Below are 144,179 nucleotides of genomic sequence, written 5' to 3'. Positions count from 1 at the left end.
GGTTCCCCTCTAGCACATTGTCATTGGCGTATCTCATTAATGTTTAAAGCCGAGCCGCTTTTAATTGTCAGGCCTCTGACAGGTTGATGGGAATGAGGTGGAAATTAACTTTCCGCTGCCATGCATAATGTAATTTGGGAGGCCGTCGCTGGTGCGCTGGAAGATTGAGACAGCCCTGGACGTCAGCCCTTGAAGTTATTATTTCAGCTTTATTTTAAGTCCTTGCAAACTGCAGATCTAGGTCATGAATGACAGGTAGGCTAGATCTCAAAAGTGTTGTGCAAAAGGTCTGTCTGAAACTTCAGGCATGCATAAAAATTAATGAAATCAATAAAGAAATGCTATAATTTTATCAAATTCTAATTAGAAACTTAAGACTTTTCCTAAGAAAAAAGCAAGCTCAAACATCAAACCATTCTGCAATGTGGAAGTATGTTATTTTCTGTTAGAAAATACAGGTCCGTCAAGCTAAAGGGGGGGTGAAATGCTATTTCATGCATACTGAGTTTTTTACACTGTTAAAGAGTTGGATTCCCATGCTAAACATGGACAAAGTTTCAAAAATTAAGTTGTACATTTGAAGGAGTATTTTTGTTCCAAAAATACTCCTTCCGGTTTGTCACAAGTTTCGGAAAGTTTTTTTCGAGTATGGCTATGTGTGACGTTAGATGGAGAGGAATTTATATGGGCACTTCTGCCGGAAGAGCGCGTGCTCCCGTATAGCAGAGCACTGAGAGCACAGGCATTCACTGATCAGAGCGTCGCAAAATGTCACAAAAGGAGTGTGTTTTTGGTTGCCAGGGCAAGACAACCCTGCACAGATTACCAAAAGAGAAACAGCATTAAGGGACCAGTGGATGGAGTTTATTTTTACAGAGCATCAACGGAGTTGTGTAAGTGTTTTTGTTTGTTCCCTGCATTTCGAAGATGCTTGTTTTACAAACAAGACCCAGTTTGACGCCGGATTTGCACATCGTTTATTTCTAAAGGATAATGCAGTCCCAACGAAAAAGGGTCACGATCGTGTGTTGGAACCGCATGCGGTGAGTAAAACTGCTTAAAATATCTCTGCCTCCTTGTTAGTGCGTCCGCCTCCCATGCTGAGACCCGGGTTCGAGCCCCGCTCGGAGCGAGTCGTTGCTGCTGCTGCTCTTGTTCAGTTTCAGCCTTCACAGCTGTCACAGCTTCCAAACGCTCTCAACGCAAAAGCTTACTCGCGCTCGTGATTCTTTAGCTCCGCCCACACGTCACGCCTCCAGCCGGTCGTGTTTTTCCGGGAAAAATCGGTACAGACTATCTTTCTCTTATGAATATAATAAAACTAAAGACTTTTTGGAGTTATGAAGGATGCAGTACTACTCTATAGGTACTCAAGATTAACAGGATATTGAGTGAAAAGGAGCATTTCACCCCCCCTTTAATTCAACAACAAAAACAATTAGTGAACCTTGTAAATCACTAGTTTTCCCAAATCCGCTATTAGCTTATAGCCTGTTAGCATCACCAGCATGGTTGCTGCTAATCTCTTGTACATTGCTAATGCTTTATTCACAAACATTACCATTGTTTTACTCATTGTTCCTTACTTTAATTGCAGATGTGTGTCTTAGTGCTCCGTTTGACACTATACAGTAGATCATTACATACTCATACATCAATTACACAACTATACAGTACATTTATTCAAGGGCAGGCTTCAAGATGGTTTAGAGACTACCTGTCCAATCGCTACCACTTTGTTTTATTTAAACAAGAAGTAATCTCAATTATCACCAGTAAAGTATGGAGTGCCACAAGGAGCTGTACTAGTTCATCTGCTATTTTCAATATACGTGTTACCCCTTGGTAATATTAGAAAATTTGGAAAATACGAGCTTCCATTGTTATGCTGATGATACTCAACTATATATCTCAACAAGACCAGATGAAAATTATCAAAGCTAACAGAGTGTATTAAAAATAAAAGATTGGATGACAAAAAAAAAATCTTCTCCTATTGAATTCAGATAAGACAGATATATGTATTACTTATTACAGAGATAATTACTTATTGGACCAAAAGCAGTACACATAATCTATTGGATTACAGTTTGCAACTAGACAGATGTACTGTTACTACCTTTACAGTCATATGTCCCATGTTACAAAACAGCATTCTTCCATCTTAGAGACATTGCCAAGCTATGAAACATGTTACCTGTTTCTGATGCAGAAAAGCTAGCTCATGCATTCATGACCTCTAGACTGGACTATTGTAATGCACTGCTAGGTGATTGTCCTGCTTCTTAAATAAGCTACAGCTAGTCCAAAATGCACTGGCTAGAGTCCTTACCAGGTCAAGAAAATATGATTATATTATATAATTTTATGGTCTCTGCACTGGCTATCTATTAAGTTCCGTATCAGTTACAAAACATTATTACTTACCTACAAGGCCCTTAATGGTTTAGCTCCTGTGTACCTAACTAGTCTTCTGCCATGCAACAATCCATCATGCTCCCTAAGGTCACAAAACTCTGTACTTTTGGTAGTACGATGGCAAAGTCCACTACAGGAGATATAATTTTTTTCGCATTTGGCTCCCAAACTCTGGAATAACCTTCCTGATAACATTTGGCGCTGAGACACAGTCTCATTGTTTAAATCTAGATAAAAGACCCATCTCTTTGGCCAAGCATTCAAATAATGCATCTCATATTCTTGTACTGGAGTTATATCAAATCAAATGCCCATTATTATTCCTAAGCTTGGGTTGAACAACCAATTTTTGCTTGGTTGGAACAGCAGCTATGCTAATTATGTCTCTACTTGTTCTCTGTTTCCTTATAACTAGGAATTACACAAGCTTCAGTCTGGATCCAGCCCTTACAAAGACCTGAGATGACTGAACAGCTAAGAAGAGATGATGTGAAACCCTCAGATGACCTCAGATGATGCCAACCCTGAAACAACATACACTATCAAATGTTGATGCAGATTTGATTGCAACATATAATCATTGCTGTTTATAGTGTCTGTTTGATTATGTCATTAACTGAATTTTACCATACATTTCTGCCATATGTACATCAATCTGACATAGTAACCACAGACAAGCGACTGCTAAATATATTGTAGACAATTAGTTTACTGTAAAGCTAATTTTATTATATTTTTATGGAAAATGTGAAATTTTTTTCAGGATTCTCGGATGAATAGAAAGTAAAAAAAAAAAAAAAAAAAACATTTATTTAAAATAGAAACCTTTTGTACCATTATACATGTCTTTACTGGCACTCTTGATCAATTTAATGCATCCTTGCTAAATAACAGGGAAAATGTTTTAATTTTGGATCCCTAAAAATGCACTACAAAAGAAATGGTAAAAGAGTCCTGACAAGAAAACAATTACATTTAACTCCAAAAACAAACTAGGTCAACAGAGTAATATCACACCTGAGGGGGAAAAACCTCTTCCTTCAGTTTCTCTTGGTTAAAGGTAACAGTAGTTATCTGGTCAAGGTGTAAGGACGTGGAAAACAACCTCACAGTTTAAGGCTTAAACTATTACTGAGTCTCTCTCTCTCTCTCTCTCCGACGTGTTACCCTTCGTCGTGTTCATTTTAGCATCAAAGCCATACCCCACATGCATGCCTGCGGCTTGCTCTGTCTTCCCCCTCCCCCCGCTGATGCTGTCTGACTCGTCTGCATTCTCCTGTTTATGAATGATTAATAGATGACAGATCTGTTTTATAGGCACATCATGGGCTGAGCTTTCACGGTGTCACTTTTGACATCGATGCCACAGGGAGGAGAATCGGCCCAGCTATCTTTCTCTCTCTCCCGCTGTCTCTTTCTCCCTCTTTTCTTTTTTTTCCCTCAGCTGTGTGACAGTTTAAAGATAAATCATTGAAAGCAATGCCACTTGCTTCTCAAAACTACCCACCAGACAAAGTCGTGACAGAGGAACATGCCATTTTAGGTGTGACACAGGTCAGATTAGGATATTAAAGTCATATTTCAGAGGAGTAATGTATTCAGAATTCTAATTCTGTTATTGTTTATTCAGCCTTATGTCATTTAAACACATTTGCTATTTTATTTCATAAGAGATAGATGGAGAAATGTTGTATTACTGCAGCTGTTTTCCATTCAATGGCAATTCAAATCTACAAAAAAAAACCTCTAAAACTAATTAATCCAACTCTTCTGAACACTTCTAAAGTTAAATGATAGGTTTGACATCATCAAATTAATCAAAAATATCCTTTAAAGAGTCATATTATGAAGAAAGAAATATCATTCACATATAATTTAGAAACTTACTCACCCTCATGTCATTCCAAACTCTTTAATTTATTTTTTCCTAAAAGTCCCAAGGATAAATTTCATATAAGAGTTCATATAGCATCCCTCAACCTCCTTAGAAAAAAAAATAATAATAATAATAATAAAAAAATTAAAAAGTTAATTTGACTCTTCTTAATGCTTTTATGAAAGCATATGATAAGTTTGACAATTCTAATTCATAAATTATAATATATATATATATATATATATATATATATATATATATATATATATATATATATATATATATATATATATATATTTCAAAGTAATTTTAGTTATATTTAAACAAAGGAATCTCATTCACATTCAGATTTGCTCAAGTCTGAGGTAATTTGTGAAAATATTGCATTATATGGTTCATTTATTTGTTTAAGCATTTAATTATGCTGATTTGTTTTATTTTGCTGATAATTCCTCGATGTCTTCAGTATGCAATACATGCAGTTTTTCATTAACTACAAAAACTGCCAATTTACATTAAATATAGTAAAGCAGTATTTTTTTGTTTATACCATTTAATTGTGGTTTTACTCTTAATAAACATTACCATAATTGGTAAAAAGGTAAACACATTTAAATAATTTATGTATGTGTGTACAGTATGTATTTTATAATCCTTTAAGTTTTTAACATAGAGTACATGCAGTGTTTAATTAACTGAAGGTTATGTAGCACTGCATGCTAGGACTGAAAATTTTGAGGTTATTAGTGTTTTTTTTTGTTTTTTTTTTTTGTTCTCTATATGTGTTCTGTTACATCAAAATATATATATATATATATATATTTTAAAATCACTTTTTTAATTTTAAATACAGTGCATGGAGTGTTTCATTAACTGCATGCTGGAATTGCTGCAAGCCTAATTTTTTCTTCCACACGTCACCAAGTTGACATTAATTAGTAATGCGAAGTGAAAGTAAAGGACAACGACAAAGCAATTAGACACAGTCGCTCTCGAACATTCAAAAGCAACGAAACAAGTGTTTTGATTGAAGGAGCTACATAAGCATGGCCGCATATGACAGCGCAGCCTTGATGTGTTCACATACCATAATGGCACCGAGTCGAACAGCACAGACGCTTCATTAGAGGGCCACCCTTCTGAACGTCTCCTAAAGTTACAGCAGTGAAGGGTGCATCATGTCTCCGAGATGTTTTTAATCTCTTTGTTTTTGAGATGAAGTGAATTTGGCAGACCAGGCTATCGGAACATTGCCTCTCTAAGTTGCAGTTAGGCTGTCGGCCCCCGCGGGACCTCGCCGTGGCACTGACAGATAATTGCTAATTGTTAGAGGCGCAACCTGGCACAATAACGGCTCCTCACACGACCTTTCTGACGTTCGCCGGCTTTCTATCTTGTTAGTTTTGTTGCCTCTTTCATACTTTAAGGTAGTACAACCATAATAAGGCCACATCTTGTGGAAGCCGTTTGTATCATCTGTCCTTTCAAATGTTATTAAAACATGAGATTCTGAGATATTTTTAACTGTGTTAATGCATTTTTAGCTTGTCACCCTCTGTCAGAGCCGCCATAGTCTGCGGCGAGCCACCAGGGAAATTTACATGCATTTGAATTTGCACTGCCAAACCCTGCCATCTCCCCCTGACAGCCTATTTAGCTGGGTGATAAGTTAATCTGGGTCTAGCTCACAGGGCCCTGCTCTCAGTCCAGAATCTTCTGTGGGAATCACTATGAACTCAAGCTGCTCAATGCCTGAACTGATCGACACTCCTGAAATAGACTTTTACATGCAAACAATAAAAAAGAACAAGAATAAGAGGAATTGTGTTGTCGTGCCGAGGCATCCACTGGGATTCTGACAGAAAGATGTGACTGTCTGGAAATTTCACTAAGGGGAGCACGTGGATTTGGACACTTTTCTTTTTTGGATGTGTCTTTTTTTTGGGGGGGGGGGGGTGGCCTGGGTTTATTGTATTATTGTTTATTGTAATGTATATTTGAACCCATTTCCTGCTGCTAAGTGTATTATGATCTCACTAAATCATTTACTAATACAATTTACTAATATTAATATTGGTAACTAGTAATTTATTTGTGTATTAACCCTTTAGAAAATGAATATGGGATCTATATCACACTGACTGTATAGGAAGCTTGCTTGCTAAATACTAAATTGCCACAGTTTACAATAAAAAATGTAATACAGTATTTATTATTATTATTATTATTATTATTATTATCATTGTATATACTATTAAATTGTGGATTTACGCTTACAAAAAAAATTACCATAATTTGCACTAAAAAGGTAAAAACATTGTAATTCTGTATTCATTCATTCATTACATTTCTACAGTTCGCAATAAATTGAAATGTTACTCAGATATAATTATATACTATTTAATTTTGGTTTTACCCTTACACACATACATAATAATTTCACAAACAAAGAAAAAAAACATAATGATTTAATAAAGGATCTTTTAGAAGTTTTATTTATTTATTTATTTATTTATTTATTTATCAATCATCAGTGGGTAATACAAAATTGCTACAGTTTTCAATAAATATAGCAATACGGAATTATTATTATTTTGATTATTATTTATTTTATTTTATTATTTTTTCTGAACATATGGTACATTTTTGTAAGGGTTTACGTCTCGGGTTCATTATTTTTTTTAATTGGCAGATACATAAAAAAAAAAAAAAAAGAAAATAACCTTTGCTTGTTTTGTTCCTGGGAATAAATGTGGCTCCACATCAGAATCATGTCAACATCCAGGAGGTGTCACTTCAAAAGTGCGTCTCTCTTGGGCTTTGGGGTTTCAGAGGTTAAATCAGATTGACGATGACAGTTTTCAACACTGTATACATTCCCACGGCCCTATCAGAGACAATGGACCCTTTTTGCCACATATCAGGTGGCACGGCCCATCTAGAGCTAGATATAGAGACTGATAACATCAGATTGTTGTTAAAAAGGGGTTGACAAAAAAGTATATAAGGAAAAAAGGTGGGACAGTGTGTCTGGAGGGGTCGAACTGAGTGGTTCCAGAGGGACTTCTGTCTGGGGTCAAAGGTGAAAAACGAGAGAAAGTGACCTTTGCGGTCAGTTGTGTACCTTACGCAGCAAATTTAAAACAGACCTCAATGCCGAGACGCAACCTGACAAGGCAGTCCAGTCAGCAGCAGCACCTTAGTGAGGTTAGGAGAGAAATATCTCTCTCTCTGAACGGCATTGGGGCGCACAGATGCGTTTTGTGAGGTTAACCAAACACAGACTCACCGTTGCGTTTTTCAGAGCTTGTCAGGCGTGCGGAAGCCGTGCAAAGGCGAGTTCTTCTTCCATAAATGTCGGCAAGATGCAGGATAGACAGCAACACTCATGGGAGGCAGCATTTCATCTTTCCTGGATTTAAAAGTACAATTTGGTTCGGCAGGCAGCGAGCGCGTGTGGGGGGAGCCACTCTTGCTGGGGCCGTTTAACACTCCACTGCCCTGGTGAGAAAGAAAAGCACATGAAAAGAAATCAATTAGAAGTAACAAGCAAGGCCTTAAACACAGAGTCCTCCACACAGGCCAGTGAAGAGGAAAAGCAGAGTGAACGGACGCACGTCGGAGCTTCATCTTTTTTTCGGGGAGAAACAAAAACTGCTCGGGTAGCTTTACGCACAGCTTCTCTCCACTGCACACATGCCCTATTTTCAGCATATTTTTTACCTTGCTGCTAAATTTGTGGCTATAGTAAAACTATTCCATTCTCAGCAAGATGTCCTGAGTCCTGAAGTTATGTGTTCATTATATTTCTATTAATATAAACCACAAATATCGCACTGCAGCAAATTAATCCCAGGAATATGTTCATCAACTATGCATTAAGCTTTTCAGTATTTTACTTAGCTTTTTAGCTTCTCGTAGTTAACTTAATAGCTCTGCAGTGATCTAATCTAATTTAGAGACTCAAATATACCCCCCCCCCCCAAAACAAAAATAATAAATAAAAATAATACAATTTTTTTATTATTTTTTTTTTTTGAGTTTTGTGTTACTTTAGTCTTGTATAAAATTCTGTTAATATAATAAAAAATTCTATAACAATTATACAATAAAAAATTATGACAATAGCAGCATACTGGTCAAAAGTTTGTAATTGGACTTTGATAAAAATACAGTAAATATCATTACAATTTCAAATATATATATATTTTGAATATATTTCAAAATTCTATTTATTCCTGTGATGCAATGCTGAATTTTCAGCATCATTATTCCAGTCTTCATTGTCACATCCTTCAGAATAAACAATTATTATTATCATCAATGTTGAAAACAGTTGCTTAATATTTTTTTCTTTTTTTTTTTTTCTTTTTTTTTTTTTTGTGGAAACCATGATGCATTTTATTTTTCAGGATTCTTGATGAATATAAAGTTCAAAAGTCCAAACTGTTGATGTAAAACTTAAAGTTGATGTAACTTAAAGTTACATTTAGAGAATTTAGACAATAATGTCCTTCCAACACAGGACACTGTAGTGACTGTAATAGTATATAGGATTTGCCAGCACACGTACACTGCAGTTAAATGCAGGACATATAGAGCCCGCTGCATCTGTCTCCACAGTTCCCAAAGTAATCGGTGTTGTTTGACACGGGTCACTTCCCCTCTCACACGTATGTAGTACATAATTACGTATTAATTAAGATGGACTCAGGGCCAGCTCTCACAGGGCACATCACAGTGAGGCTGTCCCTCTCTCAGGGTCTGACAGATCCCCAGACACTTGTTGAGAGGAGCAGAGGTTTTGAACCAGCTGTCCCGTCGGACGCATCACCCCCACAGCGACTAAAGGACACAGTGTCCTCAGAAACAAGATAATATACCCATCCAGAAAACAGCAGCAATAGCACTGCAAGGTGAAGGGGACGCAGTTTGTAATTGTGGCTGTGGGGAGGCGGAGCCTTATGATGATGTCACAGCCTGAAACCATTTTTGAAAATGGTAATTTATCTGGACTGGTAGTATTTTAATGTTGGACGGACTGTGTTTAGTCAGCAGCTCAAGCATTTCATAGGTTATGAGATAAAACAAAACTTCATTTTTTTGCACAACTTCTTTGAATTTGAAGTCAACCTAAAGTTAAAGTTTTAAGTGACTGTTCATTCTTATGTGGGGAACCTTTAAATATCAGAACAAAATGAAGAGCAAATCGCTTATCCATTTATGAAAATAGAAATATGCAGTATTCCAAAATATTGTGCAGAAATGTAAAATCCTTTTTTGTTATTTATTTTTTTATAATGATTATTTTACATATTGCATGTATTATTTTATTGTATTTATTTATTTATTTTTTTACTTTTCCAGCATTAACTCATGGCATGAAATCACATTATTATTATTATTATTTTATATATATATATATATATATATATATATATATATATATATATATATATATATATATATATATATATATATATATATATATACAATTTTTTTTTAAACACATAAAATAAGCCTCCTTCTATTTCCAAAAATAAAATTGGGTGTTATAGACTTTATGTGTTTATTATTAATAGCAATGCTTTATGGATTTAATAACCCTGCACAATTGAATGAGAATTAAATTTAAGACAAAAGTCTCCATTGTTCCCAAATGCAAGACAAAAGAAATGCAATTATGTTGCACGGCAGCTCACATCCTGACCAGTAACATGAAAAACCCTTTTGCACCATCTTCAAGAATAAAAAAAAAAAAAAAGAAACAAGACAAAAGGAAGAAAAAAGATAAGGGGGAGAGAGAAAGAGGGAAGCGTCAGTCTAGTTCATTTGATGCAGTGATGCAGTCTCAAGTGCATGTGTGCCCTTAGGGCTGGGACCAGGGCGAGTGGAGCTGAACCCCAGAGGCTGATCTCGGATCTCCCTCCTGCACTGTCCACAACAGCTGCCACACCATTAGCCTCTCCTCCTCAGGAGCTCATTACAACTGATCAATACAGGCCACTGCGCTTATGCTCAGCCTCCTGCCCGTCCTCTAGCCAGCAGAAATTCTCTCTTTCTTGCAGCTTTTTCTACCCTGCACTAGACCAAAACATGGCACTTTCACTATCCATCTCTATTTGTCTTTCCCAGCTCATACTGTTGCTCACATTCTCCTCCAGTTCGTGCCTGATTCTGAAAACAAATCTTTTCTCCATTAAAGTCATATCTCCTATTCTTTCTCTAGATAGATGGGGCATATATACAGACTAATGGACAGACAAGCAAACAGATGAATGGATGGATGGATGGATGGATGGATGGATGGATGGATGGATGGATTGATGGTTGGATGGGTGTAAAGTTAGAATGACATGGATGGATGGATGGATGGATGGATGGGTGTAAAGATAGAATGACATGGATGGATGGATGGATGGATGGATGGATAGGTGTAAAGATAAATTGACATGGATGGATGGATGGATGGATGGATGGAGAGCGTCAGAACAATCGATAGACAGACAGACAGACAGACAGACAGACAGACAGATAGATAGATAGATAGATAGATAGATAGATAGATAGATAGATAGATAGATAGATAGATAGATAGATAGATAGATAGATAGATAGATAGATAGATAGATAGATAGATAGATAGATAGATAGATAGATAGATAGAATGACAGACAGACAATCTTCATCTAGTTTATTCTCAATTCATACACTTTTTCTGTGTGGTTCTGCTCTTTTTGCAGTGAATGTAAAATTCAAGACTGGGAAACATAAGATGAATGGAAGCTCAATGTCTTTGAATACATTCACACTCTTTCTCTATGTTCATGCATTAGACCATCTCTAGAGAGGAAGTGAGAGATGAAATGAATAAAGATATGCGTGATGTGGACAGAATGCAAAATGTCCATTTGTCACCCTGGATAATATAATCAATCTGAGTGATATTTCCTCCTCTTAAAAGCATTATGGTATGAATGTAATACTTAGATATTAAATATACTTGCCTGTAAATAATGAAGCAGCAGTAAATATAAGCTTGTCACTTTCAATAAGGTGCACAGCAATTTGATCACAAACGCTGATAGATTGTATCGTCACATCACACTCACACACACAGAAATATATGCTGATGTGAGCTCATATGAGACCAGTGCTCTTATGCTCTCCCTATGGACTGTTAGACACACTCAGAAAAAGACAGACAGACAGAACAACTGAATTACAGACAGAACTATCGAAAGACAGACGGACAGAACAACTGAATGACAGACAGAACTATCGAAAGACAGATGGACAGAACAACTGAATTAAAGGTAGAATGAATGAATAACTGACTTCATGACTAAATGACACTCAGACAGACAGAACAAGAGACAGAGAGAAGGAGTGAATGACAGACAGAATGATTAAATGACAGGCAGAACAACTGAACGACAGACAGAATGACGGAAAGACAGACAATCAGAATGATTCAATGACAGTCAGAATGTCGGAATGATGGAATGACAGACAAACAGAACAACTGATTGACAGACAGAGGGAATGACTGAACTGATAGACAGAACAATATACAGGAAGAACAACTGAATGACAAACAGAACGACTAAACAACTGAATGACAGACAAAACAATAATCAGAGAGAGAATGCGTGAACAACAGACAGAATGACTGAACGACAGACAAAACAACTGAAAGACAGACGGACAGAACAACAGCACGCCAGACAGAACAATGGAACAACAGACAGAATGATTGAACGACATATGGACAGAACAACTAAAAGACAGATATTACAACTGAATGATAGAAAGAACAACTGAACGACAGGCAAACAGAATGACTGAATGACAGACAGAATGAATGAATGCAAAAACAGAACAATTGAACGACTGAACGACAGACAGAGTGAATGAAAAACAGACAGAATGATTGAATAACAGACAGAACAACGGTTGAACTGAACGACAGACAGTGATTGAACAACAGACTGACAGAAAAATTGCGTGACAGACAGAATGAACAAACGACAGACAGACAGAACAACTGAATAACAGACAGACAGAATGACTGAACAAACTACAGACAGAACAATATAACAAGACTGACTGAAAGAACAATAGATAGAAATAATTAGAAAGATAGATAGATAGATAGATAGATAGATAGATAGATAGATAGATAGATAGATAGATAGATAGATAGATAGATAGATAGATAGATAGATAGATAGATAGATAGATAGATAGATAGAAACTAAATGTACTTGTAAAATATTTGCTAAAAACAGGATGCTTAGATATGAATGAATGGTTTGTCAGTCACAGTACTGAACTCATAGGTTGTTCAGGTCAAAACATATAATTGAAGCCTCATGACCGGGTCAGTCAGTGATGAGTTCTGAGAGCTGAATTCATTTCAAATCATCCCCTCGTTCTTTCACCCCACTGACCTATTGAAAGCTGTATTCTGACCGATCCCATACTCTCACGCTGGGGAAGTCAAATCGTTACGATCCTGCTAGTTAAATGCTCAGATTCGGATGCGAGCGGGAACCGACGTCAATGATGATAGGGGGAGCCTTTTAATCTCAGCAGAACAAAACGAAGAGCAAAGCGCTTCTCCGTTTATTTGCTTTTAAATTGAGGCTTTGAGGGAATCACAGAAAACAAAAAAAAGAGAGAGGGAGCGCAAGAGAGAGAGAGAGAGAGAGAGGGTGGAAAAAATGACCTGCTGGCGTGTGAGTTTGTTGCTGGAAGGTAAGTCCTGCTTATATTGAAGCAAAGTTCTGAAAATAAGCAAAGAACAGATTTATTGATTTTTGGTAGAGTCTGGGTGTTGAAGAGGGAAAGAATAAAGAACTGCTCTTTGCCCGATATGTCCAAATGACGTCCCATGGGAGACGCTTAATGGTGGGGGAGGGAAGGGGGGGCAGGTGCCTTGCCTGTCTCTTGGATAGAACTGCCCTGAGGCTAGGGCTAATGGTATTGGCTGAGCCTGCTATAAGAAGCTCACTTCTAATGGCCAACTTTGTGTGTGCCAGAAGACAGACAGATATCGATTGGTCCAAATGCCCTTGAGTTGGCAACATCTAAAATGAAAATCCACCACGCAAGCAGAAAGTTTCTGCAAGTTATGTTTCAGGAATGCAATGTGAAAAGAGGGGTTTGTGGAAAGGGGAGGAGGGGGTAAAAAAAATGATATAGTCCATATAATGTATGCTGCAACCCCGCTTTTTCATTCTGTCCCCTTTTTGTTTCGGGATAGCGGGAGCATTATCATGTGAGAATCTCCATGTTTCACATCTCTCAATCGTTAAACATGCTTGCTACCTAAAGTGTGGTTTTGTTAATTGTACAATGAAAATATTTGATTAATATTGCACAGGGAAAAGCATAAAAAAATTGATGCAGTAAGATTTTTGAGTTCTTACAATCTTCTTAACTATATTCAGTCACTAAAAGCTGAAAAAGACTTCTGAAGATTTCTGAAGGATCACCTAACACTGACAATTCAGCTTTGCAATGACATGAATGAATTACAATTTAAAATATATTGAAATAGAAATGCAGTTATTTTAAATTTGTAATTACATTTTCAAAATATTATAATTTTTACTGTATTTTTGACCAAATGAATACAGCCTCGGTGAGTATAAGAGATGTATTTTTAAAACAAAAAAAATTCTCATCAACACCAAACTTCTGAACAGTGTATCTTATTAAATGATTGTTGAACTATTGATGTTGCTTTTGATGCTGACCCCTCAGAGGACCCCAGATGATGCTAGCTTTTCTTTTAAAAAAGAGAGTTTTAATTAACAGTTTTGATAACATTCATGTGGACATCATCATTTAAAATAAAGCTCAATAACATAAAAATTCAACAAACAAAGTAAAATGAATGACAACTAACAAATGTGACAAGAATAGCATTAACAAGGTCAGCAAAAAGAAAAACAATAAGTAAATTATGTTGCAATGAATGCTGGGAACTTTAAATCCCTAAGCAAACAGTGTTGTTCAGAATATTTCTTTTCTAGCTAGTCAGACCAACCATATTCCACCAAACATTGATTAAACAATTAAACTTTGTACCAGTCACACCCAATACAAGATGTACTGTCCCTTTAAATATTTCAATAACAGTCAAACACACCTGCTCTGAAGTGATAATTAGTGTCATGTACAAATCAGTTGCAACACATTCACTTTCCCTACAAACACACTTAAGATTCATGCATCTGTACTGTAAGGGACCTTCCCTAGTTACCCTCATTAAATCAAACACTCATCCCTCGGCCAGCTAAAAGCATGCTATGCGCGGTTCCGATTCTCAATACAATGTTTTAAATGCAGGATTTGAGGTCAGGATTTCATTTTCCATAAATTACGCAAACAAAACACGGGCCACGCAGAGCTGAACGGTGCTAATCAAGCATTTGGTTTCAAGCAGAAACACAGATTAGGTGGAACCGACTCAAAGTCTCAAACCAATCAGAAAGCACCCAAAAGACTGGGGAAATTTTTTTTTATCAAAACAACTTCAAAACATAAATAAATACTTACCAAAAATAAAAATAAAAAAGTGGAAAAAGCAGAAATGTGACAGCATGGGAAACAATAGATATATTCACCCAAGGCAAGACAAAGACATCTGTCCCAGTGCGAGTTCAACATCAATCCCACAGCAGCCGCAAGAAGGATTTTGTGTCCATTATTGAGTGCCACTGAAAAGCTATTTCATTTGATGCATGTGGGTATGACTTTGTAACTCATAAAGAAGAAAAATTACACTAACACTTCCTCCCTTTTTCCCTCCATTCGGGAATTACTGCGGTGGAAACTTCCGTTTCACAGTGCACATATAGCTATAACTTACAAATTTTGTATGTCTCATTGCTTTTGTCCTCATTGGGGTCAAGAGGTAACTGGATAGACATACTCCACAAACAGCATACAGTTCAGTGTCCCGTAATTTTCTGTACAAAGAGCTACGTCTATACAAAAAAAAAAAAAGTAACTTTGTGTATGTGCCATGTAAACTGCTGTTGACTGCTGCATGAAAAAAAAAACATTTGAGTGTGTAAGAAATAATATATTTCATGTATTTATAACAATATAAAAATGCAGACTCTGTGTGCCATTAAAAAATAATTAGAGGAAATAACATTAGAGCATTGAAGCAGCATTTGATGTTTTCATGCAAAAATAATAATAGTAATAATATTCAATTGTTCAGAATTATTAGTTTACTAACAATAAATATAATATGTAATATATTTTACATTGTTATTAAATTTCACTAATAATAAAATCACAATTACCCATTTTATTGTATTTCTATAATTATTTTTTTTTTATTGTGTGGTGGAAATGGGCATTTATAGTTTTATGTAATTATAGTCTTATGTAACATCTAATGACCAATATAGTTAGTAAAAAATTTTTTACTGTAAATTTCTGCTCAATTCATACAACATAAAATGTTGCGACTGAATTTTTTACCCTAAAATCTAGCAACCACGGCTGTTTTTTTTTTTACTGCATTTTATTTTATTTTTTTTTATTTTATTTTTTATGTTTATGTATTCTTACAATGTAGACAACTGCTAAGCAATTTAGAAAATTGCCAGCTTAATACGGAGTACAACTAATGTGCTTATCAGATGTTTGTCTGCATTAAATACTCATCCAATCAGAATTTAGAATTTGAAATATCCTTCTTATACTTATATTTCTCAGTGAGAAAACTGCAATAATTTTTTCACCACCTGTGGTGAAAATCAAGTTTTTATCAATATCTATCAGGTGTTTTTAATATGCTTGAAGATTTTTTATATGCTTCAATTTCTCCATAGTACTGCTATGTTCTCCTTTAAAAACAAATCACTACTCCTATTATTCTTCAGAATCAGTTTCTAGTTCAAACAAATGGCTGAATTAATCCACTATTGCCACATGCTATTGTGTAGCATTTACTACATCAGATACTGTAACTGAATGAAAGTGGAGCATGTAGTCTGAGCTGGTGTGACTGAGAGGAGGCGGGGACTAATTTGCATATACAAAAGGTTAAAAATGTCATTCTGATGATCAAAGATTAGATTAAAGGGATACAATTAGTGATTGCAGAGGGACTTTAAAAAAAAAAAAAAAGGGTTCCGAGTTTACTGAAGTTTCCATTGTCTCATTTTAAACTGGCTACCAAACTCTCGTATTTGTGCAAAAAGAGAAAAGATAACAAGAGATGACGAGTGGAAAAAGCAGTCAGGAGAAAAGAAAAGTGAGTATTCTCCTGATGATTTTCAGTAAAACCCTCAAAATGGCAAAACGCTGCAATACATCACTTAAAAGTAGGTATGTTCAGCATTTACTGGACTCTGATTTGGTTTGCTCTGAGATGTAACAGCGAGCGGAGAGGACCTCTGGGATGCGGATTTTCCGCTCAGTCTCATTGTACAACGTTTAGCGTTTGAGTGGGACGGCGTGCCGGCCAGCCTCTTGATCAAATATCGGACATTTCTGTTCTCCAGGAGAAAGAGCAGTGAAATTTGCTCTCACTTTGCCAGACGTGTATATCTTCTGAAGGCTAACAGGCTCGCTCGAGCCCCTCTGAAACTACTCTTAAAAGTAGTCAAGTTCGCCTCATCGCATCAGAACAGGAGGAGGCCAGGAGACTGGAAAGATGACGTCCCATCGGCACAGGTGCCCTGGGAATGTCAGGAGACTCAGAAACAGCATTTAGCACTTTACTGACCTTCGGTCCACCTTTTTCCTCCAAATGTCCTGGCTAAGATTTTTTTTTGTTTTTGTTTTTTTTTATCCAGTCATTTTCTGGTTCTCCTGAGAGGAGCTGAACTGATTGACCAGATATGCATTCACATAGAAAAAAGCAACATCTCGTATTTAAAAGTTATGATACATGGTGGAATTTGTGCTTAACGGAATCAAATTGAGGTATTTTGCAGAGTTAGAGACATTGAAGATGGTCCTCAGGAGAGAACAACGTGTGAAACTTGTTCAGATAAAACTTCAAAATGCCCTGTAAATCCTTTTTCTCTCTCTCCAATCTTAAAGCCTAGCAGCACTGAGGAAACACTTTTATGTATGTGTGGAATAAATGTATTTTACGAGTTTGTTTTGGGAGGAGTCGAACTTGAGGAAAGCAAAACATGTATTGTGAAAATGGCCGGTCTTTGTGGGACTATCAGATTAGCAGTGTGGATCTGACACGAGTTTCGTGGTCTAACTTTGGGGAATAAACACAGAGCTTTATCAGTCAGACACTGGATGCAGAACTTCAAACAGGCTTCAGCAAAGGACAAAAAAAACTGTTCAGTAATGGGGAACTTTTAACAATATCGAGCAATGACAAACTTAGACACCTTCTAATTCTAAGAAAAGTATGTTTTAAATTCTAGATAACACCAAAAGTGTTGAAAACGGCCTACATTGAATGCTGTCAAATTAGTATGACTGAACATCAGTCGTATTTGTTAAAGCTTTTCTCAAGAAAATATCACTTAAATGATGAATGTCATCTTGTGTCAACTGAAAATAGAAGATGGTGCCAATTTCTTTAGATAGGGATCACATCAATGATTTTGCTGTTTTACTTCAACTTAATTGCACTTAAATTTCTCTAAAACTTAAACATCCATTCAATACTGTTTAAGCAGTTTGATCTACAGCAACCAGGGGACCAGGACCAAGAGGGCCTCAAGATGAAATAAAAAGACTTAAAACAAGCTTTAAAATAGGTTTTCAACAGGTCAAGATCAAGACAAATGTCTTATTTTATTTCATTCCGTCTACAATATAAGAACTAGGATTGCCATGATCTTAGAAATTGTTGATCCTGAATATGAGAGAATATTAAAAGTCATGGGAATTTCTATAATGAACAGAATTTTTCTTATTATGTCAAGCTCTGAAACAGAAAATTGCCAAACTGCTATTTGCTTTATTTTAGCGGAGGTATTAAATTAATTGTTCATAAAAGTTCTTGGATTTATGGAATTTAATTATTTTATTCGTAAATATTTTTTTTTATTATTGTTTTTAATGCTTTCTTCATTTCCGTAAAAAGAAGTTTGAAAAAAAAAACCCGGCTTTGTCATAACAGTAAATGCTTATATAAGAGGCCATTGAATGTTGTCTTGGACAATAAGGGACCGGTAATCAGAAATGAGAACCCCTGATCTAAAGTCAACTTAGTGGAACTATTTATCAATCAATTAATCAATGAGTTCAACATCTTCTGTGCTTGGCCCTTAAAACCATGTATTAGTAGTATATATATATATATATTATATATATATATATATATATATATATATTTTTTTTTTTTTATTATTATTAAATGATAGTTGAATACCATCTAAAGACTGTTCAAATCAGCAGACAGTGTGACTACAATATTATTTTAATAATTACATCATAGATAGAGAGGGAGATAGAAATGTCTATCCCATTACCAGCACTACAACACATCAGGTTGTTTATGGAAATCCAGTTTGAAGCAATAGTCTCGGCCGTCTCTCGCTTTTGTGTTTCTTTAATGGATTTATATCTGAGTGAGTTTACTCCCTGGAGAGCCGACACAGTACACATCCACTTATCAGGACTATTACTGAGGACACACTCACACATGCCGAGCGTTTAACTCCTTATCTGTGTCACACTCATCTTCAATCACCTTCAGCGGCTCAGACAGTGTTTGTGCTCCACTCCAGTCTTTCACGAGGCCCGGGTCATCGCTGCGCTTTCAATCCAGGGTCAAACGACCCATGTTTGGGCTTCTAGTGAGTTACGATTCCTGACCTATTCCAGATTTGTACACATACACGTGTCTATCCAATTCCCTCTCTCTCTGTCTCTTGGAAAGCAGAGCTGTTAGGATTATGTCTGTAATGGAATTAATTCTAATCCCTGTCACTCCTGTGATGGGATAATCCCACATTAAGGGGGCCACCTTTAAGAGCATTTCACATCATTTTCATTGGCTGCATGCAGATTAAAGCGAGCTTGTCTTCACCAGACCAAGGGGCTGGTGTTATTGCACGGTCGTCCCATAACCCATCCATTTGTCAGCCACATCATTGATTATCAATATTTCATTACAGCAGACAGATATTAGCCTGACCCCCTCTGAACCATCCAACACTTACTCCAGGGTCGTGAGAGACACAAATATGATTTTGGTTCTTATATTATGCTCTTTCAGTTTGCAACAAAGCAGTACAAATTCATAATGAATGAGAAAAATGCATGCACACAAGTATATGACTTTTCACATAAATGATAGCAGAAGAAGAGAGTGTTCGAGAAAGCTGCTTGAAAATATTCAGTTCCATTTAGAAATTTAATTTGGTGATGCTAAAGTAAAAAAAAAAAATTAAAACATTTCACCTATTTACTACAGCAATTTTAAAGGAATAAAACAAGCTGTAATGTCTAATTATTTTTTTGAGATCAATTTGTAATTCAAATAAATTGTGGGTTCAGTAATGCCCTTACAATTATTATCTACAGTATGTGACAAAACTTTTTTAATGTTTTTTAAAGCAGAAAATGTATAATATATATGAGTGTAAGAGATCCTGGTCACCCTGGTGTTTTTTTTTTTTTTTTTTTTTTTTTCACAAAAATGGCCATCTGACTGTACATTATCTCTTGATTGCATGGATTATTCTGAATTTTAATAAATATAAAGCAGTTAGAGACCTCCCTGACTGCCACTACCTCTATATGCAGGGCATTTTAAGCAGGATACACACAGCCGGCGCTGGCCCACCTCTCAACGGGCTCTTTTACAGTCTTGATCAAACAATTATTATGCCAGCCTCTAATTAAAGCATAGAGTCAGTGGTACGTCCAGCCTTGAAGTCCAAATGACCAAATGAAGTCCATCCCACCCCCCTCCATGGCAACACACGTCTGCAACCGGCCACAACCATTACCCAGGCCACATTGCAGGAGCAGCCGTGGTTTGATCAAAAGCGGGCGAGAGGGTATTCACGAGGGCGGAGAGATGCCCAGGAGGGGGTGGGTGCGGGGGATAACAGGCAAGGTGGGAGGGCGCTGAAGCTCCATGGTTCCTGACCGCGGTCGGTCTCTGATGGTCGCAGTCGGGGCTGTCGGTAGGGGTGACCGAAACCGCGGGTTCCAGCTCCATATCTGCAGCTTCCATCAAAGAACGAGACGGCCCTGCTGAGAGAGGCCGGAATAACAAGCATCAATGTGATTACACTGATGAGAGAGGAGGGAACGAACTCACAGAGCTGACATGTGACAAGAGCTATGACAGGAAGTGAGGTCATGAGTGAGTGAGTTACAGCTTAAAAAACTTTCCACTTAAAGGGACGGTCCACACAAAACTGGAAGATCTCTTATTGTTTACTCGCCCTTACGTTTTTGCAAAATGGTATAACTTTCATTGTTTGTAAAGTTTGTTCGTTAAGAATAGCATTCTTAAATGACAAGCATGCTGGAGATTACAAAAAATTTACAGTAATACACCACAGGCTTAAAGTTTCTAAAGATTTTGAAAGAAATGAATTATTTCATTAAGGACGATTAAGTGCATCAAAAATGACTGTTAAGACATACATAATGTTACAAAAGATTGTATAAAATAAATACATTTCCTATTCATCAAATAATCCTGAAAAACACTGACGATTAGAGTAAAGATGCTGAAAAATCTGTTTTGCGTCAGTAAAAAAAAATACATTTTAAATTGTATTCAAATAGAAAACAGTTATTTTAAATTGTAATACTATTTCAGAATATTACTGTTTTCACTGTATTTTTAAATAAATAAATGCAGCCTTGGTGAGCATTAGAGACTTCTTTCACATTTGAACAGTAGTGTATATTTATAATGAAAGTATATGATGCAAATGAGCCAGAAAGCTTAAAATAACTCATATTTTTGTTAAATTTGTAAAATTATTTAAATCAGTGGTTTTTCAATTAGTTTCACTTTAGGACCAAATGTGTGTCTCTCTCTCTCTCTCTCTCTCTCTCTCTCTATATATATACACACACACATTACATTATTCATTTAACAGACACTTTTATCCAAAAAAAATTATATTTTTTTATATTATATTATTATTATTATTATTATTAACATGATCTACAAAGAACCAGCAATTAGCAAAACTGTGTTAATAGAAAATTGAATAGTGTAAATTGAAAAAAAATATTTTTTCTAAGTATGATTTACTCCATAACATGCATTTAAAATTTAGAAATATAAATATATAACTAAAAATAAATCATAATGTAGGTTTGTTCATGTCAGGGATGAGATAAATGTATTGTCTAAGGCAATCGACAAATGGCCACACATACTGTCCACGGGCATTAAGCTGAAAAAAACCAACACAAACTAAATCAGGGGAATATATATATATATATATATATATATATATATTATATATATATATATATATAAAAGCCATCAAGTCTTAAATAAAAGCTGTTAAAGTAGCAGAGTGTGATTACATTTATGTACTAAAACAAAATCAGAAATATCAACAGAATTTTACAGTAAGTGTGTCCAGTATTTGAGTGCGAGACGAGGTGGACTGCAGCTGTAGGTGAGGAGGAGGATGATCCAGGGACGCAGCTCAGGCCCCATGTACTGTACACAGCCTTTGTGTTCCCCTCAGCAGCTCAAATGTGTTCAATCGTGTTTCTAAGCAGCCCGGTCCACCCCTGTGCAGGACCCCCCCCTGTGAGTCCTGCACAGAAACCCAGCAGCCCACCACCTGAGAGATGGACAATTTGGGCTCTTTTAGCGAATCAGCTGGTTCACGGTGTCTCTCACACTCCTCTGCCTGCCCATGTTTCTTCATCTCTCCATTGTTGTTATGTCTCTGATCACTGGCCTGGTTTTCACTCCGTCCTCCTTTTCTGAGTGACAACAATTCGTCCGAGACCTCTGCGCTACTTTTCACCCTCTGTAAGACCCATTTCTAAATATGAGCTTATATAATTGCTCCTCAAACATGGTTATATAACATTCAACAATGTAGATATGCAAAAACTCACCAGCAGAAACAAGACGAGGGCAAAGTCAGCTAGCCAATGAGAGCTTCAAGGAATCACATTTCTTTCCTGCTAAAACGCCTCTGACTCACACAGTTAGCACAGTCATCATCAAACCGGCCGGCCTCATCCATATTTCACGTTTACTTGTACTTTCAAGTGCTTTTGCGCAACGCTTTGATCACTAAAGACAAAAGTCATCATATCCGTGTGAGCAGTTTAAGGTGCGCTCGGCTTCAAACCCTCAGAGAAATATTCCAACCTCAAAATTAAAGTCTTGTCTCGATTAAACAGCACATCCATCCCACACATAACCTTGTTTTATAACGTTTCATGTTATGTAGGTCTGGAACACCATGGGAGCTTGGTGGGGATAGAAAAGTGTTTAATGCTTCTTTTATGTTCATTTATATATATAAAACATATAGACAAATATCTTTCACACAATAAACCTACTGCCTTAAATATTCCTTAACAGAGAATCTGACTTCAAATGCTTAACATATGTCTAAAAACATAGAAGTGATGGAATGTAAGCATGACATACTCAAAGATATACTGACAAAACCCTTGTGATAAAACCGAAAGGAGAGCTATGGAAAAATAACAGGAAAAAGAGAAGTTTATGGTTTTTGTCAAGTGTTTAAGTGAGTGTACTTGACCTTCTGCATGTTTGGAAGATCTGCTACATGTCATTGACTCCGAGACCTGCTTTTACCCTGTTAGTGCCTCTTCCAATACTTTAGATCAGGTTTAGTTTAAGGTCGACATCTTTTGCTGCTCCTCCCAGAACAAATCAAGCCGCTTTCTCACATTTCAGTGGGAGAAATACAGTACTTGCAGGTTTCAATGCTGTTTTTCTGAGTTTCAGAACTTAATGAGAGCAGAAAGGTCGATGAGAGCTCGCCCTACTAGCCGTCCTGTCACTCTGTCACAGTGTCAAAGCACTATATGGAATTCATACAAACATATGGCCTTTATGTATTAACACGTGCCAGATTTATTCTTGGCCACATCCAGTGCAATAATCATTGTGAAGCTGTTCAACAAATCCTGTGTGTTGGCTTTTTGAAATGAAAGAGAGAGAGAGAAAGAGTAAGAGAAAGATGGAGAGAGAGAGAGAGAGAGAGAGAGAGAGAGACTTCCTTTCTTTCACAGCTTAAGAGTGCCACCCCGTGGACGGCGCTGCTGACGTCATATCAGTTTGTTTTCAATCAATAAGATGCATGTTTGTTCTTTTTCTTTGTCATTTTGTTTCTGCTTATGGTTTAGCCATTAATGCACACTTAAAATGATGGAAGATTATGTGTTTATTTATTTCTAAAAAAAAAAAAAGAGAGAGAGAGAATAATTTTAACAATGGTGCACTTATTCTTGTTAAATGTATTCATTATAAAGGTTATATTATTTTTTAAATGTGTAAAATTGATTATTATAGCTAAATCTTTAAGCTACACTGCAAAAATTTACATAATATTTATATGAATAATAATAATAATAATAATAATAATAATCTGTACTCTATAAAATATATTTTAATTATTATTAACAATATATTAATTTTTATTTTAATTATTATTATTATTATTATTATTATTATTATTATTATTATTATTATTATTATTATGTACTATATAAATTATCATGATGGTATATCAAATAAAGGGTTTTATTTATTTTATAATAATAATATTTTTTAATCAATTTCCACAACCTTGAAACTAATTGAATGTATTATTATTATTATTATTATTATTATTATTATTATTATTATTATGTACAACATAAATTATTATATATCAAATAAAGCATTTTAATCATTTCATAATAATAAACTTGATGAAATTATGATTCTAAAAAGTTTGTCTATTCATCTTTAATTTATAATAATAATAATAATAATACACCAAAACAAGATATTCAGTGAAGCATGATGACTGAAATAATAGCTAATACATATATAAAAAAAGACCAGATGATATTTTTATATTGGATAAATCTGTTATTGCTCTTCTCAACGACTGTTTAAGAACTTGTGATTTTGTGAAACACATTTTGTAAGATGCTGTACAACATTTTTAAAACTATTTAATTAATATCCCCTCAGATTCAGTTTATATGTGCCTTTGTTTTATGTGTGCAGCGTACCACATTTCCGATCCTCACTTTCAATTCTTTCCTCTACAGATTCGTCCAGTGTTTTTCTTCTCAGCGCGGCCCTCGGGACGACCGGTTTGAGAAGACCAGCGTCTGAAGTCACATGCAGGATTGAGCAAAAGTGTCTGAACGAAACACGCCGCACCTAAAGATCACCTGCCTGCCTTTCTCAAGTTAAAAAGTCCAAAATGAAAGCAACAGCAGACCTGTTTAAATTAGCCTTTCCCCCTCGTGGCCTCAAATCAAATAAAACACAACAGTCGGAGTCCAAACAAGTTAAAAGAACGTCCTTGTGGGTTTTATCCACTAAAGCAATAGTAACAAGAACAACCTTCTCAAAGGCTAAAATGTCCCAGCGGTCTAACACTCAATAAAGATTTGGCTACTTAAGAAGGTCGAAACAGCGAGCCATTTAAGGGCTTGACATGCACCCAGCTAGCATGCTGCTTTACCATCACTCATACCGAGGTAATGCAATTCCTCACCAATGTTCTGCGCCTCTGATACATTTAGGCTAATGCCTGATGCAAATGACATGGGGACAGATAGAAATATAAATATATCTTCATCACCTGTGTTCTCTCACTCCGAGTGTCCTGCATCCCTAGATGCCTTGTAATTCACTTTCACACACACACACACACACACACACACTGCTGTCTCTCTAGCAGTGTCTTCATTTAGTGCGAGATCACGTCAGAGGAGTGGAAGCCTATTGATTGTTGAACAAAAGGTTGAGAGAAGATAGTTAAGACTTGGACGTGACCTCTTACTGCTTTCCTACTTAAGATTGTTTCAGTCACTATTTTTGCAATTCTGTTTGGACAAACTACACTGAAACACCGACTCCGAAACTATTTTCAATCAGAAAGCCCTAGTAAATTTTACAAATAATAGGATATCCTGGATATTTTCATCAGACTTCTATCATTTTAATAATATTGAAATACAATTCATATTATGTCCTCTGAGCATCTAAAAATTCATCACAGTGAAATAAATGACATACAGTAAGTCTAGTTTAAATCGGTCTACATTTGAATCAGATATTTTTGGACTTTGAGCCAAAATTGTAACTGCCCTCAGTAGCACGACTGCTTTCACACTTTATTGGACTATCAGTTAGTGAAAAAGTTATTTCATGCTAATAATGAATCTTTACAAACACATTTTTAATTCATAGGGCTGAGTTGTTTAAAAAAGAAAAATGTGTCTAGGACCCGATGACTGTCAGCTCGGAGTATAATCACATATCAGTCTGGAGTTCAGAGCGACGGAGCCATTCACATTCTGACTCTAATTAAAGATGAAATGAGGAGAAGAAATGTTCAACTTGCCCCTCAATCAACGGCTGACAGACACCGTCTTGACTCACCTCGCATTACCAAAGCCCACCTGGGCCGCTTCTGAAGACTGTCGAAATGATTCAGAGCAAGCTAGCGCAACAGACTGAAGCAGATTCGTCAGTTACAGCAGGAGGACTTCAGTCTCACGGGGGTCAAACGCTGCTCTGGCCTCTCAACTCAAGCTCAAGTAAAGAGCTGTGCGAGAAAAACCCCGTCTGATCAATGAAAGCCATTTTCTGATGTATGAGAGAAAGCAAACATCTAGTTCAGATTGACCGGTCAGTTTATTAGCGTTTCTGAATTAGATTTAAAAACCGATTTGAACAAAAACCACCAGAGAGTTGAGATAAAATCTTGACTCTTTTATTGGAGCGGTTTCCACTTCAGTAGCTGTTTATCTCACCTCTCTTTGCAAACATTCTGTCAAAACGTTCCAGATTGAGACTTATGCATCGACTAAATAAATCAAGAGGCGGTGGCATCATTTATTTCAGTGTGATGAATTTTTAGATGCTCAGAAGACATAATTCGAATTGTATTTCAATATTATTCAAATGATAGAAATCTGATTAAAAATCTGGGATATCCAATTAGTTTCTAGATGTATGCAGTAATTTTTCCCCTGTTGATTCTGAAGCTTTCAGACAGGTAACGCTTATAAAGTGTGTCTGACTATACAAGACAGCTAATGCAAGTTACACTCAAAATGTCTGAATGCCACTCCACTTGATCAAATCAATTAGCACAGAAATCAGATGCTTTTAGGTCAAAGTGAACTCAAGGAGGACCCTATTTGCTTTCTAAATACATTTTCCAGGTCTAACGTTTTAAAATAAGTTTTTTTTTTTTGTTTGTTTGTTTGTTTGTTTTTTGTCATTTTTCATTAAAATCTAAGAACTTGCTACATCTCTGAAACACATTTCTTTTTCAGGTACATTGCTAATGCTAATCTTATATCAACTTGCCATATAGGGAAACTTTCCACAGTTCATTCAATTTCATACAGTATATATAAAATGAAGATAAAATGCAAAGCAATTAATGCAACCAAAACATTTGCCAAAAAGTAGGTTTGAAAAAAGTTGTTAGGAATTGATCAAATATTAGTTCATCCCTATGTGAATTTTAGGAGAACTATTTACACTACAGTTCAAAAGGCTGCCTTTATTTGATTAAAAATACAGTAAAACAGTACTAATATTAAAATAAAATAAAAATGTTTTCTATTTAAATGCATTTAAAATGTAATTTAAATATCATTCTTCCAGTCTTCAGTGTCACATGATCTTCAGAAATCATTCTAATATGCTGATTTGCTGCTCAAGAAACATTTCTTATTATTATCAATGTTGAAAACCGTTGTGCTGCTTATGTAAACTTCATATTCAATATTTATATTGAAATCGTGATTTTCAGGATTCTCAGATGAGCTTTTTTTTAATCAAAATACAGTAAATATTGTAAAATATTATTCAAATTTATCATTTAACTTTATATGAATATATTATTTTTAAATGTAATTTATTGCTGTGATCAAAGCAGAATTTCAGCATCATTACTCCAGTCTTTAGTGTCATGATGCTGATTTGCTGCTAAAGAAACATTTCTTGTCATCAGTGTTGAAAAAGGGACCGATACTTTTTTTCCCCAGGATTATTTGATGAATATGAAGTTCAAAGAACAGCATTTATTTGAAACAGAAATCTTTTGTAACATTCTAAAACTCTTAACTGTCACATTTGAACAACTTAATGCATTCCTGCTGAATAAAAGTAATTTCTTCAAAACAAACAAATAAGTAAGTATTACAGATTCCTAATTTTTGAACAGCAAAAGTGAAGAGCATAATTTGTTCACACTTGGTCCACTTTCTAATGCTGTTGCATTCAGGCATTTTTAAGTCTGACTTAAGTGTCAATACTTTTTGGGAAACTGAACCTTACCATTCATTCCTTCATCCATTTCTAAAAGACTCTTATAAGATCCAAGCGCTTATATAACCAGAGTGGCGTCTCTATGCTCTCATGTTCTACTTATTCAGATGCGTCCCAGTGACTAAATTTCCCTTTGTTTGAATTCTCCTCCAAAAGCGCAGAACAAAGAGACAATTATTTTGTTCTTGTAGTGCCGGCCTCAACTTTTCCAGCATTCTTTTTGAAGTTGCTCCGCAGACGTTTTTATTTTGTTTGTTTGGCGCTCTGACTGACAAGCTTTGTTTGCTGTTTGTCGACTCTGCATTTGAGGCTGTAGCGCCACGATTACAAGCTTACATCAAAGTTCCTCTCTTCCCCGGCATCCCTGCCCTGCCGGATCCCAGCGGAGCTGTCTGCGCTGACAGCCGCTACGCCTTACATGCGACAGGGCGCGCGCGTGTGCGCTAAAGAGAGAGAAGTGGGTGCTTCAGGCTGAGGACTCTACAGGTTTTGCTTCATGGCCTTAAGCACTGAGGTTGTTCTCTTTGTTGCCACTGCCATGCGGAAGGAGATAAAGTTGACGCGAGGCTTCCAAGACGACACTTAATCTGGTCATCCCCCAATCCCGTCCTTCCCGCAGCCCTGCTTCAAGTCATGTCGCTAAATCCCCCATATCTCCCTCCCAGGCCCGCGGCTCTTGTGTTCCAACAATGGCCTCTTAGCAGGCCTTGGACTGACGCCCAATTCTCTCTCTCTCTATCCCCATCTCAGACTCGTTTTCCCTTTGTGACAGCGTGTGTGCGCTGCTTCTACATTCAGTTAGAGAAGTGCCGACTTGGTGGGCCCCTAATTTGTGTCTTGAATGTGTATTTTGATGGAACAAAGTGGGCCGAGAACACAAGACGCAGAGCTACAACAGAGAGTGAGACGGAGCCCCTAAAACATAGAGAGCTAGCGCTGTTAAGATTTCTGAAAAATACATCCAATAGCGCAACAACACGCTCAGATATCTAATTATGCATGCGACTAAAAACTTGCAAAGCACCTTTTCAACTCTGCTGCGCTCAACTGCGGCTCTGTGTTATCAGCCGAGTGCTTCTTTCTCTCTTTCGGAGTTGTAAAAGAGAGGTAAGAGAAGACAAACGGGGCATCAGAGTGTCGTCTGTGATGCAGAGGGACAGTCGGGGGAATTCTGTGGCGTCACCTCCTCTGTCAGAAGAGCTCCTCAAATCTCATTTGAATGCTAATTATTTTGGTCAGTTTATAAACTATAGATCAACCCCAAAAGTCTCTGTGGATCTTCTACAGATTCTGTCATGCCAGTCTGGATCCTGAAATATCATCCCGGGAGGACGCAAATCACCTTGCTTTCTAACATGTCCCCTGTCTCGGCTTCTTTCATTATACAACATATAACCTATCAGATATTCCTGCTTCTGCTGGCACTCCGGCCTTGTTGCCAGCCATCAGTAAGTGAAAAAAAAGCCACAAAGCTTGTTTTATCTCTCCTCAGCTGCTGTTCACAGCACTGTTTTCCTCTCTCATACTCTCTCCGCCACTTGCTATCTTTCTGTGCTTTTCCCCCACGGAGTCAGGCCGATGTCTTAAGAACTCACAATTCTTCTCATTTTTATTGAGGGTGTTTTTTTGCCTTCTTTTCCACTCAAATGAAAACACTGCATAAAGCTGTACAAAAGCAGCTGTGTTGGAGACACACAAAGACTACAGTGAGTGCAGACATGAAACAACACAACACTATTATACTCAACCAAACTGTCTATACACAACACGTATATACCACAGTTGAGCAAAGTGACACAATGCGACACGCATTGTGTCACTTCGCTCAGCTGTGGTGTATACGTGAAATAAAGTGTCAGACAGTTTAAACATGTATTCAGACTATTTATTTAACATTATTTAACAAGACATGACTTTCACCAATAAAAGAGTGTACAATGTCAACTATTGTCTCAACCAAAACATATAATGTTCTGTATTGCATACTACCATAAGGGGTTAAAAAGTACTACTTTTTGAATCTATTAGGCCAGAAGTTTAGGTTTTTACTCACAGACCTTGCCACAAACAACATAAATTACATAAATCACAAGTCATTCTCTCAACATCTAATCTCCACTATCCAGACCTTGATGACATAGCATATTTACAAAAACATGTTTAAAAATAACAAAAATTAAGTTTCCAAGGCTTTAAAGCACATACACTTGGTCACTGGATGTCATCACAAAGTTCGATCTACTGGCCGAAAACTCTCTAAAACTGCATAGACCATACTATGCATACTATTTCTGCTGTGCATACTAAGTATACTGTGATTGTATGCATATTTTCTATATGCACGCATTAGAATATCCAGACAATTTTAAAACATGCAACATTTATACAAAACATACTGCAGTGAAAAATGCATGCAATGCATTCAACCTGAACTTCTATTTCCAGCGTGACGAATAAACCAGAAGTAACATTAACATACAATTTGTATTTCTAATATGATAACTGGAAGTTATTCTCTGAATTAAATGTTCAACATAAACACCACAGCATGTAACACCAATGTAGTTTGGAATGTGCATACAAACTACTTCACAGCAATATTATCGTTTAAAAATAATCTTTCAAAAGTAGCATTATGACAACAAACTGTTAGAAGAAAGGGATCATTGGGGTTCTATATAGAACCATAGGGTTCTTTACTCAACTCCAAAGAACCTTTTATGCTAAAAAGGTTCTATAATGACAAGAAAGAACCCTTTTGGCACAAAGGGTTCATATCTTAAATTTTGTGATCATTCACATGCATTAATAAAAGCATTGGAATACACCGAATAATGCAGTGAAAGAACGCACTCAAAATGCAGACCCGCACTAGTATGACTTCATCATGTAAATTTACATTAGCCTAGATGCATGCACTTTTTTAGGCACGATTTGTTTAGTTTTTGAATATACTTGATACTGTTAAAAGGCACATCATTAAAACAAAAAATACGAGTTCACATTTCACACCTAAAGAAGCGTGGAAAACGTAATTAGAACTAGCTACTAAAATAGTTAAAAATGCCTATCCATATACAAGCTATGATTTTCGAACCCCAAATTGACTCAAATGAATCGCGAAACCGCTGCGACCTCCCGAACTGATTCAAATGATTTGCGATCCCCAAACTGACTCAAATGATTCGCGATCCCGCTGCGACCTCCTGAACTGATTCAAATGATTCGCGATCCCCAAATTGACTCAAATGATTCGCGAACCCGCTTTGAACTCCCGAATTGACTCAAATGATTCGCGAACCCGCTACGAACTCCCGAACTGACTCAAATGATTCGCCAACCCGCTACGAACTCCCGAACTGACTCAAATGATTCGCGATCCCGCTCCAACTCCCAAACTGGAGTCAGATGACTCAAATGATTTGCGATCCCGCTACGAACTCCCGAACTGCTTCAAATGATTTGCGATCCCCAAACTGACTCAAATGATTCGCGATCCCGCTACGAACTCCCAAAATTATTCAAATGACTCGCGATCCCCAAATTGACTCAAATGATTCGCGATCCCGCTACGAACTCCCGAACTGACTCAAATAATTTGCGATCCCGCTACGAACTCCCGAACTGACTCAAATGATTCGCTATCCCAATAAACATAATGCTATAAAAGTGTGCACATCGAGAGAAATGAACAGCAGATGTTCATGTTAACAACTTCTTTAACTTGAACAAACGCTGCTAATATACATACATTTGTTAATAAAGTAAATAAAACGAAAACATCAATGTTTTAATGCTACCGAATAAAAATAAACGATCCACTCGAAAGTCTCTGCTCATCATGGCAGGACCAGAGCCATATATATGGCTCTGGGCAGGACCTATGGGCAGGACCTGGATCAGTGAGCTGCGTCTCGGGCCGATGACGTCACTTCTATGGAGGCATGTTGTACACGCACCCCGTCAATTGACTCCGCCCCCACGTCAAAACAGTGCCGCAAAGAGTGACCTGCAGAAAGGTGAAGCACAAAGGAAAAATGGTATCGCAAGCTCAAACTAGACTGACACGAAAAAATAAAAGCAGCGTTGCAAATAAATTAATAGGTATGACCATGGAAAATATGTATTGCAAAATCATTGCTCTCACGCGGTTTCGTTTGTTTTGCGATTCTTATTTTTTGTTTGCAAAAAGCAAATGTATTTTCCTCAATACTTTAAATAAAATGTTTTAATGTTTGTTTTTGTTTTTATTCTTTTTGTTTATTTTAAACAAGGTAAATCTTTCTGTCACATACATGGATTTTTCTGGGCTAAGCCCCGGATCTCCACTCACCCCTGAGCATGGGTAATACAGTGAATAAAGCAAAAGCACAGTATGCAGTTTGGTACTATTGCATTAGGGAACACTGGCATAAAAATAAAAAAACTAGAAAATTATAAGAGAGCACACTAAAGGAATTACTGTATGCCTCAATGTAATGTGTGGGATGTGTAACTGTGAAATTTTAAATGATTAAAAATGTACATAAAAGTGACTCAATCATTTTTGACATTCTCAAAAAGTAGCTAAATGGCATTGGCGCAGTGGCATATGTAATATGTGACCTTTAGGTTTTCTTTAAGAGCCTGATAAAAACTAAATAAATAAATAATAATAAAGCGATTTTGCATCAGTTGTTTGCCACCCTGTTTACAAAAGTATTCCAAATCAACTCCTATTGTTCATCTCATCAAAGGGATTTATGGCTTGCCAGACGAAACGTGTCAAGATGCCGTTCATTCAGCAGGATAAAACTGCAACCTTTCGGCGCGCGCTGCACCGGGGGCCGCAGAGAGCGAAATCAAGGGTCTGCACTGCCCCGGTCGGAGTCTTGAGAGACTCTCCGGCGTCTCCTGACGGCGTTATCGCGCTCCGCTGCTGCTACAGGCAGCTGGTGCACAACAAAAAGTCATTCTATAGTTATTGTCCGCCCTAATTGTTCTCAAGACTTGAGACAGATATACTACGCTACGTGACGGAGAATTTCAGAGAAGACCCCCACCTCCCTCGGTGGCGCAGTCATTAGCGATGTGCGCGGGGGGAGCGCGTGGAGCGGCCACTCAAAAGCACTTGACTTTCTGCCATCTGAATTAGCGGCTTCTTTTCTTATTTGTTTTGATGGACAAATCGCGAGGCTTTCATCCTTGCATACTTAAAGATGACACCACAAACTGGCAGCCTGCTCTATTGTTCTAGCTCGCATTCATGCGACTCAAAGGAAAGGCCGCTCCCAATTATTACCATTCAGAGTAGCCATTAAACACGGCAGAGCGCGGGGAGAAAGTGCGCGAACAAGCTGGTTAATCAAAAGTTAATTGTACAATTTTCATGTAGATGAGCGCGGCATATACATGACTCCCTGCTCTGCGATTATTGAAATAAATAAACGAGGCTTCTAGAAATGTGGTGGGACTTTGCGGCTGGTAAACAATCAGGCCGAGTTTAATTTGTGGTAAACAAAGTGATTATCCACCGGGGGTACGGAAGGAGAGGCTAAGGTTAAATGAAATTTGCAAATGTACAGATACGAGGCGTTTTGTGTTGGAGTCGAGCAATTATAGAAGCGGTTTAATGAAGCAAGGTCTGGCGTCGAGGGAGCCATTCAGACTTCAGACGACCTACAACCAGTCACACACTTCTGAGGAGCACATTAGATCGAGAACTTCATAGAGAGAGCAAGAAAAGACACAAACGCACATATGCAAGAAAGCTAGGGATGAGCTGATGTTAAAAACCGATTAGTCGTGAGGTGTCTGAAAAACCAATCTGTATAATTCTGCATGTTTATGGGCATTGTACCTGACACTGATAAAGTGTGCAAACATAAAGTGTGTCATTTTTATGTCAATAATGTCACATAACCTAACAATAAGTTACATGCTGAAGTGCAACACTGTCGACTAGTTACCAAGTTCTACAACAAATTGTTTCTCTAAAATAGAGGTGCCTATACAAGGGCCCATGCATGCAAAGTCAGACCTTAATGACCTTTGATTTGGCCCAACATTGCAATATCACAAGTGAATGGGGAAATTATTTTTTTTTTCCATTGAAATAAAAAAAATAAAAATAATGGTCCAACAATCGAAAAGTCTGCTCTAAAATGACCTGCTTTTAAAGCACTACAAGAAACAATAAATGTACCTTTATGCATTTGGCAAATGCTTCATTGCATTATAGGTACACATTTTATCAGTTCTTGCTTTCTATGGGGGGGGGGGGGGACAAGGACTTCATACCATTCAAACTACAGAAAGAATAAATACAACAAAACCAGATAAAGTCACTAGTCATTTATCTCTAAAGCATGCATGCAACTGCTCTCATGCTGAATATGGCATATTGTGCTTTTCTACATACTGTCATGCTCCAAAAAGTATCATAAAATCCATTGATTCTTGCACTATATTTCCAAACTATATTGCAATATAAATAAATAAATAAATAAAACAAAACGGTTTCAGAGGGAATGTAGAGTATAGTGCAACAATCATATGAACTTTAACTAAACTTTTGTGGTTTTGTTTGCATGGTCCTTTTCTGGAGCTCAACAACCCTACTTATTCACACTTGAAAATAATAGCAAAATGTTTTCAACAAAAGAAAATTTAAAGGGATTGGAACAACATAAAGAAGAGTCAAAGAAATAAAAAAATAAAGCTGATTTTGGTCTAAGAAACATATTGTGATAGGATGAAAGAGCATAATGACAGCATGCAGGATCAGTTATTTTAGTATGATTGAGATTATATTATAGTTACAGTTATTTCAGGGATAGATAATACAACAATTTATAAATATTTTGAATCAGGTTTTATTTGTATATTTTCCATTTTAATTTGAACGTTTTAGTTTTGCGTTCTTGTCATTTTTTTAGCTACGGTTTTCTACACGTCTTTTTTTAGTACATCAAGTTAAATAAAATGCAAATGATAAATGTTGCCTTGGGAAAGTTGTTAAATATAATATGTTGTTTCAGGTTTATGTTTTCATTTTTTTATTGTATTTCAAGTAACAAAAATATATATATTTTTTAGTTTTCGTTAACTCTAATAACCCTAGTCTTTAACATTGGTAATTTGTATCACATATATAATTCTAGAGTGATTAATCACATTTGTTCACTGACATATCCTTTCTTATAATAAAGTCTTGCATAGCAGGCTAAAATACAAATTGCATGTATTGCATTGATTTATATTTGTGTTTGTTGATTGTTTTCTCTCCAGTGGGAATGAAGGGTTTTGCATGAGCCAACTCAATATCTTAACGTTTTTATGTGTGCAAATTATAACAAGCTGGTCAGGAAACACTGCTGCATGCATTTAGACACAATATATATGCATAATCACACACACACATGAACGATGAATCCTTTGCTCTCATTCATTTCTGTTCATTCCAGGCATAAATTCCAGACTACCTGGCTCTGTTAGCAAATTAAATCGGCTCTCATCTTAAGAGAAGGCTTCATTTGTTTTTAACTGTATTTGAACACAGTGAGTGCAAGGCGTGCTGGCAGGGACGGCCCCTAATGCCCAGCTCTATTAGGGCACAGTCTCTCTGCTGGGCTTTGGCAGAAACAAATCCACATTCTCATTCTAACCTCCTGTAATTTCCTATTCTTTTGTATGAAATTAGAATGTATTAAAGCACTTTGGACAAAGGCATGCTAAGAAAAGTAAGAGCCAAAGTTGGTATATCTTTAGCCGGATTGGAAGGGACCCGGGAGGGACCGAAGGGCTTAGAAGTGATTCAGTCTTAGATTTAACAGCCACTTTGAGGTTTTCACTGCATAACACTCTCTAAACTCTATGCTTATGTTGATTCCTTGCACAAGCAGTGGACAACTGGACAGAAAAGAGCAGGAGATTAAAACTAAACTGACATCTACACTTTTACCCAACGACTTCACAACAAACACAAAACATAACTTGAACTTACCAGAAATCCTTTAAGATGCCAGTGGCATGATGCTCTGTTACATGTGAAGATGCTGAAAAAGGTTTATGCACGATAAAACTCTGCTAAACTATTCCAGTGCAACATTATTTATTTACCAGAGAGAAGCGTTTTTGTTTTTGTTTTTATAGGCCTCAACCTCCTGCAGATTAGTAAACACAACAGTGACATCTACTGACGGAAGTACAGAAGTACAGACTGGGCTCAAATATGTTTTGTCAAATGTCTTGGCCATGGCTGTATTTACATATTTTTCCATTCCGTATATATTTCTGTGTAGTATTATATTATTCACAAAACACATTTGAAAACAAGTTTGACCAAAGGGTTGTGCATATAAGTGTTTCAATTTATATATTTTTAGTTTTATTATAATAATGTCTCATTCAAATTAAAAAATAAATAAATAAAATAAAGATAAGTAATAAAAAAAGTAATTTTGCACATGCTTTATAAAAGCATAATATACAGTAGATTCTGAAAATATATTTGCATTTATCAAGCATGTGCTTATATACAGTAGGCCTGGTTTTTATGTCAAAAGAAAATGAAACACTAACAAACATGTCCACTAGATGACGGTAGCTGTTGGTTTATTAACTAAAAGTTAGTTTTTTGCCTGACTTCTTGGCTCTGCTCAAAACCTCAAAATGTATTTATTTAATTAACTACATTTTATATCAATAAAACATTTTAATTAGCATTTAACATGTTTTCAATATATTTGTATTTATTTTTAGAAAGATGTGATTTGACCATTATTATTATTTTAAATAATCATTTTATTATTTAGTTTTTCATTATTCATTATTTTATTATTATTAGTTAAAGCATAATCATACACCTTTAATATTGTCATTTTAATTATAAACTTAAAAAAAAAATAGAATTATTGACTTACTCTCAACATTTATTCAGTTATTAATTTGCATTTGTAAATTTTAGTTTTACTTTCTTATGCTTCTAATTCCTTTTGTAAACCTGATTTATTGATCCGAAAATCCCAACTAGAAATAAGACACAGGACAACAGTGTGATTTCATAATGCATTTGTTCATTTATTTGTAAATCCTTGGCCTTCTGCAAGGCAACAATCAGTGGTGTGTGTGCTTTAAAAACCTGTGCAGTTTTTCTCAGCATCATTCTCAGGGAAACAGAGGCAGGATGTTTAAGGTCAAAGGTCATGAGTCTCATACAGTTGTTGTTTCTGTGCAAGATCACATCTAATAGAAATTCTTGCCGATGTTACATCATCATGTGAATGTGTTTGTGCCCTTCTTACAAACAATACTTTAGCCGTTTCCTGTCAAACCTAAATAATCTCACTCGCTTTATGTATATTTGCTGTTTTGGAAAAAAAAAAAAAATTCACATTTGCAATGACTGATGAGTAAAATGTTAAAGACAGAAACAAAACAACTTTTTGACACAATGATATATCTCATAAATTGTAAGACAATAACTCTGAATAAATAAAATGGCATGGAACATTCACATACATGTTTTATCTGGCAGGACGTCCTGTCTGCGACAGTGCATAAATACAAACCACCAACAGCTTTACAAATTCTACACGCGCCGCTTAATAAAAAATACAAATAATTAGTTGAAGAAATAAACAGACAAAACAATATTTTACAATAACAACAGAGGAATGATCCGTCATGAGAAAGATGATTTAAGACCAAAATAAAATAAACTAATTTAAATATGTTATAAAGGAGACAAAACAATTAACACTTTTTAAAAACTTTAGTAGCCTTAGTATATTACAGAGAGATGTGGTCTTTTAGTAACATCGAGGAGAAGTGCATAGCAAAATAGAGCGCAATTATCTTCCAGTCGCGGTGTAAAATCCTGACCGACTGACGTGTAAAAAAGCATCAAACTCAAACATTTAAGGCAGATTAGATCATTTGAAATTGGCATAGTCTGAGAAAATGTCGACAAAGTCCTGTACCACTCTGTAGCAGAAATCATACTGTTCCTGCAGACGGAGAGAAAGAACAAGAAATAATACATGAATAAAATCATTTGAGCAAAATTCCCACATAGCATTCAGATGGATATGAAGGGTATGAAGTGTATTTGCACTGACCACTGTCTGCACCATGTGTGGCCGCTGCATTCGTAAACTCTTCACTGTCTGAAACACATCCAGCAAACCCTCGGCTTTCACTCGCTCCAGAATATTACTGAGAGCGATAAACGTACCGGTCCGACCCGCTCCGGCGCTGCAGAGCACACACACACAGACAAAACACATGACATACTTAAAGCTGCACTAGGTAACTTTTGTAAAAATATATTTTTTTACATATTTGTTAAACCTGTCATTATGTCCTGACAGTAGAATATGAGACAGATAATCTGTGAAAAAATCAAGTTCCTCTGGCTCCTCCCAGTGTCCTATTGCCATTTGCATAAATTCATCCGCTCCCGGTAAGAAACAACCAATCAGAGCCGTTGTCCGTAACTTTGTTTGTGTTCAAAATGTAGAAAAATGTATATAATAAGTGAGTACACCATGAATCCATTTTCCAAACCGTGTTTTTAGCTTGTCCTGAATCACTAGGGTGCACCTATAATAAGTAGGTGTTTTTTAGATTGCTTCGGGGGTACCGCGGCGGAGTAACCCAGTACCTTTGTGATTCTTCATAGACATAAACAGAGAGAAGTAGTTCCGGCTACGATGTTCTTCCGCAAGACGCAAGCAGTTCTGTTTATTAACCGCTAGAGCGTCAAAAGTTAAATTATTGAAATTAAATTATGTATAGAAAATGTTTTATTTCAGCTATTTGCTAAGGCATTGTCAACTTCAAAAAATTACAAAAACCATAAAAAAAATTACTAAAACCTTTGCTAAAATGAATATGAAAAAAAAAAAATGACTCAAATGATTAATAAAACTATATTAGTATCTCATTAATAGTATCTCAAAATACACTAAAAGTTATGGGGATCAAATTTGTAGCATTGATTTTTTTTTCAGTGCTGAAAATTAGTAGTAAATTAATAACGTTTTCATCCTGAAAACATTTTATTAAAGTGGTAAGGTTTTGATTAATCTTTATCAAATACAATTAATAAAGCCCTAATAAGTCTATCGGAAGGTGTTTTTTTTTTCCCAAACTGGGGTTTGCAACAAGAGTTTGTGAGTTGATGCAAAGTTAAAAATTAATTATATATTTTTAAATAATGCAATAAGTAATGTTTAAAAAAAAAAATAGAAATTGTAATTTTTTTTATGTGCATTTCATGTGACCAGTGAACCATGAACATATGCATATATTGTTAAATTACAGAAGTATTCACCTAAAGTCTCAGGGGGTACTTCAAGTAAATATTTTAGATCGTTGATAAAAATGGTTTCTGAATCTCTGGTCTACAGTGAGACTTCATTTAGACAGCTAGGTAAATGCATCACCTGCAGTGCACGACGATGGGGTGGTTGCCCGACTGCTGCTGCTGTCTCTGCACCGCAGCAATGATGTCGATCATCCCTTTACCTTCGGCTGGGATCCCGATCTCTGGCCAGCCGTGGAAATGAAACTGCCGGACCAAACGTGTCTGCTTCTCCTGTTAACAACACACACACAACATGCATTACACATGCATCCAAGCAGCCTTTACATATGAACTCCCAATGTACACCAAGGCAAACTGAATGCACAATGCAAGTATTACAAAAAAACACAATGCAAAGAAGCTCATAATGTGCACTCACCGGGCGGAAAGTGAGCTGCAGATCTCGAAGACTGAACGTGTCACACAGCGTGTCTCCTTTAATCTCCACCGTGAAGTCTCCGTAAGTCACCGAGTCCTCAGTAGGCCAGTACTGCAAACACTTGTCCTGCAACACACACACACACACACACATACAGTACTCTCCAAATGACAAAGCTGACAGGAAGTCGTGTGAGAGTGGATTTGTAACGAGTGTGTGTACCTGATCTCTCTCCTGCAGTTCTGTCAGCATCACGATCGAGTGACACTTCCATTCCCAAACCATCCTCCAGAAATCATCCACCGTGTGCGCCAGAGGACCCTGCGTGGCGATGAAATAGTCCTTCTGTCGGTATCCCTGCAAAACATAAACACATCAAGATAATATGATCACTACAGACCGGGATATCAATACAAACTGGCTCTGGAGTGCAAATAAAACAGTAACTTGACCATTTGTGAGAAACTGCAACATAATACAAGGTTTAAATAAAATTATTAGAATAATAGCCTGACAGTTACATTCATAAGAGGCAGGATTTTTTATTTATTAATTTATTTCATTGAGCAAGGATGCATTCAATTGATCAACAGTGACAGTAAAGGCATTTATAATGTTAGAAAGAATATCTATTTGAAATAAATGCTGTTATTTTGAACTTCATATTCATTAAATAATCCTGAAAAAAAAAATGTTTCTTGAGCAGCAAATCAGCATCATGTGACACTGAAGACTGGAGTAATGATGCTGAACATTCAGCTTTGATCGCAGAAATAAATTACATTTTAATAATAATATTTAGTAATAATATTTCACAATCGTACTGTTTTTACTGTTACTAATTTTTTATCAAATAAATGAAGACTTGATGATTATTATTATTATTATTATTTTACATTTTAATAATAATATTTTGTAATAATATTTCACAATCGTACTGTTTTTACTGTTACTAATTTTTGATCAAATAAATGAAGACTTGATGATGATGATGATTATTATTATTATTATTATTATTATTATTATTATTATTTTACATTTTAATAATAATATTTAGTAATAATATTTCACAATCTTACTGTTTTTACTGTTACTATTTTTTGATCAAATAAATGAAGACTTGATGATGATGATGATGATTATTATTATTATTTATTTATTTATTTAATTCTCATCAAGACCAAACTTTTGAAAGGTAAACTATTTCATTATTCAAGACACATTCTTCCAACAACTTTTATCTGAGTGGAAGTTTTACCATCATCCTTTCTTTCTTTCTGGTTTGACTGTCACTAATATGCATGAAAAACAGCTAAATATTCACACTTTTTCATAAGGACAAATATAAGAAAAATACAAACAATTGGCAAAAAGTGTTTTTTGGACCTGGTTAATTCAAGCACAAGCCCTAAAAGAAAACATGCTTAAAATAAAAATGGCAACAACCAATGTTAATAATGTTTCATCACACATGTAAGAGTTAAAAACTTACATCAATGAAAGATGCGTTGATATAATCGGTGAACTCCTGACCTCTCTTCATCGAAAGGATGACTCGGTTAAAATCATCTGAACAAATGAATGAGAAAAGACGTAAATTGACCTCTAGCGTAAACCTCTGGTGTTTTGAACTGCAAGTCTCACGATTCCAACTGAAGTCACAAGGAGAACAGGAAAAGGAAGAGAGATTTCTGATGAACTTCCTTCTAAACACAGCCGAGCAACATTTTAGATCGAAAAAAGACATTTATATTTATGTTCGTTTTTAGATAAGTTCACATAATTCACTCAGTTTTTTGTTCTTCATGAATGCAGATGATCTTAAACTCACATGGAATGATCTGAAGGACTCGGTTCTTCTTCATGTTGGCAGGCAGGTTACCCGTCCTCATGTTTTCCTTCATTATACGCATGTTTGTCAGTTTCTGCAAAGCCAGCATTAAAAATGCATTAAAATCTGTTGAATCCAGATCAGTAAGCAACAGCACACCACTAATATCCCCACCTTGAACTCTTCCTCCAGGCCCACGCGGTCCATCGGCGCACTGGTGTTGTGAAGTTTATCCAGGTGACCCTCCAGAGAGGAAACGTCCAGCTCCGTGTCTCCGTACAGGAAGTACTCCAGCAGAGCCTGATAGACGAAGGAGTACTGCAACTACAACACAAAGCAGATTTTCAGTCATCTTTAAGCTTGCATGACTTCTAGATAACTACTTCTGCCACCTGTTCTTTAATGACAATAAGTTAAATAAGCAGAAGAAAAGTGATGCAAAAGCCAGTGACATGCTGTACTCACATCCGTCTGAATGAGCTGCGATCTCTGCTCACGTATCCGTGACACGAAACCGAAGACGTCCACCTTCTTTTCTGAGTACATCATGTCAATCATGGCATCGATGACGATGAAGGTTCCTGTCCTGCCCACGCCGGCACTGATGGACACACAACACAGACGCAATTATTCACAATATTAACAAAAATAAAACCCTCTTTTGGAAACTGCTATCATACAGAGACAACTTTTACACAATATAAATCAATAATCTTGATGAATAAAAATCTCTCTATATTTTTAATATCTTTTATTTTTTTATTTTTAGAAATAGATTTTATATTAGTTATATTTGAATGACCATTTTTATTTTTATTTACTATTTTATGTTTGTTTTAACACTATAATTGAATTTATTTTTCAAATGTAAATTAATAAAAAAATTTATGGTCCACTCCTGAAAACCAAATTGTTAATATACACATACATTTTTTTATATTATATTTAGAAATTGTTTATTTATTTATGCATTTACTTACCACTTTTTCACAATATAAATCATTGACCTTGATGGATAAAAACATTTTTTTTAGTAGAATATTTTTGCATCTTTTTAATTTATAGTATATTAAGAAATATTTTATATATATAATATATTAGAAAAAATATATTAAATTATTAAACAAACACAGATACTGTACATTATAGGTGGTAATTTTCTTTAAATTAAAATTAATCTTTAACTGTTCATTTCACCGAAAATCTTCAAGACAATTTTTTTATGTTTTATTTTTTATTTATTTTTTTGTTGTTGTTTTTTTTTTGCAAGTGAGTAATATCTACACACAAACAAGAGCAAGCACTCACACTTGTGTGTGTCAAACAAACATTTCCCGTTTGAACACTAGAGGGCAAGCGTGATCAAGCAAATGAATGAACAAACCCTCAATAGAAGTGTCTGGTTTTGCTGCTGATGCTGTGTTTGGTTGTTCAGGACACAGGACTGTGACACAGACACTGATGACGAGAGGACAGACCGACTATTGTGTCACGAAACACAGCCAGGGACCTACATCAATTCACTTTATATATTTGGGAATCAGCAGCGAAAAAAGACCTACATTCACCTAATTCAAATCACATGCTAATCGTTCTAAATAATGTATATCATTGTCTGATAAAATAAATTATGCATGCGTGACAGACTGACACAAAAGAGTCTGACAGGTCTCGAAAATAATTACAGTGTATGGAAGTTATGTAAAATTTGTCCCTTTTACTAAAGCTTAAATTCAAATCTGCAACGTACTATTACTTTGTGGAAATAAGACGTTTGATCAGGAAGTTTGGCCTCTTGATAAAGCTTTAATGTCAAATGTAAAAAATAAATAAAACAAAACTTCCAAATGACTCCAGTTATGGACTGAAGTTTAATACTTACAGGTGATGGTTTTGTTTTAAATAATAATAATAATAATAATTTTAAAAAGTCAAAAAAAAAAATTATATATATAAAACATTGAAAATATGAAATAAAAAATATTTAATTATAAATTATATTATATATTATTGTAGAAATTCTCAGTTAACCTGCAATTGCTTTGTTATAGTACAGATATTTTTAGATAATATTACTTTTCAATAGATAACACTGAATTCAATTAACATTGACTTTTTAATGAACATTATTATTCTCATAACATCACAACGATCAAATCTTGAGAAGAAAGGTTTATATATTTCTATATACTCTATATAATCTCATTTGTTTTTCATTGCTTTGAGTGCTATCAGTAAAAGTACGACTAAGTACACTATTAAGTACTACTAATATTAATATTAGTAATAGCGGGCCTACTACAGTTAGTAGTATAATAAGGTTAATGATTAATATTCACTTTCATTAACAAGTCATTGAACATTATGTTAATTAATATATCAGTATTGTACTTTTATAAATGAAAATAAGATAGAATTACATGAAAATTTCACATCATTTTCGATGTTGAGTTTATAATTTTGTTTAATTACTAATACAGTAATGTAATAATGCTTATTGAATCCAATATGCCTATTGAGAAAAGGAATAAAATAGTGACATTAAAGTTTTTAACTAATCATAAGGTCAAAACATCATCTTCGCATGAAGGTCTTACAGATCAAAACATCACGTCACACTTCACGTATGGAAAATGATAGGCACCAGACGTGTGGTTCTCCAACAACAGTCACGCTGAAACACAACCCACCTGCAGTGCACCACGATGGGCCCGGCGTACGACGGGTTCACCTGCTTCACCTTCTTCAGGAACTTCAGCATGCCGATGGGCGAGAAGGGAACGCCGAAGTCAGGCCAGCTGGTGAAGTGAAGCTGCGTGACCAGACGGGGCGTTTTAGTGCCATCGCTGGCCTGCTGCGGTGGACACAGACAGGTGAGAGTGTGTTGACACAGGAAAAACACACATATACTTGCACTTGACAACAGCAGAGAAAATCCCCTTCAGAATCATATGCATATAACTGCAGGAGTCAGTATCATATCTTCAGCATGCATGGGTGTGTTCAGACTTACATATTGCACACAGAATTTGCGTATTGTGTAGTCCACCAGTGCTGTAAAGTCTTCTACGGCAACACGGACGTTACCGTACGTCCAGCATCCCTGATCAGGCCAATACTGATAACACTTATCCTACAGAGAAAAACACAACACATTTATACTACAACCTACCATCTCACATCTTTATTTATTTTTCATATTGCAGCTAACCTGCACAGTGCAACAATGTAGCTGCTAATAGTTTTCTTTGTTTTAGTTTATTTCTAACTTTCTTTTTAAATTGTATTAATATTAAATTCAGATTTGTCTTACATTTAATAAATGTAATTACAAATAAATACATTTATTTTTTTAATTTTATGTATCTATTTTGTATATTTTTCTCACTCGTATTAAAATAAAATAAGCCAACAAAATACACCTAACCTGCTTTGCTTCCATAGCAGAAAATATAGCTGCTAGTATATTTATTATTATTTTAGTGTATTTCTTACTTTCTTTTGTAATTTTATTAATATTTAGGGGGAAGAAATGTTGTCCTTTTATTAAATAACCATACTTAAAAATATTTTTTGCCATTATTTTTCTTTATTTCTTATTTTCTTTTTTAAATTGTATTACTATTGCAATCAATATTATTGTACTTGAAATAAATGAATGCAACCCTTCTTTGCTTTTGTAGGACACATATAGATGCAAATCTAGTTAATATTTAAAAAAATATTTTTTCTAAAAAATAAAAGTAATGCCTTGATGGTAATATATATATATATATATATATATATATATATATATATATATATATATATATATATATATATATATATATATATATATATATATCCCCTTTCTAGGCACCTCCTTTTTTGTCATGGAGACAGAAATGACATACCCAAAATAAAAAGGTTTCTGCTCATGATTCTTTCTGACTAGATACATATTCAACATATGTTCACAAAGCTGACACTTCAAAGTTTACTGTTCAGGAATCAGAATCACTCAGACTGTTATGATAATAGAGATATATAAGCTCAAACATAAAAACAAAAATAAAATATTAAAAACATATTTTTTAAATGTATTTAAAAATGTGTTGATGCAAGATATGAGTTTAGAAATAGAGTGTAGCTAAAGCCACAAGTCTTTCAAAAAGTCTTTCAGAATCTAATCTGTAAAACTGTGAATTTTATGAAATATTTTCTAAGGCCATGTCATGTGTGTTTTTTATAGAAGGCTAATCAGATTGATTTATGGCCAAGATCTCACATGTAAACTCTTCTGTGTATTTTGTATGTGTGTTGGCTTTGCAAAACTCCCCGATTCATTGTATTGTTCTCACCAAACGAGCCTTTCACACCTCCGCCAGGTACGACACATTATCCGCATTATTCTTTTATCATTATTCTTTTGTTTTATTCCACCTTTATTAGCATTGATTGTGGTTTTTCAGGCTTTACAAAGCAACAAAGCAGCGATCTCACTTCAGTCTCTCTTTGCATTTAGCCCTTATTTATCAAAAGTCTTACTATAAAAATACAACAAAACATTTTCTTACGACCTTAAGTGAATTATTGAGACAAAAATGCATTATGAAGAAGAAAAGCACCTGCTATTAGTAGCATTAGAGCTACGTTAGCATCAAGCTACATCAGACAATTTATGAAATTATTAGTACACTTTTATACAAAACTCACTTTAAACCCCGATCGAGTGTTTATAATAACTTCCTTTAGCGATCAGGGGTGGAATTTGGTCGTTTACTATTGTAAAAATATGCTATTTGTAGCCTTTTTCATAGCTGCACAAGTTAGCATTTCCGATGTACATTTTTTTTTATATTTTATAAAAAGCCCCAGATCTCAAGAAAATCTCATACCAAGCTTTTCTATCGTAATCGCGGGTTTATTATTCGGATATTTCGTGTATACAGAGGTGTTTCAGTGTGGTTGTGAGCAGATATGAACCAGGAACTGTTCACGAACCATGTGACACGATCTGACGCTGTCTGGTTTTGGGACTGTCAGATTGACAAGCCGAAGGTCCAATCAGAGTCTGTCTGGGTCACAGCTCGAGTACACGGAAGCAAACAAACAGAGACTATTCAAAATGGGGCATAATACGGATTTATTATTTTGCACTCCTGACATAAATCACTAAATGTCACTGCAACAATGTTGTATCAAAATATTGGTCAAATATCGAAGCTAGAGTCTTTAAACTTTCAATTGATGCACAGTTTGTCTAGATCCAGTAAGAGAGTGATGTTTAATGTACTGTGAAAGTGAAACAATAATAAACTGGGCCCGTCAGCGATGTTTGCACGTAAAGGGGATATATATATATATATATATAGCTGCTACTATTGCATTTCAAATACAAAGTGATTACTATTGATTGATATTGACTTATATTATTAAGTACAATTAGATATTGTTTAAAACGCAGCATTCAAACAGCAAAACACATTTGAAAAGACAATAAATAATGCACTATTTGAATGTACATCAATATAGTACAATCAATGTAATATAGAAACGTAACAATGTCTGTTAATGCTATTAATAAAAGTCACATAGTGTAGAGAAGACAGAAAGACATGAACATCAGAAAACATGATACAAGGTCAAAATATGATGTTCTGTAGATAAACATAAATGCATTACATCTCAATCCTGTAGAGTAAATCAGTCCAACACTGGCACTGAACCGCTGGAAGTGCATTAGAGGAGTAAAGGTGACTTCTAAGACACCATGATACTAATCTGAGCTCTTAAAACAGTCTGTCTGTCAGTCAGTATTATCCAGAGAGCGCAGGATAAATTGCTCTTACTGACTAATTAGGTTAAGGCCAGAGAGAGCTTTATCAGCCATTTTTAAAATCATTGATTCCAAGCCCGACCCAAAGCTGATTTTAATCTCCTCTCCGTTTTGTGTCTTATTGATTCATCTTTCTAGAGACGCTCACGGCCGTGTCGAAGAGGAGAGAAAGACGAGTCCTGTGACATCTGAATATCAGAGATCCAGACAGAGACACTTGTGGGTTATTACTGAAGATGATCAACAAATCGGGTTTATAGAAAGGCACTGAAGGGAAATCAAATATGTGACCCTGGAGCACAAAACCAGTCTTAAGTCGCTGGGGTATATTATTAGCAATAGCCAAAAAACATTGTATGGGTCAAAATTATCCATCTTTCTCTTATGCCAAAAATCAATAGGATATCAAGTAAAGATCATGTTCTATGAAAATATTTAGTAAATTCCCTACTGTAAAATATATCAAAACTTAAATTTTTGATTAGTAATATGCATTGCTAAGAATTCATTTGGACAATTTCTCAGTATTTAGATTTTTTTTGCACCCTCAAATTCTAGATTTTCAAATAGTTGTATCTCAGCCAAATATTGTTCGATCCTAATAAACCATACATCAATGGAAAGCTTATTTATATATCTTTTAGCTGATGTATTAATCTCAATTTTAAAAAAATTACACTTAAGACTGGTTCTGTGGGCCAGAGTCACATAATTCAGTGGGTCTGTAGTCATTTTATTTACATTCTGATGCTTTCTAAGCTATAAGGAGTACGCTGTGCAATGTTGTGCACTTTAGTTCGAAGGGAACACTTGCCAATGCATATGGACAAGTAATATAATGTTAATTTATTGCTACGATAAGAGGATTTGTTTAAATTTCAAAATCATTATAACTTTAATTTTAATTAATTAAATTTTAAAATAATAATTAAAATTTTAATTTACTGTAGCTTTCAGAAATCTGATTTATTTAACTCTCCTGTTGTGCTGTCAGTAAATTTGATTTAAACTCAATTTTCAAACTTAAAATGCTGGTTTATTTTTTATTTTTTTAAACTACTTCTTCTTGAAAGTTGGTGAATATTTCTCATTTGGGGCCATGTGCATCCCAGATTACTGACTCTCATTGGTTTCTATTCAATTTCAGGTAAAAAAAAAAAAAAAAAAAAAAAAAAAAAAAAAAATTATATATATATATATATATATATATATATATATATATATATATATATATATATATATATATATATATATATATATATATATATATATTTGTTTTTATTTATTTACTTATTTTTTCAGCACCACATATGAAATAAAATACTTGAGAACTTGAAAATAGGATTCATCTTCTAAATCATCCAAAGAAAGGTCACTCTTTCTTTCTTTATCTAGATGAGATGTCAGTGGTTGTTTTGGCTGCTGTTTTTTTTGGATCTCATTTAATAGACTGATTCAGCACGGGGAAAAAAAGTGTGAGAAACCTATTTTAACCTTGCAAGGGTTTGAGAACCCAAAGGAAGTAAAAATAGCAAGAGACACTACTACTAATAAACAAATAATGAAAGATACTATTTATACTATGTATACCCCATGACCAACACAAGGAAACACACCAGAAATAAAAAAAAAGGTTGCATACCTCTTTTCTCTCTTTCAGATTTGTTAGCATTACAATAGTAGCTGATTTCTGTTCCCATATCATCCTCCAGAAGTCTGCAACCGTGTCCTGTTTTGGACCTGAAACACAGAGGTCATTATATCAAGTGTCTGCTTATAGCTACTGAAACTGTTGTCATTAATTTGACTAATCAATCTTATTTTTGCATTCAGATGCACTCACCTTGTGCCGCGATGAACTTATTCTTATCTGTATAACCCTGGGAAGAAAGAAGCACTCGCTTATGAAACCGACATTTAAATGCAAACAGGGGTGCAAATATTTTGCTAAATCATGTAACGCATTATAACAAAACATATGGTTTTGTTTCTCAATGTTTTACATTCACATGCTCCAGAGCTATTTTTTGAATAAGTAGAACTGAATAAGTAAATGCATGTTTGAACATTGACGCATTGAATTCTCACAGCATTACAAATCACTTACATCGATATAAGATGCATTGACATAATCTGAACAAGGGACTCCATCGATCGGTGTTAAAATCACTCTGGAATGGTCATCTGGATAACAGGAAAGATAAAAAAAAAAAAAAAAAAAAGATTTTTATTTCTAAAAATACACATATTTGATTGCTAAATCAAAAAGTGTCTTACAGACCAAATATTTAAAAAATGTTTGGAAACACAGAAGTAAAACTGTGAAATGCCATGGATGTGGGCACAAGGAACTGAAAGTGATAAATGTTTTATTTAGGGAAGCTGTGTCAGATTCGTGAAGTTGGCAGCAGCAGTGAGGTACAATTTCAGTCTGATATCACCCGCAATAAACATTTATAAAGAGAACGAGAGAGAATACATACATGGTAAGATGTTCGGATATCTGTTCTTCTCCTTGTTTTCATCTTTATTGGCCTCTTCACATGTTCCTTGAGTCGAACCCCCTGGTAATGACTGTCAACGATACAAATGACACGTTAACAACACCAAACCAACAGCCACTGCACCATGGTAGAGCATTGCATTAGCAGCGCAAAAGGTCATGGGTTAATTACGCAGGGAATACACATACTAGTAAAGTAAATAAATAAATAAATACAAATAAACAAAACCTTATAGCCTGAATGCACTGCAAGTCACTTTGTATAAAAGCTTCTGCTAAATGCATAAATCTGATCTTGGATGCCAAATTGAATAAACCTTTGTTTGGATTTGACACTGTCAGGGAATAACAGAAGCTGTAAACTTTCTGCTCAATTAAAGCTAGTCTGTACATTTAATTAAACGGACATTAATTGCAAACTGTGTGTACTGTGTTTAATGTGTCTATTGAACTCTCTCGTCTGTAGATCACGCACCTGAGACATTATTTGATTCGTTTTCATTTGAATGCACTTGAATTGTTCCCTAACACATTCCTACATAACTCTGTATGTGAGCAAAACTGATCATGCTGTTCAAATTCCCACCAAATCTGTCATTCTGTTATTGCCTAAATGAATGATATTACTGACACTTTATTTCTGTATGTATAGGTGATTGTTTAACCAGCAGATCCACTTCCATTCCGATGTAAATAGTTTAAGTGGCCATTAAGATTGTTGAGCATAAACATGGTTTCCATGGGACAGAAAATTCACATGGTTCATTTAGTGTGCGTTCCTGAATCATGGGTCTGTGAGAGCAGCGAATCTTGAATCATGTGCCTAAAGCAGGAGAGAGGGGCTTTCTCGATTGACTCAATGCCTGATGACTCCTCGACATCTCAATTCCAGTCATTCTCAGTGGGAAATGAGAGCAGTTGAGCTGTGAGTGTATGTGGACGGATATGTGCTGATCCATATGAATATGTCAGTTAATAACAGCACCACATCAGCTTCTTTACAGAATAACAGTCTGCCACAAAACACACACAAAAACCAGAACGACATGAGTGATGTAACTAGTGTAAACAGCTATTGTCGCAATTGTCATGTTTGATTCTAAAGGGCTTCTAAAAAGCTGCTGAAGCTGTGATTTGTGATTGTTTTTCTGTTGTTGTTTTCTTTTTTTCTTGTCAATATTGTTTAATCAACTTGTTATTATATATATATCCATGATTAATCACTTACGCTGTACTCTTCCCGGAAGAGTTTCCCATCATCGGCCGAGCGTATCCGATACTCTTCTTCCAAGCTGTCTACGGGAATGGGGAGATATTTTTTGGATGTGGAGGGGGATCTGGGCAGTAAGACCACCGTCTGCTGTTCTGTAGAGGAATACGGCACATGAATGTTATAATCAAACACTCGAAAAGTAAAGACTCTCTAGGAGATTGAAATACATATTTACTTTACGGTTTCTAAATAAGAGCAAATTTGCAATCACCTCAGCAACTGAAATACAAACACACACACACACACACACATTTTAGTAATTGGTTTGACAGGTTCCACTGTTTATATAGGTTCCACTGATCTAGTTAAAACATCAGTGTACCACCAAAAAAAAGTAGTAAAGTTGTACCACCAGATACATTTGATAGTTTACTTTGTTTTACTGTATTTTTTTAGTGTACATCAAAGAGACAATCAAATGTTGGCACAGAAAGCTGCAAGTTGGTAAGCCACTTCCCTCACACAGGTGTGACGTTCCTCTGAACACCGAAACTCAGACTGACATGCAAACTGAACAGAACACAGCACATGTTATTGAACTAAAGTTTCCTGCATGTTTAGAGCGTGCTGTTTCACGTCTCGGCTCACAGTAAAATTCCTCAAGAGAGATTTCCATCAGGATTGTATATGAAATCTATTGCATAAATCTGCAAGACCTGCAGTGACAATTGGACTCTAGATAAGAATTGAATACAAAACCTGAAATCTGAGCACAGTTTGAGATGCGGACATCTTGAGGACATTAACAGGGTCTGTCTCTCAGGAGAACGACATGAGATTCTGGGGACTAAATCCCAAATCATAGTTTGATCTCCATTCAGTCTCACTGCTGTCTAAGAAACACGCTCCGAGTCTGAAACAGAGCTCTTCGTGATTTGTATTACCTATGGCCAGCAGTCTCTAATAAAAGCAAACAAGAACAACAGTTTAAAACTAAACCATCTTCCTCTTTCGCATTTAGTCATATATGAATATTTCCTTGAGGAAATATTGATAATCAAACCACAAAAAGCATTATGTTTCACCACATATCTATGCAACAAAACAATACCCAATACGTCCAATATAAACCACATTTAGTGATTTGGAATATGGATATTTTCTCATTATCGCTGAACTAGTTATTAATGCATTAACTAACAATGCACAAAACATTTGTTACAGTATCTATTAATCTTTGTTAGTTAGTTAATAAAAATGAAACTGTTCATTGCTAGTTATTGTTAGCTCAAGTCCATTAAGTTACATTAAAAAATACAACATTTGATTTTGATAACGTATTAGTAAATTAACTTTAACAAAGATGAACAAATGCTTTAGTGTTTGTTTCTGTTACAGTAGTTCGTGCTAACTAATGCTAACAAATGGAACCCAATTGGAAAGTGTTACCATTTAAAAGTCTTTTTTTTTTTTTTTTTTAGGATAATTTGGCCATTTTTTCCCAGTCCCAAAGTGGCCCAGTTTACCTGAATGCACTGTACGTTAAGAGATTTAGTAAAGATCACACGTGGAATATCTTTGTAAACCCAACATCAGTGCTTATCAATGATTTGATCTTTCATTGTAAACACCAGGCATTCAGATGACCATATTCCTCAAAAATCACCATAAAAACCATAATATGACCCATAAACCTCAGCCAAAGTGAACTTTGTCTGCAATCATGAAGTCGTTCTAGATAGAACAGCACGTGTAGCTCACAAAGACGCTCACGTCCTGCTCTCATAACGTCTGGAGACAACAGGAAGCTGAATATAGCACATTTGATGAAGTGAAACTTGCCAAGACATCTCACTCACAACAGAGCTCTCCAAACCACAAATTGCTTTTATCACACCAGAAACAACTAAACCGGATCGAAGTAGAGCAAGTGGGAGCTTACCTTGCTCTTCCAGGATGCCATTTGGTACTTTCTTGTCGACGGCTGTGATGACAGCTTTCCTCTGGTTTTTCAACCTAAAAGAAAGCAAAGAACATTAGGTTTAAACCCGAACACAACATGTGGGACGACATCCTAACATCACATCCGTCTCACCAACGAAAACTCGAGTTCTTTTTCATCAGAGGTGCTGTTTCTCCACAAACACACACTCTATGACACGCTCTCTACCATATAAAAATCTGTGGGTCTACCACGTTGAGGCTGTGTATGAATAAATGTGTGACAGCATGTTTCAGTTCCTGGACCCGCCCTTAATCTGAAAGAGGTGGAGCTTACGAGCATGACAGACTCACAGTGTGTGTGTGTGTGTGTGTCATACCTGAGGCAAAACCAGGTCAGCAACCCTAGAAAAATCACCACGACAGACAGACCCAGGAGTATGAGCAGGATGTATGCGCTAGACTCTAAGGAAGAAGGAGAGGCAGTTAAACCCACAGTGAACAAAAGAACAGGAAACTGGCCGACAAACAGACACACTTAGCTGCTCCGGCGCTCAGTGTTTCAGAGGTATGGCAGCCAGTCAAGCTAAGGCATTATTAGTGATTTAATATAGAGCCTGGTGCTGTTTTGACTGTGCGATAAGCATCGCTCATTCATTTTTAAAAGCAGGTTTGACATGAATCACCCACTTAACTCTGAGATCAGCACTTGACTGCAACCCAGAAATCACAGTCTGCGTAATGCACCACAGGTTTAACACAAATCCACACTGATGGTTACGTGATGCAGAACACTGAAAACATCTCACTGAAAAATGTTACACAACAACAGAAGCCAGTCGGGGTCACTATACTGTTATCAATGACTTATTTCATTCATTTATTTGTGAGTAATGAACATTCTGAAATCAATTTTTAGAGGTTGCAATCACTTTATAAAAAAATATATAAATAAATAAAAAAATCTGAAAATGAAAAATATTTATATATGTATATGTATTTATAAATGACTGTTAGAAATATTAAACTTAATGGTGAAAAAAAGGAGTTTATAGTTAAGTAGGAGATCTAACCCTAATGAATTAATGAATGCACCTAAAATCTGTAATTACTTTACACTGTGAGAAACTAGCACACGATTTAGAAATATTTGACTGCAAACTGACTGACCAATCAGAATCATGTATTCCACGAGAGGAAATGTATAATACTACAGCATATAAGACATTTTAATTTGTAAGAATTTAGCTTCAGTGAATATTAAACTGCTAAATAAAATTATTACTTATTTTTAATAAATGTCTTGCTCTTCATTTAGAATCAAAAGGATTTGGGAAGAAAAAACAGCAATGCTCATTTTATTATTAATACTGCTATTATGTTCATTTTAAATACTAAGCACTTACCACTGCTATAGCCGTCTGTGGTTGTGTTAGGCTGTGCAGTTGTTAATGACAGGAAAAAAACAAGGACCATTGTGTCTGCAAGAAAAGAAGAGAACATATCAGTAGATTATTTAGAAATATTCATAAAATTTAATGTCATTTCTTTAATTAAATGTGACTGTGCATTACAGTCTATTCAAAAACAACGGAGCAGAAAGCTACAGTATTACTGCATTGAAAAAAAAAATGTTTCATTACTTCACCACTAGATGTCACCAAAGCAATTCAAGAACAGTTCCAGTCCAAATACTTCAAACCGGAGAGCATCCCCTCACTGACATTTAAAGCAGAGATGCCATAAAGCTCTCTTTTACACAGATTAAATATGATTATTTACTTTCATCGTACTTAGTTTTGGGATTTGAAGTGCATATGGTGTTAAGCGGATTAAACTGTGATGAAACATTCTCACATCTGAAGTAATCTATGAATTTAGAGGTGTTTAAAATTGACGTGCATGACTATATATTGTTTTCCATCAGAGTTTAATCTGCATCGTTACATGACTGACACAATACTAGATCTCTGCTTTGATAATCAAGCTTATTACACAAACGGCGCACAGTAAGTTTGCATCATATTTAATCCAAAGTAAAAGTAAAAGTGATGCCGGAAAGCAAATAAACTGAAATTCAGAGCAAGTTTTTTGAATGCAGGCCGGCCTGTGTCTTCTCTATCTGTCGTGGGCTACTTCTGGAAAGAAAAAGCCATGAGGATTCATTCAGTCTCAGCTGTGCTATCAGAGCTGCTCCAGAGAGATAAGACACTCCACAAAACACCCACGCACAGCCACTGATGCTCTTCATTGAGAAAATGATCTGGGTGCTGTTGCTAATACACTAAACCAGCACAATGCATAGAGAGAATCCCGGTGTTCAAACACCAAAAATGTCTGAAATAATTTTAGATTCAACTTCATTTGAACTACCCTACTTTATTCCTAATACTTTGCTACTCCATAATTATGCATAGACTTTTAATCTAAAGTTGAATGTGAACTACATGGAGTATCAGCATTTCAACATGTCAACATGAAATCAAAATTTAAGATGTTCAGATTCTCCACAAGAAACTGCATTCGCAAACATTTTTCACTTCTGTAATTTGACATTTATAAGTGAAACTGGATATGCAATGAGGAAAAGGGGAAGGCCATTCTATGCACTGGAAATGTATTTCCTAAATACTGATTGTTTGCTAAGACCAAGAATTTGTTTTAAGGTTGTAAATAAGGATTTTAACACACATTCCTGGTCATAATATGCATAATTTGTTGGTGCAGGTTATTCCAAACAATATACAAAAGTTTGTAAGATTCTGTAATGTTTTTATCTCTTCTTCTTAGCAAGGCTTCATTTCTTAAAAAATAAATGAATAAATAAATAAATAAATAAATCTTACTGAAACCAATTTTAACACTATCTTTAAACTTTGAAAAGGCCAAGACCACAAAACAATGCCACAAAAAATGTGTTCATCACACAACATGGGTGAACTGCAAAAAAGCTAAAAGCTTATTATAAATTTGTAAAAGTGCGATGTGCACAAAAATAATGGAGCATTACACCCTCCACATATACTTTTCTTGTTGCATACATATATAAAATGTTTACCTATAATCCCGATGCAAAAAAAAACCAAAAACTATTTTGTGCTGCATTTTCATTGAACACCAGTCTTTCTCCCTGGTAACCTCTCAGGCTGCATCGTTCATCAGGCAGGGTGTAAATAAAGTGCTTTCTGCATTAGCTGCTGTGATGAAGTGCGATCAGATGCTGCATTTTTCTATAGTATCCCAGAGCACGCTGGAGTCCGAGTATTTGAGTCGAAACTGTATCCCACGGCAATTAATAAAGAACTGAGAGCTGCCTGCAGTGGCACAAAGACTGATGACAGATATTTAATGAGAAGAAATGACCCTCTCTGTATCATGTGGAATGAGGCCGATAGCAAAGCCTGAGGAAACAAGTGCACAGGTAAGCATGATTACATTTTTTTATATATATATATATATATATATATATATATATATATATATATATATATATATATATATATATATTCCATAACACATGTTTAGATTGCATCTGAGTGCATGCAAATAAATGAACAACATTATGCTTTCTATCCAGAGGGATTTATCTGTGTCTCTGCGGAGATTCCTGTGGTGAGATGCATTGTTCAAGGGCACAGTTTTCCTCAGTGACAATGCTTTCACACACACACACACACACACACACACACCACCTGCACATTGGCGTGTTTTTGCTAGGACACAGTGGGGAACTGTTAAAGTAAGTGGGGCAAATCAGTGACACACATAAATCTTGTGTAGCCACACTTTAGAGCAGCCAATGGACTCCCAAATGAGTCTGTCTGAGGAATCTGTGTCTGACAAGACTCCAGTGTGTTAATAGACTGTGAGTTGCTTCCTCCACGTCCCATTCCTTTAGAGATCCTTTAGAAAAGTGTACATTTTGTCATTGTGTACTCATATTGTTTCTTGCATGAAATTCTAAAGAAAATGTTTAGAATGAGTCTCTTTTCCTTACGATGAAAGTAGTGAATGGAGACTGGTACTTCACAAACAAAAAAAAAAAAAAAAATATATATATATATATTTAAAATGAATCAATATTATTTGTGTCCTATAGAATATATAGTCGTGCAGGGTTCTAAATCAGTCAAAAATGACAATTACAAAATAATCACATTTACTCATTAAAGAATACTAAAATAATAATAATAATAATAATAATAATAATGAAGTGCCATGGTTTGATAAATTACAGTTGAAAAATCTATCAAAATAGAAAATAGTTAATAATTTCACAATATTTTATGACTATAAATTTAATATACATTCTAATTATTCTATCAATTAATTAATTTATGTATTATTTACCATTATTTTACCATTTTTGATTTAAAAAAAAAACTTTCTGAACCCAATTTATTTTAACAATATACATTTTACCAATACAGATAGACTAAAATCTATTATTTTCGTAATTTAATTTCATAATTTAAATTCAATATTACAGTTGAATTTAGGCATCAAAAATATATATTTTTTTTATTATATTAACTATCTTTGATAAAGAATATATATAAGGTTACATTTTACGATTACAAAACTGTAATATTTTAGTTTTTTTTTTTATATATATTTAAGCGTTAAATAATATAAAATAAAAAAAATTACACATTCAAAATCGATAAATTAAAATATAAATATTATGTCAGCTAATAATCAATTAGTTACCAATATACAGTATTATGCATAGGGTAAACAAAGGCTATTTTAATCTTAAACAAAATTATCTCTGATGCTAACTTTTACCTTCACATAATTACAGTCTGCTCCTTTCCTCCGCGTCCCACACTTCCCTCGGTCAGCGAGCATGTGATGTGTTTGTTCTGGCTGTGCTCAGGACTGCTCTGCTGTCTTTGCCCCAAGCAGATAGGCCACTTCTGAGACTCATTATTGTAAACAGGTCATGGGGTAAAGCTAGCAGACAGGCTCCTTTCATACCAAAGACATTTGCAGATAGCCTCGGGTGAGGCCTTATGCCATCTCCAACATGTGTCGGACACGGCCTGGGATGCACTCGCTGTATTAAATGGTAAGTGAGACTATCTCTGTTTGAGCGTGTGTGTTTGTGTTGCTAACTATGAATTAGAGACGCTCTTCGTGTGGTTTTTCAGCCCACACAAAAACTCTAAATGAGGAACAGTCCTCATACATTTCCTTATTTAATCAGCGAAAGCAAGAATGAAAGTACGGTTTATGTACAGCATGCTTGTGTAATAAGTGTGCAAATATGTATTTGTGTAGGTTGAATATGTCAGACCAAATTCTCAGTGCACATGTATCTACTGTATGTGGAGTATTTGTCTGCTCAAAACAAAGTGAATGCCATTGATATCTACATAAGCAGCATCCAAACTGAAATAGAAATAAATACTTAAAAGTATAGCTGATTTAGTCTAAATTTCGACTTAATTTCTACACAGGAAATAATTCAGCTCTCCTAATGAAAACTTAGAGGAGACAACTCACTTCCAAATTAATTTGGTGTGTGTGTGTGTGTGTGTGTGTGTGTGTGTGTGTGTGTGTGTGTGTGTGTGTGTGTGTGTGTGTGTGTGTGTGTGCGTGTGTGTGTGTGTTTAAGATAAAGAGAAAAAATATTTATTTATTATTTATTTGTACAAAATTGTATATATATTTATTAATATGGTGTATGCATAGTATATACATATTTCAATATATTTAATATAATTTACATTTAATATTATTATTATTATAAATTATTGTTTTGCATTTTACATTTTTTTATTACTTATTTATATATTACATATATAAATATGCTCTGTTTGACCCAATAAATGTGTGTGCTGTGTATTTTATGCTTATTAACTTGTTATTAACTTGTATTATTTCAGCAATATTTTAAAAAACAAAAAAGCCAATATTTATATAAAATATATAATAAATAAAAATAATTGCAAAGCTCTAGTGTGAGTCTTAAAATGATGTGTTTAATATTTATGAAGTAAATGATAGTATTCTCCCTCTCTTGATGCAGTCTGCTGACTATACTGATTTGGCAGACGGAACAAACACCATTACCATCCCACAACATGCTCAAATCATCAGCTTATCATCAGGTGACGCATACCTGAAGAACACACCTGAACTGCATATCCGCTCAAAAACAGTTTGACGTTTCTGTTTACAGTAGAGGTACAGCAGAAAACGATTGCAAAGCGTCTGGATTCAACACACAATGCCCGCATGCACCGCACCTCAACGTGCCAAATCAGAGCTGAAATCAAAAATACAAAAGGTGCATTTAAAGCTGAAGTATGAATGCATAAATAAAACACAAGTTCTAAATTTTCTCATTTCATTTTCTTACATAAAGTTAATTTTGCCAGCAGCTAGACACTGACATACAGAATCAAAACTTGTGGCCAATGTTGAAGATATTTTTAGCCCTCTTTCCCACTCATCTCGTACTGCTCTATCTATAAAGTCTAACTGGACATGCACTTCACAGAATCACAGTCTGTTTTTAGCACTCTGTCATACTCTTTTCACCTCATCTGCACTAATAAAAGCCGACTGATAAGTGTTAAAGACTGTGACCACTTTAAGATTGACTTTATTCTAAGGTTACTTTAAGAAAGCAGAATTAAAGACAGAACAAACATGAGTCATAACTGTTTTCGTGCTGTTCTATAAAAATTAAAATTAAAATATGTTTTTTTTTTTCTCCAAAATAATAATGTAGGTCTGTTATTATTATTACAAATATTATTTTCATTTTAGATCAAACATATAAGAAAATTATTATTTCTAGGTCCCCTTTTTACAGAAAGAGGTTACTTACTCTTTAAAATACAAAGTTTAATGTCACAATGCCAAAGAATCTTAGATACTTTATTTATTGTTAGTTCATGTTAACAAGATAACTAATGTTAAAAAAATGAAACCGTATTGTGAAGTGTTACCAATATCTTAATAGTCCTTTCTTTTGTTATCTGTATGAAATATGACTCAGACATATTCTAGACAGGTTTCCAGCCAAATCATCTACTATAAACTGAGGAAGAACTTTGCTGGACTTGAGTTTTTTTTTTTTTTACTTCTACAATACTGCTGTCTCTGTGAATCAGATGAACGGGTCTCTAGGAAACTAAGCGAGGGATATTTGTCCCGTCTAATTCAGACAAATCTCAAACAAACCCAAGCTTGGAGGACGCATTAAAACGACCCCCGGAGTCAAACCAACAGAGAACAAGAGCCTTTTCATTTTCTCATCCATTCTCTGCCTATAACAATCCTTTTAGATCACATCTTTCAGTTTTTCATTAATATCCTCATCCTTCCGTTTTATTAATCAGCCGTTCTCTTTCTCGGTATATTTTCCATCTGCCGTTTGTCATTGTCTGGTTTTACTTGCCGACCTATTTAAGAGGAAGAAACCTCGTTGACTCGCCCAATCACATTACACAAACCCACAGTGTCCACCAAACAACAACAACAGCACATTAACTGTTCAAAGTAAGTCTTGACCGACAAGCTAACCGTCCAACCCACTTCCAATAATGCCGTGTTTGCCTTTGGTGCAATGCAAGCTTGCCTTAATGCAGGCCTGAACCAGAGGTCACAGAATGACGCTCATCATCTTCCTGAGGGTTGCCTTGGAAACATGACAACCAATGTGGTTTGATAAACGAAGATTGTGACCTTGGGCTCTGAATGACAAACACACACGCACAGCACATACAATCACAAAAATACACTAGGCCTTTAAAAACAACGGCATATCGAAACTCTGCTTGTATGGACAACAGTGAAAACCAAACGGCTATATTTTATCATAATGTGACACTCTTGTTGAATATATTGACCAGAAAATTAATTTACAAAGTGTATTTTTAGTTTAGAAAGCGCTCATTTCAGTCTTTCCTGGAGAAGCACAAACTGACACACAAATCAATTCTGCTCCAGCCATCTGCAGATTGACTGATAAGCTAATGCTGCTTGTGCCTTTAAACAAGTATATTGCATCTGTCATAGACACATCTCACACAACTAATAAGATCTGTTGCCAGATCTTAGCTGAATAAATCAACCTGGTTTTATCTGAGTACTGCTGAAGCCAAACGGTGCATTTGATTTTGTGCGTCGGCCAGAAGTATCATCTTGTTTCAGAGCTAATGGTGACTTGGGGATAAACGACTTGTTTTCTTTTTTATATCTTAAAGAAACAGTTTCTATCAAAAATTGGAAGTTCTGTAAATGATTATCTGTCCTTAAATACTTAAATACTATTTCATGAATCTCTACACACAAAATCTGTATTAAACATTATATCCATTGATGTTGTTATTGTTAATAAAAAATAAAAAAGTTTCTGTTAACTGAAATAACGCTGGAATAATATGAAATATGAGTATTGATTGATAAACCTAAACTTGTGTTTACGTTTTTTTAAAAATTAGAAATTTTGCCTTGATAACTAACTGAAATTAGCTGATATTACATGCACCAATGCAGTTAATTAAAAGTTAAACTATAATAAAAAATAGTTCATTGAAATTATATAAAATATCAATATTAGATCAGAAACTAAATATTTACGTTTTTGACAACTAACTGAAATGAAATAGGTTTAAGTTAACTGCACCAATCTTCTCATTGTCAAAGAAAAAAATCTTAAAACACAAAAATAATATGAATATTAGATGAGAAAAGTTTTAAAGAAACAATTTTGGGTTGTTTTTGAAACTATCTAAAATTAGTTTGATGAAGTATTAAAACACTAAAGTGTTAATTCAGTGTTAATATATATATATATATATATATATATATATATATATATATATATATATATATATATATATATATATATATATATATATATATATATGAAATAAAGTTAAATTAAAATTACAATAAAACTGGCAAAAGCATAAAATTACTAAAACAAACTAAAATTAAAATGAAACCTGATGATTAATTCAATTAAAATATTAATAATTACTATAATAATAGGTCTATAAATAATACAAAAATAGCACTGACATGCTCATAAGAACAAAACCAAACATTTGCTTAAGAAGCACAAATTGTCAAAGCCCTCCATATTGTTTAAGTAATAAAAGTGCACTGTTGTATATCAGATATATTTTTTCTGTCCTCTTGTTATTTTTTCCAGAGCACTTTATTTTCCAATAAAACACCTCACTGTTTACTGAAAGAGGCCCAGCACCTGGCCAAGGCAAATAACATGAGACAATACTGAACTGTTCCATGAGCACAACTACATTTCACACAGACACCCTGTTAAACACCACACTACAGTTTGAAAACAGACATCTGGCAAACTTTACAGAAGCTTTCTTTGAAAATGGGAGTGTGTTGACAGATGTGATATACAATTTAACATTATAAAATCCAACAGCTGATCGTCAAACTGGGATTTCAAATGAAACAAATGAATCTTAAACAGATCAAGATTATCAGATTAAATCTAGCGTTTATACTTTAGTTGAGTGATGTACATCTTATGAAAACCTGCACAGATGATCTTGAAGTTTTTGATATTTGATTGGAATAAAATTTTAAAATCACATGATCCTGCAGGTGAGGAAACTTTAGCACACTGACTTCACATATACTGTAAATAAATAAATAAATAAATAAAGAGGATTAATTGATGATAATTAGGACATTTTAACATCCCTTAAAGTCGTGGATTTGTAACTCGTAAAAATATCTGAGCAAACATAAAACTGGCTTGATAATGGGACACGTACAATGAACATTTATACAGACAATCAATTTGTAAATACCACTAAGGTAAAATGTTGCCTTATGAATATTAAGTAGGTAATCACGCTAGAATACAGAACACCAGTGCAATCTAATTAATATTAATGAGTCCAGTGTAAGAACCCACCCACAAACCCACTGCATTGCTTCAGAAGACTTGGAATCATATACATCACTTTCATGTACTTTTTAGGATGGTTTTTATCTTTTAAATTATTAATATAATACTTAACATGAACCATTTATTCTGTGATTAATCCCCAACAACTTTTCAGAGCATGCTAAAGCTTTTTATTTTGACACAACGCAGCAGGTTGAATCAGATCATTCTCAGCCTGCCACATCACAGCGTGTGAGCAGGATTCCTCAGAGACGCTTTCCAGATGCCCGGCTCTAAACCTGACAGACTAGCAGCCTGCTGTGCCGTGTGGGAGCAGATTGCCAGTGCCATGTTGTTGATTAAGGTTGCATAAGTCTGTTTTTCGCTCGGACTGGCTTGTGAAAAAAACCAACAAAATCAAATTCTTGGCTATACTGGATTTACACTGAGCGCTATTGTCCTGTTTTCTCTCACACACACACACACACACACACACAAACCCTGCTCTCACAACAAGAGGCCACTGATCTGAGCCCCTTCAGCTGAGTGTGTCTCTCTTTCGCTGCAGACCAGGTCACATGAGAGGTGACATCATACAGAGGGGTGTGGCCACTGTCAGCAGTCTGACCAATCAGAGAAAATAAAGAGTTAAACATTCTGATACACCTGCAATAATATCTGAGACTAAATCACAAATCTTTGACAGTTTATTCAACAAGCTTCAATTGAAATCCATTATTATTTTAAAATCGGATGCATTTCTTAATGAAACAGAATATGGAACCAGAATGAAAAATGCGAGCCGAGACTTTAATGTGAGAGTGTGGTTAAACTAAATGTATAAAAAAATATACATTTTCAAACTTCAAAAACCTAACTTATCTAACTCAATTGAAGTTGAAGCTGCAATCCATTTTACTTCTAAAATCTGACATTTAACAGAATAATAAATAATAATAAAAATTATGTTAGAAAATAATTTCTAATTTTAAAAATATAACATAGAAAAAAATTAAGGTTGAAGTTGCATTTGTAATTCATTTTACTTACTGACATTTTATACATGTAGAATTGATTAATGCAATTGTGATTTTTTTTTTTTTTATACAACATTTTCATGAAATTGGTTAATTAAGTGATGATCAAATTCTTCTCATAAAACAAAATTAAATGAGAATTAGAAATGTTGGACATTTATAATACTTTTAAGGTGTTTTTAGAGTGTAAATACTGTGTGAATGACCCACAAAAGGTAGTATATTTAATGGCTTTGGAACTTTTCCATGAACCTTCTGAACCAGAAGCGTCATGGATCTTTAGGGATGGTAAAACACACGAGACGTCTCTCCCCCTCACTCTGCTCAATCTCTCAGGTCTGTCTGCGATCATTTCCTGCAGTGTCTCGGCTCAAGACCAATCAAAGCTGGGATTGCCTCCCCTGGTTTGCTGCATGATTTCATGTCTCATTGCTAAAATGTCAGCACACACAACACACCTAAACGTGCACACACACTCTTTCTCTCTCACAATGCGCCATCTGATTAAACAGAGAGTGCCGCTCTGTTTGTGACTGTCCTGTCCCCTATACAGTCCTGAATGGAGACATTCAGACCAGGTGAAACTTATAATGAGAGCTGGACTATGATTAGCTATTTATTACGTGTGTAAAACTATGCTAATATTTCTTCTATCCCAGATCAATATGTTGAGACAATTAATAAATGCAGCCTTGGTGAAAAATCGTACAAATCAAAATTTAAATTTGTCCCATTGTGTCTTCATAATACTTTGAATATAGCGCAGCAGTCATACTGACTATTTTAATGGTGCAATCAGACATTTTTGGCCCCCATTCAGCCAGGTCATTGTCCTTTTGTGTCTCACTGATGAACGACTGTCATGCGGGTTTGGAACAACATGAGGGCAAGCGAATGCATTTTAATTTGAAAAATGCCATGACAAAAGAGAACAGCAATGCTCTTGTAAATGTCAAATGCAATGAATGAGAAGAACAATCAGAACAACAATCTCCAGCCTGATGGATGAACGACACTTCAGACCCTCCCGCTTGGCATTTGGGCCATATAAAGAGGGTTTCTAATGAGCAACTATGAGTGTGTTTCTATTAGAGTTCATGAATGCATGGGTGATTCGCACTGATTTTGCTGACCATATAAAATCAAGGTACATTGTAAATATCGCAAAGTGTGCTTGCATTTGGCCAATTGATTGTAATTTCATTAAATTTTTCATTGAAAAACTAGAAAATTTATAATAAATTTTGTTTTGCACTAAAACATCTAATCAACATAATTGTTTGAAGGTGTTTAATTTAAAATATGCATTGCCTTTGAAAAGTTTGTGGTCAGTAAGAGTTTATTTTAGTAATTCATGCTTTTATTTAGCAGCATGCATTAATTTGATAAAGTGTGACACTAAAAACTTTTATTGAAATTAATAATTTTCTTTTGAACTTTCTTAAAATCATTTTGAATTTTGAAAAAAAAAAGTTTTCAAAAAAAAAACGAAGCAGTACAAATGTTTTCAGCATTGATAAGAAGAAATATTTCTTGAGCATCAAATCAGCATAATGAAATGACTTCTGAAGGATCATGTGACACCGATGACTGGAGTAATGATGCTGAAAATACAGCTTTGATCACAGGAATAAATTATATTTTACAATATTTTACAATAGAAAACAGTTATTTTAAATTGTAAATACATTTCACATTTTACAGCATTTTTGATCAAATAAATGCAGCCTTGGTGAGCATTAGAGACTTATATCAAAATAATTTGTGTGTGTGTGTGTGTGTGTGTGCGTGTGTGTCTGTGTCTGTGTGTGTGTGTGAGCAGTGCAGTGTAAGCACATGCTGTCCCCCATCTGCCTACTGATAGGTTATTTCCTTTCCTGTGCAGCCAGGTTTCCTGCTTGAGTTTGACACACACTTCTTAACCTTTGGATTAGATACATACACTCACACACACACTCCTTAAACAAGTCCTGGATGCTACACACATCCACACATTGTCTATCCACAGACACGCTTGCACAAAACCCACTGGAATGTCTCCATGTGTTCAGGCCTCTGTGGAGCGTTTCGGTAACAGCGCTGATAATAAGAGACACTGTTCCAGCAAAGCAGCAATAACGGGAACAATGAGAAAACAAAAATAACAAGAAAAATTATTTGATATTTCTGCAGACGCTAAGAGGATCAGAAAGTGTGACTATGCTGAACATGCAGCTTTCATAACCACACGCAATATGATGAACAATCAAGAAACGTGTGAAATGAACCGACAGGCCAGACTTTCTACGCTTGGATAGCTTGAATGAAATTGGCTCTTAAAACACAAATGAGACAATTTATGTGTCTATATCATTCTGCAATCAGTAAGTTATCATCTTAAATTTCAGAGGCAAGTGTATTTAAAGGAAATAAGAGTTCAGCATACTCAAAAATGCCTCATAGGACCTTCCAGAAACTCACAAATGGCTTGCTCCGAAATCAATAAATACTGACATCACAACCACGAGCCAATATACAACCAATCATATTTACATATCAACCCCTACTCTGTATTTAGCAGCTACACAAATGGCAGGCTATCATAACAGAGGTCATTTACAGGTAAAAGTCTTAAAGGTACAGTAGCAAAAACTGCCTGCTGTCAAGTGTGAGGGAGCAGTTAGAAAATGCTCATTTAAACTATATTATGGCTATAGTGCTATAAAAAATAAAATAAATAAATAAACAATGTTGCCCTTACCTTGAGCTGTGATGTTTCAGTGTATGATTTGGTCCATTGTAGCCGGTGAGGTATAGGAGGAATCCAACCCTCACATTGCTCCTTCACCCTTAAAACCTTCTGTCTCACACTCTCCTTCTCTCTGATAACTCTATCTATCTATCTATCTATCTATCTATCTATCTATCTATCTATCTATCTATCTATCTATCTATCTATCTATCTATCTATCTATCTATCTCTTCTTTACAGATCCACAGAATGAAGAAGCGCAGCAGAAATCCAGAAGCTCAATGCAGCAGTTTAACAATACCTGGAGAAGAACAAGACAGACAGAGACTTAGGTTAGTTGTTTTTTTTTATTAAATGGCTACATATTAAAACACACCAATAAATAAAAATGCTATTAAATCCAATAATAAATAAATGCATGAATAAAGAATGAAATGTCTAAATAAATAAACGCACAATTAAGTGCACAAATAACCAAATGCATAAATGTATAAATAAATACATCCATTTTATTGTCCAAAAGGCCACTATCAAGCAGGGTTTGAGGTAGTGTTCATATCCATAACACAAACAGTGCAGGATAGTTGCATGCTGAAGTACGTAGTGTTACAGGTTTGTTCAAGTATGAGCAACAGCATCACTGATACCAAGTGCCACTAATGACATTTCCTCTTAATAGCTCTCTCAGAATGAGCTTTGTTAAATGCAACCATTTAAAATGCACAAATTGCACAAGAAATTGACTTCATGCCTCATTTCTACTGAGCTCACTGTTGCTGTTTGTAATGGGAATGATTATATTTAACAGCCCCTGATACATCAACCACCATCCAGCATTCGCTTCACATTCACCAGTCGTTCATCCATCAGATTCAGATGGTGTTTTAAAATTTAAACAGCTCTTGGCATCGCCGCACATCGCAGAGATGACTTCTGTGTGATATAATCCCAGCAGCCCCTCCAGGGGACGCCATACATGAATTTAAATGAGTGGGAGAGATGGAATAGAGTGGGAGGAGGGATTGGATAAAGACTGAGAAAAGGAAACACACTTGACAGACATAAGGAGGAGGAGGAGGAGGAGGAGGAACAGGGGTGACAAACTACAATTTATATACCTGGGAAAAAGCTGCAAGGGTACACATTCCACAGGCCTCTGCATTTCAAGCTGTTGCTATGGTGAACATCCAGTCTAGCAACCAGAATGAGTGGGGTTACCATGCAGGTTACCAAGCGTTTTGTTTACTCATGCATGGAATCGTGGGTAAAGTGGCCACATCTCATTAGAATATCTGTCAAATTGGCACTTCTTATTTTTTATGGAATATTTTGTGTATTATAAATCATTATTCAACTTTAACTCAGTAAGTTAATGCATCATGTATTCAGTAATGTTAATGCATTCATGTATCATTGTTACTCCAAAATATTTATAAATATGGAAATTATTTATAATATTTTAAAAAGTAAAAAATAAATTTTACATTCATATTGTTATTATTAATATTATAATGTAAAACAATTTGTATGGGGCCCTCCCTTGAAGCGCTCCAGTTGGCCAGTTTCTGGCCCCTGCTGCTCAAGACTGCCCTCCTTTTGGCTTTCACATCAGTCCAGCGACTGGGTGACCTGCATGCACTGTCATTCAGTGCTTTGTGTCTTGAGCTTGGGCCTAAAGACTGTAGAGTCAAGACACGTCTTTAGAGTCAAGACAAGGCTATGTGCCTTAAGTGCTTTCCGGCTTTCAGAGCACAAGGCTATCGATTCTGGCTCTTCCCATTTCAGACAGTGAGCAGGATCCCAATCCACTCTGCCTGGTCCAGGCTCTTAGAGTGTATGTGGAGTGCTCTGACTCGTTTCTGTCTGCTGGATAGTGGATTCTATAGCCTTCAGTGTGGGCATATACAGTATCCTATAGGAGTAAAGGCCCACTCCACTAGGGGAATGGCCTCCTCCTGGGCTTGGTCCAGCAGGATTTCTATTGGTGATATCTGCGTGGTTTTATAGTTTGGATGTTCCTGCCCTCCAGGCATGGATTTTACAATATCAACCAAACTTTGTGCTTTTGTAAAATAAAGAAAATAAACAGAGCTGTAGTGACCATGTGCCAGTTCCAGGAGCTGAGCTGACCTCAGATGCCAGTAATGTTGCCACTGCTGGTCACCAGATCTGTATGCATTGCAAAGCAGTGCTTGGTAAGAAGCAACAAACATGCACCATAGTAATGCCAGCCATAAGATGTTCACTTATCAGTTGAACAGGAACTGCTTTCAAGAGTGGCAGAGAGATGTGTGACTGTGTAAAGGGAATAAGAATGGGCTTTTACAAAGCATATAGCCTTTTTTTATCTTGTACTGTTACTGTTTGCACTGTTTCCCCCGAAAGTCTGTTTTTGCATGGTTTTGCCCTGAATGTATCTTCTGTACCACTACATGTTTCATGTGAAATTCAAGTATATGTCTTAAGTTTTATGTAAAGTATATGCATAATAAGTAAAATACCTCTTTCAGTATGTTTTCTATCTGTAGGGGTTATATTATACAGTTATATACAGTAAACTCACTGACTGGACGCAGGTAAGGCTTTTTCTTCTTCTTCTTCTTCTTCTTCTTCTTCTTCTTCTTTGCACATAAACACAAAATACCTTGGAGATGCCAGATATGTGATGTTATATATTTGAACATGATTTGCTTCCTGTTATGAGTGCATACTCAAATGTGCCGTATTTATATTTGGATTATATATTACTCTGACTTCTACTCTGGGCCAATCACAACATTCTGACACATTTACACTGTGCTGTGTACAGTAGTTCGGTTTGAAATTGTCTAATACAATGTCTCTGGGCCAAAAGCAGCTTCATGAATGTGAACAACACAAGGAGTAGCAGTCGTTTGGAGGTCATTTCTGCTTAATGATGCCACGGTATTTACTGGTATTTTTTGTGAATGTAAAAAGATGGTACAAAAAAAATATATATAATTGCCGGAGTTAACAACGCATATTTGTATTGACTGGTAAATATTACAGCAATTTACTGGTACTACAGTGGGATAGGGGCTATATTGTGCAAGAGAAAATAAGTTGAATTTATGAAAATTACACCAATCAAAAGTTTATATAAGCTTGATTCTTAATACTGTGTTGTTATCTGGATGATCCACAGCTGCTTTTTTTTTGTGATAGTTATTCATGAGTCCCTTGTTTGTCCTGAACAGTTAAACTGCCTGCTGTTCTTCTGAAAAAATCCTTCAGGTTCTACTTATTCTTTGGTTTTCCAGTATCTTTTGCGTATTTGAACCTATATGATTTTGAGATCCAACTTTTCACTCACAGAGACTCATACAAAAATATTACAAAAGGTGTAAACATTCACTGATGCTCCAAAAAGGAAACATTATGCATTCAGTAAACGTATGAACAGAATGAAGATGTGTAGAAAAAAAAATTGTTGTATATTTTTTTTTTTTACTAAACAAACAAATATATACAACTTCTGTTAATTAGCAAAGGGCCAGTTATTGTGAAGAACAGCTCTCAAAATGACCGGCTTTGCTGACACAAGTTTATCCTTCCACAAAAAGAAACCCATCTTTCATATAATGACTCAAAAATACTCCGTGGAAATGTATGAGGTGCAACATCAATAAACACTCGTCTCCACTCGACTCGTCCCTGGTGAGCAAGAAGATTTTTGTGTAACCTTTAAAGAGCAGATGAAAGCAGCAGGTCTCACATGGGTGATGCCCTGCCTGTGAACTCTGGATGTGGCTCCTGATGAGAAGCGAACAGTCCCAGATATCTTCCTGCGGTTCTCCTCTGATGTGCTCCACAGTCAGAGTATCTCATGCTGAGCTTCTGCAAGACTGATTTAAGCTTCAGTTGCATGATAACAGGCTTCCATTCTCTGGATTTGACTGCAAAATACATCTAAGGAACTGAGCGCTGAATGCAGCACAGAGGCATCCTGAATGAACGGAGCTGATCCACTGAACACGTTATAAAAAAATGATTTTTCCAAGTTAAATAAAATTTCACACTCAATGTGTGACTTGCCAAATTTTTGAAAAAGTTCCTAGCAATTTCTGAGTAAAACTGTGTCTGCACCAAATGAATTTTTCATTATAAAAAAAAAAAAGTTGTCAGCTTCATTTACATCCATTTTAAGAATAAAGCATGTGTGAAAAGTAATATCTACAAATGTACTCCAATAATCAGTTTTATTTACAACTTCAAAAAAAAAGAAAGTTATAGTACACTCTAAAAAATGCTGGGTTGTTTCAACCCAACTTTGGGTCAAATATGGACTAACCCAACTTTTGGGTTAAAAATGTAATTACAAAATTTAACCCAACAGCTGGGTTAGTCCATATTTGACCCAAAGTTGGGTTGAAACAACCCAGCATTTTTTAGAGTGTATATGTTAAAAATAATAATAAAAACTTTAAATAAAATAAAAAATATATAAAATATAAAAACAAAATAAAATGTAATTCAAATAAAAAATAAATAAAAATGTGCAAAGGCAATTACAATTGCTATTTCCTGAATGCATAATAAGGACCCAGAGTTCTCTCATCCAGAGTGTCCCACCTCATCCAATCACTTTCAGTCTCTACTGAGACGCTAAACATCCCTGAATCAAAGACCAACAACTGCAGATTTTCAGAAAAAGCAGAGAAATACACAAACCAGCGTGGTTTCATGTCTGTATCTGGACGTGTGTGCAGCCCTGGGCTTATCTCACTAATTAGCTGCACTTGTTCTGCCAGTAGACAGTCTTCTAGCACTGAAAATCAGGGTTTATATTTAAAACCTCCATTAGCATGTGATATATCCACGCGAAACATTGCTGGATTTTACCAGGATTACAGCAATGGTCCTGTAAATACTCTACAAAGCCTCTATGAATGGAAGTTTAGTCATGTAATGGGCACATGTGGATTTGACCCAGTAATTCAGGATGAACCCACATTAATAAGAGCTAAAAAACTATTTATATGAATTGTATAAATGGTTTTAATGATTTTTCTTTTTGAAATTTGAGACTAGTATGTTACTATGGATATGGCCAGAAACAACTGTCTGAAGTTTAAAATGTCTTAATGATGGATTTGTTTCTTACAAACATGCAGCGTTTCTCTTCACAATACATTAACTGATGGACTGGAGTGGAGTGGATTACTTGTGGATTATTGTGATGTTGTTATCAGCTGTTTGGACTCTTACTCTGATGGCACCCATTCACTGCAGAGGAGCCATTGGTTGACTATTCCCATTTAAACCATTCCTTTAATAATTGAATTATTATAACAATTTAGTCAATTTACTGGATTATAAATGCAACAATTATTTACCAGATAATTTAGCTTTTGCTACATGTCAAGTGACAAAGAAGTTCACTCATTTTCATTCACAAACTACATAGGTATAGCCAATAACCTCATGATTAGATGTATTTCATAACATATTTAATAATTCTGAACATAATGCATGACAGTATAATTTTTAGATTTGGATTTGAACTTGCATGATTGCATTACATAGAAAAGTTATCCCTCATAAAAGGACGCCTCCGCTTGAAGTTAGGAGCAATGCCGTTCGCAGTGCATTAGAACGTGTTTTCAAGCCGCATCCGCGCTTCATTATAGAAATGTATTTTTTGCATATTGTGGTGTATACAAACAATGTAATAGATTATGGCCAGGGACAAAACCAGCCCGCGCAGTTGTCTCTCCATAGTTTTTTTGTCTCTGTGTTGTTTGCTGGCTTTTCCTCTTATGTTGGAATTTTCCCGCATGTAAATTCTGACCAATCGAAAAGCAGTTTAGGAAATACGTCATGGCCAATGAGTGATGTGGATGTTGTCATGTGACTGCATTTTGGTTTGTTTCAACTGGTTCAGACCAAAGCAATCAGTGTGGTGTGAAAACGAACCAAAAAAGCTGAAAAATGCTACAATGTATAATTGTTTGCTCTTGGTTTCGGACCAAATGAACCGAACTAGAGATTTGAAAGCACCCTAAACCCTCCAGAACACTCGCCTCCATAGACTTTAGTTAGTGCATTACTGTAAAACCTGTACAACCTGAGCAGCAGGTCAAAATGTTTGTCTGTGGTAACAGACAGCACATGAAACAGCTTCACTGAGGGGAAATGTGGCAATTCAAAGCAGCAGACAGGAAGCTGCCAACACAAGGCTGATCAGATCCCTGCTGGGAGCCTCAAAATATCGTTTCTAGAGTGTGTCATTTCCAGGACGGCCTGGATTCAGCGCCCTGAATTCAACTGTCATAAACGAGGGCAAAACTTCAATCATTCATACCAACAGCATGATCTCCTACTTTGAATAACATGCTTACCAAATCAACACGAAGCAGGCAGAATAAACACGTGCTCACACATAAATCAGAGAACACTCTTCTCTCTCTCTCTCAATGTTTTCTTTCCATTTCACTGTATTTTCTTTCCCTTGAGTGTGTTTTCCTCCCTTAGAGGGCATCTGTTTCCTGTCAGTGTAATATCAGGTTCTAAAAGCATATCTCTGGGTCGCTGTGTGTGTTGAAGATACGGCTGTGTTCTGATCATGTATCATAGCTTGACGACAGCAGGACAGACAAAGACGGGAGTCTGCATCGGCCATCGGGAGGGAGATGTGGGTATTAGTGAATATTGTGTGACAGCAAAATGATATTTGGCAACACGGATTCAGGACGCCTGGGAAAGAGACACAGATCTGACGCAAGATGAGCCTTTAAGTCTAAAGAAAACAATCAAGAAATCATGAAAGTCCAACAACAAATTCATTATTGAAGACTGAAGAGAATGAAGAGATTTTGAGATTAATATCAGGCTATTTAGTAATTATTTGTGAAGACCTTAAAATATGATTACTACTTACTACTATTAGATAAAAAAAAAAAAAGGTAAAATACATTACAATATCTTAATGAAAGTCCAACTGGAACGTCATTATTAAACACTGAATAAATGATTCATGAAATTGTATAATTTTACAAAAACAGTTATGAAATAGTGTGCAATGTCTTTCTGGATGTCCCACTGGAATATATAAAACATATTTGTAAATATAAATTAAATTATATTATAATACATAAAATATTTATGTTCATTTATTATTTTATATGGATATATTTCTTAATATATTTATAATTTTAGAAATCGTATTTGTTGTTGTTGTTTTTTTAATAATGCAAAAAACTGTATAATATCTGGTACATTTTCTCACTTCCCCCGTCATTGGCAGATGTTAGTGATGTAATGATTAACCGCAAGATGGGCTGAAAATCAGTTAAAATATGTGATGATTCAAATTGGTTGAGATGCTAACCAAATATTGATTCAATTAGGGGTAGGAGTTTGTATATAGCCAACTTATTGTCTTTAGAAAAGGTTAGATGGTCATTTTTCTTTTCATCTTGCCTCTATATAATGCATATTAAAGTTCATGAGTGCAGCGCTGCTTTGTTTACAGCAGAAACCAAGGAAACGCTTAAAGCGCCACCTGCTGGTAGAGAGTGAATCTGTGACTTATTCAGCTCGTCTGCTGTTTCTGTTTCATGCCGATATTTCTGTATAGTTTAACAAAACTGAAGTCAAACCATCCTGTTATTGCTACAAAGTTCGGAATCATACAACCTAATTTAGATTAAAAACTGCTTATGTTACATGTATGCAGCATCTTTATCTGGATCATGATTAAAATACAGTGGTTGCGTCTAATTTGAAATAGAAAGAGCACAGACAAAGACGTATTTTGTTTATATGAAAATATTTATTTTATTTGTGTTATTAATTTGATTTGGGGCTTGATTAAAAATGTTAATTTAGTTTTGTTATTTACATTTACATTATATTTCAATTTCATCATTTACACAACGCTTTTATGCAAAGCGACTTACAAATGAGGACAATAAAGGCAATCAAAACCAACAAAAGAACAATGATATGAAAGTGCTGTATTAGTATATTATTATAGTCTTATATTTCATTTTCACAAAGAAACGTGCAGCATTTTGTCCAAGCAATGATAAAAGGACTCATTTAATTTATAATTTGTCGTAAATCTCATTTTGTAGAACACACAAAAAAACAACTTGAATCGAATCAAAATGTGTAATCTTAATTGTGAATCGAATCGTGAGTTGAGCGCATCATTACATCCCTAGCAGGTGGGGCAAAAAGTTAATTTTGGCCCTACAGCCCTGCATTTAAAGACAAGTCTCTGTGTTAGTAGACCACAGATTAAAAAAACACATCTATAGCTGCTCAATACTGCCGTCGACTCCAGAGTCCCTGAACACTTCCTGTCCCTCATTTAGCAGCGATCCGTCTCTTCCTTTGCTTTCTTCCTCTCAGATGCTGGCTGCTCGTGCTGCACATAAACAGCCCCAGTGGAAGAAAGGCCTGCATTGTGTCCACTGCACCTGGACTAGCGTGGTCCGTGCAGGGGCTCTGGACTCTGGGTCAGAGCGACGCCGAATCTCTTTGAGAGAGGATCCCACATCTGTGCTGAAAGCCAGGATGTTTTCTGATTAAAAGGAACGGTCCCTTTAATAACTAGCGCGTATGATTTCTTGTAGGCTGTGCTGCAGTGTGTGAAAGTATAACTGGGGTGAGCGTGGTAAAACCACAGACTCATTAATCACCTGCGCTCTTCCGCCTGCCTTCTGCCGAGCACAGTTTCGTGAAGCTAAAAATAGATATCCTTGGCAAATTGTGAGAAAACACACACACCTGTGATTCATTTGCAAAGGTATGAACACAAACAAACACACACACACACACACACACACACACACACACACACACACACACACACACACACACACTGCTTCTCACAAACATCCAGTGCACGATTGGACTTTCGCCAAACGGCAAATGTAAATAAAAACTTGCTTTGGTGAGTAAATGACACCAGCTGGCCAGAACCTTTTTTAAGGATTAGAAAACAATGCATGGTTTAAATCGCAGTTAAAGAACAAAAAGTCTGACCCTGGAAAGTTTTTCTTCCTTCAACTTGAGCAATGTGAGAAAACAAAATCAAACTGACAACAACAGATCAAAACTCTATAACTACTGCTGATATGTTTCCTCTACATAAATTAATGAAAATGTACATTTTGCATTTAGTTTGTCTTGATTTACTAAAATAACTATAAGACTAAAATAAATGTATGAAAACTATATAGACATAAAAACAAAACGTATAATGACTAATGACAAAAATGACCATCAAAATTACTGAAACGTTAATTAAAATGCAAACTGAAAACTAATTTTAAAAAACATTATAATAATAATCAACAACATTATCTCAATAGTAACATAACCCTGCTGGCAACAAACTGAAATAAAACAAATTGAAGATACTAAAACAGACAACAATAACAAATTTCAGCTATATAGATTTATTTTATTTTATTTTTTAAATAACAACAACTAAATTACTTAAACTTGAAAACTGAAAATAAAAAAATATTCAAAATATTAATAAATATCATTATATTATAATAGTAAATAAATAATACTAGAATAACACTGATATATATAAACAAAATAAGTTAATATCTGGGTTACTACATTGAGCATTTCATTTAATGACAGTTAAGAATTATAACTCATAGCAGAGTGGGCCATAAATACTTATGACAAACTTGATTTTCATAAAGATGAATTATTAAGAGAAGTGAAACCACATTTGCATCCACATGCTAAATAACCTACAGTTTACAGTAACCTAAAGTTTACGTCAATCCAAAGTTTAAAGGAACCTAAAGTTTATTTCAATCCAAGGTTTACAGTAGTTTTCATTAACCCTAACAGTGCCTTAAATCAACTGCATAAAGTCATACTTTTATTCTACAGAAATTATTTTCACTCCACTTTCAGTTCAGTTAATATTTTAAAGCTGTTTCTGTAATGCAGTACTGTCAGACCTATGCTGCTTTGGTGTGCATGTGTCATAAACCACAGAACAGGAAAGCACACAAAACCATCCGAGAACATAAAGCTCTGGTTTTTCCCACACAGCACTCCTCCTCCTCTCCATTCTCTGCCTTTATCAGCCAATCCTGTTCAATTATGTCAAACATGCTCCAGCTGAAGGCTTTTATCAGCAGTCACACACACACACACACACACACACACACACACACACTGCCTGCTGACTGGGTTTCACTTGCATCTACTTTGTTATCATGTGAGGAAGAGGGGAAATAAATACGATTTTTTTCCTCTGAACACTCTAGATGATGTTATCAGCAGGGAAGTGCAACATTGACCTCATTCAATACCTCAATATATTGATCTCAATAGATCTGTGATATCGATAATTAAACCGTTTTTTACTGTGTGTATTTATGCAGGTACTTTGGCTGGTTTAGGCCTGTCATGGTTAAATAAATATGAAACTAAAACCGGCAGCAGATGGCAGAAAGTCCCTGTCTTAATGAGTGATTCATAGGTGCACTGACTCAAATTATTTATTCAAAAGCAGATTCATTTAGGAACAAAACGTTGCTCTGAGACGCACAAATGTTCTGCTCTGTCTTTGTTTGAAACTATTTTCATTGTCAAAAACAAAAAAAGAAAATATTGCATCTAAAATATAATTCACCGAATATTAAACTCATGTTTTTAAGTGTTGTATAAAGTTAATATCACATTAGCGCTCACACTCGTGCTTTTGTAATGCTAGTTAACTGTATCATATCTTAAAGTCCTAGTTGCAACACACACACACAGAATATGGTTCTTGCCCATGCAAATGTTGCTGGCACAGTCACTTGCACAAGCACTGTATGCTTAAGTTTACTCAGGCCAGAAATATACTCTATGCAATTATGCAAAATGCAGATGTGAACGTTTGGCCAGTTTGGTTGAAAGCTTGCATATATATTTCCTTACTGCAAGTTACAAGCCTTTGCTGTATCTAACGGCTCTTTGCGACATATTCTCATTTACAACACCCAATAATTTCAGTTTACTGCTCAGTTTGTAAATGTGAAACATGTTTACAGTATTAGTAAACTCTCTAATATCCCTCTGTTATGACAAACTACACGGAACTTTAATGTGGTGAGCAGAAGCTAAAATGTTTTGAGGGCTTTTTTTCAACTTGACACATGAAAGTAGTGCAAAAAAAAATAAAACAAAGAGGTAGGTAGATGTGAGGAAGAAAAATAGTGTTGCAGGTTTTATTTTGACTAATGATATTTAATGGGAACCTAAAACTCAGCAGAATGACTCCAGAGAAACAGAAACTAGATTGAGCAAAAACATATCATTAAATGTATTAATGTCCAAAACTGTATACATTTCCTGATATTTCAAGGTTTTCCATTTTCATAGGAACACAAAAAAGGGTATTAAAAGGTTACTTATTAAAAAAGATATTAAATCAAATTCACATGAATAGAAAAATGTATATGCTCTATAGCAGTGCAGTAAATGAGTTAAATTAATTAAAACTGCATAACTTTCTGATATTTCAAGGTTCTCCATGATTATAGGAATAGAAAAAAGTTATTAAAATGGATCATGTAAAAAAAAAAAATAGTAAAACATATAACGTATATAATAAAGTAGTTGCTAACTTGCTTGTTGACTAGTTGGCTGTAGGATGACTAGTCGGTTTATATGAGGCATGATAACTGTTACAGTCTCTCTCTCGTCTATAAATCTTTCACTTTCTGTTCTCTCGGACTGTCTGTTTCTTTACTAGGGTAAAAAAATGGCTTATTATTACTGGCTTATGGCCATCACAAGCAGGATATGTGGAGTTTATTTCTCTTATCCCTGCATTTCTTTGAGAGTAAGACCTTCACTTCACAGTCTGATCTTGTTTTGACAGCCATGAAAACAATGATGAATAGAAAGAACAGCATAAAGGAAACGGAGTCAGTCTTCGAAAGGGAAAAACTGAGAGATGGACTGAAAAGAAAACAGGAAGTACAGGTGACTGGGATTTTCACATGGATCTTCAGATACGGTCTCAAATGTCAACACACCTTCAACAGCCTTCTTATAAAGCAAACCGATGCTTTAATGTGCTGCATGATCTCCTGCGGGACAGTTTGATTACAAAAACGCACTATACAGCCGACCAACGTTGAGTCATATGCTTCAGTTATTAATAAACTTCATATATTTGGCGGGAGTGTTAAAAGCCATGGCTGAGCCTCACAAAACATCCAGCATATTTGATATATAGGCATCGTTATTGTCTTAAGTCGTATGAGGGAAATGAAATAAATAGCAGAAGCAGTAGATAGCATGTAGATAATGAAGAACTGTTTTTGGGTAGGAACTTGCTCTAAAAATCGCTTGATAAAAGCAGGAAGCCACAGCTGCCATTCAGAGACCTCATCAGAGACGTTTGCTGTTGGTACACCACAAGCACACATGCTGATTTCACTCCTCACTTCCTCAACACCATTTTATAATTAACAACTGTATGGACCTCGTGGCAAGAGTAAAAGCTAGCATTAAAAACTTCTAGTTTAAAAAATCCAGTGAGCTATACTGAAACAGCATCTTATGGTTTAAAAGAAACACGTGCAATACAAAGTCTGGTATAAAATACATACATACAATTGGAAAATAATCATCCCTTTTTAAATAATCACATTTTGTTGCTTTGCAGCCTGAAATTTAGAAATGTTTTATCCAGCTGTATTTACTCAGTGCACCTTATAACATCCAAGTAAATATATAAATAACACCATGTTAGAAAAACATTAATTAAACCAGAATCCCTGAGTTGGAAAAAGGATCACCCGCTTGTGTTAGTATTTTGTTGAAACAACTTTTGCTTTAATTACAGCCTTTAGTCAGTTGGGATTTGTCTCTACTAAGTTTGCACTTCTAGATTTTGCAATATTTGTCCACTCTTCTTTGCAAAACGGCTCAAGTTCAGTTCAGTCTGATGGTGAGTGTTTGTGGACTGCAGTCTTCAAGACATTCCACAGATGTCCAGTGGGGTTTAAGTATGAGCAATGGACATTCAGCTTTTTCCCCTTCAGCAACTGCATTCATTAACTCATTGTCATGTTGGAAGGTGTACCTTCTTCCCATTGATAACTTTAAGGCAGAGGGCAGCAGATTTTCTTTTACATTTTTTTGCCTCATCCATTTTTCCTTCTATCCTGACGTGCTGAAGTGCTCCAGTCGCTGCTGCAGAGAAACACCTCATAACAGGACATCACCATCTCCATGCTTTACTGTATGAAAGCTGTTGGACGCTGAGCTGGATTGGATTTTCCTCCAGAGATACTGTTTGGTGTTGAGGCCAAATAATAAATTTTTAGTCTCATTTGACTCAGAATCTTCAAGGTGTGTTTTGGCAAAGCTCAGTTGTCACTGCATGTGGCCTTTCCTAAGGAGTGGCTTTTGTCTGGCAACCGTCCCATACAAGCCACAATTGTGGAGAATCTGTGATATTGTCGTCACATGCACACGATGCCCACACTTTGTCATTAATTCCTGCAGCTGCTTCAGAGTTGCTCTCTGACCAGTTTCCTCCTGGCTCTTTTATCCAGTCCTGATCCAGGGACTTCTTAATAATAGAATTCACTGTGCTTCTAGGCATTGATAAAGCATTTGGATTATTTTCTGTATCAATCTCCTGCCTTGTGCCTGTCCATAGCTTTATCCTGGAGCTCTTTGGACTGTGCCTTGCCACCAGTGGATTGTTTGCTTCAGTTGCAATACAAAGAATTGAAATGCTCCAGGGAAGCTCTTTTCATGCTGAGCTGACCAAAATGACCACAGCAGATCACAGCTGAGAGTCAAATGGCTTTTTGTGCCATAGACATACTTTTTTTTTCAACTCAGTGATTCTGTATTTTTTTTTTTTTTTTGACATGTTGGTGTCATTACAGGAGGGAGTGATAGCCTGTCCTCAGATCAGCAGGCTAGAGGAACTACCTTCTTTCGCTCCCAGTCTTTCACACTGAGTCATTGTTTAAAGCTGACTCAGAATACTCTGAGCTCAATAACGGAAGGAAACAAAACTTGTGACATCACTTCCTATAAGAGGGCAAGAATTTATGGCACAGTAGAGAATATAAGATTAGCTGCAGTGGGAAAACGTTTCTCACGTGCTCATTTAAACTCTCTGCCACATGCATTAAACGTTCAAATGAATCGAGATGCAGAAGAAAAGTGGACTCGATTTTAAACAAAATTCCTGAACGTGAGTCTGTTTCCTGCTCCAAATATCTGTTCCCTCAAATGAGAGTGTGCCATCTCGAGCTCTCAAAGATAATAATAGCTGTGCATTACACATAATCACATGTCAAAGACTACACAACTGCGTCTGGATCCTCTGATGATTGTTGCTCTGTGGAGATTTACTGCAAGGCATATTAATACATACGGTGAATGCAAAGTTTTTTGCTCAATAGTTCATCCCAAAAAAGTTTGGCACAAAAGAAGGAAATGCATTATGCGGGACTGTAAAATAGAGCAGCATCAAATGTAACGTTACAGTGAAGGCAAGTTATGCAATGCAATTATTCCAGAGAAAAATAAAATAAAACATAAATTAGTTAATATGTAAATAAATTAATATATAAATAAAATATTCATAAATACATACAAATTTAAATAAATATAAAATATTAATAAATACAAATATCGACAAATAAGTAAATAATTGTGTGTGTGTATATATATATATATATATATATATATATATATATATATATATATATATATATATATATTGACACACACACACAATTATTTACTTATTTGTCGATATTTGTATTATTTGTGTATATTTGTGTATATATATATATATATATATATATATATATATATATATATATATATATATATATATATATATATATATATATATATATATATATATATATATATATATATATATTGACACACACACACACACACACATATATGTGTGTGTGTGTGTGTCAATAATTAATAAATAATGCTAAATTTATCATCCAAAATAAAGTTGTCATTATTTAAGCTTTTTATTTATACACTAAAAGTTTTTGCAATCCATAGTTTTTAATTTTGTTCACGTTGGCATTCAGCACATGAAAAAATGGCGTAAGTGACATGTTAGAACCAATGATGTCAGATGTCTTCAATGATGTCATCAAACCTGCCACAATGTGTCTTCAAATGCCATATTTGTCTTTGAAGATGAACATGATTAGATTTTATATATATATATATATATATATATATAAATATATATATATATATATATATATACATATACATATCCATCCATCCCATCCATCCATCCATCCATATATATATATATTTCTATTTTTACACCAGTCGTGTGGTGCAGTCAGTGTGAAGATGCTGAGATAAACTGCTTGAACGTTTTTTTTTTTCTGGGTTTTTTTTTTTTCCTCCTTCTCCGTCTAAAAAAATTGTCTTTGCTGGTGCAGCTGGAAGTGTTTGCTGCCAGAGAAGAGCATGACAGCAGAAGAGTGATCTCAAGCTGCCAAAACAAGACACAGTGCTGCCTTGAAGCTCAACACAGCAAAAAGATCAACTAACAGAGCCTAGAGAAATCTCTATTACAGCAACAATTCACCAAAAAAAATAATTCTGCACAAAGCATGAAATATAAATCATGTACTCACTGTTATCATTATTATTGCTTGTAACTTGTCATACAGATCTCAAATAATTTTCAAACTTGATGCCATGTTGGTTTTTGTGTTGCATAAAAAGTACAACATTGTTGTTGTTGATGTTAGCTAAAACTAAAATGTAAAAAATTAATTTTCTTTAATTGAAATTAACCTGAAAAATAAAACATAAATATGATGAAAGAGACGATAAATGTATACTTAAAAAAACTTGAAAAAAGAGTAATAAAACTAATAGTAATAATAATAATAAAGAATAATAATAGTAATAACAATTACAAAACAAAACCCATACATGAAATGCAGAAAAAAAAGTTAATTGTGTACACAACATCATAATTAATTCCCTTGTTTTACTAAATCGTGTGCAACTTGTACCCTTGTTTTAATTCAATCATGCACACGATATATTTGTTCACTCGACTTAAACGTAGCCACAATTTAGTAATGCCATGTGCAAAATTTCGTAAAACGAGGGAATAAATTATTATTAAATGTGCACGATGTGGTAAAACAAGAGAACAAATTATTATGTAGTGTGCAAGATTTACATTTTTTTGTGGTTCTCCGTAAATTATTATTAAAATAAATAATACATAAATGAATAAAAAATTAAAGAAATTAAATTAATTATCATTTAAATTATGATATTTAATATTTAATAACAATAAAATATGTAATAAATATAATACATTTTATATTTAAAATATCAACTGCAATATAATGAAAACAAAATAATAAATTATATTTTTATAATAAAAACTACAAAAGCACATACAACGACTACAAATTAAGCTAAAATTGAAAGAAATAATGTAAAAAATAATTAACATATTAATAAATACTATGATAACAGAAAAAGACACAAAGATTTGTAAAAACATTTTTAGATGAGCTGTTGCTTTAATTAGCCCATGGCATTTGTCCATAAAAAGGTGTTCCTCAAGGGTGTACACTAGGACACAATAAATGCATGTTCATACATGCCTCAACAAACACAGCCACCCGAGCTACGTATCTTTATCATCTCGCTCTCTCTCTCTTACTGCATGCTCACACTTCTCTATCGCCGTGTGTGATCTGATCTGAGGTCTGTGATTATTCAGCAGTAATCTCCTGGTCAGCTGGTTGGCATAGAGACCATATCCTCTGGGAACAAACCTGTATATATTTCCTAACACGGGTCCTGACCCAGCCGCGTTCACTCGCAGCATAGCAACACTAATGTCAGACAGCAACGCTGCACAGTTACTGCCCTCTAATATATTATTTTTAACCTCTTCATTGCTTGAAGCAAGTCTAAAGGTTTTTGTTTTTATTATTCTTTAGAACATTTGGAGAAATGTAGCATTGCATCATTTGCTCACCAATGGATCCTCTGCAGTGAATGGGTGCCATCAGAATGAGAATCACAAAATGACAATTGATGGACTGGAGTGGTGTGGATTATTTATCGATTCTTGTGTTGTTTTTATCAGCTGTTTGGACTCTCATTCTGACGGCACCCATTCACTGCAGAGGAGCCATTGGTGAGCAAGTGGTGCAATGCTACATTTCCCCAAATCTGTTCCGATAAAGAAACAAACTCATTTACAGTAAAAGTACTTGTAGAAATATTTACTCAAGTAAAACTAAAATAGTCTGAATAGTTACTTGAGTAAGAGTAAAAAAGTATCAGATAAAAAAAAAATAGTTAGTTACTAGTTACATTGGATCATGTATTTATAGCAAATATAAAAGCACTTTCACACCAAAAAGTGTAATGAATAAACCTCAGGCTGAAGGAAAAGTAAATTCACATCTGTACTGTAGAAAACAGGAAAAGAAGGTCCAACACAAAGTGAAAAAAAATAAAAAGATTAAGCAGGATTGTTAGTTGTCTAAAGTAATTTTTGCTTATTATTATGGTTCAACTGGATCATCAAAGGTCAGCAGCAAAGTCATTAGTTAATAAAGTGGGATTAGATACATTTTTGTTATTTAACATATAACAAAATATGTCATTGCCAAGAAAAAAGTAGACGCGTTTGAGGTAAACTGAAGCAGTATAAGCATCTTTAAATATATTCTATAATTTAATTTAGAATATAATATAATTTACTCAAGTAAATGTATCTAAGTAAATGTAACTCGTTACTAACCACCTAAATTTTCTAAATTTAATAAATTTGAATTTTTCCTTTCCTTCAGTTGCCTAGTATATATATTTTTTTTTTCATATTTCTTTAATCCTAGAAATACACTTCCTCCATCGGATCCAGGAAGAACCCGATTTGATTGTGCTGATAAAGCGCCATTCATCTCCTCTCCTGAAACACTCATGTGCAGTGCTGTGAAATTTGCCCTGTGTGCAGTGAAGCAGTCCTGCATGCAAATGCAAGCAGTGAATCGAAAAATGAAGTAATTGCATTCTTCAGCAGCTCGTCTGCATGTTTATTATATGCTCGAGGTATTTGGCAGATTTCATTGCGTTTCACATTTGCATCAACTCTAGTAAAGCCTGAGAGCTACTGCGGTACTGAGGTATGGAAATTTCTTGAGCAGGTTCTTGAGTGAGTTTGAGGGTTGTATGTCGGGAATGTTTTAGTGATTAATCCCAAGTCTCTCTCTCTCTCTCTCTCTTTTAGATAGGTTTAGACTTCATGACAACATAGTGGCATACTGATGCAACTAGATGTACTTCAGCAAGCTGTAAACACATCCACATTACTGCAAAGACACTGATATTATTTATGCGAATCTGACAAAATCACTGGGTGAACCTGTTCATCCAAAGATCAAAGAAGGGAAATATAAAAAAAATACATTAACGAGATTTCTGTTTCATTGTGATGTTATTTCCATATCAATAATATTACCCAGAAATGATTATGGCTGAAATGCAAAAATAATTAATAGAATGCATCCGGATGTTTTAATCTTTAATGTTTTTGAATTACATTTGTAATTTTCATTGTTCTTATTGATGATTCTCATTAGATTCTTATTACTGTAATTCAGTAAAACAAAATGTTATAATAAAATCCTGTCTTGTCACCATGTTTTATTATTATTTTTATTGGTAATAAATGAAAAGGAAACATGGATGCATAAATAGATACATACAACGCGGGTTACATAATCAGATTACAGATTACAACTAGTATAGTAACGCATCTCTTTTTAATTTACAAGAAACTGTATTTTTGAAAAGCTTCTTAAAAATCCATCATATGTATCATATACATAAACAGCTATAATAAACAGCATCAAAACATAATGCGGGCTATATACATTTATGGCTGCTACATAAAAAAGCAGGCCAACATGCTACTGTGCATCTTTATCTGTGTGTGTGTGTGTGTGTGTGTGTGTGTGTGTGTGTGTGTGTGTGTGTGTGTGTGTGTGTGTGAGAGAGAGAGAGAGAGAGAGAGAGAGAGAGGAGAGAAGTTCATGGTTTATCATGCTGTACAAATGTGCACAACTTTCAGTCTTATGCCTATTGCCCCAGACAACACCCGTGCAAACAGAGACGTGCTCCAGCCTCAACCCTGGGCAATAAATGCACTGAATGCAAAATTCTGATGCCTTATGGAATTTACAGATGTAAACATCAGAAAAATTCAAGTGAAAGCTGAATCCCAGGGGAATAAATCAGATTAGACCACATTATATTCCCACTGACTGACTCCTGACAAACTGTCAGCTCTCCTACATCAGAAAGATAAGAAAAAACACAGTGTTCTGCTTCGCTCTTCTGTGAGGGTCAGAAATGGTCATGGATTTGGCGTTCATTAATTCAGCTGCGGGATTATGGAAATCCTGAGCCGGCTCTGACGACAGCTACGGGAAAGTGGCAGAAACAATGATGATTTCTGTTGCTTTGCACTGACAGGAGCAGCCAGAAACAATAGAGCTCTCATTCCTGACAGGGTCAAACGAGATTAGAGGAGACGCGAGCGCAACACAGAGAGCTCATTTATCCATTAAATCCCACTGAATCACACGCAGTTCTGCAGATTATGACATCAGCAATTAACTAATCAGGAGCGGCTCTATAAGGAAAAAAAAAGTGTAAACCAAGGAAGTGAAGTAATTTGGCTCTTTATTCCGATGCTCTGTATACATAGACATGACTTAAAGCCTTATTTTTAACAAAATATTATTTTGTCATTGCCAAATAAAGGCATGCTGCGATAAATGTAAAATGAACCTCTTAAATAAGTGGTTTTAAATGGGTATCTCATGTTTCATTGAATTGATTTCATATAAAATGAATCAAAATAGCAAACAACAGTAAAATGTCATTCAGATAATTGTGAATCAACAAGCCATTTATCAAAACCCGATCCTGTAGACGGCAATTAAAATAAAAAATATAATAAAATAAAAATAAATGAGAGGGTTTCTTCTGGCTTAGCTAGAGTGAAGAGAACAATAAAGTCTGGCTCAGAGCTAGAAATGACTACAATGTTTAAGAGGGGAAATTATACAGCTATAAATCCAACTGTATCTATAAATCAGCGACATGCCAACAAGTACGCGTCTCACATTGTCTGTCCCTGGGCAGGTAAAGTCAATCTAATGCCATTTCTCTTAACTAACTGTTATTTTGCATTATTGACACACTGTTTTCCTAATGAATGTTGTTCAGTTGCTTTGACGCAATCTATTTTGTTTAAAGCACTATATAAATAAAGGTGACTTGACTTGTTGCATCTTCAGCTGTAACATTTGTGGAGGCTTATAGGGCGTAGAAATTAATGTGTCTTTGCCATAGCTGAAGGGACGACAATGCGCTCTCTCCTCCACATCATGATTAGACACGCCCCTTACTGCTGATTGGCTACAAGTTTGTTTCGGTACTCAGGCCGACTCACTTTTCTAAAGCGTTTTTAAACAAATGCATACCCCACCTTTAAATCATCTAACAACCTCAAAATGTACAACCTTCATTTCAAGCTTATTTTGAGAGAGGAAAATCTACCTTTCTTTTCAGCTTTGCATGAGCACAGCCAATTAAAATCTGTTGAATGCTGCAAGAACAGGTTTCATTAGTAGGGAATTTTAATTGGGTTCTCTCCTCCCAGCATTAATATCAGAGAGTGGGAAACAGATCGTTATACAAGATACACTGCCTTTCTGTTCTTACACCCTGAAACACAAGATGCAATTAACTCTATGCTGATTTCATAACTTTTTCTTCTTCTGATCATTATTTGTTAATCAGAATAGAGCAACTAGGATAGCAAAATCCGGCAATTCAAATAGATTGTAATAATGGGGTGTTACGGTTTGGTCTGTAAATATATATACAGTACAGACCAAAAGTTGGACACACCTTCTCATTCAAAGAGTTTTCTTTATTTTCATGACTATGAAAATTGTAGAGTCACACTGAAGGCATCAAGGGCTATTTGAGCAAGAAGGAGAGTGATGGGGTGCTGCACCAGATGACATGGCCTCCACAGTCACCAGACCTGAACCCAATCCAGATGGTTTAGGGGTGAGCTGGACCACAGACAGAAGGCAAAAGGGCCAACAAGTGCTAAGCATCTCTCGGAGAACTCCTTCAAGACTGTTGAAGACCATTTCAGGTGACTACCTCTTGAAGCTCATCAAGAGAATGCCAAGAGTGTGCAAAGCAGTAATCAAAGCAAAAGATGGCTACTTTGAAGAACCTAGAATATGACATATTTTCAGTTGTTTCACACTTTTTTGTTATGTATATAACTCCATATATAATTCCACATGTGTTAATTCATAGTTTTGATGCCTTCAGTGTGAATCTACAATTTGCATAGTCATGAAAATAAAGAAAACTATTTGAATGAGAATGTGTGTCCAAACTTTTGGTCTGTACAGTATATATATATACACTGCCTTACAAAGCAGCTCCCTATGTAGTCTATTAACAGCTCCCTAGGTTTTGCAACCAAGCAAACATATTTTTAGTCATCCTTCAATGCTTTGCGCAATCTCTGCCACTGTACCCCACAAACATTTAATTGTTGCGCCATTCAAATAATGTCATCTTTCAATACAATTTAAAACCTGTTAAAGGGAATCAATTTGGCACACAACAGTGAAATGTCATTTGGTTAATTGTAATATCTGTAAATCATAAACCAAGTCAGGGGCATGACAGGACTCCAGCAGTATGAAAAACAGACATACACTATTACGTTGCACAAAATAACACAGCAAGTAATCACGTTTAAAAACAGTTATCTTTCAATGACCCAGGCAGGAGGCGGATGGTGCTCTTATCAGAGTTCTTGCCCTTTAGGCCATTTGTTACGAGAAACAGACTCTGATGTAATGTGATAGTAAGCATGGATCCACCCTTTTTGGACTGCACTCTTTTCCTGCTTCATAGTGTGGATGTAAACAAATAGTGACACACACTGCAGAGCTGTTATTATGTGTGTGTATACGTTTAAGCGGGGGTCGACAGGGCATCAACCGCTTCCGTTCCCCAGGGCCAACTGATCTGTCGGCCTGTTTCAAGATGACAGAAAATCATTTCAAATCCATCAAGCTTCAAAAGGTCACAAGTTTAATGTTGCTGTAAGTGAATTCTTCTGAGAGCAGAAGCTGGAAAAATTTGGTCTCTATCTAGAGTCTGTGAGGAGTTCAGTTTACAGACAATTTCAGATCTAGAGGGTCAATGGAATAAAACACAGATACTATGTCACTTCCACCACTGAAGGATCACTTTTGAATCGATAAACGTGGATAATCATCTATATTTAGCTTCACAGGCATTCACTGATACAGCATTGATTGGTAAAAGGTGTGCTCGGATTTCATGAGTATTGATTACACTATCAATAAAAAATAAAGCCAACATTAAATTTTTAAAAGGTGATGCATGCACTTCTTATAAATAGCTTATTTCCACCACATAATAAAAAAGTTAAAAGGTCATTGCGACTTTTTACCTCATCATTGTTCAGCATAGTGAGTAATATATAATTTTGAGTTTATAACTTGCAGTTCTGACTTTTGTCTCGCAATTCAGATTTTTTCCCCCTCATAACTGCAATTAATATATACTGTAGTTGCGAGTTTATATCTGAGTTTACATCTCACAATTCTGAATTCTTCCTTTAGAAATGCAACTTATATAAAAACACTATGATTTTTGCATTGCAAAAATAAGGACATATAGGACATACAGCATATACGCTTTTTTCGAACTCAGCTAGTGCTTGCCGTTTTTGAGAGAATTACACTATAGTTGTCCCTGCATATTAAGCTAAGATAGGAGAAAGCATTTAACACAAAACAACATTTGCCCATAATAATTAAATTGTAATTTAAAAGCAGAATCCATCACAAGCAGGACCAGAAATATTGTAAATGTAATGAAGAATAATACAAATCAAGGTCAAAAGTCCCCAGCAAACCTGATTAGATTTTTTTTTTACTCCAATTTAACTCGCCATGCAGCAGGACTGAAAGTCAAGGTGATGAAATGCATCACTGGGTCATCACGTCTGTTGAGGTGTTAAAAAGGCCCGTCCATGTACAGTTCATCACTTTCTAATGAAAGATCAAATGTGCAGAAAAGAAGCTTTGCATGAAGTCATCAAATTAACATACTTTCTGATCATTCAGTATGTTTTATCTACATTTATTATAAGGCTGGGCACTCCGAAGTGACAGCAATGACCCACAGTCAGGGTAGATGCAGTATTTAATTTCTTGTCTTCTGTATATACACAGCCATTCAAAAGTTTGGGATCAGTAAGATTTTTAATGCTGTTTAAAAGAAGCTTACTATGCTCATCAAGACTGCATTTATTTGATCAAAATACAGAATAAGAAAAAAAACTGTATTATTTTGAAATATTCTTGCAACTTAAAATAATGGTTTTCTGTTTCAATATACTTTAAAATATATATTTTCTTTGCTGTGATGCAAAGCTGAATTTTCATCAGCCATTACGCCAGTCTTCAGTGTCACATGATCCTTCAGAAATAATTAATATGCATGCACATGAAGGCAACTTTTAGTGCAATAAGATCTGTGGCATGACAAACTGTGTTGTCTGATTCTGTCAAACTTGCTGAAGTGATTACACTTCTTAAACTTCCTCCATGAAATTAAATTGTGAAAATGTAGGGTATGCAGTGCAAAGTCTGGTTAAATGGCTCACTGATCTTGTCTGGAAGTTGTCTGGATCACTGGAGCACAGAGGAAAGAAATCACAGAAAGGGTTTAATAACTCCAACTGAGGTGTTTTCCTAAAACCCCAGATAAAATATGAATCTCTGTCTCGGCACCAGGAAAGTGCAAATCAAAACAGCTTCGACTCTGTGTGCCAATTCAGATGTGGAGTGTGTATCTTAGACCAGATCGATACCTGCTTCGTAAACAGCTTCTTGACTAAACTTGTCTGCATTGCTGCAAATAAAACAACTATAGAGCAGAATCACTAAATCACTTGACCAACTTTGGTTTTAGCCACCCAAAGCCTTCATAAAGGTGAAAATCATAACAAGACTAAAATAATGTGATACTCTCATGTTATGAAATGCATACATTATAAGTCTATAACATGTCATAATGATTTCACGACCATTTTTCACAAAACATGCATTTTTGGAGGAAAATTATTTATGCACTAATTCCCACTCTACTGTCAAACGTTACCTAACATACTTTCAGTTCTTCCGTCTGATATGAGGTTTCAATTCCTTTTGTGATGAGTCTAAAAGATTTCTCTGTGTAGAGACTCAAAAGACCTGCTTTGAGAATCTGTACATGGCAACCAAGAACAAAACGACTGACAGAAATAAGTTTATACTTGTGTTTTGGTATACCTTGAAACCCTTTAAGGTCTTCTACACTCAGTGCCATATAAAGCCCGTGCAAATGAAAGTCAGTCTAAAAATTCCTCTTCATCCTATGGGAATAAGATCTACAAGCCGCACCCCTGGGTCACATCGTTTCATCTCGCAGAGGATCGCTGGGGAACGAGATTGTGCTGAAATTAACAGCAGCTGCGACTTCAATCACTTCAACTCTTGAGTCGAGGAACAATAAGCAAGAGCTCTGCTTGTGTGGGCTCATTTAGTTTGCCTCATTCCAAGCTGAAAATGATGCACCATGCTGTTTTAAAAGTAACGTTGGGTCCGAGGAGACACACCCTACAGTTTCCCCAGCCAGTTTGCTTCAGGAAATGACGGGCATGGGTCAATTTTAACAACAAATCCTGCCAAAAGCAACAGAAAAGCCCCTGTATTGACAGCAGAACAACCACACAAAGACTTAAGAAAAACAGCAGGAATGGGACAATAATGAACTTCTTTCCATAAGACTACATGACTAAGATCCCCTGTTAAGCCATATCTGCTAAATGTGGTGCATTCATGGAACTAAAAACCTGTTACCCCCTCCAGAGAGCCCTGGACAGGGCAGACAGTGGTGGTACTTGATACTGCTGACTAGCTCGGTGTTGTGTCTAGACCTAAACTAAATCTGGACTTAGCATCAACCCAACATGATCGTGAGTAACACAGTTGAGTCAGATGCTCTGCAGGAACAACTGAACTCTTTCAGATCGTCTGGAATTAGTTTAATACAGCTGATTTAACTGCATTTATTAGGTATGGCAATATTTAGGAAAATGCAGCTCAAATAGCCATGGCATGGCACAAACAATAGCAAAGGTCATGGGTTTGATTCCCAGGGAATGCATGAACGAACAAAATGTAATGTAATGCAAGTCATTTTAGATAAAATTGTTTAAAAAAAGTAAAGAAATGTAGTACAGTGTGGTGTTAGCAACATTAAGTAATGTGTTCAATTCCCAAGGAAAAATGAGAATAACAACTTCAAGGTGATGGGTTTGATTCCCAGGGAATGCATGAACTGAAAAAATATATAAATGCACAAATATAAATGGAAAAATATTGCAGTCATTTGAGAAGAAAAATGTTTTATGTTCAAAGACACAAAATCGTCGCTGGTGCAAAATTGTGTGAAAATAACAGCATAAAAAAAAGTTGTTTATGTGCATTTTAAAAATGTAATCTGTATCCATCCATTTTTAATATAATACCAAAAGAGTTGCGTACACTATGGGGATGTAAATCCAGCACAAGGTCACATTGCTATGAAACTTTCAGTTAAAAATGCTGACACACAGATTCCTCAGCTCAGAAGCTTGAAACATCATCTCACAGGGCAAACCAGAACTGAAAAACATCCTTACAGAAAAAAATAAATAAATAAATAAAATCATGCAATTATCATACCAAGGGAGGGATCATGTTTACTGCACAAATGTTTATATTTAGATGTTCAGTGATATCAGCTGAACAAATGAAGGATACAGTTACCAACGCTTAGAAATCTTTCTAAGTCCAACTGCTTTTAACATTAGCCAAAGATGTAAATATAGAAGCAAAATTGCAAATATGCACTACCGTTCAAAAATCTGGGGTCAGTACGATTTTTGAATAGGAAAATTAATACTTTTAATACTTCAGCAAGGATAAAATAAATTGATCAACAGTAATGTTAAAAAAGTCTTATATTTCAAATGAATGCTGTTCTTTTGATCTTTCCATTCATCAAAGAATCCTGGGAAAACATAACAGGGTTTTAGCTCAAATATGAAGCAGCAAAACTGTTTTAAACATTGATTATATTGAATAAAAAGAAATGTTTCTTAAGCATCAAATTAGGATATTTCTGAAGGATGCCTGTATTCAGCACTGAATCACGGGAATAAATTATATCTTAGAATATATACAAAAAGAAAATCGTTTCTTTTATTGTAATAATATTTCATGATATTGCTGTTTTATGTTTGATCCAACAATTGCATTCTTAGTGAGCATGAGATAATTATTTCAAAAACAAACAATCTTAGACATCCCAAACTTTTAAATAGTAGTGTTTCTGTATGTGCTTGTATACTGGAGCCTTAGTGAAGACGTCTTGAACAAACGCTAGTTCATTTAGACAGAAAAGCATTCTTTCAGATGACTGGACCTCCCCTCCCAGCCTGCAGACAGACTGAACACATTATCATTATTATGATTATATTTTCCCCATGGCACACTGAGGCTCCTGCAGGACGGATGATGAGGGATGGGCTTGTTTTAGCACTTTGCACATCAGAGAATAACATGTTTTACATCATGCAAAAAAAAAGAAAAAGGCAATCAGAAGAACTGAGCCTGAAGCCTTTAGAATTTGTGCTGTATTGAAATGCTCATTGCCTTTCTAACCTACATATTGTTAGCATGCTATGTTTTTTTTACACATACTCAACACATTTTTTGACTTCTTTTGAGGCTCTTCTTAGCTAGGCTGTACTCTTAGGTGTACATACATAAAATAGCTACTTATTAGTAACCAAATGCAAGTGCACTTGTGATTTCTGCTATGAGCCACTGTAAATCGCACTAAACACAGCTAACCAGTTTCAAGACCAGTCCTAGGATTTTCAGGGTCACTAGATATTGCTGTAAATATTCTAGAAGAATATTTCTCCCATTTTATTTCCTTTCAGGCAAAAATAATAACGTGAGCCACACGATCAGTTATCATGTCAGTAGCACAAAACGTCTGTAACATGCAAGTCATTAACTACATCCTAAATAATTACTAAACTATTCTGGAGAGCCTAAACTGATTAGCATAACCATCTGATCACTGGTTAATGGCCCAATTCAACAAATTGCTGTTTTACAAGTTGTTTCCTTGCCTGAAACCATTATGATAATAAGTAGCACAATAGAGAAGACAAACCACACTTCAGGGAGGACACAGAGTTGCTAATATCAGACAACTATGTAAATGAGTGAGCGTTTAAAGGCTGAAATGTCAAGCCAGAATGCACACACAGCTTGACTTCATAGACAGACAGAGAAAGCAAGCTGTTTAGGTCAGTGCCAATCCATCATGGCTCAGAGCATTAGTCTTGTAGGTACATCTATATTTGTGAACAAATGAATAGAAAGACAAATTAGGTATAAAATTAGAATATAGAGATTATGTTACACGTTGCAAACTGCATGCACAACTCATTTCACTTTTATAACAACTATTTTCTGCTAAAAACTGAATATAACAAGAATTAGGGAGGGCTACATTTATTTATTAGATCCATTGAAAATGGGCGTTACATAAAATAAAATACAATCTGACCTCAATTCAGTTCAATTAAATTTTTTATTCACAATACACCTCGTTTCAAAGCAGCTTTACAGAAAATACACTTCAATTTAGAGTGATACGTGAAGTGAATGTGTCCAAGTAATGTTAATTTCACTAATAAAGAGTTCAAGATAATAGAATCATACACTTAGCTAACATGAATTAATGAGAAAATATAACTGTTTTATGGAAAAATATAATTTTTAGAAGAAAAAAAAAACTGCATGAAGAGCCACCCCTAAATATAATGTCAATGGAACATAACACTTTGCACGGAAACATACAAATGGATTGCATGAATTAATTTGCATTAATCACCAATTTGGCAAAATGTAAAACAGTTAAGAACTGCTGTGAAGTTTTGACAATGTTCCTTTTTTGTATTTACTAATGACCCAAAAGTTACTCATTCTCAGGCCATACAAATAGTAGATTGTTTTGCTCATCAGAACAGATTTGGAGAAATATAGCATTCCATCACTGGTTCACCAGTGGATCCTCTTCAGTGAATGGGTGCCGTCAGAATGAGAGTCCAAACAGCTAATAAAAACATCACAATAATCCACACCATTCCATCAATTAACATCTTGTGAAGCAGGAAGCAAATCCATAATAATTCTGGATAAAAATACAGATAAGGTATATAATGCTTCTCTCGATTGATTGGTTTCTTACAGACACAAAGATTTTCAATTCACTAGACATTAATTGATGGAGTGGTGTGGAAAACTGTGATGTTTTTATCAGCTGTTTGGACTCTCATTCTGACGGCACCCATTCACTGCAGAGGAGCCATTGGTGAACAAGTAAACATTTTAATAAACTACTACAAAGACTACTAACATGCACCAACAAACCCATGCATTAATAGTCCACAACATTTAGAAAGCAAACAGGGTCAATTCTGATATCTGTTCACTCCAAAAAGGAGTTGAATGTGAGATGCTTTTTACTCGGCTTGAGGTCTGTAAGGAAGCTTTCAGCTCTTAGTGTTTTGACGGGGCCAAACCCTGAAAGAGTTGTCCTTTGAACTGTGAGTTATTAGAGCAGATATGAAAACAGTCAGCGTAATACATCACATTAAAAGTGCCTGAGGGCAACCCCGCTGATCTGCGAGTAATTAGGATACACAGCTCTCGATCTCCCTCCCTCTACATCTGAATGAACAGACTCAGAATATGCAGTCTTTGCAAAGACCCTGTTAAGTGCATCCTTCAATGCTCTAGAACAAATCCACTTTGTATCGCACTGAAAGCTACAGCGCTTCAGAGATAACATGCTAGTGTGTCTAACCCGCCGCCTCTGAGAGCAGAAAAGCTTACTCCATCATTTCAGTATCAGGAGGCTGGAATTAAACCACTCAGGAGAGCTGACTTTACTTTGAACATCTCGTTGTCTGTGGCTCTCTGTCTTGACGTACATGACTAATCTACAAAAAGACAAAGAATGCTCTATTTTAAGCAGGTACTCTCTTGTGCCTTCATGTGAAAAGCAGGACTGTGACATTCAGTCATGCGTAGTGCACGGTTAGATGTTAAAGTGCAATGAAATCACATCAAAGTATGACACTGAAATACTCCATGTGTGAATGATTTCTAATAAGACACCAAATGTCACTGGTCAATGTACACTGTATGGAAAAGAGCAATTTGGACATTCTTCTAAATATCTCTATTGTTGTACCACTGAATTTAAAAAAAGAAAAGCATTACAGGTTTGCAACGATATGTGGGCCAGTAAATCATGTAAATTTTTATTTGCGGGGAAAGCCATTCTTTTGAAATCTGTTAAAACATCTTGATTGTGGTATCACCAGATTCTGTTTTTGTTCGGGAATCTCATGCATATTTGCACAAACTTGAAGTATGTGTACATCTGTGTGTACATACGGGCTGGTGTGAACTGTGGAGGACAGCACCAAAACTACAGTCTCTCTAGGAGTGGTGTGTGACACTGGCTTTCAGTTCGCACAATGTACAAACAGCCAGGGAGAAGATGTCATAGTGCACTCCACCCTGCATGCACACACACATACACACACACACACACATGCAGTCTTTCATCCAAATACTTCTCACAGAGGAACTGGGGCAAATATGTAGAGCCAGGCACACAGACGAATGAAGCCATGAGATCATCATGCGATCACATTTCAAAGGTGAACTAGCCTGCAGCTCTGTCTCTGTCTTTGGATTCAGAGAGAGGTCATCATGGCTTGATTCTCACAGTGAGACTCTCTTGACTCACAAACACACGTTACATGTCTCAGGCCCGAGATAATGTTCGGATTCATCAAGATATCAGTGATGCTAGATCCCATGCGATGGAACAAACATGTTGAGCAAATCTTGCTGTATCCTTTAAACAAATATTTGGGGCAAGTACGATTCTTTTGTGAAAGAAATTAGTAATTTCATTCATCATGGATGCTATAAATTTACCAAAAGTGTCAGTAAAGACATTTATAATGTTACAAAAGATTTCAATTTTAAATAAATGCTGTTCTTTTGAACTTTCTATTTATCAGATAGTCCTGAAAAATCATGTGCCATTCAGTTTCCACAAAAAAATATGAATCAGCTCAACTGTTTTCAAAAATGATAGTAAGAAATGTTTCTAGAGCAGCAAATCAGAATATTAGAATGATTTCTGATGGATCATGTGACACTGAAGACTGGCGTAATGATGCTGAAAATTCAGCTTTGATCACAGAAATAATCTACATTGTAAAATTTGTTCACATAAAAAAAATCGTATTTTAAATTGTAATAATATATTAAAATGTTTTTAAATGTAAAATGTTTTTACTGTATTTTAATCGAATAAATTAAGCAATAACATAACATTAAAAAAAACTGGTATATATTCTTTTTTTTTTTTTTTTTAATGCTATAAGATTTTTGATTTGGACAAATATTTAAATTGTACTCAAATGTTAAAAGCCCTACGATCAACTAAAGCTTTTTTGTTTGGGTGCACAAGATAAAGATATGTGGTGGTAAATGCATATTGCCCCTCATATATCTGGGCAGCTGGTAATGATATGACATCACTGGCTCTTCCCCTGACAGCTCAAATTCAATCCAGATCTCCTTGCTGTCAATTCCACCAGACACAACCCAAGAGAATCGCTCACATCTCTTCCTGTTCATCTCTGAAACAACGCTGATTTTCAAAGCAGTATGAGAGACACGAGATCTCTTTAATCTTGATTGTTTCTTAATGAGATTACATGGCGAGCAAATGGAAATTTCTGCTAAAGAAAAATACACCAATAATCTCATGCATTTCCTAGAGAGGACATAAACTCGAACTCAAATTCGACATATATCAACGTGCAATCAAAATCAGACACTTCAATATGAACTCAACATTTTCTCTGATAAAATGATCTGAGATGTTAAAATGGTAGTAATTATAAAAGCACATCTTTTGAACAAGAAATCTTGCACAGTATAGTGTAAATAAAATCAGAGAATAATCAAATAAGATGAATAATGCATGTTTATATAATATATATAAAACATTTTTGATGTAAAAACTTGCATCATGCTGTTTGGCTGATTTGGATCAATTTTCAGGATCAAATGGTCAAATAAATATAATTATTATAATTCAATCCGTAATCATTTTAATTAAAGATTAATATAATTCAATTTAAATTAAAAAATTATTATTTCTCATCACTCATAAGTATTTATAGGAGAAACAAAGCTGATACCTGAATGAATAACTGAAACTCCATGAATGAGCCATGAATGATCCTCCATTATGTCAACAAAGCATCCTCTGAGAAATAAACCTGTCCTCTGGGACGTCCCACATGCGTTTACAGCCAAACACCAGTTCCTCTAAAAGAGCTCAGACAGACAGCTTGTAGCCTCCCATCATAACAGTAAAAACAACTGCACACAGATTTACATAGATCACATAGTCACCCACTAACCACTTGCTGATTACACACCTCAAATATTCCAAGAATCTGCGAGTCTGGGACACGTGCGTCTGCACCTTATCTGCGTGTGAGTCACAGCAGGCCTCGAGTGTGAGACGTGCCAGGTACATCCGTGAGGTGGTGTTTGCACAGCTGAGTAACAGGGATCTCAGAGACAAGCGGCCCAGATGCTGCCACACCCTGTCAAACACACAGTCCTCACCCGCCCCCATAAAGCCATTACAACTCCAACCACTTCCTGAAGCTCTTCTACTGACACACAAACTGATGGGCACCAGATGTGTCTATCAGAAGAGGTTAATATAGTGTTCTCATATTCCATCCTTGACTGCAAATTCAGTTACCAAGTTACTAGTTGTCATTAAACTATTGCTCATAGTTAAAGTTGACATTAAGGATTCAAGTTTGGCATGATTCCTGCACCATTTGTGTTACAGAAACCATTTACATTCACTTTTACATAGATTTATAACCAAAGGAGAGCATATAGAGAGCAAAGCAACCACTTGGAACACCTAGCAATGACCAAAAACTTTGGAGCAACCACTCAGAGCATGCTACCAATGCACTGACAACCACCAAAAATACCATGAAGAGCAATGACCAAAGAACCACCTGGAACACCTTAGTAATAGTGACCAATCAGAACATAGCAACAAGATGGCAAGACCCTATCAAACAAACACAAAAAGTAAACATCCAGTTTATCATAATACTTCTAGAGCAGTGTTTTTGTTAATTGACATAAAGCTAAACTAAATTATAATTAGACGAAAAATGCTAAAAAATGCTGCCTTGTTAAATAACCAAAAATAAATTGAGAAAGGCAATAAGATAAATTACTAAATTACTCTAACTTAATTACAAAAAAATAAATATAAATATTTTAAAATAATAATAATAATAATAATAATAATGAAAACAACAAATAACAAAATAACTAAAACTTATAATACATTTAAATAAAACTAAAATAACACCATTCTACAGTTGCAAATTTATTTAAATTGGTATGTATCATTTGTTTGGGAAAACTATCTAAACTACTATTTATTTATTTTAAAAAAAATGTATAAATAAAAATTTTATAATAATCACGCATAATATTAATAATAAATAAAAATATACCGACACAAAGTAAAAGTATCATTAGATTTATGATATCCACTTTAGTATTCATCACACTAAAATCTGCTATCATATACTAATATCCTATAGGAGAAAAGATTGAGTAATTCTGAATAAAAGACCCCATTCTTTGGCTTGTGGGTATTCTATTCTCCTGTTGTGGCAACCCAATAACCAACTTAGTTTTAAAGAGACTATGGTTTAGTTTTTACGACTTAAAATTTGACAGCTAAACATTGTAAAAATTGCTTGTAAATCCATATTTTACTGCGCTTTAAGAAACTACTGCAACATCATTTTACATAAATGAAGGACCGGACGAGAGAAGAAAGAGAGAGCATAGAGGTTCTGGTTTCCTCACATGTAGGAAGTTGCCTGCTGTCTGTCTTTACTTTCCTGCGTTTGAACATACAAGAATAGCCAAGAGTTCCAGTAAATGAACACATGCCCAAACAATGTCCTGGATCTCCTGGCCATCAGGACACAAACACTGCTTAGAGCAAACTAAAACACATTTCAGATAGCAGTTGCTTTGCTTAGTTTACTGGGTTAAGAAATACCATGCTTTTACACAAAGAATTTTAAAGAGAAGCATATTTTAATTCCAACAGCTCTTACTAGAGAATGTGATTCCAATCACTTCATTTAGAAATCTCTCTTAATTCTCTCAATAACAGAAGCAAACAAACTTCAATCCTGCTAATGAGCCTTTTTCGTCTGCTTCCTGATCATTTTGCCTGGCACACTTTCCACAAAGCGCCAGGCCTTTTTTCTGACCCTGACAGATCTAACTATCGCCCAACAAATAATCAGTTTCACCCACTAAACTGCAACAGTTTTGGACCAATTAGCACCTATTTTTACCCACATCAGAAAAAATAATTATTATTAAAAAATGTATCTGCTTCAAAGAGAATGTGAAATGCAATGACACCAATGAGAACGCACAACACAGCACGACAAAACTACCGACATCATCTGTAACTTGCATTTAACAAAAATGCATTCACATCTCTAAGCCTCTTCTTGTCAATAAAGCCTGACTTGTATTTAACCCACAATATTCCTTTAAATTATTGAAAGAAATGAAAACCTGGAGATCTGAACGACTTGAAATGGCATTCCTATTTTCCTCTGAGCCAGATTACAACTATTTGTTAAAATCTCAATAGATTTTCACACGTATGGATGATTTTGAAGATGTTATTTTATGGTAAATCCTGATTTCCTAAAACTTTTGACATTTGACTGCGTTTGTTAATTTTATAAGCGCATTGCAGCTGAAAACATGATGTACATAAAAGGTTTTTATTGCTTTGCTCAGCATGATCAAAACAGGTCATATTATTTTTGCAAATCAGCAGATTCTATTCACAATAAAAATTTAAACCAGATTCAAAGCATGCACTCATTTATGACTAACATGGCTGCAGTTACCAGAGGCTGATAATTAATTAAAGTGATTTATTTAAAGTGCACACAATATGTCTATAACTAAACTGCACTCATAATGTAAATGAGTCAGTGAATATTTTTACTTATTGAAAAAATAACTTCTTGAATATACGTGCACATCTCAACATCATCATCAAGAGTGATGTGAAACAGACTGAGACGCACTGCTGCAGAAATACATTTGGATCTAGATTCTAATTCTGTGTCTAACCTCGGTTCTAGTTTTAGTTCTAGTTCAGTCTCTTGGTTCTGATTCTAAATCTGTCTGTGCTGTGAAAGACACCTACGCTCCCGAGGACCGCATGCATGGCATTCCTCTCCTCCGCGTGCTCACTTTGCAGATCTGCATGGATGAGAGTCAACAGAGAGTCCCACAGAGCCTTTCCTAAAACTACCGTTTCATTCCGTGCCCACAGCTCGCTCCACTAACCCAAATTTACGAAGAAACCTACAGATCACCCGGGTTACCAACACAGCCAATGCGCTCCATCAATCCCTGAGATCCTCTCTTTACCACGCACGCACACACAAACGCTTCTAAAAAAGATGAACTGAACACGTTACAGAAAACAAACCAATCTCCCAGGAGATGTTTGCATGCTAGTATATATATGGGTAAATCAGACGCACAGGAGCGCACAGCTCCGTTACGCGCTCCGGCGCACTGAAAAAACAACAACATTCCTACACATGTGCCACATTGTGAATACTGCAGTTTGTATTCAGAGTAAACACCCTCATCATTATCTTACCGTGAACTCCAACAATCGCACGGATGATTAGGTTATGATCCGGAGGTCGGGAGCGCAGAACGCGCCGGGCGGCTGGTGAAAGCTGACAGCTACTGCTGTTGGAGGAGGTGGAAACTGGAGGATTTGTGTTGATCTGCAGATTTACTCCCCTGTCAGGGGCTCACCCGCTTTTCTTGCGTTTTCTGTGTGTTTAGAGCCGCCTGGCGACCATTTCTGGAAGTAGACGAACAAGTGAGCGAGTGTCCAAAGGAAACCTAATGCAGATTTTTTTCATGACAGATACAGGTATCTTCCTCCAGGGGGCGCGCAGTGGCTCAAAATGCTGGATTCATTCATTGAAATCCATTAAAATCACAGGAATGTTTTTTTTTTGGAGATATTTACAAAAAAAATGTGATGCTGGTATGGTTCTAGTTCTAGTTTTTCCAGTTTCTAGGTTTGGATGTAATAATGTCTTCAACATTTGGATAGGGTTCTAATGCTGTATGCATAAATATATATAATTTATGTATGGTTTAATTATTATTTTAGTTCCGCCTCTAACTCTTTTTAAGTTCTGTCTCTATCTCAAGGTCTGCTGATTCTCCAACTATTAGCTACTTATACTGTCTAGTTCTGGTTTTGGTTATTTAATATGAATTTCTGCTCTTTGTTTCTAGTTCTGTCGTTGTTTTATTTAATTTGAAGGATCTGTAGTGGAAATGGCTCATCCAGTAATCACAAACGCCTGTGATTGGTTCATCCAGAGTAGCGCTAAGAAAAAGAACAGATGCCACGTGATCAGCAAAGCTCCACCGCTTTTTCAACAGAGGTCTGAACGATAATTTATACTTGAGTAGTTACATAAAAAAAGCCCCGCCCATTTTATACTACTCTTTCATTCTATGTACCATTCTACACTTGATTCTGTTTTTTTGTTTTGTTTTACAGCATCTGTTCAGCACAGCAGTTATAAAGACTGTTTTATTAAATGCATTAAACGTAATTAAATCATCATTAGCACCAATACAAACTGAAAAATGAAAAACAGTTATGTAAAATAATAACTAAGTAGAGATAAATAGTAAAAACAAATCAAAATTATTAAAGATTTAAATTAGTTTAATGATTAATATAATCGCAGATTTATGTTTATACATCACATCAGTAGGCTATACAATAATGACGTCACAATTATGTTTTCTCAGATTTAATGAAATACAAAAGGATGTCAAACACTAAGAGTGAGGCAAACGTTTAGAAACGACGTGAAATGAAAACGGTTTTGTTTTTAAGCTTTATCTTTGAGAGTCTGTCAGATCTTCACCTGATATAGTGACCTGAAATACATTCAGCTGGACAAAAGAAGAGGCCTAACGGAGCACAGCTGAGTAAATCTAACCTTCATTACTGTGTTTGAGTATTTCAGACTCATTGTTGTAGGTTAGGGGGTGATAATGCTGGATGGTGTTTCCTCGGCGCTGTTGAGATCTCTGACGATGGTTGTGTTTTCAGTCGTGGCACTGTACTGTATGTCCTCTCTCTATATGACAGGATCTCCTGTATTTCCTCATGCTCCTCTGTTTTTCTTTGGAAATAAACTTAATTTACTTTAAGAAGTAAAAAAAAAAAAAAAAAAAAAATGAAATACAAAAGGCGCCATCTGCTGGTTAAAATATCACATATTTTTAATTCATTTCTAAATTTTTATTTTACAGTTTTGTATTGTTCTGGTAGGCTTTATCCATAAAACAAACTCATTCTGATCCTATTATCTCTGTTTGTAAGTGCATTGATTCTGGGTGTGTTGTAAGATTCTTGGTGATACGGTATCACTGCAAAATGGACCTTGGACATAATTTAAAGCATCACACCAAATAAATAAATATAGCATTCAGGAAATACAAAACATTTATGTAATATAAACATGTTTTCTGACCTATGATGAGTTTTTGATGTAACTAATATAGATATAAGTTTATTCTTTTAAAGGTTTAAAGTTATCTAATGAGCTAAATGCAACATGCTGTACTTTTTGATTTAATCTGCCTTTTTCTTTTGCATTCTTTTGAAATGTATGTTCATTGTCATTACAAAATCAACCTACAAAATCATCTTTAAATAAAGTTTTAAACTAATTTAAAATGTATATTCGTTTGAAAAGAATAAATATTATATCTTAGATTCATGAACATTGCTGCTGTTGTCATATTAATTATGACTGTTAAGATCTTAAATGTTATGCCCAAGGCCATCATTGCATGTGTGTGTGCCTTGTGGTAAAATTATAAGACTCGGGAAATGGCTCCAGTAACGCCAGTCTTGGTTACACTTCAGCAGTTAATGATTTCTCAATCTTCTCTTTCTGAACAAACCCACGTCACTCTCTTTATGATATTGTGCGCTCCAATAAAAATGCCATGAAAACATGAGCAGCTGTCTGTGACTGTACAGACAGTTAATTTATGACTTGATTGCCCTCCTAAAGACTACTAAAAAATTAACTGCAAAAAACAAATTGCTCACTCCTTGATTAATTGTGTCTTTTAAAACCTGACTAATAAAATGCAACGGCTCATTAAATTACACTGACGGACTATGATATATGAGATTATAACTTAATATAGGACTGTCAGGTCATCCACTGTATGACGTCATTTTCCACAGTCACTGCATTAGATGAACTTTGGCACCTGGACTTTGTGAATATTGTGTATTTATTAATTAAAAAGACATGCAGGGGTGTTTTGGGTTTCTTCCAGCAGGGGGCAGCAGGAGAGTATTTATCCTGCAAGGAGGACACTCATGATTTCAGAAAAAGCTGAAGTCTTTTTTCATTTTGAAAGACTGCATTTTCAATGTACTCAAGTCTTGTGACACAATATTCACTCACTGTCCATGATCTCAGAGTATTCTCAAAGTGTAAGAGTCACAGTGGCGTGCAAGGCTTCTTTAAAACTTCAAATCCAGCAGTGGAAATCAATACTGATGGTGATGGGTTATTATTATATAGTTCAATGAAACTAAAACTTTAAACCATATAATAATAATAATAATAATAATAATAATAATAATAATAATAATAATAATAATAATAATAATAACCATTAACTGAAATAAAATCTAATTTCTCATTTTCTCATGTAGTGTTAAAATAATTTTATGGGCCACTCTGCATATATTTTATGCACTTTTTAAAACAATACTATCAAATCATAAAGTATTGAAGTACTAAAATAACTAAATCTAAATGAACTAAAATAAATAAAAATAAATTAATGAAAAACTAATTAGACATTCAATAAATTAACAACAACAACAATAACGATAATGAAAAAAACTCAACAAAATCAAGTTAAGTTAAATATATATATATATATATATATATATATATATATATATATATATATATTATATGATATATTAATATTATATTATATATATATATATTTTTTTTTTTTTTTTTTTTTTTTTTTACTTTAATTTTGGTTATAAAACTAAAATCTATATAAAAGTATATCAATGATACTAAAATAACTCCAATGCAAAATCCAAAATTATATTTCTATTCCCAAGAGATTTAATCAGACATTTTTTACTTAATATAGAAAAAAGGACAGAAAAACAGTGTGTACTATATATAGACATTTTAAAAAAAACAATTTCCTTCAGTGTTTACTGTTATTGAACTGAAATCTAGCATAATTGCACTACCACTACATGTATTTTTTTTCTTCAATGAAATAATCAATTCTGCTATGTAAACATATGCAGTAATAAAACCATCCATACATGTTAATCTGCTAATCAGATATGAGGTGCATTTCAGGGAATTCTCCCTAAACTCTCCTCCTCCTCAAATCATCAGAAACTTGAGCTGACGCCACAATCAAACTCAACCTCGCTCTGAACTCAACCTGATTCAACACGTACTCACCCAGTCCACGTTAGACCTTTTGACATAAACGGTCTCAACTACAGCTTTAAATACGAAGCTATTTGGCTGCCACCACCATCCACACCAGCTCTATTCATAACCCCTAATTCCTTGAGATACTCCAAAACTGGACATTTTATAAACATTTCAAAACAATGTTCCCATAACCTGAATAAAAAAACTGAAGAGAAAAAAACAGGTTTTGAAATTACTATTATTCTATGCATATATAAATTCTATTTTATCAGTACATTTGAGTAAATTAGAAGCTCAGTTCTGGTCAGATTTTTGGCTTTTCAGTATATCAAAGTAAACTTAATGAAATAGAATGCAAATGATATCGATCACAAAGGGGTGTCAGTTGACTCTCTTTGTGGGGATTATGTGGACGCTCACGCGTGACGTTACTCAAATGGACTTCAATGAGAAACTCTCAGAGCCGTTTGGTATGCAAACACACAGTGAATTACATCAGGAATGAAGGATAATCTCTTTCTCTGGCTCTCTCTGAGTCTCTGATAGCGGACAGACTCCTGAGTTTGGGTCACTCGGAGGGTATGAATGGATTAAGGAAAGACCCTCTGTAGTGCTGAAACACAATTCCCCCCTAAACCTGTATCAGAGAGGTGACACACACACCTGTGCCTGCAGGGCATATACACACCAATACACACACATACTCTAACCCAAACCAACCACATTAAACTATAGCACCTCAAACTCACACGGAAAGGGGCCCTAAAGAGTATTTCAACACTCAACATGTCTAAATATTATTGCAATAATTGAAAAAAAGATCAAGTTTAAGTGCTCTCGAACGCTGAAGGATCTTTTCTCTGCACTAAATTTATTTTTGCTAATGCAGTGTTATTTAATCAGATGGTGATTTTTAGTGGATGCATGAAGTCAGTTGTCCTCAGATTTTCATAGGTGTCTTAGCAGAGTAACCACAGGTATAGAGAATCACATAAACTATAAACATATAGCTGCAAAAACACAGGGTCATACAATAATTTTACTAATAATTTAGTCTATAGATCCATTTAAAAAAATATTCTAAGGAGGTTTTTGCAATGTATTAAGGTCATGCATTTTATTATTATTATTATTATTATTATTATTATTATTATTATTATTATTATTATTATATATATAACAAAATATTTAAATTAAATTAATTAAATGAAATTAAAAATAATTAAAAACAAAATTAAAATAAAAAAATAATAATAAAATAAATCCCCAATGTTTAGGTTTTACTTATATTTATGATGTTCAAACCTTAGCTAAGGGGCTCAGACCGCCAGTCTCTTCCTCTAAACATAAAATGCGATGGCAAAAACATGCTGATGTCAAATCCATATGAATGTTTTGGCCGCCATACACACACATTCATAATCCAACATTCTAAACCTTGCACCCTGAGCATGATTTACACCTTGAGACATGATCTGAAACAGGGATTCCCATTCATACACTGGACCTGCGACTGGATGCAGCAGAGACAGGCAGGAACCAGCGTTTATCTCTGCCATTAATCTTCATTTGTCAGAGAGAGCAGTGCATGAAGGGGTGGAGAGAAGGAGGGAGTGAGGAGAGAAGTAGAGAAGAGAATAATTACACCCTTGCTGTTCCATTATGGAGTCATTCTTCAGTTAACATCAGATAAAATCACACCTCAAGCTATTTCTCCACTTTAGCCTGCTCTTTTTCTCTCACACACCTGAACAGGCTGATAGAGATAGCGGCTGTGCTCCTATTCAGCTGTATACTGCCTATATAGGCAACTGTCTTCTAAGGCAGCATCCTGATTGAAATGGCACTTAAGGGACTAGACCACAATTAATTTCAGTCGAACTGTCATGTTGCTAAGCTAATTATGCAATGCTTTATAATTTATATAATTTATTATATATATTATTTTAATACTATTTATTATTTAACTTTCCACAAATATTTTTAAAAGTTCCACCAAAAATAAAATAAAATATATACTGTATATTATTATTATTACTATTATTTTTAGGTTTTTTTTTTTCTGGACAAACATAAATATAGGCTAAATAATAATAATAATTATTACTTTATTTATTATTAACTGTACAGAATTTAATGTATGTATATATGTAAATATATATTGCATTCAAACATATATGTATGTTTGAATGCAAAATGGGTATTACAGTTGTAAAAAATGTCAGATAAATGGTGGCTATTCATATAATTATATATATTGTAACCTGTTATGACAAAATTATTATTATTATTATTTTTATTTTTTTTTTTTAAGTGTGCTTGTTGCAATTCAATCTGTCTTTTCAGTGAAAAATAGATATGAAACAATATAAGGCATCTGCATTGTGAATAAACTTACAATGCCTTTAAATGTTCCCTAAGTAGGCAGCTCACAAGGGTTTGTAAAACCCAGTTTTACACATTGACGAGCTGAAAAAGAGCTCACGACTCGAGGAGCTGGAAGTTAACCTGTCAAACTCCACCTATTCACCAGTCTCCACTGCACATCTCAGCTTATCTTCCCCAGCAATTATCTTACAATTCACTATGATTAAGAGCACATCTGACCCCAGATCAGCATCACGAGGCATGATTTGTCAGAGCCACAGGTTGTCTGGTGCAATCACAGCTTAATCTGTCCCAGTTATGAGTTTGGTAAAGGCAGAGAACGCCACATTGACGGCTGCTGTGATTGATAAAGAGAGTGTGAATTGACCATTTGATGGTCCCCCCCCCCCCAGTGGTGCAGTTCTTACAGTTTTTTTTTTATATTTATTTTACACACAGCCCGAGGGACTGCTAATGAGAGGAAATGGGTCTACAAATGAACACTAACAAGACTAACATAAAAACTGTCAAGAGGATAAGCACGGACAATTATGTAAGATGACATTACTTCTGTTTATCTACACAAGACCCTCTTCTGAAAAAAAAAGATGATGATGATGATGGCTGGGTAAATAATGCATGGGCTTCATGTTTCTCACACTCAAGAAAAACCTCTAATCATATCTATTAAAATTCAAAGTGTAACTTATGTGTATTGCATTGTTTGTGCTACAGACATAAATGCAACAGCCAAGCAAGATAGATAGTAAACATCTTAGTCACCACATAACTATAAATATAGCTTTAAATGGCACTAGAAATTCAAGCCTGCAGTTTCCATCATTTTCATCCTCACTGATGAATGCTTCTCTATAGATTCCGCCATAAAATTAAAAAAGTGCAAATTTTATCGCACAATTTTAGAAACAAACACACACTCTCTCTCACACACACACACACACATTACATATAAACTCAGAATTCTCTGAATACTTTTTCTGTGAATTCTCAGTTTACACTAAAAAAAATAAGTTAATTTCAACTTTTTATTTCACAGTTCAGATTTTTTCTTCCAGTTGCAATTTAAAGTAGCAATTCTGACTTTTTTCTCAGATATGCAAGTTTTTATCTCACCTTCAGAATTGAAAAAAGTATTTACCTCAATTTGTAATTCTCAGAAATGTATCTATCATATGCATTTCTTTAAATTTCTATTTAGTTCAAATTCTACTTCATTATTTTTTTATTTTTATTTTTTTATTAGCAATTTAGCATCTTATTTGCTACCTTGATTCAAATTCACGTCAAATTCTGGGAAAAAGGCTAACTCAATTCAACTGTGAATTTATATATTTTATTTTAAGTTTTTTTTTTTTTTTTTTTTTTTATTGCTTGCTATGAGTTGAGTTAAACTGCTGTGGTTTTCAAACATTTTGCACACACTTAAACTGACATTGATCCTGCAGCTTACTGTGAAAACTGCCCTCATTTCCCACCATCTTTGTATGTGGAGAAGCACACCTTTACTCATTTGCAGCTGTCAGTACAGCGGTAACCGAAGCTGTAGGTGATGGGTTGGCGTTTGAGATGAAAGCCGAGGTCTTCACCGGAGCGAGACGCTCTTTCAGAAATCACAGACCTGAAGGTGAAACTGAGAGGATGATTCTGAGATGGTCTCCTCCACACGGCTGTAACACTCTCCCAGATCTCAAACGATGGGACGATCCCATCTAGGATCTCAGAGCGATATCATGGGGTCCATTTCTAATGCATTTCAACAGTTCCAGCAGCAGGCATCTCTTCACACTCAGCACAGGTGTCAGTTCGGTGAAATACTGTTGGTGCACCGACCGCTCTGGTTTGTCATGCTACATCTCCGGTCCATAAAATCCATAAAACATATCAGCACAGTTTGACGTCTCAATGTGATGTCAGGATTGATAGACTGTGACAGCTCTCAGGGTTCACTCTCAGCACATGGATAAAAGACCAATGTGTTCTCCATCCTGAAAAAGCTTGGTTTTAGTACAAGTACACAAAATCTATCTATCTCTGCAGACAAACAGACAGACGGACACATAAACAGATTTTAAGAATGTATTTTATTTTAAATTTATTTATTTTATTATGCTAATTTATTATTAATCATATTTAATAGTAAATTATATAATTTGATATTTTACATATTTATGTACTGTATATTTTATATAGTAAGTTAGATTTATTTTATTTTAAATGTATTTATTTTTATATTTCATATTCAATACATCAAATTATGTTTATATATATATATATATATATATATATATATATATATATATATGTGTGTGTGTGTGTGTGTGTGTGTGTGTGTGTGTGTGTGTGTGTTTATTATTCTATTAGTTAATTTTATTTTATATGTATTGATTTCCCTTGACTGACTTGACTTTTATTATTATTTGTTCATTTATTATTAATCAAATTTAATGTATTTTTTGGGACCAAGGAGCAAAAACAATTATGCATTGTACAAATATAAATATACAAATATAACCCCACTTATTTTACATGTGTCCTCTATAAATTGCAAATGAATTTTTTACTATGATCAGCCATATTAAAAGTTATAACTTTCAATACATAATCTATATAGCTCAATTTAGACTCAAAAATGTATGCAATTAGCTTATGCATTCCAGAATGTCTTGAACTTCCTGGAATTACTTAATAAAAGTTAAAATTCATATTCATGGAATGATTCAGAATTTTGCTTGGTTGCTCGGATGATTTAGGTAGTTTCTGGGTGTTTTTTTTTTTTTCTTCTTAGGTGTTTTACAACAAAAATGGTTAAACAAAAAATGTAATCGCTTAGGATTATTAAAAAAATAGGTTCGTTCTTGCATTAATGGCACAATAAAGAAAGCACTGCTGTGGCCCTGAAATCTGCCCTGAGCTCACGCATTGACGCCTGAGACACAGAGGTTGAGAGGTTTCTGAGGAAAAGCTGTATCAGGTTCCCCGTGTCCCTCCGGGTTAACGTGAGGTGGTTTTTGGATGGAGCTGTAATTTGTCGTGTTGTCTGCGGATAATTGCAGGTTTGTGTCATGTCCGTGGCTGAGAAAGGCGCGATGAAGGCATCTTAGTCAACAGAGGAAGATCTGAAAGCCTGAAAAGCAGACGGCTGGCTTTTGTGGCTAAACTGCACCTTTGGAAAGATGATGTGATGAGTGACACAGTGATGCTGTGAGTCTACAGTCTCTTGCTGCAAGACTGGAGAAAATAACATCAATATCAATATATTTTACATAAATATATAATGAATATAAATAATGTCTCAAACTGTGCTACTGCAGTCAAGTTAAAACTTGCAATTTCACACATTACACATTTCTCAAATTCAGTTGCAAATCAAACATTTTTTTATTATTTTATTTTTTTTATTATTTGTTTAATTTTTATTTTATTTTATTTATAGATTTTATTTTATTTTTATCAAGAATATTTAAAAAAAGTATTAACATTAAAGTTTGATGCAAGATTTCTTTTTTAATGCTATACCAATAGATTTGGTTATTAAACAAACAAACAAACAAAAATGTAAAAACAGTAATCATGTGAAGTATTATTACAATTAAAAAAATGGTTTTCTATTTGAAAATATTTTTGAATGTAATTTATTCCTGTGATCAAAACTGAAATTTTAGCATCATTCCTCCAGTCTCCAGTGTCACATGATCTTTCAGAAATCATTCTAATATGATGATTTGGTATTTTGGATTTGGATTTTGGTATTTATCACCACAAAATTTTTTAAGAAAAAAAAATGTTGTGCTGTGATAAATTATTTGTTATATATATATATATATATATATATATATATATATATATATATATATATATATATATACACACACACACACACACACACACACACACACATATATATATATACACACATATACATATACATATACAATTTAATAAAGATACTACAGTTTGAAATCAAACGTCGTAGATCTTAATATGAATTCAAACATTTCTTATCAAAATCTTGCAAGATAAAAAATATTTAAATGTGTAGAATCAACAAGGGTCACATTTGCTTCTATTTTTACTTCTTCTCACACAAGAAAAGCTACAAAAGCACATGGGTGGTATCTTTTCAAATATACACTTTTGTACCTTTACCTCTAATTAATACATATTAAACAAGTGTACATATTAGTAAATAAACGGTACATATTTGTACCTTTTGAAAAGGTACTGCCTTGGCAACTTTTGTACCTTTTTTTTCCTGAGCGTAGGAGATTCCAATCAATTTCTCATTCTTCTGAGAAGCAGATAAAACACAACTGAGATTTCTATTAAGTCTCCTTGGCAAATTGTCTTTGATTAAAATGTTGTGTTTCACAATGTTGCCAACCGTCTGATGACTGATGATCAGACAGTTTGTTGTAGTGTGAAACAGTGAGCTTCAAGACCTCAGCAACACAACACCAAGGGCACAAACCATGTACATACATAAGGATTAAACACAGATTTTAAGGCAGATGGTAAGAATGAGCAGCAGATAGTTTCTCATGGTTTGTGTCGATCTATCACCTGCTGATCGGTGTCAACACCGAGAGGAAGAGGCGATCAGAGAGCTGCTAAAGACAGACAGAGCGGATCATCTTGCCCTGGCCATTGTAAGCGTCCATTCACCGTGCACTTAACAGAGGACTGCAGTCAACAGGTGGGCGTGTCGCCTCGGCCCCGGGGCCACACTCAGCTCTTGTCTTTTGTCATCCCTCTATCCTTCTATCTGTCTGTCTCTCAGACCCATGCTCAGATATTCGCCTGGAGCACAGTCACTTCCTCAGCATTCCTCTCTCCTCGACTGCGCTCCCTAAAAGACCCTCATGAGGAGGGCCCCGATCGGACCCACAGCTCACCTGAGTATCCATGTCTTCAGATCTGACCCCCATCAATTCATCCTCAGGAAACTAAAACGGACAGATCTGTCAACAATTGCCACGTTTAAAATGACAATAATATACTTTTCTGACCCTGAATAAAATATTGATAAAAATAAACTCTTAAAAATTTAAACTCAAAGTTCTTGAGTTGCTATTTAATTCTGGAGCTGTGTGTGTGTGTGTGTGTGTTTATACATATATCTTCTGTTTGTTTCTCCCTCTCTATGTAAATGTAATTTATATGTAAACAATTTATATGTAAACATTTTAATTAAAATAATAATAATAATAAATAATTTAAATAATTAAAAGAAAGTTAAATCCTTTAAAAAGTAAATGTAACTAATTAAAATAATAATAATAAATGTATAAGTAAAAACTAATTAAAATATTATGAAAATAACATATGTACTTAAATCCGTATATCTTCTGTCTCTTTCTCTCTTTATCTCTCTCTGTTTATATTAAATATTATTTTTTTATTATTATTTAATTTACTATAAACTGAAAGAAAGAGAGGCAGACAGAGATGAAAAGACTAACATTTTAATTGGGAATATTTAATTATGAATTTTGAATTCATTTAAATTATTTATTAAGTGTGTATATATAAAGTGTGTGTGTGTGTGTGTGTGTGTGTGTGTGTGTGTGTGTGTGTGTGTGTGTGTGTGTGTGTGTGTGTGTGTGTGTGTGTGTGTGTGTACATTTAAAAAAAAGACAGCCAAGATAATTGAAAAAGTGGATAGTCACTGCTATGATCTATAGGTTCTTCATATCGAATTAAACTACTTCAGGTTTTTTTGAAGCACCAGCACATAGATGGTTGTTTAAAAGTGCTAAAGAACTGAAAAAAGCTTCCCTTCTCTCATCTCATATTCAATTTTCAACTGCTCCTCTTCAAATAAATGCCAGGTGCTGAGACAAAACAATATGTGCTACATGTGTTTTGATGGACCAGGCAGATGCTGTATCTTTACCATGTATCTGTCACAAAGATGTGGGTGTAAACTGTGACCGGCAGCAGCGGACAGCTCTACCAGGCCCTGCAGCCTCCTCTCCGGGCAGGACAGGGCCACAGCACCCATCCTGCGGTGTCAGTGTGATCTATGAAGACTGTAACCTGACCTGCAGGAGGGATGAGGGATACAGAGACATTCCAGCCTCTCGCGGGCCCTCAGTGCTCTATAGGGGCCACTGATGTTCACTGCAAACATGCCAATCACTCCAACTGAGATTAATCACTTGAGAGATCAACTGCATTTCAGAGTTTTTTAGTATAAAGTTTATAGATTTTTATTACAAATCTCAATATTAAACCACACACTGTTAGAAACAAAACAGGGTTTTCACAGCATTTTGACCTTTCAGTCATCAGTTCAGAAAACATCATTATATTTCTTAGTGTTTAAACATAAATATTACAAATAATAATAATAATAAAGCTTCCATGGAAGTCAAAGGTTCTTCATGGAACCACAGAAAACTTTTTTTAAATGATTTTCTGATAAAAAAATTATGATTTTAATTAAGTATCTCTTTTGTGCAGATTTATTGTCATTATTTTATTTTTAATTTAAAATTGTATTGCATTTATATATTTATTTATTTATTTACATGTAGGCTATTTTTTTTCAGAACTACATAAGTGAAAGTAGCTCAAAAGATATAAAATACCTAAGCAAATTATTCAAATATTTGTCAAATCATTGACACTTTTGACTGAGTGATATTTCTAGAGGACAGTAATGCAAATTCTTCTCAGTTTTATTTATAATTTGCATTTTTAAAGCCACTTTAAAACATGAGACAACTGTCAAAACGTTGCATGATTTATCTGAATTTACCCATTAAAATCACATTGACTCAATGGATGAGATAATCCAACAACAAATCATGTATTTTATTTTGTATTTATTTATTATTATTATTATTATTATTATTATTATTATTGATTTATTTACAAATACTAGTGCATAGCTTTGTCTCTATATTTGTTTCTTTTTTTGAAGAAAAGAACGCAAACGGATAAATAGACGAGACACTTGAATGAAAAAGAGTGTCAGACGTAAGAATTCCATGCCTGAGGATGTAAACACTCCCTCTTGTTGTGTTCATTCATGTTTTTCTGAGTGACAGGCAGCTGTGCCACGAGTCACTGTCTTAAGATGGTGAGCCTCTGAATTATGTCAATATTTGAATTGCTCAGCATTTACACCAGCTGCAAAGAAAAAAAATGCACGCAAAGCAAGACATTTTGCCAAAAGAACACAATTTTGCCTAAAATGATTGTAAGGCTGAAAAGAAACGTTGCATCTCATGCTATGGTTGAAGCAGTACTATAAAAGACCAGCAGAGGGCCCTGCTGAGCTCCGGGTCACAGCGTGTGTGACGCAGCAGGACTGTTACAGTAGGTACAATTCAAAACACTATAAAACTGGAGAGCTATGGGAACGGGTTGGTCTTTTAGAGCCTACAGGTGATTTATCTCGACAGACGAACAATATATATATTACATACAGTACAGACCAAAAGTTTGGACACACCTCATTCAAAGAGTTTTCTTTATTTTTATGACTATGCAAATTGTAGATTCACACTGAAGGCATCAAAACTATGAATTAACACATGTGGAATTTTATATGGAATTATATACATAACAAAAAAGTGTGAAACAACTGAAAATATGTCATATTGTAGGTTCTTCAAAGTAGCACCTTTTGCTTTGATTACTGCTTTGCACACTCTTGGCTTTCTCTTGATGAGCTTCAAGAGGTAGTCACCTGAAATGGTCTTCCAACAGTCTTGAAGGAGTTCCCCAAGAGATGCTTAGCTCTTGTTGGCCCTTTTGCCTTCTGTCTGCGGTCCAGCTCACCCCTAAACCATCTGGATTGGGTTCAGGTCCGGTGACTGTGGAGGACAGGTCATCTGGAGCAGCACCCCATCACTCTCCTTCTTGCTCAAATAGCCCTTGATGCCTTCAGTGTGAATCTACAATTTTCATAGTCATGAAAATAAAGAAAACTCTTTGAATGAGAAGGTGTGTCCAAACTTTTAGTCTGTACTTTATAAATATACTGGATGGGACATTTTGGTTACAGGCCAGCAACAAGAACATTCTCCAGTAATATGTGCAATGAATCATGCATGTTTATTTGTTTTGCTTAATCATCGTCTTAAAGGGCCTCTTCGTGTCGAGATGAAATGAGTTCAGTGGGTGACTCCAAACATTAGTTCTTGTAATGGTTAATCCTGTTAGACTGACAGCAGCTCTTTGGGTTGGAATGGCTCCTCGGCCGCGGGGAACCCGCTGTAGCTGTCAACCCACATGTAACTCAACTAAAATAAAAGAACTAAAAGCTCCTGGAGTCACACTTTCTAGAAACATGGAGTCAGTATGGCCTATTGAAACATTAGACTAACAAATGAATCTAGAGAGCAGGACCACCACTCTGCATATCTTCTTTAACACACCTGATTCAGATCCCCAGTCTGTTGATCTGCTCTGATAATCTTTCCACAGCAGTTGCAGACAAAGCTCCTTTGTTTTAGCAGTGACTGATGCTTCACAGCTCCTAAACATGAGTGTGCTGTCAGTCAGGATTCACACGCGTCCAGCTTCAGGTTTCTCTAGCAGCTCTCGGTCTCGCTCAAGCAGCAAAGTGCCTGTTCTTTTTGGTTCAGCTTATCGATGGCTTTGTCCCTCAAATGTCTAGTTATTTGATCTTGCCTGTGCAAAGGTGTCAGGGTAAATGAGGTATTCCCTTACCCTTATCTATCACAGAGCTTTCTGTGCCACGGCAGGACAAAACCTGGCAAAGCGTCAGAAACAACAAAGAAGATTCCCTTTAAGTAAAGAGGTATTCTCAGCACAATCACAGCTTTATTTTAGGGGCTTCCTCCTACTTTTGAGAAAACTATAAACACAACAGCTTTCATAATCTTCATGCATGATTGATTACTTCTGAGCTGAAACTGAAGCTACATTCAGATTTTTTTGTTCATAAAATGTAAGAAAGATATCATATTTTCCCATAGGAAAGTCTCCTGCTTCTCAGATGCTCATCCATGTCTCAACACTCAACAATGTCTCAAACTGTTCTCAGATTGTCCAGGACCCCTAAAATGCTTTATTTTTCATTTTTATTTATTAGAACATAGTAAATATTTGATATATTACATAAAAAAGACTGTAAAAATTGGTAAAACTGTTTATATCATATATACTTTTAAACCTCATTAATTTGATAGAATCAAAGGGACTATAACACACACATTTTATGCTTACAGCTCTTTAAAACTAAAGCAGCGTGAAAGATTATAGTGTTATACATGACGGTATTCTGTCAGCTGCATGCCGTTTCATTAGGTGTAATTGCTCAGCGATTGCTCTGTTTATTAAAGGTGACTGCCATTCGCCGCTGCGGTCAGCAATATGTGACGGAGATGATTGCTGTGTGTGTGTGTGTGTTCAGGAACATGCAGGCCTAATAAAAGAGCTGACGAGATTGAGCCATTACCATGTCAGACCTCCTACTATTATGACCCATTAAAAGTGCTCAACCCCTGATTCAGAGCCATTATATTTATTGAATCTAGAAACTGATTGATGTTGCGCTGGCTGAAACACCTCATACCATGCACACTTGCCCCAGCTGTGCTTAAAATCATCCAGCGATTCCAGAGGTCATTTTAAGTCTGACCTATATATATAATTTCAGTAAGAAGTGAATGCAACATTGTAGAACTGTGTTCACTAAAAACCACAGTATTGGTTTTCAATTAGTTGAACAATAAGGCCTGTACTCATTGTACATTATTAATGAATTGACATTATGAACATAGATAGGGCACAAATGCTTCAATACTACTGCTAATTCCAAGAAACAACGTAGATGCATCATTCACGAGAGAAACTGAAGCAGATCCACTTTAATAAATCAATGTATGCATTCCAATCTACATGTGCATGTACTTCACTTCACTACAGTGACAACATGAAGATAATGTGCCTTTTGATGGCGTTAGATAAAGCAAATGTGGCTAAACAGCAGTGTATTGCACACTTCAGAAAGAGCATCAGTCACACTTCTGCTGCTGTTGACATGTACACAACCCACCTCCAGTCCCTCAACCACCAGAGACACAGAGTCTGTCCTAAAATGAGTCGAATTCATGCAGAGCTCTTCCTGTTGTTCAAGGACAAACTCAGCTTCGCTCTCCACTTCATACAGTTAATATGGATTTTATATTCAGTTAAATTCCTAAGTCAATTATATATATCATATATTTTACACATTTTTAAATGTAACTTTTTTATTTTAATAGATAAAGGGGGGGGGGGACAACAAATTTATGAATTTGTGTATTATTAAATTGATATGATATAATATTGTTATTATTAAAATATTATTTAAAAAATACAGTATATAAATATAGATATATTAGAAACAGAATATAAAAAAATTTCAAGTTTGTCACACAAACATTATTTATATTTCTAAACTTTAAATTAGTTTATATGTGTGTATGTGTGTGTTTAGATGGATGTATATATCATTTATTTTCATATATTAGAATTTTATTTTTATTTTTTATTAATCATTCAAATCTATTTCTTTTCTAAATGTTAAAACTCCAACTTAGCTCTGTTTGAAATACAATAAACATGGATTTTAGCTTCTATTGAACCACTAGTTACAGATGCAGTATATCAGAAAGAAATGCAATCATATCAAAGAGAGTGGATTCCACTGAATTGCCTGAATCATTGTAGATTTGCATTCATTTCATATTCAAATTTGGGGCTAGAGGCCCCGGCAATCCAATCCCTCTAAACAAGCCCGGGCCCGAACCCCTCTAGCATTTTAGTCCTAAGTCTCCAAGCTGGTAGACGTGCCCTGGCCCACCGCCCTCGGAGACGCCTGGGACAGTGGACCTGCTGGGAACAGACAGACGGGCAGGCAGTCTCTGGCCTCCCCCTCACAGGTCGTCCAGCGCTCCATTGATCCATTACTGCAGGCAGCTAACTGCATTTACATAGTGATCAGATAGTGACGCCTCTCTTTGAGTTGCATCAGGGCAGAGGGCAGGGTAATGATGGCTAATAATTACTCCATTTAGTGAAGGAGGGGCACAGACAACGCTTAAGAATACAGCGCTGTTAGATCTGTCAACATGCAGTTGACATTCAATAATAAAGAATCCATACTGGCTATGAGAAATGTCTTGACTGTTTTTACACACACACACAATAATTTGATGGTATTTGGTTGTTAATGAATTTCAGCTAGTTACCAAAGAAACATTTCACATTGTTATTAACTTGATATAATAAATTAACTAAAACTGAAAATAAATAAATAAACTAGGCATATTAAAAAATATATAATAATAATAATAATAATAATAATAATAAAAGAAGTAAAACTAATAATAATAATAATAATAATAAAAGAAGTAAAACTAATAATAATAATAATAATAATAATAATAATAATAATAATACAAACAAATTAAAATAATCAATCAAAACTATAATAATATTTAGTAATCACTGAGATGGGATTTAGTGTAGTTTTTTTTTTTTTTTTTCAAGAACCAAAAGTTACACTGAACATGAAACTTGAGCATTCATTACTTATCCTTTAATTATCCAAATTAAATTATTGTTTTGTCAATCAATTTACTTTTAAATTTTGATTCATATTTTGTATTTGTATTCACATTTTTTTTATTATTCAGAAGATATCAAAAGCAACTAAATCCTACAGAGAAAGTAAAATTATATATATATATATATATATATATATATATATATATGAGCTGGACTTCTGAGGCTGGCCGTTCCTGTCAGGTAGCTCACAGTAGGGATGAGAGCAGTGAAAAGACTAAAGCGAGTTGTCGATGGTGTCGCTGACCCACAGGATGAATGTTCGGATAGGCTTAACCTGCTGAGAGGCAGCAGGAGTTAAAACAACTACTACAAGACCTTAAAAGATCTCTCCCATGTCAGATTTAAAGGTACGACAGCACAGCTGGGCATGAATGATATAAACGCACTGACAAATGTACAGAGAAATCTTACTTCGTAATGTGTTCTGGTCCAAAACAGTGAACGGAAGATTATAAGGAAACACAGATGCACTCCCACTGTCAAAAGGTAGGCAGCATAATTTTCTTCTTAGAGACCCTGTTTTAGCATCTTACAATGCACTTCAAAGAACTAAGTGAAAAAATTAATCCTAGATGATAGACAAATTCTTATCAATATATTGCACTCAGTAACAATGTGTTATATATATATATATATATATATATATGCAGTACAATATTATTTTGCCCCATATTCCATATTATTGTATTGTTATCTGAAATGAAAACTATTACAAATTGTTTTCGATAATTGAAATAAAATAAAATATACATTTGAAAATTGCACTGAAAATGAGAAATGTTGCCTTAGACATAAGTTTAAAATAAGCTAAAGCTCTAAAATGACTAAAAAGAAAAATGTAAGAAATTCAAGCTAAACAGAAATTATAAGAAAAAAGAATAAAAATAGCAAAAACACATGACAAAATGACTAAAATGAAAACTAAAAGAAGTACTAAAATTACTAAAAGTAAGCTTAAGAAGAAATATAGCCTAAATAGAAATAATAAAGTAAGAAAAATAACAAAAGAACATAAAATTATTAAAATGAGAACTGAATTACTAAAATAGTTTAAACTAAAACTGAAATTAAAGCTAAAAATAATAAAGTAACATAAATGAAAAAGGCACAACAAAATGACTAAATTAAAACATTACTTAAAAATAAAAACTGAAAAATATAAAAAGTTAATTTAAAGTATTAATAAATATTATAATCGTATATATGTAAATATATAAAATAACACTGCGTAGAGCATTCAAATGAGTCACTTATGAGGTTCCTGTTCATTAAGAATGCTCCCTTAGAAAGCAGCTGTCTAGATAGTATGATTACTAATCAGACTGATTACTAATTTTTGGAACAGAGCAATAGTTTCACAGAATGATGTCAAAGTAATCCAACAAACAAATCATGAACAATCAGTTATTCTATAATGAAGGAAGAGTCTCATTTCTGATCTTCCTCATGGACAGTAAACCTTCACACTCAATATTATCTTCACACTCAATGTCATCCAGTGCATAACGCTTCTTTCTGGGCTGCTAAAAACAGGCCGCTCATCAAAGCTGAACATGGCCCATTTGAAGTGCGGGCATGCAAAACATTTGTGGGATGATCTGTCGACATCACCCTTCTCTCGGTCACCGCTCACTCACTCACTCACTCACTCACTAACTCACTCACTCACTCACTCACTCGCTCACTCATCCGATATGATGTCAAGGGAATGGAATGTGGCCACATGACAACATCTTTGTCAGAATGCCAGGAAATTATGTTGTTTTGTGTACCATAACAACCCTTACAACACATGCAACAGTGACAGAGATGTGTGCAAAAAGGTGTATTTAACCCATATTTTGCATTTAATTCCACATTATATAATTGTAAAAGTAACAGAGTCGCTACGTAATACTTTTGGCTATTTCAGATTGTCATGCATGACAAGTGACAATGCAGAGATTTTTTATTTTTTTATTTTATTTTAACCTCAAGTAAAAAAAAATAAAATAAAAATACAACAAAATAAATTATTTAAAAATCTAAATTTCTAAATAATAAAAACATTATTTTATTTATTTAAAAAATATATATATACTATAAAATATATATACACTTTCATTCATAAATTTGGGGTAATTAAGCTCTTTATTAATATTTTTATTCAGCAAGAGACATTAATTTAAAAGTGACATTAAAGACATTTATAATGTTACAAAATATGAAATATCAAATAAACACTGTTCCTTTGAACTTTCTATTCATCAAAGAATCAACAGTGTTTTCAGGTTTTGATAATAATCAGAAATTTGTCTTGAGCGACAAATCAGAATATTACAATGATTTCTGAAGGATCATGTGACACTGGAGTAATGATGCTGAAAATACAGATTTGCATCACAGGAATAAATTATATTTTAAAATATATTTAAATAGGAAATTGGTATTTTAAACTGTAAAATTATTTAACTATATTATTGTTTTTACTGTACTTAGGATCAAATAATAATGCTATTTTTTACACTACAGTAGAACAATGTGAATGCAAACAGAACTGGGATCTTTTTCACTCAATTCACTTTTAGTTCCTTTAAACAAGACTCAAATGTAAAAGAAATCCTCTAACATTTCGATTGTGTTCAGTTTTATAATCAGTTTATCATCAGATTTTTGTTCTTAATGAAATTCAGCGTGCTCTTTGATGTTGACCACAGATGGTTTTTCACCAAATATATAATAATGAGTGTTATGAGGATGAGCACAGTAATTTACTGAGGGGGGTTGGCCACTCTCTCATTTAAGGCTCTTTCTTCTCTTCTTTAGATTGATAGCAGATTCCTAAGAAGTCCAGCCCAGCCTTGAAGTGCAGGCTGGATTAGTCCAGAACACAAAGGCTGTGGTGTGGTAGAGGCATGTCTGGCCTCTTTTGAAAGGGTATCACTTTTTAGTCCCCTCAGCATCTAAAGGATTTCACAGGCCGGCAGAGGACACAACACTCTCAGACTGATGCATGGCATCAAGGGAAAGGTTGGGGGTGGAGGTCTTATGCTACCTGCGCTGGAATGCAGTTAAGACAGTGAAAACATGACATTTATTTGTGTCTGTATACCTACTTAACCGTATTTTGGGGGACAAATTTGTACCCAGAGTGAGCTAAACCTGAGAAAATCCTGCTAAAGCTATTTTGGCTGATGTTCTCAAGTATAAAAACAAACTAAATAAACATTTTTAAGAGTTAAAATAAAAAACAAAAATACTTGTGTACTATCATTGTTAATTGGGAAGAAAAGGGGATTAAAAAAACGTTATTATTATTTTAATTTTTTTTTCATTTTGTTAGGATTAGGTGACAATACTGATAACTAGCTACACTGAACAAAATTATAAACCCAACACTTTTGTTTTTGCCTCCAGTTTTTCATGAGCTGAACCCACAGATCTAAAACTTTTTCTGTGTACACAAAAGGCCTATTTCTCTCAACTATTGTTCACAAATCTGTCTAAATCTGTGTTAGTGAGCACTTCTTCTTTGCCGAGATAATCCATCCACCTCACAGGTGTGACATATCAAGATGCTGATTAGACAGCATGATTATTGCACAGGTGTGCTTTAGGCTGGCCACAATAAAAGGCCACTCTAAAAATGTGTAGTTTTATCACACAGCACAATGCCGCAGATGCTGCATGTTTTGAGGGAGCGTGCAGTTGTTATGCTGTCTGCAGGAATGTCCACCAGAGCTGTTGCCCGTGAATTTAATGTTCATTTTTCTACCATAAGCCGTCTCCAAGGGCATTTCAGATAATTTGGCACTACATCCAACCGGATGTACCACGTGTAACCACACCAGCCCAGGACCTCCACATCCATTAAATGCAAGTTCTCTACACAGAGATCTGATCTCATCATCATCAATCCATCTGAAATAACATGAAGAAACTAAACAAACTAGCTGTTGTCAGAATCCTTGTGCAAAAAAAAAAACCTCACTGGATTATTATGTTTAATGGCAAAAATAAGGATTCGTAAATTTCGCAAAGAAAATGTGTGGCAAAGTAACCATGATGTTAAGAAGTGGTGTTTAATGCATTTCTATGAGGTTTCTAGTTTATTACTGCATGTGTAACTGCAAACAATTACATTATGGTCCTAGATATGTAATTCAGTGTAAATGTAAGAGATTTTTCAGCATATTTTTTCATGCATACGTAGAAAATTGTACATCTGTTTACTAGAAAGTTAAAACCATCTTGATGATTTTTTTTTTTTTTTTTTTTTTTTTTGCAAGCACACTGTTTTTTGCATCACAAGGCCTTATTTGATGGACTGGAGTGGTGTGGATTATTTGTGGATTATTGTGATGTTTTTATCAGCTGTTTGGAATCTCATTATGACGGCACCCATTCACTGCAGATGATCCATTGTGGAGCAAGTGATACAATGCTACATTTCATCAAATATGTTCAGATGAAGAAACAAACTGATCTGCATCTAGGCCTGAGGGTGAGTACATTTGATAACTGATCCTTTTAATGCGTTAACTAATGAAACAAACTTTACTTTAAAGTGTTACATAAAAAATTATACGTTTTGACTAACTAAATATATCATGTTGCTAACACAAAAGATGGTAAATGATTATAAATGAGAGTGAATGATTTATCTCACAGCTGTAGAAAAGTAAATGAAAACTATACTCATTGCAATCAATCCAAAAAAAAAAAAAAGCAAAACACAGCAAAACGAAGAAGAGCTCAGCATGAGGGTGTGAAAATACTTTGAAACTGCATTTCACTGCCTTTTTCCAGAGCCATTTTTTCTTCTAGTCACTGATGCACACAGTATTTCCCAGTAGCTATATATCACACCAATATTCCCAACACAGTGGTTGAATCCTCCCTAAATCATTTTGCATGTCAAGCGCTGACAGCTCTGAGAGCTTATTCGGGTCTGCCTCTATAAAACGCATCCATATGGTGACTGGTTAACTGTACTCTGGATCTCATGCCATTATCAGCCCATACATTACCTCTTTTATGGGCCAGTAAGGAGACTGATGAAACCATACCAGAGTCATGCCATTATATGAGCATTATCCTCAGATATCAAATGTATGTTCATGTTTTTTACAGAACTGTGTGGCCTTAAATATTAAGCTTCCTCCAGAGATCTCGCAGCGATATGAGATATTAGCCTCCTAATTCCCACTGACTGGTACAAGCAGATGTTGAACGTCAGGTTGAATGAAGACTAAGTGTCTGAACTATCATGTTCTCCAGGTCAGACAGGGGCGGTTTTCATATTGCATGTTCGTTTGGTGATAAAACTCAGTTACGAGGCTGGAGACTCTGCCCAGGATCCAGACACAACATTTACTGTATTATGGGTTTGACAGTGATGAACAGACCGTAGGATGACTGAACCATCACTACTGTAAGTTATGGGGCTGTTTTGATAGAGCTGACTGGGCATTAATGGTATCATGTTCATGCATCAAATGCAAGATAAAACTATAAAGTCAGGTCTTTCCAATGAGGTCCTGAAATCTCACACAGATTTGTATCTTTATAAAGTAAATATAGATTAATGTTTTATCAGTGATCTACCATCTACTTAAAATTGATATACTTCAGAGAGGTTATTAGTGCAATGGAACAGGTTTAGTCTAGTGGAACTGTTAATTTCTATAACTATGTCATTGACACATTTACATTTATGCATTTAGCAGACACTTTTATCCAAAGCGACTTACAGTGCATTCAGGCTGATATTTTTTTTTTACCAAACATGTGTTCCCTGGGAATCAAACCTACAACCTTTTGCGCTGCTAATGCAATGCTCTACCACTGAGCCACAAGATCACTGATACAATACCAAAGTTTGGACACGCTTTACTGGATGTATTTTATCAGATCTAATAATGTATGTTTTCATCCTTATGATTAGCTGTGAGTTCAAATAAAAATAGTGTGAATTAAAATGTGTAACTTTTTTAAAATTATTTTATAAAAGACCGTTTTTTGTTAATTTAAAATATAAAATAATATTACAGTTTATAACAACAATATAATATAACAACAATGTATTAATATTTTAATTTTTATTATATACAATATATAATATAACAGCCAATTCTTATTATTACTTTTATGTGTATTGTTATAATTAATGTTGCTAAAAACAGGTGTACAGGTGCTTAAAATTTATATGTGTGCCAAAATTCAATTCAATTCAATTCAAGTTTATTTGTATAGCGCTTTTTACAAAATAAATCGTTACAAAGCAACTTTACAGAAAATTATGTTTCTACAATATTTAGTAGTAGCTAGTAGTTTGTGCACATTTGACAGGATTTTAGAAAAAATAATAATAATAATACAAGAAGTAGTCAGCTAGACGATGAACTATCAATATTATTAAGTTATTATATGATTCAGTCACACATTTAGCAATAATTGTTAGTTCTGTTTGTTGATTCAAGGTTATGCATATGGTTTGTCCATTGGAATCATCCATGTCAAATAAAATGTAAAAAATATATACATACATATATTTATTTATCTATCTACATATTATATATATATATATATATATATATATATATATATATATATATTATATATATATATATATATATATATATATATTTTTTTTTTTTTTTTTTTTTTTTTTTTTTTTTTTTTACAGGAGCTGTATAAATAAAGATTACAAAAAAAATTGTTTTATAGTGAAGTTATTCAAAGCTGTCCACATATATTTTGGCCAATTAAATAAATATATTTATTATTATTCTAAAATATATAAAACTGTCATAAAAAGGAATGAGCCTGTTGGTTTAAGCTTCGACTGCTAATGCATTTTTCATTGACTGACTTCCTATAAATGCAAGTCAACAGGTTTAGTCCAGAATAACCATCTCAAAGTCTTTGTCTTGACCTAGGATATACTTTTTCCCGTTCTTGTGTCATTAACAGGTAAAAGCATCTGTCGGCTAATGGCAATGGTGTTTCACACATCCCAGAGTGCAACACTATCCTCCAGTTACTCATCAGGTCGGTCTCAATCTGTGAGTCGCTGAGTGACTGCACTTCCCCAGGCCGAGTCTTATCAGTAACATGACTCCTCAAACACTGTTGATCTTTACAAACCCTCGCTTAGTACCTGATCTCTGAACTATCTGAGAATTAAATGGCATAAAGGCACCCCAAAAAATAATGTTTTTAACATCCTATCTTCATTGTATAGATAAATGCATTGATTTTAATGAACTGATGCATGATTTCTGGTGCCACCTCACCTTACACAACGTCCTTTTCCCGGGATTCTTGTGCAAGGATTAGGTGTCAGATGTCAGTAGAAAGTGATATTTCCTCTTCCTGCTCTGGGAAAACAGGATTAGATTAGATTAGATCAGATTAGCAGATTAGATTAGATTAGAATCATCTTTTTCAAACCTCTTGCACTGAAGTCTCAATATCCCATGCTATGATGAAGCTCTAGTTTAGGTTGCTGAGTTTAAACCTCCGATTATGGTCTTTCATCAGGAGGAGGAATAGAAGAACATCAGCACCCTTTGAGACCCCCACAGAGAGGTAGGCTGTCCAATCCCTGCCCCAGGGCATCCTCACCTCACATACAGAAGCCTGGCACCTGAAAGCTGGGAAAGGTGAAAGGTGAGGGGTCCCCAGGGGCCCCCGTGAACAGTCTGGACCTTCAGCAATGGGGCAACACCTTCAGCATGCTTGAAGTGTCCATCTGCGGGGAAAATATTCATGATTTAATACATGACACATAATGGTGAAGGTCAAGGAAATAAAAATGTGCATAAACTGTTACTCTTTGTATTGTCTTTTAAATGCAAGAATAGAAAGAGATCAAACAATCTCAGAACTTACTACATGTACTATATTCATTATAGAATATATTATATATACATATATATATATATATATATATATATATAAACATAAAATATACTATTATATATTATACAATAATTCTATATAATAATGCATTATATATGTACAATTATATCACTCCAGTTAATATTTCATAGAGTTTATTTCTGAGTCTATTTGTGCATTGTAGCTTACAAATAGACTATTGCAAAAAGCATTAGAACATTCCTACAATTATTGCCAATAGATCTATTCTATCTATCTATCTATCTATCTATCTATCTATCTATCTATCTATCTATCTATCTATCTATCTATCTATCTATCTATCTATCTATCTATCTATACCCCGGTTACACAAACTGGGGTAAATATAAAACATCAAATTATTAATTTGGCCAACAAATAATGTAATTTGTGAATTGTTTAAAATTGTGGCCTATCATTTAAAACACATGACAATTGTTGTAATCCAATGACAAACCTTCTGGCTAATGTCAAATTTATTATGTAGCTACTTGCTAGACAGCTAGCCTGAAAAAGAAATGATGACAGACTATGTGAATTTTAGAGTTCTTAATTCACAAAAAAAATATTTAAATGCTCATTTCATGTGGCCGTTGTTTGATGACAGAAATCACAGAATCTGAGGTAAGTGAACCATGTTAAGTACCTGGATGAACCAGCTGTACAAACCTTCTTCATGTCACATTAGCATTTGCAAATTAATATTATTTTTATTTTAGCATCGACTACTGTGAGGATTCCCTGTCGGTATCAATTTGTACAATGCAAAGCGACAGAAAGCAGTGATTATGAGTATGAGTACAAATTATCTTTATTTGTGTTCTGAAGATGAACAAAGGTCTTATGGGTTTGGAACGACATGAAGGGGGAGTAATTAATGACGGAATTTTTATTTTTGAGTGATACCTTTAAGGCACATGTAGACTAAACTAAACTATATTTTGATCACTTTAATTTCTATCATCTTAGGCATTATCAGTGATGAGCTGGTCTCCTGAGATCGCTTGTTCTTCTTACCACAAATATATTCTAACTGATAATCCATTCTGCAATAGTGGAGCAACAATGTCCTTTGTTAGAATGAAGGCACACAGAGGGAAATGCACTGAGTGCTTTCATTTGTTCTGTGTTTTCACTAGAGAGCAGCAGGGTGTCTCTGGTGATGCCAGATCTGTTTGCATTCCAGCACCGTGGACACGAATCTCCTGTCAGTTCTGCTTTATCCCAGATGACAGAGCCAAATTAGTTGTATTGCAGTCAGTCCTATGTGTTTATTTTATGTTCTTTCTTTGATATGGGATCTGAAGTAGACTGACTTTGAAATAAGATCAGAATGAGCAAGAACCAAAAAAAGCCAGAAAAAAAACTGTTTGTGGCACAACCCTCAAAAGTGAACTTCACTGCTAAGATTCATAATAGGAAAAAAGGTGTTAACAGTCTGATGTCATATAGAGGAACCTTTTTAAAGTCAAAGGTTATCTGGATTTCAATAACGTTCTGAAACATAATTTATGCATCTTTAATTGAATGTTTTTCTGAAATATTTTTGGATGTTCTCCTGTTTTCAAACATTAAAGATACAAGTTTCAGACTAAAAAGCAACTTTACCTTTTTTTATATATATATATTAAATGTTCTCGGAACATTTCAAAAATAATGTTTTCATAACTTACTGTAAACATATTTATGTCAGCTGGGATTTTGATACACCATTAAATAAGCAGTTTCAGATAAAAGCTCACAAACTTTTGAACTCTCCAGATATGAAGCTGTGATGACTTCTCAGCTGTATGCAAAGAGACAAGCGTAAAATGTCTGTCTCACCTGTTTTCATGCAGCTCAACCTGGATGTGAGTTAATGTTAGAAAGGAAAGTTGAATCTCTAGATAAACCAGTGGATCGTATGAGGCTATTTACATCATAACCCAAATGAGTCTGTGCCATTCAACACCAGAGCTTGTACAGTAAATAAACAGGCTGAAAATCTTCCCAGGGATAATGAGGACATTAAAGAGTTAAATGTGTCTGGCTTTTTGCAGAAAGCAATTAGGAAAGGACACAGCGGGGGGCACAGATTAATTCAAATGCTGGATTAAAGCTTAAATTCTTTTTGATAAATAATTGTCAACCCGGTATGTTTGCTGGAGTTGAGCGGTTATGGGGAAAAGATGTGCACTGGTTAAATTACCTTGAAATGTAGGGTTTCAAAAAGCCTTTTTTGAACACAACACATTTTAACTCAAATTTCAAGTGTAATCCGATCTTTCGGTTTAAAACTAAACTGTACTTTAGTGCAAAAGCTAATTAAAAGTTGTCAGTAAACTGCCTGTTTGATTGCAGTCATCCACAAACAAACAATATATAATTGCGAGCTACTGTAAACAAACATAAACATACAAACATGTCTTAATTGCTGTTACAGTCTTGTGCATCTATGAGGCCACCAGCTGATTGCGTGGGAACACTGAGATGCACTAGGTGTTTGTGTTTGTTGTGCACATAATGGGAAAACATAATGCATATAAACAGCAAATAAACAGAAGCTGATGCTACAGACAATTCAGATATATGCATGTTTATTTAAAAAAAAAATCAAAAACATTTCATTTAAATAAAATATATCTACATTTGTTCTATGGTGGCCTAGGAAATAGACATGTGTGGACTTGTTAGGTATCACAGTTTGGTGCAACAATAACAGAATACATGTAAATGATGCACTTTGCAAACCCACTTGCTGATGCATCCCAAAACACCAGGCAGTCTGAATGAAAATGGACTGTGCGAATGCGGTGAACATGTATAGAAATAAAGTCTAATGTGAGAACAGATTGTCCATGTACTCACAGAGCACATTAGAGGTTCACAAACTCTAAACTTCCGTTCCCTCCCGACTGTATATGAGATTATTGACACTGAAATGGTTGGAGAGCGAGTTGATCAAGCCACTGTTATTATGGGATGCTGAGAAGTAGTTTAGTCTGTTGCTGTTGAGATGGCCTGGTTCTGATGATGGAGGGGCAATTTCATGTCCTGACATGCTGTGCGTAAAATCTCCCAGGTGTCCAGAACTGACGTCTCTGCTTCTGATACCGTTGCTGTTTCCAGGCATTATTGAATTCATGCTACCGATAAAGTTGTTAAAACACGGGCTGTGCTCTGTGGATGGTGAAGGGGACGATTTGGGGTCGCTAGTGGTCGGAGAGTTTTGGAGGCTTTGCGGGGACGCGCTCATCAGACTAGCCGTGTCCGCCAATTTGAGCGCGTCCTCGGATTTTACAGACAGGTTACTGGCGTCAGCTCTTCTCTTCCTCTTCCTTCTGAAGTTGCCGTTATCGAACATTTTCTCGCAGTTGGGGTCCAAAGTCCAATAATTTCCTTTCCCTTTAAAGAAAAACGGGGGGATGTGTTAGCATACCACTGAAATCTAATGCGTAATAATCATGCACGCGTAACGAAGTCGGATTTTTGATCCGTGAAAAAAAAAAACGTTCAAACTTACCAGGGTCATCCTCATCCCGCGCGACTTTCTTGAAGCAATCGTTCAAGGACAGATTGTGTCTAATTGAGTTCTGCCATCCGGCTTTGCTTTTCTTATAAAAAGGAAAGTTGTCCGCCACATACTGATAAATCTGACTGAGCGTCAGTTTCTTATCCTGCGTGTTCTGAATAGCCATCGCAATCAGCGCTGAATAGGAATAAGGCGGTCTGACCATCTTGAAAAGTTCTTGCTGACTTGAAATGGACAGCCAGCCGAGATCTGCGCTTCCGAAGCCCGTGGGAGGAGGAAGAAACTGCCGCTGGTTCGACCCAAATCCTGACTGAATGTAAGAGCCTCCGTTCGGGCCTGAGAGGTAGGGGGGTGAGGTGATGCCCGGGCTGTTCATCCACAGGTAAGGGTTGGCTGTGGCTGAGGTGTATTCGCCCAGGCCGTAGCTGGAAGGATGCGCAGGTGGCCTCTGCGCGTGATGGTGGTGGTGATGGAGGTTCTGTTGGTACATGCTGAAGCTGGTGTCGCAGTACACGGTCATGTCCAGGATGTCCTGCGCGTTATGGTGCTGGAGAGGACTGGTCTGCTGGCTCGACGGCTGCTGCCCAAACGCGTTCATAATCCGTTCTCCCTCTAGAAACATGAGTTTCACCGATCAGCCCCGCTGAGTGTGCTGGTCTCTGAGGGTTTACTCGAGAGTGCCCGAGTGCGCGTCAGGGGAGGGGTATTTAACCTGTCCGGGGGGCATGCAGTGAATGAACTGCTGCTTGGTAAACCCCTCCCACTGTCACACTTCTCCCCAGGTAACTCCATCCAATATGCATCAATCTGGCGTCGAGATCATTCATGTGATAAGCATTTGAGGTTCAGGCTGAACAAATCCCCCCCACCCACTCACACAAAAGAAGGGGGAAAAAAGAAAAAGTGTTTAACAAAATATTTTAAATATAAAATAAAAATAATAGGTTATAGATAAGAAACAAACCTTAAAATCCTGACAAAAATGTATAAATGAATAAAATAAAACCTACTGAACTTTTTCACTTAATGTCCGGGGTTATCACATTGTGATGTTTACGGTGGAATCTGTCATTGGAACAACAGGTTGTTAGCAGAATATAAGTAAAACAGTTCCACAACGAAAAACGTCAAACGAAGGTTAAAGCATAGAACCATTATTTTATAAAAACGCAAAACATTGCATTAATTTAAAAACGACTTATCACGCCCTGACATTTATTTATAGCCTTAAAACTGACTTCTCTAGTAAGCATAAACGCTGTGGTGTTATTGTGTTATCATCCAGCAGCTATAACCTTATTCTTATTTCAGACAGTTTAATTCGATTAACCTACTGAAAACAAAATATAAAACAGCTGCTAGAGAAAATAAGTATTTGTGTAACTGGACATTTGACTCTAAATCTCGTAACTGATGACAACCTTCTCCCGTGTGTGGACATGTTTTTGGTGGAAATTGTGGTGTTTATCAATGAAATGAGACGTTTAGTTTGGACAGATGGTAATTATGTATAATCATCACTTAACATGAAATTAGTCTAGTTGGACGAAACTGACCCACCCCCGCCATATGTAAATGCACAGTAAATCTTATCGGTGGTCACGCGAAGTCGGTGAAGTTTCGCTTGAATTAAACGGATAGGCTACGCCAGAAGACTCAAAATAAACAAAAGTGAGCAGTTTTGGTAAAGGCGTTCAGTTATTCAGCTTTTGCATGAGTTATGCTACATATCATTGTTACATCATGATTTATACCCTTTGCTTCTGTTCCATTATTTATGTATTTATTTATTTATTTATTTAAAAAAAATGCACAGGACATTCACCTGACGAAAACATCTAAAAAAACTAACAAACATGAAGAAAAATTATAATATTATGGACTACTCTGGAAATATTTGTTTCACTATAAGTATTGTAATTTGATAATAGTCAAATATATACATATCTAGTATGGTGAATATATGAAAAATTCATAATTATTTATTATGTTTATATAGGCTATTTAAATTAAAATAATGTATTTTATCATGTTTAGTCTTCGTTAACTATAGGTACACCAAGTCGAAGAGTAAACAAACATTTAGGATAAAAATAAAATACCTGAACGAAATTATGGCTGATTATATAATTAGCTGACATCATGTGCATACAGTATCATACACAATGTGATAAAGCTGATTAAAGTAGCCTATATTACGGGGCTGGTGGAGGTGCACAGAGATGCTTCTCTATCTCCACCTTCTGGAGGACATGAACATTTCAACTGTGAAAAATAGTGACGGATGCTGTCACAATAAAAATACAAGATGTAGAAAATAACACACAATAAGTAGACCTTTTAATCTTTCCAGTTTAAATTGCAAGCAGTTTTTCTTCCATTCTGACATGAGAAAAGTATTTAAAGAGCAGATGCAGCCATTACAGAAACTTCTTGGACCCGGGGCATCTATCACATGGAGCAGTGCATCTGAGACAGCCATGAGAAGAACATCTGAGACTGGACCGTGGCATGAACCTCTCTGAGTGGCCAGTGCTAGAACCTCTGGGACCCAGCTGACTTTGCAGGGACCTCACTATCCAGGGCAACTTTTGAGAACGTGCAGTCATGACAAGGAGTTGAAGACCAGGTAGCCACTACAGGAAGTTCTGGTACCAGAGCAGCAAGACTGAGAGACCTGGAGCACCGTAGAAGGAACCTCTGGGACATCAAACCTTGGACTTGTGGGTAGCCATGAGAGTAACCGCTGAGGAACCAGGGCAGTGGAGCTATGAGACGAGGAAGCCCATTACATGCCTTTAAGCTGTCCATGGCAGGAACCTCTGGTTCAGCAGCATTCTGTGCAGAAACATGGGAAAGACATCTGATTATGATCTGAAGCTTTTACATTTGCGCTATTTAGATGTGAGGTCTACTCTGGAAGAACAAATGCACTGTGATTGGAATAAGAGTTATTTTTTGATTATTTTTAAATGAAGATCTAACCTTTAGATCATGCAGGCTCTGATAAAAAAAATTATATACATATATACACATCCCCAAGCAAACAGTAACGGCAGATATGGCAAGTACTGCTGCTTCTGGCCATAGCATAAGATGCAACCATGGCCTGCCGGCTCCGCAAGATGCAGAGGATTCACAGAGGAATGAACAGTCTTCCTGCCAGCCGTCAAGATGCAAAGCTGACAGGAGACTGGGAAATTTCTGGGGTCGAAACTCCTTTTCCCCACGACTTATATGGAGACCTGAAACAACACACCAAACAAAGCAATAGCCTAAATACATCACACTACTAAAGCAAATGTGGCTGAACTCAGGCTCAGTACCTGAAACCAGTCGTGTTGAAGGATCTTCCCCAGACCGAGCCGTCGCTTAGTTTTATGCTGGAGCAGACTACAGATCAAACTGCAGCAGTCTGTGCAGAAACATGGAAGCAACATCTCATTATGACCTGAAGCCTTTACATCTGCACTATTCAGTAGTGAGATCAAATCTGAAAGAGCATTTGTATGATGATTGGAATCAGACTTCTTTTTATGTGATGAAGAGCTCACCCTTTGACAGTCCAGGCTCTGACCAAAGGTTTAGTTCGGTCTTCTGCAGGTCATTGTCAGTTGGAAAACGGCCGCACAGCATTGTGAACAAGATGACCCCAAGAGACCACGACATTGCAGACTTCGCATGGTACTTGCCCTTGAGCCTGTATTCAGGAGGGTAGTACTCCATGGTGCCTGGAGGAAAGAGATTTCATCTCGCATGCAAGTTCGCATTACCAAAGCGTTCCCTCTGTCAGCTTTGAGGGATAATACATACCATACAATGTCGTGTAGGCAGACTTTCTCATGAGGTCCCCACACCCAAAGTCGATCAACTTGACCTGCAGGGTGTCCTTGCTCACAATGAAGTTTTCCAACTTTATGTCTCCATGGAATACCCCACGGCGACAACATGTGCGAGCCGCCCGCGTTGCCTGCCGCATGATGTGCCGAACTAAACCTTCCTCGATTCTTCCTCCATGGCCCTCCAAGAAACTGACTAAGTTCTCACACGGTGACGGACACTCGAGGACCATGACATAGTTGTCCCGTTGGTCCTGCCAGTCCAGCAGCTTTATAATCTCTGGTGCGCTGGGTCCCTTGTTGGCCAAGAGTGTAAGGGCGATCTCCACTGGGAGGGGGTTTGGATGACCAGGCTAGAAGACAGACAGTTTTAAAATGGTTTGTTAACTAAAAAAAACATTTATAGTCTGCAATGAAAGCTAATCTGAGATGTTTTAAATGATAATAGTAAGTGAGATGTCTTACAATAGTTAGATATTCCATGTCATGGGTCTTCATGACATCTTTCAATGCAACCTAAACAACAAAACAGAAGTAAAACAGTTCACATGTGTTTAGAGGTCATACAATTCCACTCATTAAACCTGAAGACTGTGAAAGGATGTGAAAAGGATGAGAAAAAACAGTTGCATAAGTTCTCATTTATTTGTACTGACCTTAAGGCCATCCTCCACACGACTCGCTTCATGAACGACGCCAAACCCGCCTACCCCCAGACGATCACCGAGCTCATAGCGGCACATAATGTCATCTATTAAAAAAGAAATGATTGCATTTGACGCATTTTGACATGGCTATTTTCAAGGGGACATTAAATAATTTGAAGGAAAGCACAAAGGAAAAAATATGCAATTCATGGATACTCATATCAAGTTTTTTTTTTTTTGTCACACATTCACATCATTTACCATCAGCGCTGCTGGCTGGCGATGGTGGCTCAATAAGCTGCACCTCAGTCTGACTCGGTCGGATCACCTTGAGGTGTTTTCTGGCAGCTTTGAGGAAAGAGGGCAGTCTCCAGAACTTCTTTTTCCTCTTCCTCTTCATCTCCTCCTCCTCCTCACCCCATGCCTCCCTCCGCTCCTCCTCCTCCCTCCTCTGGGCGTCTCCCTCACCGGCATCGACAGGCGGCTCATCGCACGGATGGAAGTGTTGCTCCGCCTTGTCGGTGTCGGGTGTTGGGGGTGTACTGGGATGGTGATCGTACACCGCGCCATCATTTACCGGAATAACACGAGAATTTCGCTGTCCCATCACTGATAACCGCTAATAACTCTCGTCTTCGACCACTACTACAAACCAACAAAATGTTTCACAGAATTCCATCGCTTTATATACCGCACGCGCCAACATTCTAAACTTTTGAAATGCGCTCTATGGCGTCATAATAATGGATACCGTCGCGATGGTAATGACTTCAGATATGTCAAATAAAGTTAAGTTAAATTAAGTTAGATAAACCCATACGACTGTGTGTGTGAGGTGTGTGTGTTTGCGCGGGCGTACAATTCCATATTAAACATATTTTGTTAAAAAACATTCGAATCGTTATTATTATTGTTTTTTGGCCCCAATCACGATGAAAAATCATGCTGTTATTGGAAATTACAAGATTTGTTTAGAAATTATTTTTTACTTTTGCTGGATGAGATGTTGAGTAGTCATGCATAACATTTTCCAAAATGTGTGATAAAGTAGACTGGTTGCCACTATTTACAGTGAATATTTCTCTTGAAAAAATAAAATAAAATAAGAGTAAACAAATAAATGAAAAAGAAGAGGACAAAGAAAAAAAGTGAAGAAAAACTGTTCTTAAGTTGCCCTGACTACCTGCAATTAAATAGTCTACTCCATTTATAATGTAAAACAATGAAAATGTATTTTTTGTTTAATTCAGTTAGGTAAATAGTAAACATATTATGCTTAAAGACTAAAATAATAAATTTAAAAATAATAAAGATTTATTTAAAACTATATTAAATGAACTCATAAAATAGGGGAAGGATAGGACAGTATGTTATCTCATGTGTTTCTAAAGTCTGACCAGAAGATGGAGACATTACTTTATCATGATCTTTGATACTGATCTCTCACTGTTGAGCTTTTCTTTAAAGGGGGAGGGGGGTGAAATGCTCGTTTTCACTCAATATCCTGTTAATCTTGAGTACCTATAGAGTAGTACTGCATCCTTCATAACTCCAAAAAGTCTTTATTTTTATTATATTTATAAGAGAAAGATAGTCTGTACCGATTTTCCCCGGAAAAACACAAGTGCCTGGAGGCGTGACGTGTGGGCGGAGCTAAAGAACCACGAGCGCGAGTAGGCTTTTGAGTTGAGAGCATGTGGAAGCTGTGACACAGATCCAGAGGCTGAAATTTAACAAGAGCAGCATCAGCAAAGGCGGTATGCTATGTGGTATGTACTGAAATTGTATATATTTGCTTAGCGGTTTTGGAAAATGACTAAGTTCCACTTTATGTCGTCTTTTTTTTTTTTTTTTTTTTTAAGCTGTACATGTGGAAAGTGCAGTTTGATGACAACATCGCATGTTGTTTACTTGATGTGCTTACTCGCTGATAGCTTAGTTAACAACACAGAGATATTTGAAGCAGTTTTACACACCGCATGTGGTTCCAACACACTATCGTGACCCTTTTTAGTTGGGACTGCATTATCCTTAAGAAATAAACGATGTGCAATCCGAAATGCAGGGAACAAACAAAAAAACTTGCATAACTCCGTTGATGCTCTGTAAAAATAAACTCCATCCACTGGTCCCTTAATGCTGTTTCTCTTTTGGGTAATCTGTGCAGGGTTGTCTTGCCCTGGCAACCAAAAACACACTCCTTTTGTGACATTTCGCGACGCTCTCGCTCTGATCAGTGAATGTCTGTTGTGCTCTCAGTGCTCTGCTCTACAGGAGCGTGCGCTCTTCCGGCAGAAGTGCCTTAGGACCCATATAAGGAAATTCCGCTCCATCTAACGTCACACAGAGCCATACTCGAAAAAAAACTTTCCGAAACTTGTGACTAACCGGAAGAGTTTTTTTTTGGAACCGAAATACTCCTTCAAACGTACAACTTAATTTTTGAAACTTTGTCCATGTTTAGCATGGGAATCCAACTCTTTAACAGTGTAAAAAACTCAGTATGCATGAAATAGCATTTCAACCCCCCTCCCCATTTAAGGATGTTTTGTCTGGTATTTTCACTTTTGAGAAGCATTATGGAAATGTTTACTTTCACTGCAAATTAATTTTATCCACAAATGTAAGGTTATGAAAGTTACGCCCCACTTCTCTTACTCTCTAGAAGATATTAAAATGTATATAAAATCTTTATCTACCTCCTGTAACAAAAACATTGAATGTATGATCACTTTTTGGTGTCTTTGTATAATTTATATATGACTATTATCTTATGGTTTTGAGGTAAGAGGAAGGTTTTGGTTGTGTAATCTGTTTTCTTATTCATTTTTTTTCTTAGCTTTTTGTATTTTTTTTTCTTATTTATTTTTCTACTCTTTCCTATTTGATTTGTAATTGTTTGGTCATACTTGAACTCCTGGCTCTTTAACTTGGCTTATGTTATTTTGAATGAATGTTTAATAAAAAAAAAAAAAAAAAAAAAAAAAAGATATCTCACTGTGATATGATATCTATCGCTTAGTTTGAGAAAGTGACACTTTCTCCATCACTGTAATAAAAGTACAGATATATGGGGAAATACAACCGAGATCTCACCACCAACCTAAAACTTGACATGGGCACGGGAATAAAACATGTCTATATGCTTGTTTACATTGTAACTTAAAAACGAGGTGTATTTGAGTGTAGGTAGTGTTTTAATAAAAAAACAAGAGATATCGTGTGATTCAGTTTACCCAACAGACCACTCAGTATGTACTGAAACAGCTTCGTATCTGGGCTTTTTGTGTGAACAGTAGGACTATTAACACTGGCAATGTCACTCTTGAGCCATGTCAGTAAAAACACCTGTGTGTGATCAGATAATAGTTGAAACAGTCTGAGCGCATAATATTACCACTAGAAAATAATAATAATAAATGAAAGAATCTCCTTAATCTAATAAAAGCACAACAATTTGGTTGTATTCCAAAGTTTTAACATTTCATGCACTGGGAAAAAAATGGTGTGGAAACAAATTTTACTCAGAAGTTACTAGAAAATTTCACAAATAATGTTAGAATGTTAGATGGTGTTGGTCCATTGTGTTTTATCAAGTCCAAAGTCAATGCAGCCATCTACCAGGAGATTTTGGAGCACTTTATGCTTCCATCTGCTGACAAGCTTTATGGAGATGCTGATTTCATTTCGCACCTGCCCACAGTACCAAAACCAATTCCAAGTGGTTTGCTGACCATGATATCACTGTGCTTGATTGGCCAGCCAACTCACCTGACCTGAACCTCACAGAGAATCTATGAGGTATTGTGAAGAGGAAGATAAGTAACATCTGAAAACAATACAGAGGAGCTGGAGGCAGTTATCAAAGAAACCTGGGCTTCAATAAGACCATCAGAAGTGCCACAGACTGATCACCTCCATGCCACACCGCATTGAAGCAGTAGTTCATACAAAAGAAGCCTCAACCAAATATTGGGTGCATAATTAAACCTGCTTTGGAGATCTTGAACATTTCTGTTTTGTAAATCTCTTTTCGATTGATCGTTGAGAAAATATTCATTTGTTTAGATACTGAATTTTGAATTTTCCTAAGCCATAAATCATATCCATCAGAGTTAAAACAAAATACTTTTGAAATACTTCAGTTTGTGTGCAATGGATCTAGAATTTAAGAAAGTTTTATTTAAAAAAAAAAAAAAAAAAAAAAAACTTTTCGTTGATATTAAACATTTTTTAGATGCCCTTTTATAGTAATGTATAGTAATGTCTACAACGGACTCGTGTGCTGTCACGGCGCGACCACAACAGCTAAACGTTGTCTAATGTGGCACGGTCTCCCGGCAGCACTAATAGTAATATGGCTTTCCTCTGTGTACACATGTCCATACAAGTACAATTTTAGCTGGATTATTTGTCTCTCCTTCAAAAATTGCTCTTGAAAAAAATTTGTTTATGGGGCTTTATTCGGGATAACAATAAAATACCTGAACGAAATTATGGCTGATTATGTTATTAGCTTACATCATGTTCATATCATTCACAATGTGATAAAGCTGATTAAAGTATATTACGGGGCTGGTGGAGGTGCACAGAGATGCTTCTCTATCTCCACCTTCTGGGGGACATGAACATTTTAACTGTGAAAAATAGTGATGCTGTCACAATAAAAATACAAGATGTAGAAAATGACATAAAACCACAGGTGATAAGTAGACCTTTTAATCTTTCCAGTTTAAAATGCAAGCTGTTTTTCTTCCTTTCTGACATGAGAAAAGTATTTAAAGAGCAGATGCAGCTATTACAGACAGGGGCGTCGGACTTGGGGTAAAACCAGTACTGATCACCAGGGCCCCAAAGGAAGAGAGGGCCCTTGAAAAAGTCTGGAATATATATTTTCAAGAGGGGTGGGGGGTTGGGGGGGGGGGGGCATTAGGACTGCCTATGCTAGGGCCCAGGATCTTTGTGCAGCGCCCCTGATTTCAGAAACTTCTGGGACCCGGGGCATCCATCACATGGAGCAGTGCATGTGAGACAGCCATGAGAAGAACATCTGAGACTGGACCGTGGCATGAACCTCTCTGAGTGGCCAGTGCTAGAACCTCTGGGACCCAGCTGACTTTGCAGGGACCTCACTATCCAGGGCAACTTTTGAGAGTGTGCAGTCATGACAAGGAGTTGAAGACCAGGTAGCCACTACAGGAAGTTCTGGTACCAGAGCAGCAAGACTGAGAGACCTGGAGCACCGTAGAAGGAACCTCTGGGACATCAAACCTTGGACTTGTGGGTAGCCATGAGAGGAACCGCTGAGGAACCAGGGCAGTGGAGCTCTGAGACGAGGAAGCCCATTACATGCCTTTAAGCTGTCCATGGCAGGAACCTCTGGTTCAGCAGCATTCTGTGCAGAAACACGGGAAAGACATCTGATTATGACCTGAAGCTTTTACATTTGCGCTATTTAGATGTGAGGTCTACTCTGGAAGAACAAATGCACTGTGATTGGAATAAGAGGTATTTTTTATTATTTTTAAATGAAGATATAACCTTTAGACCATGCAGGCTCTGAGAAAAAAAAAATATATACATATATACAGATCCCCAAGCAAACAGTAACGGCAGATATGGCAAGTACTGCTGCTTCGGGCCATAGCATAAGATGTACCCATGGCCTGCCGGCTCCGCAAGATGCAGAGGATTCACAGAGGAATGAACAGTCTTCCTGCCAGCCGTCAAGATGCAAAGCTGACAGGAGACTGGGAAATGTCTGGGGTCGAAGCTCCTTTTCCCCACGACTTATATGGAGACCTGAAACAACACACCAAACAAAGCCTTAGCCTAAATACATCACACTACTAAAGCAAATGTGGCTGATCTCAGGCTCAGTACCTGAAACCAGTCGTGTTGAAGGATCTTCCCCAGACCGAGCCGTCGCTTAGTTTTATGCTGGAGCAGACTACAGATCAAACTGCAGCAGTCTGTGCAGAAACATGGAAGCAACATCTCATTATGACCTGAAGCCTTTACATCTGCACTATTCAGTAGTGAGATCAAATCTGAAAGAGCATTTGTATGATGATTGGAATCAGACTTCTTTTTATGTGATGAAGAGCTCACCCTTTGACAGTCCAGGCTCTGACCAAAGGTTTAGTTCGGTCTTCTGCAGGTCATTGCCAGTTGGAAAACGGCCGCACAGCATTGTGAACAAGATGACCCCAAGAGACCACGACATTGCAGACTTCGCATGGTACTTGCCCTTGAGCCTGTACTCAGGAGGGTAGTACTCCATGGTGCCTGGAGGAAAGAGATTTCATCTCGCATGCAAGTTCGCATTACCAAAGCGTTCCCTCTGTCAGCTTTGAGGGATAAAACATACCATACAATGTCGTGTAGGCATACTTTCTCATGAGGTCCCCACACCCAAAGTCGATCAACTTGACCTGTAGGGTGTCCTTGCTCACAATGAAGTTTTCCAACTTTATGTCTCCATGGAATACCCCACGGCGACAACATGTGCGAGCCGCCCGCGTTGCCTGCCGCATGATGTGCCGAACTAAACCTTCTTCGATTCTTCCTCCGTGGCCCTCCAAGAAACTGACTAAGTTCTCACACGGTGACGGACACTCGAGGACCATGACATAGTTGTCCCGTTGGTCCTGCCAGTCCAGCAGCTTTATAATCTCTGGTGCGCTGGGTCCCTTGTTGGCCAAGAGTGTAAGGGCGATCTCCACTGGGAGGGGGTTTGGATGACCAGGCTAGAAGACAGACAGTTTTAAAATGGTTTGTTAACTAAAAAAAAACATTAATAGTCTGCAATTAAAGCTAATCTGAGATGTTTTAAATGAAAATAGTGAGTGAGATGCCTTACAATAGTTAGATATTCCATGTCATGGGTCTTCATGACGTCTTTCAATGCCACCTAAACAACAAAACATAAGTAAAACAGTTCACATGTGTGTAGAGGTCATACAATTCCACTCATTAAACCTGAAGACTGTGGACAGGATGTGAAAAGGATGAGAAAAAAACAGTTGCATAAGTTCTCATTTATTTGTACTGACCTTAAGGCCATCCTCCACACGACTCGCTTCATGAACGACACCAAACCCGCCTACCCCCAGACGATCACCGAGCTCATAGCGGCACATAATATCATCTATTAAAAAAAAGAAATTATTGCATTTGACGCATTTTGACATGGCTATTTTCAAGGGGACATTAAATAATTTGAAGGAAAGCACAAAGGAAAAAATATGCAATTCATGGATACTCATATCAATTTTTCTTTTTTTTTTGTCACACATTCACATCATTTACCATCAGCGCTGCTGGCTGGCGATGGTGGCTCAATAAGCTGCACCTCAGTCTGACTCGGTCGGATCACCTTGAGGTGTTTTCTGGCAGCTTTGAGGAAAGAGGGCAGCCTCCAGAACTTCTTTTTCCTCTTCTTCTTCATCTCCTCCTCCTCCTCACCCCATGCCTCCCTCCGCTCCTCCTCCTCCCTCCTCTGGGCGTCTCCCTCACCGGCATCGACAGGCGGCTCATCGCACGGATGGAAGTGTTGCTCCGCCTTGTCGGTGTCGGGTGTTGGGGGTGTACTGGGATGGTGATCGTACACCGCGCCATCATTTACCGGAATAACACGAGAATTTCGCTGTCCCATCACTGATAACCGCTAATAACTCTCGTCTTCGACCACTACTACAAACCAACAAAATGTTTCACAGAATTCCATCGCTTTATATACCGCGCGCGCCAACATTCTAAACTTTTGAAATGCGCTCTATGGCGTCATAATAATGGATACCGTCGCGATGGTAATGACTTCAGATATGTCAAATAAAGTTAAGTTAAATTAAGTTAGATAAACCCATAGGACTGTGTGTGTGTGTGCGTACAATTCCATATTAAATATATTTTGTTAAAAAATATTTGAATCGTTATCATTTATTGTTCTGACCCCAATCATGATGAAAAATCATGCTGTTATTGGAAATTACAAGATTTGTTTAGAAATTATTTTTTACTTTTGCTGGATGAGATGTTGAGTAGTCATGCATAACATTTTCCAAAATGTGTGATAAAGTAGACTGGTTGCCACTATTTACAGTGAATATTTCTCTTGAAAAAATAAAATAAAATAAGAGTAAACAAATAAATGAAAAAGAAGAGGACAAAGAAAAAAAGTGAAGAAAAACTGTTCTTAAGTTGCCCTGACTATCTGCAATTAAGTAGTCTACTCCATTTATAATGTAAAACAATGAAAATTTATTTTTTGTTTAATTCAGTTAGGTAAATAGTAAACATATTATGCTTAAAGACTAAAATAATACATTTAATAATAATAAAGATTTATTTAAAACTATATTAAATGAACTCATAAATAGGGTAAGGATAGGACAGTATGTTATCTCATGTGTTTCTAAAGTCTGACCAGAAGATGGAGACATTACTTTATCATGATCTTTGATACTGATCTCTCACTGTTGAGCTTTTCTTTAAGGATGTTTTGTTTGGAATTTTCACTTTTGAGAAGCAATATGGAAATGTTTACTTTCACTGCAACTTAATTATTTTGCTTGCAAAATATTTGATCCACAAATGTAAGGTTATGAAAGTCACGCCCCACTTCTCTTACTTTCTAGAAGATATCAAAATGTATATAAAATCTTTATCTACCTCCTGTAACTAAAACATTGAATGTATGATCACTTTTTGTTTTTTTTGTATAATTTATATCTGACTATTATCTTATGGTTTTGAGGGAAGAGGAAGGTTTTGGTTGTGTAATTTGTTTTCTTATTCATTTTTTA

The 144,179-nt window shown here is 35.5% G+C and overlaps 4 protein-coding genes across 8 annotated transcripts in view; all 4 read right to left on the bottom strand.

Annotated features, from left to right (window-relative positions):
- Nucleotides 1-36,830: 36,830 nt before the first annotated feature.
- On the bottom strand, nucleotides 36,831-101,746 carry LOC113055864 (receptor-type tyrosine-protein phosphatase epsilon-like). 5 transcript variants are annotated; one of them, XM_026222236.1, is made up of 21 exons: nucleotides 101,602-101,746; nucleotides 66,499-66,790; nucleotides 54,236-54,310; nucleotides 53,210-53,294; nucleotides 52,831-52,904; nucleotides 50,904-51,040; nucleotides 49,656-49,746; nucleotides 49,280-49,356; nucleotides 49,016-49,052; nucleotides 48,815-48,912; nucleotides 44,368-44,487; nucleotides 44,045-44,208; nucleotides 41,820-41,955; nucleotides 41,529-41,678; nucleotides 41,355-41,448; nucleotides 41,016-41,092; nucleotides 39,746-39,880; nucleotides 39,524-39,649; nucleotides 39,224-39,375; nucleotides 37,895-38,030; nucleotides 36,831-37,783 (listed from the first exon to the last, which is right to left on the bottom strand). In XM_026222236.1, exons 3-21 carry the CDS (start codon nucleotides 54,303-54,305, stop codon nucleotides 37,709-37,711), a joined length of 2,034 nt encoding a protein of 677 aa, XP_026078021.1. In that variant the 5' UTR covers nucleotides 54,306-54,310; nucleotides 66,499-66,790; nucleotides 101,602-101,746; the 3' UTR covers nucleotides 36,831-37,708. The 5 variants fall into 5 exon arrangements, with proteins under 5 accessions (XP_026078021.1, XP_026078024.1, XP_026078022.1 ...); XM_026222239.1 differs by having other exon boundaries at nucleotides 44,045-44,205; XM_026222237.1 differs by lacking the exon at nucleotides 101,602-101,746 and adding an exon at nucleotides 69,053-69,070.
- Nucleotides 101,747-129,940: 28,194 nt separating this feature from the next.
- On the bottom strand, nucleotides 129,941-131,657 carry LOC113055863 (forkhead box protein I2-like). Its single transcript, XM_026222235.1, has 2 exons — nucleotides 130,878-131,657; nucleotides 129,941-130,759 (listed from the first exon to the last, which is right to left on the bottom strand). Exons 1-2 carry the CDS (start codon nucleotides 131,506-131,508, stop codon nucleotides 130,248-130,250), a joined length of 1,143 nt encoding a protein of 380 aa, XP_026078020.1. The 5' UTR covers nucleotides 131,509-131,657; the 3' UTR covers nucleotides 129,941-130,247.
- A 1,573-nt stretch (nucleotides 131,658-133,230) lies between these two features.
- Nucleotides 133,231-136,058, bottom strand: LOC113056517 (serine/threonine-protein kinase pim-2-like). The gene is made up of 8 exons (XM_026223299.1): nucleotides 135,634-136,058; nucleotides 135,382-135,476; nucleotides 135,191-135,241; nucleotides 134,700-135,078; nucleotides 134,441-134,617; nucleotides 134,213-134,301; nucleotides 133,872-134,131; nucleotides 133,231-133,724 (listed from the first exon to the last, which is right to left on the bottom strand). Exons 1-7 carry the CDS (start codon nucleotides 135,977-135,979, stop codon nucleotides 134,120-134,122), a joined length of 1,149 nt encoding a protein of 382 aa, XP_026079084.1. The 5' UTR covers nucleotides 135,980-136,058; the 3' UTR covers nucleotides 133,231-133,724; nucleotides 133,872-134,119.
- A 3,940-nt stretch (nucleotides 136,059-139,998) lies between these two features.
- LOC113055862 (serine/threonine-protein kinase pim-2-like) overlaps nucleotides 139,999-144,179 on the bottom strand; it is a 10,324-nt gene continuing 6,143 nt past the window's right edge. Inside the window, exons 2-8 of the mRNA XM_026222234.1 lie at nucleotides 142,428-142,522; nucleotides 142,235-142,285; nucleotides 141,743-142,121; nucleotides 141,484-141,660; nucleotides 141,256-141,344; nucleotides 141,032-141,174; nucleotides 139,999-140,767 (exon numbers count right to left, since the gene is read on the bottom strand). Of these exons, the coding sequence (XP_026078019.1) occupies nucleotides 141,163-141,174; nucleotides 141,256-141,344; nucleotides 141,484-141,660; nucleotides 141,743-142,121; nucleotides 142,235-142,285; nucleotides 142,428-142,522 (803 nt within the window). The 3' untranslated portion in view covers nucleotides 139,999-140,767; nucleotides 141,032-141,162. The remainder of the gene's footprint in view (nucleotides 140,768-141,031; nucleotides 141,175-141,255; nucleotides 141,345-141,483; nucleotides 141,661-141,742; nucleotides 142,122-142,234; nucleotides 142,286-142,427; nucleotides 142,523-144,179) is intronic.

The sequence above is a fragment of the Carassius auratus genome, chromosome 37 (assembly GCF_003368295.1).
Source record: "Carassius auratus strain Wakin chromosome 37, ASM336829v1, whole genome shotgun sequence".
In the NCBI taxonomy this organism is placed as follows: domain Eukaryota; kingdom Metazoa; phylum Chordata; class Actinopteri; order Cypriniformes; family Cyprinidae; genus Carassius; species Carassius auratus.
Note: the sequence above shows the minus strand (reverse complement) of the source record. Positions and strands in the feature narration are given on the sequence as shown.

What these genes read in the sequence shown, in the direction of transcription:
- LOC113055864 (XM_026222236.1), bottom strand. Translation starts at nt 54,305, where the DNA reads ATGGTCCTTGTTTTTTTCCTGTCATTAACAACTGCACAGCCTAACACA. An exon ending in TGGCATCCTGGAAGAGCAAG is followed by an intron (nt 51,041 to 52,830) that starts GTAAGCTCCCAC and finishes ATTCCTCTACAG; the next exon opens with AACAGCAGACGGTGGTCTTA. An exon ending in ATCTGAAAGAGAGAAAAGAG is followed by an intron (nt 44,488 to 48,814) that starts GTATGCAACCTT and finishes TTTTCTCTGTAG; the next exon opens with GATAAGTGTTATCAGTATTG.
- LOC113055863 (XM_026222235.1), bottom strand. Translation starts at nt 131,508, where the DNA reads ATGTTTCTAGAGGGAGAACGGATTATGAACGCGTTTGGGCAGCAGCCG. An exon ending in GCGGGATGAGGATGACCCTG is followed by an intron (nt 130,760 to 130,877) that starts GTAAGTTTGAAC and finishes TTTTCTTTAAAG; the next exon opens with GGAAAGGAAATTATTGGACT.
- LOC113056517 (XM_026223299.1), bottom strand. Translation starts at nt 135,979, where the DNA reads ATGGGACAGCGAAATTCTCGTGTTATTCCGGTAAATGATGGCGCGGTG. An exon ending in GTGTGGAGGATGGCCTTAAG is followed by an intron (nt 135,242 to 135,381) that starts GTCAGTACAAAT and finishes TTTGTTGTTTAG; the next exon opens with GTTGCATTGAAAGATGTCAT. An exon ending in AGAGCCTGGACTGTCAAAGG is followed by an intron (nt 134,302 to 134,440) that starts GTGAGCTCTTCA and finishes GTTTCTGCACAG; the next exon opens with ACTGCTGCAGTTTGATCTGT.